General features: G+C 41.0%; 2 protein-coding genes across 3 annotated transcripts; one reads left to right on the top strand and one right to left on the bottom strand.

The window, feature by feature from the left end:
• Window positions 1-69,418: 69,418 nt before the first annotated feature.
• Window positions 69,419-110,249, top strand: SLC7A10 (solute carrier family 7 member 10). The gene is made up of 11 exons (XM_062007866.1): window positions 69,419-69,515; window positions 93,017-93,221; window positions 99,825-99,976; window positions 100,717-100,842; window positions 101,793-101,946; window positions 103,598-103,721; window positions 103,817-103,920; window positions 105,054-105,150; window positions 108,553-108,702; window positions 109,041-109,218; window positions 110,122-110,249. The coding sequence occupies exons 1-11, from the start codon at window positions 69,419-69,421 to the stop codon at window positions 110,247-110,249; spliced, it is 1,515 nt and encodes a 504-aa protein (XP_061863850.1).
• A 5,229-nt stretch (window positions 110,250-115,478) lies between these two features.
• Window positions 115,479-143,773, bottom strand: LRP3 (LDL receptor related protein 3). Of its 2 annotated transcripts, XM_062007591.1 has the most exons (8): window positions 143,598-143,773; window positions 138,316-138,363; window positions 132,538-132,676; window positions 123,854-124,062; window positions 122,795-123,170; window positions 122,084-122,653; window positions 120,787-120,919; window positions 115,479-119,869 (listed from the first exon to the last, which is right to left on the bottom strand). In XM_062007591.1, the coding sequence occupies exons 1-8, from the start codon at window positions 143,662-143,664 to the stop codon at window positions 119,060-119,062; spliced, it is 2,352 nt and encodes a 783-aa protein (XP_061863575.1). In that variant the 5' UTR covers window positions 143,665-143,773; the 3' UTR covers window positions 115,479-119,059. The 2 variants fall into 2 exon arrangements, with proteins under 2 accessions (XP_061863575.1, XP_061863574.1); XM_062007590.1 differs by having other exon boundaries at window positions 122,084-123,170.
• Between the last annotated feature and the right edge of the window lie 406 nt (window positions 143,774-144,179).

Here is a 144,179-nt window from a genome sequence, read left to right as displayed (position 1 = left end):
GGAGAAAACAATTTTGAGAAATACATTGTAAATGGCAAAGAACTAAATATTTACTATAATGAAAGCAAATGGATTTTAAATAACCCAGCTAAATTGTTTATGCATTTTTAAAATAAAAATAATTAACCATTTTACAAAAACAAAACCTTCTTAAACACAATGTACTTACAGAGGCTCTTGAGTTGAAAAGCTTTCTACTGCTCTGGCTTATAGAAGCAGCACACACAAAAGAAATTCTTCCCTCTGAAACCACATACTAACAAATGTTGTGTTTTGTTCTCACATTGCTCTGTAAAAATTGCTAGCTAGTAGCTTGCTTAGATACAAATAACTAATTATTATCTGTCTTAAATAGAGAAGGAAAAAAAGAAGAAACCCAAGAATATAGCTGTCATTCACCTGCCATCGTCACAGGCAGTATTTTCAAAGGATTATCAGATGAGCTGGCCTTACTGAAAGGAAAAGAATGGATTCTTCCACAGATACTCTTAACAGAAAAGGTAATAACTAATTCTCAGGAAAGGTTTGTTGTTTTTTTTTTTTCTCTGAAAGGGTAAAGTATGATCTCTCTACTAGGTCTTTCCATAGAAAGGTACAGTAACTGAGATAAAAAGAAGAAAGGTTGAAAAGCAAGATATGTTCAACTGAAAATGAAAAACTTGATCCAGAAAGTAAACAACACACGTCTCAAATGTAGGCAAATGTCCCGGACAGTCTATGTCTCCTATCATGTCTCCTATCTCTGTCTGGCCATTTGGTCTGCTGGCCATTTGAGGTGAAGCCTCATGCTCACCATCAGTCTTTCTTCTTTATTAGCTTCTTAGCATATTATCAGACACATCCACTCATAGCCACCCTGCTACCGATGAAGAGGGTGAAAAGCCACAGATTTGCTCAGAGACCTCATGATCATATGTTGCTAATGAGATGGTTCAGAACTAATCTGGGAGGTGCCTCTCACCAGAGACTCCTTTGGTTAGTTGCTACTGACAAATGTCTGTCTCTCCTTGTCTTTCCTCAAGGCTATTTGCTTGAGCCATCACTATCCAGTCCGACACATGTTCTGCCACAAACTTTTTGCTTAATTTCTGCCCAGCTCCCAGCACAGTGGGGTTTCAGGTGCTGCTTCCAATAGTGCAAATGATAAATGGATTCTGGCACAAGGAGGAACTCAGCTTCAGCTGCACAAAAACAAAATGGTATGGGCAGAAGTGGCTAGTTATTAAAATTTGCTCTAATTTCAATATGTCATTCATAAAATAACTATGGTGTGCACAATAAAAAAATAGGGGGAAAAAGAAACAAATCAAAGGGTTAGAAATACAACATTATAATGGACAAGATATTTATGTTGCTTGCTTGGGTTTTTTGTCTTCATGATTCTGTCAAAACCAACCTATAACCACAGCATTCAATTTTTCAAGTGTTATTTGCCCAAGGCAAGGCAAATTTTTGCACCTACACACGTGGGTTTTTTCCAGGCATGTATGTGGCTGTTGTGAGTGCTATTATCCTTCATTAAAAGTGATAGATCTTCAAGATAAATAGACATGGATTACCATTCCCCAGCTGAGTCTGGATCTATTACGTAAGTAGTTGCTCAGTTTCTCTAGTTCAGCTTTATAAACATAAAGTTATATGTGCTTTCTCAATGTCTCTCATCACATTATAATTTCTTTTCTCTTCACCTGGCATCTCTTACAATTTTTCAGAAACAAAAACAGTTTCTCTTACTAAATAATAACCAAGCACTGAAAATACATACATTAAACTGTGAAGTGTTAGCTTAGCAAAATCAAATCTAGTTCCAAATCATAAAGTTTTTCCTTAGAAAATACTCCATATGTAATTACAGGCTCATGCAAGTTTGTTTTTTTCAGTAAAGATAATGTAGAATTTCTCTCCATTGTGCAAAAAATCAGAAGTCACATATTGCGAAAGTTTTTCTGAAGTGATGACAGATTGTCTAGATATAACAAAATGCCTGGATACACTAGGATTAAACAGTTGGTTAGGTTCTTTTTAGAATGAACTACATTGTTGGACATTCAATAAACTTACTCAAAGATCACATTTTCACATGGTAGTATTTCTATTTGGCCAACAAGCTTGCTTTTAGCTTCCATACACAGCTAACCTCTTAACCAGGTCCTTAACATCATTTGTTGGCTAGCCTGAAAGCTTCAAACAAAGCTACTTAAATGGCCATTTAAGTATGCTTGTGTCTCAGAGCACTCCAGGTATTCCATCTCTATGAATGAAATCAATGCAGAGAAAGAGGACAGGAAGAAAGGAATAAGGAATATTATCTTATTTGCAGTGTAGAAAAAGTGCTCTAGTTCTATTTATCCACACACTAAATGCTCTGGGGGCTACTGCTCCATAAATGTTTGGCGTTTGGTTGGAACGATGTCCATGTGCAGTAAGCAAGTGGCTGACTGCTTTTGCTTGTACACTCATCCACACCTTCCAAAGTACATAATTCTCATGTACAATGGCCCCATCTGCCTTCAAGATATTCACTTCCAAAGCCACGGCAAAAGTCTGCATCTCAGCCCACTGGAGAAGTTTGCCATGTAGGGAATTAGGGCTGTCTGGAAAAATGTTATATCATTTCATGCAAAATAACTTCACTGTTTCAAATTTGGCCTCAGCATAATACAAAATAAAATCAACCCCCCTTAAATATCCTATGAGACCAAGTCAATAGTCAGCTGCAAGAGCATTCATTGATCTGTGGCAGATTCGGGTTCAAGTACCCACTCTGAACCAGGAAAACATTGACTTGAATCTGGATCTCCCACATTTCAGATGAGTGTCCTAACCACTAAGCTTGGGTGGAGCTCTTCCTCTTGCTTTACCCCACCCTGGAGCTGATGACATTTTTACTGGAACGGATATATTTGTGAATAAAAAAAATAGTGGGGGGGAGGGAACCTCAAAACTCAGGAATAACTCTGATAAGAAAAATCACTTCTGGAAATTTAGAACCTGCCAGAATCTAGATTTATTCATCCATTTTGAAAATGGCTAAAAACATTATGCTTACCCTTTCTGAAAGACTCCATTAGCAAATACAAGACAGGCCTGTTCTGCAGTAGGGCAACTGGATCTGTCAAGTGAAACAGGGGAAAATACACCCATTGCTCATTCCAGAGTGCTCTGCAGGATTTACCGAGCAGCAGTCAGAGCAGGAGGACAAAGGAAGAGATGGTGCCAAAGGTTTCAACAGAATATAGACTGTCCCAACACTCTTCCATTCACAGAAAAGAGATTGTAGGAGCAAGGAGAGTATGTATGGAGGTTCCCTTGAGCATCCCTGAAGCATGAAGAGCAGGGTAAAGGGTACATTGCATCTCCTCCCTTTTCTGCCAGTTCCTTGAAGAGCAGTACCAACTGAGCACAGTAAGGTAGGTTGGGGGCTTTTCAGATAAGGATGCCAAGCACTTTCACTGATGAATTAACCCAGATTACTCGTACCCAGACATTATTATTTTCAGAGCAGACCTTGAGCCTGCTGAGTATGGTCCCACTCTTGTTTTTGTACCACAAAAACTCCCTGAGAAAGCTGCTGGGAAAACCAGCACCAATTCCAACAAAGCTGTCTGCTTTTCTGTTCAGCAAGTGTGAAACATAACTGAGTTATACCAGTTTTGTGGGGGAAGGAATTACAAAACTGCCTGACAAATTGCCATGGATTTCACTAGGGGCCAGTCCAGCCTTCCCTTGGTGAAGTCCTCTTTGAACTGCCTTGCTTAGGGCTCAGCCACACAGCATACTCTATTGCATTATTCTGTCCATTATTTCCTTTTCCTGATGGGTCTCCTAAGTCTTTCATAGATTTTACACATACGGTATTAAAAGCTCATTGGTTTATGTGCTCACAGGTCAAAGAAAAAGATGCACTAATTTTCCCAGAAGTTATCTCTACTTTTTCATTTGTTTCATTTTGGTTTTGTAATATAAAAGCCTTTTGCTATGAAATATGGGATTCTCTTCAATTATTAACTGTTATCTGGTAACTTATTATACAAGATAAAATTAAATGACTGTTTAACCTTGGGCCATACAGCAGCAGTAGTCATGTTGTGTGACACTGTTTCAAACTGAACACCCTTGTACCTTGGGAAATCTTTGGGGGTTTAATTTTTTATAATTATATTGTATTTATGTTTAGGAAAAAGACAGCTAAACGCAAAATATATTTCTCTGGCTCTACCAATGCTTGAATTTGATCCTAATAGTGCTGAAGTTCTCAAGTGCTTTACCAGTTCTCTGAATGTCAAGAAAGACAGCAGTTGTGCATTAATATTTGTTTAGGTGGAAACAGTTTTTATCCACTCAAAGCAACAGATGCAATGAGAGACAGAAGAATCAAGATCTCCATCTTTCCAGACACTCAATTTCTTTTAACTTCATGGAAATTAACAGTCTCAACGGGGAAGGCAAACAACATAGACAAAGTTATATGGAAAGAAAAAAGTTATCTTCTAACACAAAATTCATACAACTGATTATCTCACAAATACTGAAGAACACAGACAAACCTACCAGTCAGGGCTCCCAGGCAGCACATCAGCTTATGCTGACCAAGTCACTTTCCTATTTGGCTGCAACCTTTTGGTTTTTTTCCTCTTTTCTATTGATACAGCCCCCTCAGCGCTCCTGTTTGTACAGTATCATTGCTGGTTCAGGATCAACAAATTACAGGCAGATCTGTAACTGGTCATTTCATTAGAGACCTATGAAAAACATTACTGGATCAAACCAGGGTCTTGTACCTGGCTTCAGCAGTGCTGAGTTACACACAGTGTTATTTACCCAGTACAGCTTCTCAGCCTACAGTAACTACTCCAGTTTCCTAACCATAAGCAGTGTCCTACCCTTCTGCTTAAAAGCCTTTGACGGATTTTCCCTCCATAAATATCTCTCATCTTTTTTTTAAACCTGTCAGCTTTTAGTAATCCACCACAATTCATATAAATGGGTTTCATACTGTACAAACCTCTCTGTGTTTACTTTGATTGTCCCTCCTCATAATTACTTCAATGTCACATTCTGCAACACTGAGCAGTGTACCCTAATCACCTCCACAGGCCACTCAGGACCTCGATTGCCTCTTACTCAACCAGGCTGCCAATTCCTAGTCACTTTGGTTCTCCTGTGCATAGAAACCATTCTCTGCTTTCATTCGCCTGCAGCTGTTCTGTCCTTCCTGACATGAAACACTGCACAGTGTTCAAAATATGGATGTACCAAGGATTTACTCAGTGACACAGTAGTATATTCTGAGATATACACATATTCCTCTCCCCTAAATCTGAATACTTCACTTACTTTAGCTGCTCCTAGAGCCAGCATTGTTACAGAAATATTTAGTAAAACCTCCAAATCCCTATCCGAGTGCTAGTTACTAGTTCAGAACCAATGAAGTTGATGTGTTTTTCCTATGCATTGCTACACACTGAGGTCAAAAAGGCTCTGCTAGTATACTGTAGCACAGTATGCATCACATGAAGATCTGGCATCAGATATCGTAACTATTTCAAAGTCTCTGTGTGATCCAGTTTGGTTTGTTAATCTGAAATGTCAATTCAAGTCTTCTCTCAGCTTCTAAGGTTCCTCCCAGAGGGCTGTTCAAGCCTTACACTACATTGTCCTCTGTACTTCATAAAAGGCTGGGGAATCTAGATTAATATTCAAGCTGTTGGAACAGGCAAGAGGTCTTTTCTTAGCTCTTTAAGTGAAGCATCCATCCATGTCCCAAAAGATGTTTAACTGCTAACACATCTGCGTTTCACAGTGGTCTTGAGAGAACCCACCAGATAACAAACGCTATACTAGTTTGTATATCTAATATTGAGGTAAGATCATTTCCAAATAGCTGATTTTCTTACTGTAATACTAACCCTTCTCCATACTTTCCCACTCAGTCACTTCCCAGATTATAGGTATGCTTCATTTTTCAAAATTTCTTGCAGATGATAACACTAGAAAAAAAATACTTAACTGCAACAAACATGACAGAGATCCTATTGTGTTTAACCCTTACTTTTATCTACCTCTGACCAAAACACTTCATTGTAAGGGTATCATTAGATTCACCGTGTCAAAACTTTCTGTCTTGGCTATATTCCCAATACAGAGCATTGTCCTTTACCCTACATTTAACACAGGTGATGGAAAAGGATTCAAGTCAGTTCTATTTCCTAAACCACAGAAGCTGTCCTTCCACAATAATCTCTTTATCAAAGCACCAGATTGGTTTCTTGCTTAATATGACAGTCATAATAAAACACTAGGGGCTTTGAGTTTCTTTCCAAAGTTCACAAGGTATGTTGGCTTGTATATACATGCCTTAATGACAAGAGCTAAAACACACCAAGAAAATATGCAGCAGCATTGAAAGTGATCCAGGATGAGCAATATGATATTCAGCTTTACTAATTAGTGTAGAACATAGTTACTAAATTACCAATATCATTAACACACTGCAGGCAACTTTGCATAATAGACTGTAAACTAACCACATTGTAATGCCTGAGAACAGATAAGGACATTTCGTAGATGAGGCTCCTGAAGAAAATTTCCTTAGTCATAACAGGATCCAACTCTTCTGTTTTCCCTCCCCTATCATATAATTTTTTTAAGCAGATGAACTATTGGACATGGCTCTTTAATGGCTTTTTTTTCCCAAACAATTAGAGAATCTGATATGAATCTGTGCAAAGCTGAGTGTATTTTCTGGATAAAGCATTAAAATCTAGGTCACACTCAGTCACTAATCATCTTTGTATATGCAAAACTCCACATCACATAGATAAGTGAAGATAAAAGCCTGACAGACTCCTAGTCACTTACCTTTTGTATCACTACTTATTTCAACCAAATTTGAAAAGAAAGAGTATATAACCAAAAGAAAGAGAATGCTGTTAAATTCAGGAATATCAAGAGTTCTCTGGCTGACAGCAAAACAAAGGCTCTGCCTGCTGCAGTCTCGGCTCTGGTGCCTGCACCATCAAAGTTGTCCCAGTAACATTCAACTTGTAAGCGGACAAAAATCATTGCAGGACTAACAGCCCTTGAATGATTTAGTCTCACTAGAGCGTGCCCAAGTTCCAGTCGACATACAAGCAAATCTAGGCTAAGACAAGTACACACTTCAGCAAGATTTCTACTTTAACCACCTTGATAGTTAAATCAAGCAACTCTTATAGGGATACCAAAGGGACCAAGCCACAAATCCAGCTAAGATCAGGGTTGGCAATGCAGTATTAATGTACTCTGACTAAAACACACCTTGTGGAAAGTGTCCCCTCCTCCTGGAGTTTGGCAAACATGGTGCATCTAGAACACCTTTCACATCAGCATATACAACCTGAGGCAAAAACTGGGAGTCACCCACTTTGTCAGTTCTAATCAGATGCCAGAAAGCATTGGCTGAAAGCATTTTTTGTCTCTTCCTACCTCCTTCATTTCTCTCTCTGTCCCACACACTTTGCTTAGGATGGTACTTTGTGATTTGCCTGCAGCAAGACCTATTCCTGACCAGTCTAAGACATAGAGTCTTTTTAGTGTGGTGCCCTTTTCCAAATCCTCTTGCACATAATTAGTTGATATTTAAATACAGTCAGTTGGAGTTGAGTATGTTGTCTGTAAACAATGTGAAGGGAGTGAGAGACAGTCAAGCCAAACAACTTGACATGCTGCCAGCCCAGCAGGCATCTGAAAGGAGTTTTCAATTTCACATCAACATTTTTGTTCCAAGAAAAAAAGAGAACTTGCACTCTATTTAAAAGCTGTTACATTTCTATACATTGCCTGAAAAGGAGCATACTTCTCCTAAATTCCTCACATTTAACAAAAGAGGCAATCTATGGACAAAAATTAGGAGCTAGGATGCTCTTACATCTCTATTCATCAACTATGTCAAAAGGCTTTATATATTTAAGCACACTGGAAGATATTCAAACCCACCCTTTAACCTGGTGTAAAATACACTGCTAAGTTACTGTATAAGTTTCAGCATTTAATATCATGTCACTCTTCCCACTTTTTATGCTGGATCTCTCATCCCTGTAAATGATAGTTGTAAAAAATAGATTTGTTTACCAAATTTAAAAACTCTCCAAGGGTGATTTATGCCTACACTAATAAACTGAAAACATACATGTTGCTAAAATGTAATACTAACTCCATTTCATTTCTCCCACTGAAAGTTTTCAAGTCTGTGTCAAGCTAGGTAAAACTACTGGGTTCCTAGTGATATTTATGCAAGACAATTATACAGATCTTTTCAAAATTGAGAAATTCACAAACATCTGGAGAATCCCTTGGTTCTATGTCTTCCCCCTCTGCACGTTTTCCCTTTTCATCAGTTCTTGGAGTTGATCAAATATCCTAAAATATATTCTCAAGTTTTAGACAAAATAATTAGAGTTTAAACAAAAAAAAAAAGCCTTCTAAATATTGTCTCAATAACACTATTCCAGTTTCTTAATGTGTTTTGTCATCAGGAGATGTCTTCATAGATTAACAGCCATAAGAATTTTGTGCTGGTTCTCCTTGCTGGCCAGACATTATCTGAACATTCAAAGCTACATAGTCTTCAGCACAATCTTGAACCTGAGTTGATAAGCCTAAGGTATATTAGTCTGGGCTTATTGCTGTGCTAATGTGTTTGTACTCACATCAAGTCAGCTCAGAGTAAAAGCAGAAGATCGTGTGAGCCTTTCTTTGTTAGATATATCCATTGCATTCTACAAACAGTACCTGTAACCTGCAGGCAACTGTGCAATGAGATAGATGCAATACCTGTCAAAACACAGACTGAACATTCAGCATCCACAAATACTCCTACTGAAATAAAAAGAGCTATGAGCATGTAAGATTGGTGCATCTTCAAGGGTACAGTTAATCCAGGTACATACATCATGTGCAACACTGTTCCACAGTCCCTATAGTGCTCACTTAAAAAATATACTTAGATGGCTTTTGCAGAGTTTGAAAGTGCTCCAGGTACTCCACTTAGCAGCTTAGAAGTGTTATCATCTCAGTGTGGCATATACTATATAGAAAGCAGCTGGGTTTTGAAAGAGATTCTCCTAATCTTTCGCACTCTCCCTTTCCAATCCATCTTTCCCGGGAACTCACAAATATTTCTTCACAACTGAGTCTCCTCCATCTGAGGCAGCCACATCTCCCACCTTTAAAAGAAATACACTTCTACATGTTCTATAGATTACAGTCCTTGCATAGTCTGTCCCAAGTTGTCTTCTAAATTGAAAATGCATTTTCTCAGGAGCCATTAAGTACGATAAATTGCTTGGTGTTCATATGTGTATCATGCTCAGTTAAGATGCCAGAGAATCTACAACCTGTGTGCTTAATCCTGTAAGGTTTTGGCTACAGTGTAAGTCACCTACAGCAGGCCTACAGTAACACAGAGATGATCTACAAGTATTTGATGAGCTCAAGAAAAAGTCTACAAATGCCATCCTAACATAGGTCAGACATTTTCCTTAAAATAACTGTTCATACGAGGAAAGCTGAGCTTCAGCATTGTAATGCTGCCATTGGTGACATGAACATTGCTGATATGAAGCCCGCCATCCTTCTAGACACCAGGTACAGCAAGTAGGTGAAATCTGGCTGCTGGTTTGAGCATTACTGAGTATGGTATTGAGCATTAGCTCTCATCAGAGGATGAGGTATGCTTGAATGTTTTTCATAAAAGGTAACAGGTTGCCCAAAGAGGTGGCGGAATCTCTGTCCTCGGAGATATTAAAAATACATCTGGGAAACCAACTCTAGGTCATCCTGTTTGAGCTGAGTGTTTGTATAAGGTGACTTCCACAGATCATTTCCTACTGCAACCATTCTGTGATTCTGGAATGACATGGCTCCTTTCCAGAGATATGAAGATAATAGACCCTGCTCCACGCTGACACTACTTCAGAGCATAAAGTGACAAATAACACACAGTGCAGATTTTGCCACACTTGAGAAGTGGCACTTAAGAAATCAACATGCTACTCCCTCATCAGTTCCCCTTAGCCATCAGTCAGTGTTGATCCTTGATGACTCAAGTTGCCTATCTGGCACTTTCCCATGGTGCCATTAACATAGGTGACCCTCTGCCAAAAATGGCTCAGTGCAGCACAAAGTCCCTTACAGCACACCAGCTCATCTTCCTCCTCCCCTGGCAGGATAGCAGAAGGAGCAAACAGATGCATAGGTTGATCTGTCCAATTAAAGATCTACCTTGCACCAAGGGACTCTAGGCTGGTAGCTCCAGGTTAATCTAAACTGCAATATTTGAATCTCACAAGGGAACCATAGCCAAACTAAGACTCTAATCTCTCATTTTTGGGGAAGTTTTAAAAATTGGTTTTAAAATACAGGCAAAATTGACAGGTGTGAGGAAAGGATTTGGGCAGAAACAGAATGGAGCCAGATCTTCCTAGATGTACAAACAAGGCGCAACCAAAACTCACTTCCACTCTGATGTTCTGTTTGCCAAAGAGCTAAAGGCCTGAAGAACATCCTCTGCATCATTCCCCAAATCATGGGCTACAACAGCATCAGTGCATCCTCAGCCCTGGTTTATCCACCTCATTTTACAGGATGAAGGCCTTTCCTTTTATTGGCTGCATTTATTTACTAAACAGAAGGAATCATTAGTCTGAGATTACAGAGAGTTCTTTCTATCGATATATTCTACAGCATTTGCTGTCTCTCTGACTAAGGCCCTTTCCCTGTTACATGATACAATTACATTGTTGTAGTTAAACCTCTGTAGTTACATTAGAAGTACTTCTTCCTCCCTGTGGTCACCTTTATTCCAGAATAAGGTTTTATGTTTCAACTACTTCCAACTACTACATGGGATAAATAAACAAACAAAGAAAAAAACATTCTTGTATCAGAGTAACAGTGCCCAGAAACAAGGCAAGTTCCACATCACTCCCTTAGTTTCTTTGCACACTACATTTCACCTGAACATGGTTCCCTTGAAGATGAGCCCCTTGCTGCTGTTGCATCACACTGTTTTCCCCAGCTGCTGAAGAAAAATCCCCACAGGAATTATGGCCATCCTGTGCACACTCAGTGGGGCCCTGTGCTTACTTTGGAGGGAATTTTTATCCCCTCAGCAACCCTCCTCATATCACAAAATGTCTTTCTTCAGAACCTGCCCTGTCTTAGTTACAGTAAAGAGCAAATACAAGTCAGTTCTCAAGATGGAGCCACTGTGGAATGGTTGAAGCTGATCTGCATCTGCCAAAGCTACTGAGATTTCAGTATGCCCTAAAGAAAGACACTCCAAGCAGCCTGCTCACTGTCTGCAGACAGGGAGCTAATGAGAAGCTCTGTCTGGACTGAAGTGACAGCAGCAGCAATGTACAACCCTTCAGAGGTGTTCATCTTGAGGACATTGAGTTAGGGTTCCTTGTTCTTTTATGGTAACAGGACAGCAATATAGAGCCAATTACATGGATACAACAGCTTACGGACCAAATCAACTGTATTTCCACACCATTGTGACTGTTCACACGAAGGAAGGATGTAGATGACTATCGGTGACATGCTACATGGACAGCTGAGAGTCAGCTTCGTCCAGCTGACTCCTAACTCATTTTATAAATTGCTTTCCAAAGGCACTGTCATCCTCCTCCTGCCACCACCACAGAAAGCACTGGGGTCACAGTCATTATAGGAAAGCAGAGGCAGCTGCAACCAAACCTGAGCTGAAATGATTGAGCCACAGCTTCCCCTCATAGTACCATGGGGAAGATGAAGGTCCAAAAGGTAGCTCAGATGCCTTGCCATAACCTGGGAGGGGCTGGGATAGTTGCAGAGGTGATGCGCTCAGCTCCCTGGAGGGAAGGTGTGCCTGGAATCACTCATCAAGAAGTTCCAAACCAATTAAGAAGAGACGCTCACAGGCTACGTGGTACTTTCCTTTTTTTTTTCCTCTCCTCAGAGGAAATTGCTGGGCCTTGGTATCAATGAACTCACAGCTCTTTTCCAGAATCACATGCAGGAGTTGATATTGGGAAAAAATACCCCCCCAGATTTCCCCTTAACCTTTATCACTGGTAAAAGCCCATCCCACAGTACTTGTCCACAGATGACTCCAAAATTATCTGATCTGAGTAAAACTTCTCAAGCAAAACTATTTTCCCAGTACAAAACATCCTTTCACTGAAAACAATCCTTTTCTCTAGCGTCATATTGTATTTGTTAACATTTAGCAAAGGGAACTCTCAAAGCAATTTTTTTCTGCAGGAATTTTTAAATTTCATTCCAAACAAAATTTCTTGTACAGCAGATGCCCTGCTTTTTCTTTTTCTTTTTTTTAGACAGGAAAGACATCCAAAAATCTCAACTTTCTAATAGTTATCAAAAGTATCAGTTACTAGTTTGAGCTTGTTATAGGAAAAACACAACACTGTGACTATGTTTGGTTTATGTTACAAGTTAATATGCTATTAAAATGTTTAGGTCTTATTATGCACTTTAAAAATGTTAGTGCTTAATGTGCTCTGATGAGGGCTTAACAAGCCCTTTAAAAAGTTACAATGTTAAACCACCAAATCATATTGTCTCTAAAGAATAAGAGGCTTAAAAAAATCTTCTGTTCTTCACAACCTAACCCTTACATTAATAAAAACAAAATCCAGTCATAATGAGTTTATATCATATATCAGAATGTTTTGACATCCTTAATGACTGGGAGTTAAAAAGTTGGCTTAACTCTGTGTGCTAGTGTGTGCTTGTTTGAGTGTAGGAGTTAAGGTTAGTGGTTTTCTGAAAGCCTTAAATAACAGAGATAATGGAGATGAACATTGTGCGTTTTTGCCATAACTGGTGTCTGGAATCCTATTGCCTAATTTAAAGGGCCAGTTATGTGACTGTGAATAATTGAGAAAATATCCATTTAGCCTCATAGCTGTTATGCAGTGGGCAGAACACTGAGGTAGTGACACTGCCAGTGAAATCTGATAAATTCTGGTCAGTACCTGCTGTCAAGCACTAAGGTGCAGATTTTCAAAACAGGTAGGAAAGCGTATCCACAATGTCATGTGGGGAATGACAGCACAGAGTAATGAACCTCAGCCAGACTCTGCTACCTCACTCAAACCAAGGAGTATTACATGCCAGTGGCAGTCTTGCAATGGCACTAGTGTCCATGAATTTCCAGTATTAAATCTCTTAGAGTCACACTCTTGTAATAATTGGGTTTTGTTACTATTCCTCACTTGGAAAAAAGCTCCACTGCAAAGACATCTATCACAAACTCCAACATAACATGACAAACAGTTAACAGAGTAACAATGTTGGCTTCATGAAACAGATGCACGGGATAAAGTAATTACAAAGAACATTCTAATTGGGGGAGGAATTGTTCTGATTGGTACAACAGAGGCTACCTGCTATAGGGGTCAGTGTATGTCCCCTATCCACAGCTCTGCACAAAACTTCATGATAGTAAACACAATAGGTTTGTTTCTTTGTTCTGCTCTTCTAATTTAGATGTTTGTTACTCTCTGGAATTTAAATGATGACTCAGGAAAAATGTATTTACTTCAATTTATGTCTGTCGTTCTTGAAAACTAGAAATTTGGGAGACATTTAGTCGCAGCAAAACAAAGCTACATGATTTATCAAACTAAATGCAGAGTGTGAACAGGGAATTCTAAAGTAATAGTCATGGAAAGTAGTTCTCAAAGTTGAGATACACTTGCACAACCTATTCATAAATAATTCCAAATAAATAATTGAGAAAAATGCTCAATCTTCGTGGATAATTAACAGGAAAAGTGGCCTCATTAGCTCATTAAACTTCTTGCTGCAATTAATGCCACTAAGTTTTAAAGGGATATTTTTCACTGATACATTTTTCAAGAAGACTATTAAAGTATTACTATTTTCCAGTGACATGGGAAGCATTTTTGAGCAGACTAATGTCATAGCTCAGACCATTTCAAGATGTCAAGAGCACTGATGGCTCCCCATATCATTTTCCTGCCACAGATAGCTTAAGGTTATGTTAGCAACTTAACTTACACACACTTCAGTGTTAATATACCACCCCGCTATATTCAAACCCACAGTGTTTACTTAATCTTCATGAAACTGGATCAAAATTTCTTGCTGGATAATATGACATGGAGTATTTCTCTTGTCTTTGGTTTTACTTGTTTACTAACATTAGTCTATTGTGAAACAAATGTGAAAAATGTTCAAAGGCTCAAAAAGTTCTTTTTCTCTTGAACTTTCATGTTCTGTTCATTTTAAGTACATAGTAAATTGATTTTTTTTATTTCTCATATTAATTTTCTCATTTTTCTTTGTATTAAAGTAACTAACACAGAAAAATGATTCCATCTGTTCTGCACTCAGTTGTTCATGCCTTCAGAGATGCTGGACTCTTTGCAGAGAGCAAACAGTGCTTCAGATCTACTCTTCCCAGTCCAAATTTTCTCCAATCTCAAGCATCCGAAATTACAAGGTTAGATTAAAACTAATTATTATTAATCAAATTCCTCAAGTAAACCAGACACAAAAAAGCCCAGTGCTTTAACTTTCTTTCAATTTTATTTCTAGGGTCTAAACTTTTCTATTATACACATGGCAGGTTTTCAAAGTCTTCTGTTTAACAATAAGAGCTTAAAACTTTTGTGTGTGAGAGAGAAGACACAGAGAGGGGAAAAAAAGAGGGAGAGACCAATAGGGGAAAGAGAGAGAGGAAGAGTTTCCAACAGCCAGTTATGGGTTGCTGACTCAGCAGGTATTCCTTGCCTGGGTGGGGACTGGGGTACCAAGATCAGAGATGGGTGCCTGGGCCAGCACCTGGCAGAGTGTCCCAACATACGCAGGCAGCATAGTCTGCCTCATGCTTTCCCACTTTTGGGGGACATGTGGCTGTGGGATGCCTGGAAAAAACAACTCCCCAGGGCAGCCCCTAGGCAGATGTTCTGCACAACTGCCTGCACATTTTCCTTCTATGGGCCCATAAAACACGCCAGCCCATCCATCTCTCTTCTTTCTTTTGTGCTCCTCTGTAACTCATTTCAACAAATAGGAATTTGCTTTGTCCGGTGTCAGCCCAGAATGGGTGCTGCAGTGACAGCTGAGCAAGGCAGCAGCTTTACAGGAAGGACTTTGTGAAGGGTAGGACTGTTTTAGAGGGACTCTGCAAGCTGCTTTCCCATTTCTTTCACTTGAAGTGGGCTAGTGTAAGCAAAATGTTTCATGCATATTTCACCGTGTTCCTGGGACAGTAACCAAGGCTGGCAGCAAGCAACAAGCACTGGAGCTTGCAAACACAGGCATTGCCATGCTGCAGAGCGTTACTGCCATGCATTCCCGCACTACAACAGGGAGCAGCATTTACTACAATGAAGAAACTATCAAATTCAGATCCTGTTAATATTCCTTAATAGGCGAAAGGCAGAAGAATGGGGAAAGAGAGCAAACAATACGCAACAGAGTTTAAATTATAGTAAAGTACATTAACAATAAATACTCCCCTGTCAAAAATATGTCATGTAATTATATTTACTGCACTGAACAGAGGTAACCAATGTTTTGAGAGGGTGGTTTTGCACTCCCAAGACGATTCTCCTTCGGGGATAGCATATGTGAATAATCAGGCAGACACGGGATATCAGCTGTGAAAAAAACCTCCTCCAGCACAATTGTGATGGCTAGAAAGTTAGCTCCCTCTCCTGGATTACACCAGCAAGTTAATGTACATTGCACTGATCTAAACCAGGGCTCGCACATTCTTCAGCGTTTTTCTTCTTTTTCTCCATAGTCCTAGAACCCCAATCAAGGGAAATCTATGGTTCCTGAAGAACTAGGGTGTGAAGAGATACAGCATATCACCTAAGCAATGACAACAATCTCACTGACAAATTTACCACAACTGTTAAATTGCCATACAACCACAGGATGCAGAATACATATTTGCAGAGCTCAAGCAGTGTGACCTGCTGTCACAAAGTGTCAGGATCTATAAAAATGTCATTGCAAACCAGACTTCTCTCATGGCTTTGACACTGTCCCTCAGCCTTTCTGCAAGCAAAAGGACCATTGCTGTGAGTAGTAATTTAGCCTGGACAGAGTGCATATAAGGACAGCAGGAATTACAGAATTTGAGAACTAAGGCTAAAATGGACAGAAAGAAGAGATCATAGGAAGAAATTTTACTAGGGTTTCAAGTGTTTTTACTAAGTTGAAAAATTGCACAGTTGTCACAGTTTCCAGATCACATGGGAACACAAAGCACTTCTATTTAGAGAATTCGAGCTTTAGTTTGCAGACCACAGAAGCTCAAAAAGCTGAGATGCAGCTAGGAAAATAATGAAAATGTAGATGTTCATAGCTCACCATTTGGGATTTGACAAAAATCAATGGCAACGTACCTAAGAAGTTCCCTTTGCTTTAAATGTAGGGATTACAGTAGCTACATGAAATGGCATATATGAAAGTTTAAAGTTGTTTTCTTGTCTAACTGTAGACTTTATTAATCTCTAAACGCAGTCCTTTAAGATTATATAGGATCTTTCATCTGAGAAACTGAAATTTCTTCACACTTTGAACAGCACCCTTCAGAGATAAACAAGCACTCCTTATAAATGAGAGAATAAGGCAAAAACAAAAAGCAAAATGAAATGCACAAAGGACAAGTGATTTGTACAAACAGGAAACCATTAGGATTAAAGCCCAGACTTTTCAACTCCTGTATCTCTGCTTTCACTACAAATGAGAGCCATTCTACAATAGAGACATTTTTAAAAAAATTAAAAACAGTGACAAGAAAGAGATGTATTTATGGACAATTCAACCTCTAAGTTGCAATCACCTCCGCAAGAAATTCACTCATTCCACTGAGAACTCAAGTGCCTTCCAGCTCAGACACTCCAATTAGGTAGTAAGAGCTTTCTAAGAGCAGTATTGCCAAAGACTTTTAGAGCAAGCACGGGAATCCATGCCATAATAGGAGAGATTATCCACTACTGTATCTCACTAGCTGTGTAAGAAAAACAATCTCGTTATCCAAATTCAAAAGCTTTGGACTTTAAATTACTATTATAAGTAGATATTCATAGATACACACAGAGTTGTCTCCAGGGGTGTTGGTGCTGTATAAACGTTGAGCGAGCTAAGGTTACTCTAGTTCAATTGCTCAGGTCCTTAAAAAATTGTGAACATCTCTGCTGAGCTTGGATACTCCCAATCATCTCTCTCAGAAAGCCACTATTCAGTCACAGACTTTGGGGTCAGTTTGAATGAATTCCATTCTAAATGGGTATGAGAGTCCCTCATTGACAGGTAGCCTTTCACAACATGGGTGAGGTGCAAAGAGAATGAGTACTGTCATGGACGATGTCTGCATTGCTCTGCTCTCTAGATCTATCAGTCTGCAAGACCTTCATATGAGTCAAGACATATCCAAACAGTTTTAATAAAAGGAAATTAAAATCCTATTGTAAACTGGAGTATCTGCCCATAGACTTACACTGACAAAATTGTTTCCCCCTATCTAGCTGTAAAAAATCCAAAGACAAACTGACAAAACTTTTTCTATAATAAGCACACAACATAGCATTCCACTGACTATAAAATAAATGACATATTTCAGATACTATTTTCATGATAATGTGTTGAAAGACTCTCATAAAACAAAATATTCTACCATAATGCTACACAAATTAGTACTTAGATTAGGGCTCTTTGGCTAACACTAGCATTAGATGAAACAGATTATACAAATATACTCTTTTTAAAATAGCAAAACATCACACATAGAACAATCATCTCACCCAGGAAAAAATGCAGATTTTTCTACCTCCTGAGAAGATCAACAACTGTTGACTTTTCACTCCTGGATTCTGGATGAAGCTTGGCTGCAGTGAGAGACGAACTGAGTCACTAAAACACTTCCCACCTTTCAACTCAAATTGCACAGGACTTATTAGCTTTGATAAACACTGGAGAGGAAAAGGGACAGTAAGGGCTAGCAGCAGCCCTCACCATTGTGTAGGAATTCAGTTAAGGAAGAATAATGCCTGGATAATGAAGCAACAGATGCAGAAAAGACATACATATACTGGAAACCTTCAAAGGGTCCTGCAAATAGCCTTTTGCATTAAAAAATATTATCATCAGTGACATGTATCTATAGCCCCAGAGAGACACATATTTTGAGGCAAAAAGGAGGACTTTCCTCCTTTTAGGAGGAAGAAGAGGTTTTTCTAAGCTGTGTTTTTCTGGCTTTCTGCACAAGCAGTATCTGTAAAGGAATCTCAGGAATAGTAGGGCATGGAGCACAGAACCTCCCCCAGGACTCAAGCTAATGACATCATTTCTATGTCAGGATGAATCCAAGTTGCCAGAAATTATATTGGCTCCATCAACTTCTACAGAACTCCCGGAGAATTACATATTCCCAAATCTTCATCTTGTGACAGCTGTACCTTAAATTAGGCCCTTTTTACATCACAATACTGTAGAATCTGGCATCATTTAAACATAGATAGTTTGTTCTGAGCATACAGTAGTAACTAATAATACAATTAGCCTTTTATTTTGAGTATTGGGTATAAGTATTTACTAGCCTGTATAGTGTTCCAGGGTTGTAACATTACACATCTTGGAGATTTACTGTAATTCCTATTGATACAATAAAAAAAAAAAATCTGAATGAAATGCTGCAAGTTAGTGAAGACTTGTATTCTCTACTGCATCATCTGATTCATGTTTATCCTCAACATTAATATTAGCTGTGACAGCTATATTAAGAAAAGCCTACAGAAAGTAGCAGCCTTACAAACTTTCAAGTTCCTGCAGTGTCTGTTGAACTCTTTTTAGTCAAAGTGTAACTTAAAATAAATGCAAGCTGTTTATTTTCTTTTTCACTCATGAAATGTGTATTTTTATGCTTGGATTTTGCAATTATTTGGAAAAAAAAAAAAAAGGAAAGGAAGTCATGTCCATTATATCAAGTGTTTCTCATAAACTCCCCCGATAGGTTTGTTGCCAATATTTTTGTTGCTAGTCCCCATGGAAACCAATACAATGGCTTTCAAAAGTCTTTCTTAGAAAGGACTATTCCAGTCCCATCTTTCAGTCTCTGTAGATTTTTCAGTAATTCTTGAGATGTTCTGGTGTTCAATTATGCTATCCAAAAAGGTGGCAAAGTTGATAACAGTGCTATGTTAAAATAATTCTTTTAAAATACAATATGCACACTAGAAAGGACTTCTCCAAAAATGACCAAAAATTATTAGTTAATTTAAATAACTTAAATAGAATATTTTACTTAGAGTAACAATAAAATTACTTACAATTTAAATATTTAAAACCAATCAATCACTTTGGTATTCTTAACTTTTCTGTTGTTTAATATCTGAGCCCTCCTACTCCCTTTTTATTCTACATCTCTGCAGTCATGGTATAATGGTAAAAGAAAACAGAAAGGAAGAGATGAAAAAGTTCGTGTTTTAAAAGTGATTTTCACATGAAGAAGTATTAATTTTTAATCCTTTCCAACTAATTCACAACTATCTTGTTTTAAAAAACAGCAGAGACATACATATGCAAAAAAAGATCTTAATGGATAGGTCACTATTTCTTCTAATTAACATCCATGCAGATAACTAGCACATGCATGTGGAGCTATCTAAAAGCTAACAGCTACAGAAACAGAGTAGTAAGGTATAAAACCTGATTTTTTCAGAATAATGAGAAGCAGATGAACAAATGCTTAAGACCTTTTTCTAATTTACTTGATAACTTGAATACACACAGAAAAACTCTCAAAAATTATGTCTTTTAAGAACTTTCGTTTCTAGCAAGAATTTAAAAGTTGAAGTAACTGTTTTTTAACAAATTACTACTGCCATGATCCATTTGTGAAAACAGTGAATCATTCAATGAATAATGAATCACTTTTTAGTGAAAAATGGTGAATCATTAAGCTAAAGCTAGAATATTAGTGACAGCCAGTAATCACTTTGAAGCTTTATGCATTTGGTTTGTTTGGATGGAAGCCTGGTTCTTAGGTTCCACTAATGTTGCCCTGAGCACTGTGGTGGGAGCCCATCCTGCTACTTTTCCCATGTTCTCACTGTGCTGAGAGAAAGTTACATACAGCTCTCCTAATGCAAAAGCAGATAAGAGACAAAAAGGACTCATCTAGAGACAGTATCAAGGTCTGTAGCCATTCTCACATCACAAAATGGTTATGGAAAAGTCAAAAAACTACCCAGTAAATCAGGTAACTGAACTCTGCCATCAGTCCTAGACTCTGATTAGGAGACCCATGCAAAATAGGCATTATTATGAGGTTATGTTCTGTCAACTATTGAAAAGTGGTTTAACTCCTACTTAAATGAGTGTGCAAAACGTGGGACATGATCAAGAGAGTGTCTATATGAGAAGAGAGTCTCTTAATTGGAAGAAATCCAAGAGGTACTTTGTCCTCCTTGGAGACAAACACTATTGCTGAAGTAACTCAGTTGCTCCTCAGGACTACATGTCAGACTTTTGCCATTCCTGCTAAACAGGATATACAGTATGTGTTTCTGTTGTGTTGTTTCTCAGTACCGCACCAGCTGTAACAGGAGCTGAGCAAGAGCTTCATTCAAACTAAGAGCCCTGTACAATGAACAGGATTTTTACTGTAGATTGCAATGAAGGCAAATCACAATGTATGTGATTGTGTTTCCTTCCAAGCCATATATATTTCATCTTAAGTGGTCAATTAATGTCACTGAAAAGCTTATGTATCATCTTGGTTCCTTTATATGGGTCAGATGTATTTGAAATTTTTTTCTCATTTTTTTCAGTATTATGAAACCGGACAGCGAAAATGTCTGAAGTTCCTCCTTTATGGAGCGTGTATCAGAAAGTGCCGCTTTCGTTACATCTTGAACTTTCTTTTTGTGACTTGTCTCCTCAGGTTAAAAGGGCAATGGTTGGCCGGGATTTGCTTTTATGAAGGACTCAAGAGCTAACTTTTAAAGGCCACAACATCCCTCTGTTTGTTCACAGTGGCAGTGTTCAGTTTACCTAGCTAATAGGTTATTTCAGTTAAACATTCACATCCTTCACAGGGTGAATTTCTCAACTATGAATGGTATCCTTGCTATTGTTGATACACCCTTTCAGAATCTGTGGTGCATCAGTAAATGTGGTTTTTCTGCCCAAGCATCCTTGAATAACACCAGGGTATTTGTGTAAAGAATATGGCAGGAAGGGAAGCTAAAAACTGAAACCTAAGATGAAATTTGAAGAGATAATTATAGTTAAAGAATTTTTGTTTGATTACTGGGCTTTACATCTGGGAGTGTCCTATTGCACTCTCATATTAATATAATCTTGGCAATCTGAGAACGACTGGGCAAAAGAAAAAACCCTATCATTCTGCACAGATGTGAATCAGCAGAATTGTGTTTTCTCAACTGGGAAGTGGTTTAAACTTCCTCTTTCATCTTCTATTGTTTTTAGAAAATTGTCTTGTGATTGTTCTTCAGCTACACAAACTAAGCCACTCCCTGGATAGGCCTGCAATATGCTTTGCTTTCATTAACAATTTGAAACACAAACCAAGGGACCTAGCAGTAGGATTAGATATGTACCAGGAGATATGACACCATCTCCCTGGCACAAAGAGGGGTTTTCCATTTCAAGCAATGCTGAACTTTGATTAAACACAGATAGCCAGGACATAATCTCTTGGCTTAAAAAGAGAGACGCTTGTCCTCCATTCTTTCCTTGGCAGCACATACTCAGTACAAGATGGGACCAAGACATCCTCTGCTTCTTCCCTTGCAAATCCCATGACAGTGAACAGATCATATCTGCAAGTTAGAAGTCTCTATACAGATTCGGGGCCTCAGTGTGCCTCATAGCTGCAGGACTTCAAAATCTGGGTGTAACAAAGACAGTCTTACAAAGAGCTCCCCTTACCATGACGCATCTTTTGTTTGATTGCAACTCCTGCTCTGAAATATTACACACATCAGTTGACTGTCTTCCTATTGTAGCAAGGCCTACAATGTATCTATCAAAAAGCCCACCACCCCCACCTTCTTTCACTGACAAGCAGAACTAACATAGAGAAGGGAGAAAAAAAAAGATAGAGGATGATGACTCTTCTATGGTCCGTGGTGAGCGCTGGCTTACAGAAACACTCTGTCTGAAATCTATTTGCCTTCAGCACAATCAAATACATTCACTTTCACTTGCCTGTAATCAATTCCTCCATTTTCACTTTCCTTCAGCAGCAGAATTAAAATGGTGAAAAAAAAAAAATCAAATAAGAGAGAGATGAGCATCTAGCTAGGATCTTTCATACAAGGAAAGGCTGCGGGAACTGGGGCTGTTTACTCTAGAGAAGAAGAGATTGAGGGATGATCTTATTAACATTTACAAATATCTAAAGGGTGGGTGTCAGGAAGTTGGGAACATCCGTTTTTTCTGTTGTAGCTAGCAACAGGACAAGGGGTAATGGGATGAAGCTGGAACACAAAAAGTTCCACTTAAATATAAGAAAAAAATGTTTCACTGTGAGGTGAGGGAGCCCTGGCACAGGCTGCACAGAGGGGTTGTGGAGGCTCCTTCCTTGGAGGTCTTCAAGACCCACCTGGACATGTTCCTGTGAGACCTGATCTAGGTGAACCTGCTTCTGCAGGGGGGTTGGACTAGATGATCTCTAAAGGTCCCTTCCAACACCTACCATTCTATGATACTATGATTCTATCTGTATCTTCATATGCTTTGTTAAGTCTGTCCATGCAGCAAACTCTTAACGGCCATCAGATTGTATCAGGATACCAGAAACATCCCAGGAGTAATTCCATGAGTGCTAACCAGAATAAGCTCATTAACGCTACACTTGTTTCATTTGGGGTCACTAATTTGTGAAAAAGAACCTGTGTTTGCCTGCATTCTCTCTTTTCTCAGCATCTGCTTCTGGCCATTGACAGAGGCAGGGCACAGGGATGAGAGAGAGAGCTTAAAGGATAGCAGCAGCCACTAAAAATCACACAAGTTATTACTGTGGTTGTTGTTCCTGTTGAATTAAAAAATATTAACATAATAAATTTGATCAGAGATATTTGTGATTTTAAGCAAGAAAAGAAGCTGAAATTTTAAACAAGAATAGGTTCCCTTAGTAAATTACCAACTAAAAGTGATTTCAAGGCTATTAACAGAGTAGCCAGCTGCATAGCATTCACATTTCATTGTAGAAACAAGTAGATAAACAATCTCCTTCCCTTGTTTGTAGTAATCATAGACTGATAGATAATTTCATGTCATTATTTTAGTTGTGCAAAACTAAAACTAGCTCATTCTGTGTGTTCTGTTCTTGTATTTACAATCTGTCCTGGTTTTTACCTGTTTAAGACACATCTATGATTTACGCATGGTGTATGTGAAAAGAGAACACACTTATTTTTGCCAGAACAAAAGTGCATCCCAAATCTGCTTCCCCAAAAACTGTGCTCATTTATATATGTTTTAAGATTCCAGTCCACTCAATGCCATATAGAAGTGAAGCTGTGTAAAATGTTTTAAATCTAATAGTATTCTGCTAGACAATAAAACTTAAGCTTTCAGATCTCTAAGACTCAGAAAGCCTAGATGCAATGTCAAGGGAATAAAAAGAAATCTGTTATTCAGTAAAATTCTCGCCTCGAGTTCATTATCTCCTTCAAAATGAATTGGTGGTTAGGGTACCTAGAAAGCTAAAAAAGTCAAATTCCTAATGCTATTAATTCATGTTCGTATTCTGATAGCACTTACTATGAAACTCTATCGATTTGGGCTCTGTTCAAATACAAAAGAAAAAACAATCCTAGCCTCCAGGAGTTAATGAAATGGATAAAATAACTGTAGCAGATCTGAGCTCTGCTTGTTCACCTTTAACTAGATGTTAAAGGTGCTTTAGATAGGAAGGTATCACTGCAAGATCAGCTTATACATCAATAGCAAGATATTTATTCTTTTTCCTTGGTACAGCTTGGTATTGATCCCTTACTGCTGGCACAGATTAAAGAACATTTTCAAAAAGATCATTTACTTTTTTTTTCCAAAATCACATAGTAACTGTAAGCTTAAAATAGATATGTTTTACTCTTGATCTCCAAAGCCCAAATCTAGAACTGATTGTAAAACAACATTTTAAAGATAATTCAGAAAATAATTGGAAAGCCTCAGTCTTTGCATTGCCATCTGGTGCTATCTCATTGCTCATGACTGCAGCACCTGAACACACTGCAGAGCTGCATGTTCCTCAATGTGTGTAGGGAATGAACAGAGAGAAAACATATTTTTTTAATGTATCTTTTAAGTCTACTTTATATGCATCCTTCATTCACTGTGCTGTCACAAGATGTTCTGCATACACCAGCATGACCTTAGATGACCCAGAGGCTGCAACAGCTCAGCACCAGAGCAAGCTCAGACTACACTGTTAGCCGTTTCCTTGCTGAAGTGAACCTAAGAATTAGTTACGTCGGGGGATTGCACTAATATTTGTTACTTTGCCAGCTTGAGGATAACTTTTCACCATAAAACACCTGAAGCAGAGATAGGTCTGGGCAACCTGAACACCCAGTGTTGAAAGGGAAGGTGATCTTATGGTACCATTGTTTGTTCTTATTAATATACTGAAATTGTTTTGAGAGTATTGCCCTTAACTACTCTGGAGAAGACAATGGAAGGAATTAAATGTTAAGCTGCATCTTCCCTGCACAATCAATGTCTAAGTTCAACACCACAGATCCACTGTGGATGCTAGTATTACACTGTCATCACAGAGCCAGGCAGATATCATGTCAGCTAAATGCGAAACAGTGCCATCATGAAAGAAAATGTTCTTCCCAGGTGAATTTAACTGCTATGTAGATGCCACAGAAGGTTTCATGTCACTAAAGGCATTCATTCAGAGATATCTCAGGTATTAGGGCTCAACCCTGAAGAGCTGTGTGTCCTAGTTGAAATCAGAAAAGATCAGTCACACTGGAAAGGAGTAGACCAGGCAAGTCAATAGAGCACACAAGTGGGGAAGAAAGTAGCCAGGAAAAGGGATTATAAAGAGGAAGAAGAAAAAACGGAGAGATTTGCTAAAGAAACAAGAATGCCACAAAGGAGCAAGGTCAGCAGCAGAGTGGAGGAAGGTGAATTTACTGGGAAATGCTGCTTTAGTCATCCCGAAACTGTTAAGTTGTTAACTGGTTTCATCTGGAGAGAATTAGCAGGGGGAGAGGGGTAGCAGATTCACAAAAGTGACTGAGGAAGTGGTAGTGTCAACCCCCTATCAACAAAAGCTTGGCTGTCAGCACACTTATGCTGTGTGGGATCAGTTGCATTTTCTGGCTGAACCAACATTTCTGGAAGTGCCTTGCCCTAGGGCATCCAGAGGTGCGTACAGAGCAAGGAGGGAGGAAGGGAGCAGTCTCTCATATGTTAATGCTATCTCACTCTGTATGAAATACTTTTATTCAGCATGTGTGAAGGATGAGGGAGCAAGGACAAAATTACTCCATTATCTGGTTGTTGATAAGATGGATGAAAAGGTTGAAGTTGCCATGGAGTGAGTATTTAAGAACTTCTGCAGAGTGGAACAGCAATCAAAGGACAGACTGAGAACAATCAAGAAATCCCATACTACATCCCACCATGGGCAGCTGCATGCTCTCTTAGAAGATATTGCTTCCAATAATCTCAGGCAGAATGCAAATGAAACATCTGCAATTCAGAGCAACTTCTTTAAATGCTGGGCAATTGCATAAAAAATGCTTACAAATAAACTCTTTTTTTAAATGTTTGAAACAAAAGGAGAATCGCACCTGACAAATTGCATCAATTCATGTGGCTTTTGATTTGATAAAGAAAATATGTGATTTAAAGGTTTGCAGATTATTTTTTTTTAAATATTATTATTGTTGTTGTTTAGCCTGGTGACCAAGCCAAAACTATATTTCTTGCACAGATCCAAAAAGTAGATAACAGAAACAGTGGTCTTTTGGCTCTGAGACACTGAAAGTTTCAGGAGAATTTGGGCATCAGCAGGGAGGAAGCTGCAAAGAGCAGTCAAAATCAAAGACAAGAAAGCTGAAAAAGGAAAAATAAAATATAAAGAGGAAGAGCTAACCCCACCTTATTCTTTCTGGCACACAAACCTCCAGAGTACATGACACATGATTTCATCCAATGTCTTACAGGAGTAGGAGGACTTCAACTGATTTCTACCACACCTTCTTATCTACCATCTTCCACCTACGTTTAAGTTTCAGAATTGCCAGAATTTTCTCTCTTGGCAACATTCTCTTGTCCTCCCTCATTTCACTTTGTATGTTCTGGGTTTACCAGAGTTTGCTTTGATCCTGAACCAGATCTGAACGTATCTGCATAAGCCCTGTTCAAGTTGTGAGCACACCCTTCAGTTAAGCAGGTTCTTCAGCACCACTCAGTTATTCCCTCACAACTGTGTATTTAAAATATGCAGTTCTCTTTTACAAAATAAGCCAAAACTAGCTACACAGATACAAGCATGATTTCATTTACTCATCTCATTCCTCACCCGTATGTAAGTTCAAACTCATCCAGTCTAAGTAATTGTAATAGTAGAACTATTCAGAGACTCGACAGTGAAATATCACTTGGAAAACACTTTAGTTGGTTAATTTCAGAATCTTCTTTACATTTTTCAGCCCACTTTTTGAGTTCCTAAGGATGATAAGAGCAGCACACCTAATATGTCTAACACTTCAACCCTGAGACACACTGACTTACAGGAGTTCTTTTGATTTTTTTTTTTTTAATATATGTTAGTTTCCCTACAAAGTACACAAAGGTTACATTGAGTGACTCGTGACCCTCAGTAGGAAATTACAGTTCTCTATCTAATATTCAAGAACACTTCAATTAAGGGACAGAGGAACATGTGAGGACACAACCCTGTTCAGTCTTATTCACATGAGCAGCCTGGGTAGATCAAGATTGGCTGCATGAGAGTGTGGGGTTTTAAGTCTTTAACACAAAAGAGCTTTTTTGTGCAAAATAAACTTTATAATGCCTTCAGGATTTCAAGTCATTTGTGTTACAGAATACAGCAAATACAAAGTCTATATCTCATGCATTGCATCAAACCATCTCTTCCTGCTTTACACCACCAGTAGAAAATTGGGATTTTTCTACTTATTTATCCTAAATATGTTTTAATGTCCCACCTTGAAATATATCACAGAGTTGTCTAACAGCACATTATTAGCAGGATAATACAACCACATAGCTGAGGAATGGTTTGAGTCCTTTGGAATATATTATATTCATGTTACTTCTGTGGTGACTCACGGGAAGTACAAACTTATTAAACACCAGATTTGCATTGAGTCTTCATAGTAGCTTAAATAAGTTAAAAGTCATTGTGATTCATTAAATCATTTTTAATGCATGTCAATAGGATTGCCTATCCTGTGATAACTGCAGTTATGGTTATGCATCTCATAATTAACCCATATCTTTAAAGAAAGATAGACCTGTCAGACATCCCATAAGAGGGATTCCTGTGGTACACAGCATTATGCACAATTACTACACATTAACACAATCTTAATTATTAATCTTTTGTATTTGCATAATACTTTTCATCCAGAGCAGTTTGAAAGCTTTATACAAAGAATACTAAAGAAATCCTGAAAACTCTAGAGTCCTGGGTCAAGAACTCACTTTCCCAGGAGTCAGTAGGTGGGGACAAAAGCTCTTGGCCGTTTGCAGCAAGGCAAACCTGCCATTCAGGGAAAGTACAACAGGACTTTTGATATTCCCAGAAACCAGAGAGGACCTCTACTTTAACATTGAGCTAGCTGAAACTTTTGCATTTGTCTCACTTGGAAGAATGTGATCTTGAGATATCTTACAAGTACTTTAACACAGAATGCCAGACTTCTCATTTCATGCTTCACTTCTGTTTAAGAACACAAACTTCTGAATCAACTAAATGAGTTGTACAACTTTTGTAGTCTTTGCCTTGTCACTTCCATCTTCTGCCATGTTCTGCCATATTCTGCTCATTCAAATCCTTCCTCACAAAGACTTTAGCAACGCAAGTCAAATAGGAAGATAATTTTTAAAACAATAGCTGAAATACATATGGCTCATTATCTAAGTGCACTGTTATGGGCCAAGTAGTGTGTCATCTTCTAATATATGTATTGTTAGGCTTACACCACAGATAAAATAGATTTATCTTTTGGAATTCTGAAAACACCAGTCATTACTCAATTGAATCAAAGTAAACTTAAAGTGTTCAACTTAATAGGAACTCTCCCAGTCACTTACAAAACTCAGCGTTCAGCCTCTCCATTGTCATAACTTCTTCAAAATACCACAGTAAGTACCACAAGAATAGAACAGTCTATTTTTAACATAGATATGTATCGTAATCAGAAGACAGGTCCTGCTGAAGGAGATGCTGCGGTGTGTTACATCGTATCTGTACACCGATGTACCACTGATTCAGAGATGTTACACACTGATGACACTCACCTCCTTTCAACAGAAATGCTCCTGCCCAGAACAACTCCCACTTTCACACCATAGCCATGACATTATTGTATAACCAGACAATAGCATAAATAAATAAATATTGCCAGTGCTGTCTCCTTGCTCCTGTTTACATTTTAATGAACTCTTCTAGCAATAACTTCCAGTTTCCTCCATTTCCAGAAAGCCAGCACTCCATAAATATCGAGTTGTACTATTATCTGCTGATGTACCAGTTTTCTATAAACAGAGAAAATCCAAACTTATCACTGGGCCTAGCTGTTGAAAAAGGTTAGTATAACCAAATAACAAAACAGGAATGTTGTTTACTTGTTAATGTTCTACTAATGAGAAAAAGCTGTTACAGCTTTGATTAATCTAGACCATACTGGACAATTCTGGCATAACTTTCCTTGAAGAGTGACTATTGATTTCCTTTTCATTCTACACTTTGATACAACATATCTGGAACCTAGCCCAGATTTCATAACTGCTACTATCTCCACATTAACAGTCTGTGCAAGATTAGAAATAGCTTTTGAAGATATATGCAAGGGTGAGGCAATCCAAGAATTTTCTCTATTTCCACAGGTTGAGCTTTTACATCTGTCTGTGTAACAGCTTTTAAGGAATTAAAGGTGTTTGTAGGCATGATCAAATTCATCAGTTGCAACTAATTAATAATGCCATTGTTTAATCTTTAGTACCGCATTGTTTTTTCTCTTCTCTGTCTGTATTTATAACACCTGGTGTAGACACAGTAATTACCAGATACTATGGGATAGTGACTGCTTTATCAGCATTAGCTTGGGAGAGCCACACAGTCTTATAAATGGTGAAGAGTGAGTAATATCAATGGTCTCAAGCAGATGCCAGTAAAAATCTTTGTACTACTTCCCTCCATCTTTACCTGTAAAGAAAATATTTTAAAACATTCAGTAGAGTTTACTGTATTAATTGCCTGGCACACATGAGACAACATCGTTATAATGTATTCTGGTCATTTCTAGGAACATGAAGCATAGTAAATGACAGAGTACTCATGCCTCAGATATGTCTTCTTTGAGACTTGGTATATTCTATTTTTTACTTCCTCAAGTCACAAAATAGCTACTCCAAAAACCTTGTGTCTGGAAATCATAAAAGGCCCAGACACACTGCACTAGGTCAATAAAGAAAGAACTGCAATCAGGTAGGAGTTTGCCATTTTGCAGCAGAATAGAACCCAGCCCAGGGAATGACTATGATGAAATGACACAATGCCAAAATTAAAACTGTACTTCCAGAATTGATCAGAAAAGGTCCTTCCAGCTCTTAGGAAAACATCAGTGCCGTGTAAAAAAGTCAGTGCCCCTCTTGTTCAATAGGTCATTTGAAACTGGGATATGTGCGTAGAGGTCACATGGATGAAAAAGGCAAAGAGAAAGCCTCATAGAAAGGAAATCAAAATAGCTGACTTAGTTGGCTTAGCAATCAAGCTTGAAAGATAGAAACAAGTTTTTGTGACAGTGCTATAAAAGTCTTTACCAAAAGATAAGATTGTTTAATACTACTGGCACTAATAGATTTTTGCTTTTGTTATGTTTTCATTTTGATTTCTTTAAAATAAGTGTATTTCAAATAATACAAATTAATAATACTTCATTAAGCTTTCCTCTTTTCAGCTATAACTACACTAGTTTGTATTACAGTTATTTAGCACAAATTCTTTTCAAGGTAAATTCATAATGTAACTTCAAAATGCAACCCATACTGAATATATAATTTAACCACTATTAATTTTATTGTATATCTATAATGGAATATGTTTGGAATTCAGGGACAATCATCTGTTTCCTGGAGACATATATTTACTAGAAACTCCCAAGGAAACTGGTAATACTAATTTATTAATGGAAGAAAAATAAAACCACATCTTTTCTGTTAATTGTCAGCAACTGACATAGTCAAAGGCAATGAGATGGCCATTCTTTCAGAAAATCTAGTTTATTGACCCCCTTTTTATAAAAATATCACTGTTAAAATTGTTCTTTTTAATTTTGAATAAATCTAGATGTCAAATGATCCAACACAACAACAATAAAATGCTTAAGTCAAAAAGATGTGTAAATTGAAGCCACGTATTTGCTGACACAGTCTGCCAAGTACTCACTACCACAAGAAATTTTTTTTCTATCTAGGTTTGTGTTTCATTAGCAAATGAAACTATTATTCAACAGAGAGCTTTATTGTTACATAGCACCTTCAATTAATATTTTGCAACTATCATGAACTCCAGAAGATCGAGACAGGTGACACGTGACAATGACCGTTGGACATAGATGAGAAAGCTTGGTGAATAGTAGGCTGAAGAGGAGCCTGACCAGTTCTCTGCTGTTGCAAAAGACAGCAATCATCAGGCTGCAAAGTGAGAAGGAGCATTATGTGTAAAAGAAAGAGTTACCATTTACAGAAGTCTCTGTCTGAAAGTTGTAAGCAGATCTGATTTTATCTTGAAGAAAGAACAGCAGCGAAAAACTCTTTCCAGTCCCTTTTTTATTTATTAATGATCTTTGACAGTGAGTAGAGCTTTTCTATTTTTGTTGTCCAAATCACAGAAACAAGTAAGGGAGAAAAGGAAGCATGGGCCCACTATCAGCTTCCAGTGACCCAGGACAAAACAAGTAGCAATATTTGCTTCATAGCCCTGAAAACACCAAGCCACGCTCTGGACTTGGTTTCTGCCCAAGCTTATTTCAGACAAGCTACTGGCCTAATGGGAGCATAGACTGGGCTCTCCTACCCATAATGTAGTTTCTTGAAAAGCAAAAAAAAAAAAAAAAAGTGCTGAACTGAGCTATTGAGAAGTTTTCCAGTGTGGAGATCAAGGGTCACGGGAATAGGCCATATTTCAATGGATACGCTCCCTGTTCTTAGCGATGAGATCCTATCTCATATGAACAAAGTAGATTATTACCTCCTTGGTGACCAGTTGCATTCACATGGGGACCCACTTGAAAAATTGGAAAATTTGCTTTTGTCTTTTAACTGGATATTACAATAGAACTACAAAGGTATAACAGCATATAGAAGAAGCAGAAGTTTTAGACAGACAAAATATATGAATGCATTTTTAATAGGGCTGGTGATTAACTAAGCTTTTAGGGAACTGGTACTGAAGTCTTTACATCAAGGTCAGATGTCTTGGTACCTACCATGAAGATACTGGTTTCCTGCAGGTATTGCGTGATGAAAGTCTATGGCCTTTCCCACACAGGTCAAAGCAGTCCCTCCCAGACCAAAGATAGTGATTAATAAGGGCAGTAACACAGTAGGTAAAGTATAGAACAAAGAAGGCTACAGGCAAAAGCAACAATTAATAAATAATAGTCTACAGAACTCTAATATAGCACTTCACATGTCCAATGTGATAACTAATTAATCATAGCAACAACTTTGTACTCTATGCTGCCTTTCATCCAGCACCTCAAAGCACTTTACAAATGTTAATTAATATGTAGGCTGTACTTTGAGGAAAGATATTATGGCATTGGCCTCAGTCAACGTTAATTTGTTCTTCAACAGCATGGCTTGTGAAATCTGGTCGACTTTCCCAATGAAACGTAAAATGTGCAAATCTTCCTGGCAACAAATCTGAAAATGTGTTTCTCCATTCAAATATAAGCTATTCCGTTGTATTACTGACAATATGGCACGTTCCATCCCTTCACATTGTACACCAGTATAACCTCACATAACACAGCATGGTTTAAATGTAAGAGGAGATTAACTTTTCACAAGAAAATTGGATAACTGGTATTTTAGGTTGAACATCTGGCACATTTTTAGCTAAACTGTTTATTTAAAAAGCTAATTTTTTTGTTGTGCATTCACATGCTACAAGTGTTTCACTAACTTGAGCTCAACAGACGAGATAGAAAGTTAATTTCTTTGCTGCAATGAGCAGACTGGAGCTACTGCAATGACCAGACTGGAGCTACCCAACATGGATGGATGTCTGCATATTTTACAATTATTAAAATTCCTCTATTTAGCACTGTAAATTTACATGACATTTTGTATACATTCAACCAATTTCTGCTCATACAATCAATCTCCTGGCTTCAAAGGAGTGTGTGCATGAATAAGACACCTTGGATTTATCCAACATTAAAAAAATCATAATAAATTGCTCTTTAAATTCTTTGAATGTGCTCACATTGTGCACACATTCCCCACTACAGAGTTGCTGAACCAAAACTTTTGGGGCCCCGTGATCAGAGCTTGAAAGTCAGCTAGTTCCCCTCTGTTACACAGGTTAAGTAGAAAATGGTTAATAGTTGGAAAGCTATTACCAACTGTCACAACTTCTCTTTTCATATCTTCTTAAAAATGTCATAACAACACATCCAGACAACCTTAAACTTACACTATTGGAAAGCTCCATTTATCCTTCAGAATAACAAGCTAAGGGTATCTTCTTATTCAGTTTTTATATCAAAAACATTTTTGCAAACAAATATTTTAAATATATATGCACATACACACATTCACTTTGTTGTAATGAAATGCTAAGGATTCCCAGACTACTCTAGTCACTAGTGCTTTAGCATCATAGAGAGGGCTGCTTAATACTCTGCAATAAACATTTACCATTTCTTTTGGGAACCACTTCCCATCTTCATGCCCTAGAAAAATATCAACAGTGCAGGATGAAAACAGAACTAGCAATTCCTAACCTTTGGAATTAAGAGTTCACAGCAAAGCCAAGTTTCACCTTAAGGGCTGGAGAAGAAAGGAAAGGAAGTAAGGAAAAAAAAGAAAGAAAAAAAAAAAGAGGAGAAAGACCAGTACAAGAACTATCACTGAACAGGTGTCTGCATAATAACAACATGAGTAGAACTAATAAGCTTAATTTCAGCGAGCTTTGAAGTCAGGTGCAGACTATTAAGAGTAACAGTGGGTTGGCATTCCTGGGAGCAGGTTTACTAATAGTATTACACAAATAAGTAATTTCTTTATGACTTGAATGGTCATAACTAGCTAGGGTTTACAGCTTTCTTTTATCAATACAGTGATTAAGACAACTCAAATCACACTGTTAACTGACACTGTAGCTTTTTGTATGTGTGTTTACATGTGTAGCAATTGCTTGTAAGCTATGCAAAGCATGTACCAGTGCTACATTTACCTTAATTGGTTTAGAACTTAAAAATGCAGATGATGTAAACTGTGAAAAGATTAAAAACCTCTGCATAGTGACCGGTATCATGTGTCAATAAATCCAAAGTATTCAAAAGGTACACTTAGTAGGAAGGAACGAGAAAGAATTGAAGAGACAAACTGCCGCTTGGATTTTGAAGGAAACAGCCTTCTGCTGCTTTTTAATCAAGATATAGTTCAACTTCTCATCGTTTCTTTCATCTAAGGACCTGACAGGCAACTCCCCAGCTACCACTTGTCTTAAAAGAGAAAGACAGCACATCTCAGTGGTGCAGAGAACCTTTTGATGCTATTCTCTTTGGGGGATTTATGTGTGCTTTTTAATGAAATGAAGAACAATCCTTTTCTCTTTGAGATAAGGAACTTAAGAATGAATGCAGCTTCCATTTAAACACAGTTTAAGTCTGTTGAGAAAATATTTCTTTGAATTCTTAGGGATACACAAACAGCAGCCTTCTGACTTCAGCAAAATGCTACCTTCACTTAACTGAATCCAGTATCTTCTTCATGATTATGTAATTTAAATCCTTTTAGACTAAACATAAAAGACTGTACTCTCCAAAACTTAGCATATATGGCATAGCTGGAGATAGTAGATGTCTCTACTAAAACAACCTATTCTTCCACATATATTTTATTTCACTGGAAATGCTGAAACTTGAAGAAGAACCTAGGTGCATCAATTTGTGACCCACTATTTCTGATTAGAGTTTGTTCTTTTAAGCCCTTGCTAGATACCCATTGTCAAGGTCAGGGATATTAAAAGTGATTTGTTAGATGTAAAATACTGTTTATTACAGTCTAAAGAGCAAGCCAGCTTGAAATAATAAATTAGTGCCAGAAGAAAACCTGCCAGAATTCTCTATTATACATGACTTTCCCTGGAAAGCATCCCAGATTTTTTTTCTTGATACACTCTTTTACTAAAGACTCCCTGACTTATGGAGTGTGAGCAAAAGTTATAGCTTATAAAAGGGTCAGTGAGGAGCATTAAGGGGCTCCGAAAACAACAACAACAAACAAAACTCACATACAAACTGAGATGTGGCCACAGTCTAAATGTCACAAACTGATGAACTGCAACAAATACTAAGAAAAACTTATGGAGTTCACTCACATAATTGCACTGGGTCAGATACTTGTAGCATCATCAGAAATCTAAAAACTGCATGAAGGAAGAAACCTGAATTATCCTCTTTCCACTGCTCTGCATTTTGTATGGACAACATGCATCTGAAAGAAAAGAGCAACTTGTCTAAATTATGCATTTCATTCTCAACATGAACTTAAGTAATTCGGGGAAAATATATCTTGATACCACGAAAGAGCACTACTGCTACTGATAGCAGCAGGAAGGCTGGACTGCAATGAAAAACCCTTGTCCCAAGATCACCGGTGCTCAAGATACTGCAAAATGTTATCTGATGCTATTCTTCAATGGAAAGTAACATATTTAGAATTTATATCCTTTTCTTGCAACTGTGAGACTAGGCAGAAATTGAAAAGTCAGCCTCTTTCTCTCTCTCTCATGCATGATTATTGATTTCACCACTATATGCTGAGAAAGCAGGGTGGGACCATTGGTCACTGCAAGTCAGCGTTAACAGCAGGGGCATAAGGAAGTGCTTAAACCCAAGCAGCTGGCTGTGGCTGGGAACCTGGAGAGAGAAAAGGATGACTAGAAGTTTGCACTGTACATGTTGCAAATATTGTATAGTTCCAGGTCTATTGGCTCACTACAACCTCTCAAATAAGCCAAAAAGTGCCATCAAAAGCAGTCTGCCAACAATAAAGCAACAAAGAGGCCCCCAACAGAATGGTCAATGCTGAAAATAAAAGTCATGTTATAAATGTTTACATGATGTAAGTTTGGAGTGTAGAGTCCAATAATTCTCACTGGCTCTTCTCTCTCACTTCCGTTCTTGGCAGCTAGATAACAAGTTCAGCCAAGCAACTTACTTAAAATGTACTGACATGAATCCCCATAGTGTAAATAACATATCTTACCTATGAAGGGTGATTATGTTCCCTTTATTCTCAAAAATAACATCTTCCTAGCCTTTTCATGAAAATCAACTGTTTGCATTCTTTGTATAGTTTATACTATACTCTCTAAACACAACACTGTGTATTGTTGTTAATAACTAAAAGTTTGACATAGGCCCAAATCATGGAGCTGACACCCCAGAGCACAGAGGAAGTTTGAATCTGAACATTGCATCTCTCGTCTGTCTCTGCGGGAAATGAATTCACAAAGCAATAATAATATCATAAACAGCATTTAACATGTTAGGGCTGATCCTGCCAACCCGTACTCCTCCAGCACAAAAACTTTTGGCAGGTCTTATGCACTGCTGAAGTCTCACTGAAACGTTCTAAATGGACCTTATGTGGGATTTAAGAACCATACTGTTGCCAAAGAGTGACATTAACCCTTCCTGCCTGTACCACTGAAATCAGTCATCATGCTGGCGTAAGCAATACATGATACATACAAATAAATCAGGCTTTACCTCACCCATGGAAGAACACCAGTCATCTGATTTTTGTCATCCTCCCTTTTGGGATTTTATTAGTAGTGATTTTTAAATGGGGGAGATAAATCTCATGAGCACAGAATTCACAAAACACATTGGGGTCACCTTCTGCAACATCACAACTGCTGTTGTTTGCTCTGCAGAATCAGATCCTTTCATTGACACACTCTGCAGCTGACAGTCCAGTTCAGTCTGGCTGTACATCTGTCAGAGACTGGCCTGGAGGGTATCATACAAACTGAGAAGGAAGCCAGCAAAGGCAAGTGCTGTGTTACTGGAGGAGGTGCAGACACGCTGAACGTGTTGGAACAGTGCAGCTCTGCTAGCTGAGATCTGTCCCCTGTCCTCACGCTACTGGCACTGGCTGCAGCTTCATTCTCCAACTGGCTAAATGTGGATCTTCCAGAGCAGACCAGCACTATCCTCCTTAATACACAAGATTCTTGCCTTTAGACTTTTACAGTTGAGATCTTATTTTCTTCTAACACATTCACAAAAATTCAAGTTTTGTCTGTATCTTAATGCATTATCTGAATAGAAATTCCTGGAGCTATTCTTTACCTTTCAACTCTTCTACAATCTTCAATAAAGCACTAAACGTGAGGGTATAATTTGGGCAAAATTTCCAGACAGTGAAGAATGCTTTCTGTTCAAAGAACGAATTGGCATATGCATTTGGATAAGATTACTTGCAGGGACAGGTACCGTAAACATACTTGCATAGACAGGTACACAAAGATATATACAGTACCCAATTCATACACTGTCACACAATGTTTACATAAGAAATTCAGAGGTATATCTGCTTTAATTAATTTATTGCACATACCATTAAACTACTGAATTTTTAATGTATTTCTTCACTCCAACATCAAACTGAACTTTGAGGCATTTACTGTGAAAGAGAAAAATGAGTTTTTTAAAACAATGGAATTTGCCTTAGCAACACTTAGTTACTATCACCTTTCAATCTAGGCAAGTCTTAAAAGCTTTAAAAAAAATAAAATCTAAACACTGAGACATACTTTTTTCAAGTTCAAGGTGAAGGATGCCAAGCAGCTGCCCTAGGAAACATAGTTCAACACAAACCAAACTGACTTGAAGTGGATTCTTTAACTGAGGCAAAGGAAAATAAGCAGTACAGGTTGAGATCAATGGGGATCTAGTAGCATGTTTCTCAGAGATGTCTCATATTGGCCCCTAACTGGAACTTAAACAGGTGCATGTCCTGTCAGAAGTGATGAAAAAACTTCACAGAGAGGGAAAAATAAAGCAATACTCAGTATAGGAAACAGTAGCACCAGAGCTCAAGAACCCCCTCCCTGACACCAGCAATCACAGGACTGATGTGACACAGCAGTTCCAAGCTGCTGAGAAGGAATTGCCTACTCCTCTTGTCATACTTATCCCTTTATCTGCTCCAGGATACCAACCAGAAAATCTTTAGCTGGAACACAACAAAGTTGACAAGAAAGAGACATGACTTTATATGTTTGAATGCCCACATACAAATGCTCATGGCTGATCTCTTTCCTCTCAACACATTCCCATCTGGGATTTGCAGAACGCATCGCAGAATTCATAGCCTTTGGGATCTATTCACTTGCTGTCTTAAGGCTTTCCTTAAGGAAACTTGAGCATAAAAGATTTAAAGCTAAACAAACTAAACAATGAAAAAACCCAAACATCTCAAATTGGATAACCTATGTCAACAAAGACAGATGACAGTGGACTGTCAAGCAAAGTAATCCTTATCTTTGTGGTTAAATAAACAGAAGATGAGCTTACTAAAGTATATCTTTATGCTCTCTATAAATATAATTTGGGCAGAGTTGGAATCCTTTCCTAGCAAAACTACAACAGATATCAATTAAAACTGCTGCTGGAACATAGCAATACAGCAGGTCAGCTTGGAACTCATCCTCTTGCAATTTGGGTGTTACACGTGGCTGTTGCTTCCACTATCAGACAAAGCTCTCAGAAAAGCACCTCATGAGTTGCTGAGCCATTACACCTTCCCTTACCACCTCTCAGCAAAAAAAAAAAAAAAAGACACAACCTGGGATAAATACATAAGTAGTAGTTGTACAATCATATTGCCCATTACTTTTAATAATATTACCTCCATTAATTGTAATAATGTTTTCATTTGTTTCTGCTGTCTGGCAACCCCTGGCAATTTTCAAAATTAAGTCCTCGTTTCATACAGTAGTTTAGGAACTGAAACACTACAGCACTGTAATATTCTTCTAGCTTCGCTGCATCTGAAATCTTGCTACTTGTTCCCAAATAATTTACCTGAACAGTGGAGATATTTTTTTTTAATGGACTTTCAGAGCTTGTATCTGAAGTGAGGTGGTCCCATGACCAGTAATTTTTTTAGGAGTTTCGTAGATCTTTTTATCCATGAATGTCAAATACCCCAAAGCTAAAATGCTTTTAGCTTTATTTCATGGACAAGCAAAAAAACCAGGCAGCAAACAGATACCAACTCTGCAAAAGAACTGGTACTGGAACCCAGGTCTTCTCACATTTCCTGTTCCATGACTTATTCACCGGGACCACATTCCTTCCATTCTCTGGGCATCTTTCCACCTTTTAATTAACCTTCAGTAGCAACCATTAACTTGCCTGGAATTACTAAAGAAAGGGGAACTGAAGGTCATCTGTGTTTTGGAGGAGATGGGATAGAAGCCCACCAGCAATCTAAAATCAAGCTCACTCCTGGCAGGGAGCATTGCCACATGGTTCTTTCAAACCTTCTCTGGCAGAAGAAAGATACTGCAATGTAAAATACAGCCAGGAGTCATGAAGTCTAATGAAGAGTCAGAATGAATTCCTAGACTTTTTCCACCTCAGTTCCACTGATACAATGAAGTGATTCCCAACAAACAGCACAATCGCTCTGAGTGCCAGAGCATGAATCAGCACATTGGTCCTCTTCGACCAAGGATTCTACAGCGGTTATCACACTATTCTGTAAGGCCTTTGCTCTGCTCTGATCTCCCCTTGCCAGCAAAATGAAACCTTTCGTGGTTTATTTGTAGGATTTGTCATAGCACCTCATTCAGGGTAAAGAAGTCTCATACTAACTTATTCTGCATATTTCAGTTCTGTGGAGTCTCAAATCAGTTCAGACACTACGAGAAATTATATAAAATTTATCCTTAAGCACCAGCAGAACAATGTTAACATGCTGTCACGTACAGTAATTGAACATATGCTTCTCTCAGGGTTCTGACAGCCAGTATTCAGTGACTGCACTTTCATCATATATTTTTTCACACTTCCTTTTTAACATGGGACAACTCTACCAATAGCCTGTCACTCAAGGCTTTGCAATAACTAAGTTGAAAGTGTAAGATATTTTATGTCATGTGCATATTCTAATGCAATTGTAGTAAATCAAAGCTGTAAATACAAGCATTCTGAAAAACAGGCTACTTGAATTTTCAAAAATGTGTGGGGATCCAGGGATTCACTCTCGTGAAAGGTGCAGACATTTTACAGTACTGTTTAGGAGGAAGGTAGGTACCTTAGTACAAAACTGTGATACAAAAAGCTGGTACATCATCTGGCTATGTCCTAATTTCAAAGGTATTCTTAATTTTTATCATATCATCTTGTTCCCTGAGTCCTGCTCAGCACCTGTACAACTGTTAACGTGGATCAGGACGCAACAATTCTGTGCCCGCCCATCAAAGCCTCTTGACTTGCCAGATGGCCTCAGCCATGCCTGACAGCAATCAGAAGACCCCACTCTTTCAAACTACAGTCAGAGAGCAATGCACACTCTGTTGAAGTGCTTATATGTAGAAAGAAACTCAGAATTCACCGGAGCAGAAAGGAAAGAGAGAGAAGTCAACATGAACTTGCTTCCCCAGCCAGGTCCTCAGAGAGGTCATCTGGGAAATGTTTGGGATTGGGACTGGGCCCTGATTTCTGATGAATTCTTTAGTCACTAATGGACAGATTCATTCCCTCCCTTGCACTCAGTCTCTTCGCATACACTCTTGTATTCCTTCTCATAGACACCTGACACAACTCTCCTAAAAGAAGGAAGATGGAGGCTGGAGACTCTCCTACCTGAGGAGGCTCTGAACTTTGGCTTCCTCTGCTGGATTATTATATACAAGAGGGTAAAAGCATCTTTTAAAACAAATTATTTGCACTTAATTCTTTGAAAAAATGGGAGACAGCACCTATCCTCAGGAAAGTGCTTTGAGCTGTGAATCCTCAGCTCCTGCTCTATATGGGCCCACTGAACCACCTGCCTACATATCCCTGCTAGAGATCCAGCATCCTCCACATGGAGATGATGTATGGCTCTGCTCTGTCTATGGGCCACATATTGGAGGACTGCACTCCAGGACACAAACAAGCTCTCAGTGATTAAGTATCAGACATGTTACAAATGTGTTAACTTCATGCTCTGTCTAGGCTGATTTATCTTCTTCAGAAGAATGTCAGGCTGCCTCACAATGCACTAACATAATTATATTGTTTCCTAAATCCAAGCTAGTTAGTTCAGCAGCTGCCTTGGTACCACTGCACAACCCTGAACTGCTCCACACAGGGCATTAACTCATCACTGCCCTAAGAACTATATTCCCACCCGAATACTCTCCAAATCTGAAAGCTCTTATCAAAGGACTCAAATCAATAGTTTCCTCCACCTCATTAAGTACCCACGTGGACACTAAGTCTTGCATTTCCCTCACAAATGAATCCAGCTATGATTCCTTGCAAATTGATCAATTCCTTTATCCCGTCTGCTGTACTGAAAAGCTGTCACAGCAGAAGTTCAGTCAAAGGATGAGAAAACTGAAAGGGCAAGGAGGCACCCGAAGCATAGAACATAAAAGTGTCTACCTGAACAATATCTAGAATTGCAGTGCAGTATCTTGTAGAAGTAAACTGAGCCTTTCAGGGATGCAACATCAACTGGGCTAAACCAAAAAGCGAGAACAACTTTCTCTGTGTATGAAGTGTAGTAGTCAGTGCCAAACATTAGGAAACTAGTATACTTTTACAATCACAAATGTCTCAAGTCCGTACAAAACTTAGAGTAAAGCTGAGTCCAACTGTGACTTACTAATATGAAAATCCTGAAAATACCAGTCTTCCATTTTTCACACTTTGTGCTTCTGTAATGAAAAGATTAAGTGTATCTCTTCAAATAAGTATAAAAATTACACTAATATTTTGTGAATAGGGAGAATAAACTTTGACAGACAAAACTAGGATTCGGCATGAATATCTGACAAACATTTTACTGCTTTACAGTGGTTATAGCCAGAACTTGCAACAAAGGGGAGTTTCAATTACTCTAGGGCACCAGGCACAGATTGAAACTCGTATTTCCTTATCTATTTAAAGTTGCTCAAATAAGCATATAGTGGTGTAATCAGAGAAGCTATTTCCATTAATCTTTATTTGGATTTTTTTTTTAATCAGGCCATAAAGATAGTTTATAGGGATGATCTTCCTTTGCATGCAATCTCACAATACACACAATACCTGTGGGTTTACCCAGGCAGAATTCCCACTGAATCTATGGGGATTTTTTTTCCTGATTATAAAGCACAGAATCATTTCCAGTATTTTACATTAATTATCTCTGAGATGAGTATTGCCAGTACTGGAGCAACTTTAAACAGAGAAGCAGGACTAACTCCATAGTAGCTTTTGCCTGAATTCTGCTAGCTATCACATTTTCTAAGTCCAGGACCAGCTGTTACTAAGGTCTTTGGGTGTATGCTAGGGCAGCCCAACATGTGACATTTTGCATTTAATTAGAACTTTTACTGAAATATATTGAGACAAAAGACAGTATAAAAAGGTGCTCCATCCCTTCATTCAAAAGAAATTATATCCTAATATAAAAGTGAGAAAATCATAGTGTTCCAAACTTTAATTATGGGAAAAAATATAAAAACATTGAATTACCTCACATGTATTCCTGTAAAATATTCACATAGAGTATAGGAATGCCTTATCTTCATTACAAATAATACAGACATACATTTATACCTAATATGTTAGCAATTGCAGTAGATGATGTAACATATATAAAGCAGAATGCTGAATAGGACAGACTCATTTAGTAGATTTACCTGGAAACAGGGAAAAATGCACAAACATGAGATACTCTTATTAACTTCAGCAGGCTTTGGATCAGGCTCTACTTGCCTGCCTAATTAGGGCTCTTCTGCCTTCCTGGCAATGAATTTCCAAAAGACCAACCTGCCAAGACCTCTCCTACTTGCTGCTGACTCTACTACTCCCCTTCCCCAAGGAGATGGGGGTTCTACAACACAGAAACCAAATACATCCTTTCCAAAACTGCCAAGACATGTATGAATCCAAATGTGCAATCCAAAATTTGGTTCAGCTTTAACAATATTTCCTTTGTCATATGGAAATTATTGCATGCTCTGCTCCAAGGAAAATACAGATATCCCAAAGTCATACTCAAAAACCCAACTTTTAACACTTTGAAGTTACAAGAGTTGAAGGCTTTGGTGAGCTTTACCAGCCGGATTTATCTGATGTGTTTTAATTGCCACCTAGCGGAAATAACGTGCAACTCGATGCAAACCGTCTCTCGATGTTTCTCACAGCCCTTCTTCATAAGGGAGATCTCCTCTGTATTGCAGGCAAACTTGCAAATTTGCAGGATATAACTGCCCAGAAGGTGTTTGGTCTGGCTCGACTCAGCTGGACATGGTGACCTATTTTGACTGGACCAATGGATGTCTATCAAAACCATATGGTGGTGGTATCTTTTCGTCCTCAAAACAAAGCGATACCTAATCAGAATAAGCTTTGCACTTGTGAGAAACAAATTATTTCTGTATGTTGTTCCCTATGTGAGGTTTTCAATACTCAGGAAAGACTAAAATGCCAACAGCCTAGACTACATTTACAGCAACTCTTAGACATTGGTAATAAGATATTGCAATGTTTAGGAATCATCATCCAAATCCCAAATATCTGTATGGAAAGAAAGAAACCCTAATTCTTCACTTACAGGTTATTAAATCTTTATGGCTAACACAACAAGTAACTCTAATTTCCAAACGTATAATCAAAAACCTTTTCTTATTTTAAAGTGTAAAGCACTGAGCCTACCAGCAAACTCATTAAGCAAAAGCAATTTTCATTTATAAGAGCTTAGATTCAGCTTTCCAAATACCTCGTTTCTATCCCTCCAATTAGCACGCCACATATGGAAGATATTATACCAGATGCCCTTCACCTTTTGTCCTCAAAGCTATGAGAGAGACCAAGTGTTCCTTATTTCCTGATGAATCCTTAATTACCTGCAATGTGACATATTCCTCCTTCTTTCTTTTTGATCCTAAAATCTAAAAGGGAAAGCAGCAAGGCACACTGTCTTTCTCTGACCCTTTCATTCTATATATTTCCCACTCACAGACGTTAAATAATAAACACTTAGAAATGTGTAGTACCCATCCACACTCCCTTTCAGCCAGACCTGGTAGTCTCTTTGTTACTGGCTCAGCTGGATTCATATCCATTATCAGTTATTTCTCAAAGGGCTATAGAGATGTGCCGGGCAGTAAACTGCTGTCTGCCCAGTGTGGTGCCAGAACCATCTGACCCCAGGCACTGGAACGGTCATCACCCATTACTGCACAATCAAGATTTAGCTTGCAACATGACTTCAGATCTCAAATCCTGTCTGTTAGCATTGCCATCACAGACTGACACAAATAGGAAGGGAGAAACAAGGAACTGCTGGGATCATCAAATGTGCCTATTCCCTGCTCTGAGTACATTCTAATACCATACTGCTCCTTCTGACAATAGCAAAGCACATCAAAGAGCATTTTTTTAGCTAATGAGCCTTACAAAATGTGTGCACCCTTCTATTTGGCATCCTGTTCTACAAATACACAAGTTGTCAGGTGAGCCAAAGACAAGATGCCTACTTGCAAAAGAACAGCCAACTAGCACATGGCACTTCGCTATCAGCCTGGAGTTCCATTAACAGACCTTAATCAGAGCTGTATTAGAGTTTAAGACACACTTTTCATGTGAGTTTGGAATCTGGAAGTTAATATCTGGTTCATGCTAGCAAAGAAGTCAATTGCATAAAGTCGACAAAGATCACATTGGCCAACCCTATCCTACAGCTGTCAGGATTGTCAAATTGTAATTGGGACAGAGACAGCAGAGACAACTATACCAGTAAGGCTACCACTCTGCAGGACTTTCCTAAAGAGATGTTTTACTAGAGCAGGACAGAAACACAGCTTTGATGGAGGAGCTGGGTCTGTGTTTTGCTTGGGTAGTGTTGCGGTACACCTACCATCATGTGCATGCATAAAGTGTAAGAATAGCATAAACCCATTCATTTTCTCTTTTTATTTTTTACTCTAAGCTACTTTAGGATAGAGGGACACTAAGACAGCACAAGCAGTTTTCCAGACAGTATGTCTAACAGCAAAGTAAGTCGGCCTCCTTACATCTGTGAGATTGAGTGGAGGAGACTGTCTCCGGCCACATTTATCTCATTGCAATATGTGCCAGAGTCCTGTGTGCTACAGTAACTGTATGGTCACACTTTTTAGTACATGGCAAGTGAGGACACAAGAGTGTGACCTACCTATAAAACAATAACCTTATTGAAAGAAGTTCATTATCCCAAAGTGATCTGGTCTTATTTGTTAATACTGCCTTTCTATTTAAGGCTCCTGAACACTCAGCTGCAAGAAAAGCCCAATCACATGCTCAAATCCACGTTAAAGTACAAGCACAGTTTATAACTCAACACATTCTGAATTATTATGTCCTTGGGACACAGAGTTTCTGCTACAATCAGTCATTTTTATTTCTCGTGGAGCAGTGATTCCATCTGGAAACAACACAATTATCTCCTATCCAACAAGACAGCGTGTTTCCATGTGCTACGTGTCATCCCCTGGTATCTCATCTTGCCCTGGACTTCAGCAGTTCGGTTAAAAAAAAAAAAGGAGAAACAGGCAGTGGCCTGTTGCACAAGGTATGCTCATCTCCTGACAAGACTGGCAAACAGTTAAGGAGGCACCAGACACCAATTGCTAATGACAATTTTCTAAATGATTGCTCCATAACACTGTCTGGGTCAAGCCTGACCGACTACAAGGAAGCTATCAACAGGGACTTTGCAGGCTGCTGTTGCTTGGCTACTTCACTACACTTAAAAGCAATATGACCCATCCTTACACTTAAGAGCTTGGTTCAAGGTGCTCAAAGTATCAAAACAGCCAGACATTTTGTGACAATCTACTAATAACCATTAACATTCTCAAATGAAAAAACCCACATCTCAATGCCAATATTAGTTTAATTACTTACTGCGCTCATAGGGACTAACTTTAAACCATACAAACAAAACTGAAAACCAGTAAGTACCGTGGGGTTTTTTTCAAAACATGGTTAATAAAAGAATAGTAATAATGTATCAGAAAAACACAGACGCAACATAATAATTATCCTTCACACTTGCACAGCACGTTTCATCTGAGAAACACAAAGTACTTGAAAGACTAAAATTAATTCTAATTAAACCTCTCAGCATCCTATGTAGTTATATGACACTTACAGAGTGGTAAGCGAGACTGGGAGGTTTGGTAAGCTGCACAGGATGATGTAGCTTGTCATTGGTGGAGTTAAAAAAAAAAACCCTCTGATCCTGGTTTCTAGTTCTGTTTCAACTGCTAGGCTACCTTGTGTATTTTGTTCAGCACCAGGTTTTCTGCTATAATAAAACGACAGATGAGGCAAAGGGAAGAGCAACTTATTTATATTCAAAAATTGTGAGATTTAATGGCAAGCTAAATTGTTTTAATAACTGACTATTTTCTCCAGGCTCTACATATGCTTTTCCATTCTCCAGTTTTACGTCTCATAGGTAGTCTAAGCATGTTACATCAAGCACTGTCAGGACAGAAATTACCTCTGGAAGGGAATGGTTTTGTCTGTCCATACAAGATGGATTTTCAAATCTAGGATTTCAAACTACATTTAATAGCAGTGGCCATCACGAGTAGAGTTTTCCATTAGAAATAATTGTTAAAACATACATATTTAACTAACTGCATTTTAATGAGACTTTTTCTTTTTAATTATTATTCAGTTCTCAAGAAAGGAGGAAAATTGAAGAAGCCAGACAGAAGAAAAGATAGTGGGGGATGAAAAAGGAAGAAGGTGCCAATCAGATAATTGCTTAGACCAAAGATAAACACTTCCTAAAGCATTAGAATAACATTTCACATTACAAGAGACATAACATCTGCAAAAGAGCAGATTTCTTTCCAGTCTTTTTTCTTAGTTTTCAAAATAATTGTGATCTAGGAAAGAGCCTTTTTTAACTAGTGAAACTTGTTAAATATGCCTCAGATTGATGATTTGAAAATTACCAGGAAACATCATAATCACACCAATTATTTGCAAGTCATTAAGAAAAAGACATCATCTACAAGAATCAACCATTCTGAATGCAAATACCTCGGTTTCAACAACAGTATTCCAAATATAACTGATTTTCATTAAAAAACAGCTATATGGATGTGGACCAACTACACGTAAGGGAAGTAGGAGAGAAAATGGAGAGGAAATAGTGAGAAAACTATTCCTAAATCACAAAGAAAATTCAAACTTCATAGCCCTACATCATATATAATTCCCATTGGCCAAATGACTGAAAGTGACAGTGATTAAATACAGTTTAACACTGTTGGTCCTTCGAATGAAAGCAGGACTGAAAATTATAAATCTGATTGCAACCATCCATAAAAGAATAAGATCAAGGGAATGACCATAGATAGGACAAATCATTACACTTAAAATTATTGAAATACATAACATATACACGGTTGAGTCTATTGAAAGTACACATGCTGAATTAATCCGTTTTTTCATAGAGAAACTACTCATCCTAGTGACACAAGTCCTAGTTTTGTGCCACAGTATGGAAAAATCTGGCCTATAGGGATTTATGGAATTCAGATATACAGAATTACACAGGGACCCTTGGAAACCCCTAGTCCAACTCCTACGTTCAGCATAGGGCCAACTACAGCAGGTTAGTGAAGATTCAGGTCTTGATCATCCCCAGGAGCAGAGACTCAACAATCTGTTTGGGAAACTTGGTCCAGCATTGGACCACTCTCCTAGTGAAAAAAAAATTCTTATATTTAGTTGAAATATCTCTTTTTACAATGTGTGACCATTGACCTTGTCCTTTTGTTGCATGTCTCTGAGAAGAAAGAATAGAAAAGTATTAAATAATTCCTTGCTGAGCCTCCTTTTCCACAAATAAATGTCTTTTAGCATTTTCTATCTGAACTCCTGGATCTTGCCCATAAAACCCACAAGCACTGGGATGTTTGGTTTTTGCTTTCTTTCTAAGTTTTTTGGGGTTGGAGACCAGCTATTTCATGTGGCTTTTGAGCAAACTGCAATTAATTAAAGCGAGTAGTTGCAATCACCAACAGAAAAACCTTAGCGTGTATTCTGGAATGAACATGTAAACTAAGGTACAAAAAAAATAGATGACAAACTACTGTAACAATAAGCTGTTAAGTATTATGATAAACATATAAGTCTTGATTTGGGGAAACATGCTTTAATAACTCTAAGTCACATCATGAAATGAAGAAGCAGCACAATGGGAAATTACATTATTTTATGATTGCTGTTTACCTCAAAAATGTTCCAGAAAAACTTTTTGAATTAACATTGAAATATTCACAATGAATTATCTGCACAGAACACATCTTGATTGAAAAATGTGATACAGTTTCCTGTAGATTGTTCCCTGAAATGGGAAAGAGGGGACCAAAAGAAATAGATTGCTGAAAAAAAGCTGATAATCCTTAGCTGTTATTAATGCCAAATACATTGCTGCTGCAGAATACTCACTTACTACCCAGACCATCATGTAAAACCTCATTCTTTGCCATTACTGTTTGGGTATCAGATATGTGATGTACACAGATAAAACATGATACTGGAAGAACTGTGTGTTAGAGAGACAGCACACCAAGAGCTGCTATATTGCAATAGCAAGATCACCTTGCCTCACATTTACCAATCTTTTCCTGAGGAAAACGTCTTTCATATGAACTTCCACTTCCTAATTTAGCAATAAAACCTTCCCCTTTTTTTACTCTAGCAGCAGCTTTTCCTGTTTAAAATGTTTTGCAATTTTGTTCGGTCTCTACATGAAGGACAGGGGTATGGGCGTGGTGGCAGAGGGTAAGTGGTTTTTTTTTTCCTTTTAAGTGTAGGGCTTTTAACTAAAAATACTAATGTTATGCTGGTACAGGACATCATAAAGAATAGGACAAGATACCATTCTCTAAATGTGAGAAAATTGCTTGTTTTCTGCTTCTGCTTGCTACACCAGAACACTTGCATGACAGAACTAATCCTGTTTAATAAGCAGACAGTCATTTTATGAGAGTCCTGCTTTTACAATCCTGGTTTTCTCAGAGTCTGTAATCCAATTTTTATTCATTTCCATTTACAAAATAATTCAAACACAATCACACACTGATTTTTTTGGTGTTGTTAAATGAAGAGACAAGGAAACAAAAAGAACCAAGGAAAAACAGATTCACTTCACTGGCAAAATCATCAGTTCACTGACCAATGTCACAGAGAAATCAAGATACAAAAATCTTTGTTTTTCCTCTTTTCCACAACAGTTGTCAAAACAGACGGGCTCAGAAAAGAAATAGTGTGATAGGTTTTCTACTTTGCCACAAGGGCCTGCTATATTACTTTCCATGTAGCCATTAACCTCTAAAGTAATGGATTGACATGTCAACCATTTCATTAGAGCGACAGAAAAAGAAGAATGACTTTGTAGTTAACATAGAACACTGAAAAGCAACAAGAAAAGGTCCTGTTTCTGCCTGATACATCAACAGTCTGTAAGAATCAGGACTAAATTTGATCAATGTGAGACTAAAAATCACAGAACTGTTAGTTCACAGTATCCTGCCTCTCACTCTTTCAAAGATGATGAGCACCAATAGTTCCTACGAAGAACAACTGCATTTGTGATTGTCCACCATGAGCATCAGCATCCAAAGCTTCAGATTTTGAAGATTTACTTTACAAATGTAAAGGCCTCCATCTCTAGGACTCAAAAAGTTGTGTTTGAACTGTTTATGTGCCTCTTTAAATGATTTTGTCTTTCTGTGATGGTAGAATGAGAAATTTGTGATGGGACCAGAGGTCATTGGCTAAGTAATCCACTAATACAGGTAAACATGCTTCCTTAAAGAGCTGCTCAGCTCTCAGAGGAATACTACTGAAAAAAAACCCAAACATGTTAGGGTTATGAAATAAAAATAACCAAAGGCTCAATACAATAGGCACTTACAGTTTCTATTTATGAAATATTACAGTGTGAGGTCCAAGAAATGCATGTTAGAGAGCCAGGTGTATATTTTTTTTAATATATACATATATCTCACACACGCATGCAGCCTACAGCATTGTGCAATAAAAAGGTGTATGTGTTTTTGACCTTCTATTTTTCCTCATAGCATTTTGTGTCCAGCTTAGCTACTATATTTGGTCTCATGCAAACAACTATACTACCACAGATTATCTGTTACTATTTACTTCTGTACCAGTTTTCATTTTTCTATTGGGTAAAGCACCAATTATTTAATGTATTTTTTAGAGACTCCAATCTTATTTCAATAAGATCTCAAATACTCTTGTAATATCAAGCACTGAGTTGTTGCCCATCCCTCCACACAGCTACGCATCACGCTGCATGGTCCAGCCTGCTCCATTTCTGCTGGAGGGCACAGTGGAGAAGGTGAGCAGAGTGGGATAGTTTACTGCAAGAGCCCAATAAGACTTTTTTCCAAGTTGACAAGGTGTTTAAAAATAACAGTCCTCCTTTGAGAACGAAGAGCCTGGGGAGATACAGAAGCAGGCAAAGGTAACAAAATACTCAGGATTTTTAAAGATATTCACCCTGTACAGGCTGCTTGGATAGGAGCTCTCCCTCTCCTTATAGGCCTAGACTCTTATGCTTTAATTCAGTGACAATACAAAGGGACGTTTTGTTAGGGTTTGACTTGAGGTGGTGGTGATGGATTTATCTGGGATACCATATGTGGCTCATAATGATATATAACAGCGGACAAATCACTCTCTTTTTTAGGGTTTTGTCCTCAAAATCAGATTTTACAACATAATAGGATATCTCAGAATAATAAAAGAAGCCCTTAGTGCTAGGCTAGAGCACCCCGAGACTACAGTAACAAATCAGCTTGCTGTTGAAAAGCCTCCACTAGACTCCGAGAATTGGCCCTCTAATAATCATTTTATTTCAAAACAGTTGATCTCTCAGATCTGCACTCCACGCTTTCCGAGATAGCAACAGGGTTTTTTTGTTTTTTGCTGAAAATGAAAGTTTCTGACAATTTATTTCTTCTTTTACCATAAGTTTATCCATTTCTCCAATCTCTTCAGAATTTCAGCTGCTATGGAAACTGCCCCAGCCTGTTACCATACTAGAACTCTTTCAGCTCTCAAGTTCAGAACACACAAGATTCATGGTCCACATAGGACTTTGTTCACATCCTCTCCACTACAACTGAAAAATGTGATAGGTCATTTCCATACAAGATCTTAGGTGTTTGCCTAACATATTAGGTGACTGGCCCAACATTTATTAGCACTTACTTTGTTCCTCACCACTGCTACCAAGTTGTGAATATTATCAGGTGGTGAAAAAAATCTCATTTACAAGAGCACTAAGCATTAGGCTTAGTCTCATATCCAAGATACACTGGCATCACAAAAGCAGCATCCTCTTGTTGATCTCATTCAGAAAGCTCACTCTCACACCCTATAGCACACTTACCAGATTGGACCTTGATGAAGGCACATCTGAAGACACACAAGTATGGTACTGTTGGTAACCTTTCTATCCCAACAGTCCAGTGTGCTGAGAATTTATCTGCAGTGTAAGACATCTTTCATGTATCTCATACACTGTGTGAGGGCCTGAACTATGCCTGCCTTTCTAGGCATAAGCTCCACTATGTTCCACTGGGCATTCACAATATGATGCTCATAGTGCACAGAATGAACCCTTAGCCACTAGGGCAACCTGTCCTTGACAGGCGAGCTGGGGAAGCACTGCTGAGCATATTGCCCTCGCCTAGTCATCCACCCTGTTCACTAGGTGAAGGCCCTGGTGTCCTATGCAGGGTTATGGGATTTGCAGTACAGAAGTGTAGAATGAAGCTGCATTAGTCTGTGCTTATGCCCTTTATGGACCTTTCACCCTCTGTGTGTACAGGTTGCACTGCTACACAACACATGCTGCATGCTGGGCTTCCTGCAGCAAGCATTATAGCAGCCCTTCACAAAGACAGTGAACCAGAACTGCCATGCAGAACATGTGGAGAATAAACATAGTGTATTATGTGCAATAGTCCCAAATTACAGGTAAAAGGACAGTAATTTTTTGTTGACTTCATTCTGAAATTCTGAATATAGTTAATTAGGTTCAATCCAAATGGGAAACTGATTCCTGGATCTGAACTTCTATCCAGAAGGACTCAAACTCTGCCTAGGTAACACAATTCACTGGTCATTCCATGCCACTCAAAAACACCTGGTGGATAAATATCTAGGATATAAATCACCAGACTAGGCCCTGTCCTCCTCAAAATATTGCCATTTGTCCTCTTTGTCTCCCTTCTGCTAGCTGCTCTTTGCCTGAGAATAGAAGTGAAAAGGAATTGAAAAAACAAACAAACCAAGAATTTTCAAGGAGAAACCTGTCCTCTGTGCAGTATACATGTGTTTATGTGTGACCTTCATTATCCTTGGAGGCACAGGAGAAACTAAGTCCTTATTCTCTTCAAGTGCCTGCCTCCCTGATTCACGTTACCTTTTCACCCCAGTTCACATTCTTGCAAGGAGCATGCAAAAAGCAAGGAAAACTGTGTTCGACTAGGGGCAGTGCCTTGTTTTACAACACAAAGCAGAGGGCTGTAGGCATTCTTCAGAAATTGAAAAGCTAGCAAAAAAAGGGTGTGTTGGGGTATATGAATTTTACCTTCATAATTACCCTGTTATTTAAAGCTAATGAATAATTACTACAGCAACTTTGCTGTCATACAATATACACCTACTCATCCACAGCTCAAGACGAAACCAGAGAATCACATTTGGGACTCAGTCCTTCAAATACATCTTACTGAGTTTGATGCATAGTTTGCCAGCATCACATGGCATTAAGCACCACTTACTGAATCAGATCCTTCACTGGCATTCATTGGTCTCAAAACAGTCAAGTTAATCGTACCTAGGGCTTTTTTATACTTCAAAAATCTTGGCAATAGCTCTTCTATTCATGTTTACATTCACCTACCAATTCTTTATTGGAATTTCTTTTAGCATTTAAAACTTTTCACATGCTGAACTTTCCTTCAGAGATGCTGTTGACCAGGTGAAAACAAAACCCTAATAGAAAGCTGCTAGACTTTACTCAGCTGCATTATCAGCAATGGAAACATTGTTTCATACATTTCTTAAAAACCTAAAAAACCAAATCAATAGAAATAAGTCTGCTTTAGGCAAATGTGGGGTTTTTTGGGGGTGGCTTTAGGTTTTTGTTTGAGGGGTTTCTTTTGTTTTAAAGACATCTTTGAAAGAGTCCAAGGAAAAAAAGGCAAGCTGTCTCACAGAGCAAAGCATTGGCCTTAGCTCACTACTGACGAGAAGGAAAAGAATGTGTAGAATGTCTTTTACCTCTCCTACTAATTTTCTACCCAGCCTGTGGTACAGGCAGCCAGAAGAGAGAAACAGGACAGCCCTTCTTTCACCATCTGAGGAGGAGATGCACAAAAACATCGTGAGGACATAGACTCAAATTCACTCCATCTACAAAGAGACTTTTATGGCTCCTGTCATGACAGTTCCAGAGTTCTGGAAAAATATGCCTAGTTCTGGAAAAATATGCCTATTTGTGCATTGTCACTCCAGATAATCAGGGGGATCTATTTGCTATTATCAGTAAAACTGACACATAGCTACTAATTAGAACTACCTATACTGTAAAAGAATTTAAGACTAATTTCTAATGCCCATATTTTAAAACCTCTGTTCAGAACATATCTCTCTTCTCCATATAACACTGTTTTGACAACACTTCTCAGCCACAGTTGCAGTCTACTGGTACTGTGTAAAAGCAAAATTACCAGCTATATATATATATATATATATCTATATACATACATACACACTGTACTAATATCAAGCAGGCATTGCTAAAAGGTATGAGATTATATAGTCTTCTATGTCAATATCAGAAGTATTTTGTTTGATATTTTCTACTGTAACAAGCTCTTATAGTGAAGATGCACGAACAGTCACTACTGACATCACATCTGGAAACTTTCTTTATAGTTGTCCTTCCTGGACTTACATTCCTTTATAAAGAGCATGAGCTCTATCTAGTCATCAGTTCTCAGTTATACAGACTAAAATGAACCAAATCCCTTTTATGCACTGATGTGAATCAAACAACTGAAAATTCAGGGAAGGACTGAGGTCCCACCCTGGAAATCCTTCTGCTTCAAGTGACATCATTCATGATATGCTGAGGATGGCAGATAGGCAAGAATTCAGCCTAAGCTCAGTTACTTCACGTGAAATTAGCACAAACCAAAGGCAGCTGCCAGGTGGTTACTGGACACTGGTCTAGTTAGGCTTTCAGGGTCACAGAACAGAACTTTATTCTCCTAACCAGAGTAAAACACACACATCACCAAATAAAACCACAGAGGCAGAAGTCAAGATGCTTTCTCAGGAGAACATTATGAGGCAAGTCTATCACTCAAAGCTATTCCATCCGCCAGACAACAAACACAATAGAAAAGTCATTATTAGGGTGCATGCTGCTCTGCTCTTAGGCTTGTTGGGCTGCTTTCCTCTCTAGTCTAGGCATCTAGCAGATGGGCAACAGGTCAAAGGAAAAGCCTGTCACACCAGGCCTCTCTGCTGGGTTCTGAGCTACCTCTTAGCTGTGAATTGTTGGAGAAAAAAAAAAAAAGCTTGTTGCCACACAAGAGTATAATGGAGTACATATATATCTTGTATATATATATACATACACAAGAAAGGCCCTGACAGTAGTCTTACTGGGGCCATTAGAAAATGGAGGAAAAGCTGTGCATCTCTTCATGCTGAACCTGAGCTTATCATGGTTTCAGTCCCCTTGGAGTTTTTCCACCTACTCCTTCTCTCCTCATCAGGAAGAAGATGGAAAGCATGAATAATGAATGTTTATCACAAAGTCTACAAGAGAGTCCCTCCCATTGAAAGGGATGAAAGAGGAGGAAGGAAAAGACAAGCTGGGAATGGAAGGAGTAGTCCAAGTGCTTATTTGCAGGGGAACAAAAGTGAACTGAATGAGAATAGTCAGAGCACGGACATCACTGACCATCAAATGGTCCTGGGGTGTATGTCTCCTTACAACACACACCTGGCCTCCTTGCTAGTATTTGCTTTGGAGATTGTCACACTTTTGCATGTGTGCTTCTCAGCATTAGTTGACTTTTACTAGCTCTCCTGAGAGACCCTGTGGAGACATAGGGAAAGAGAGGCAAAGAAAGGCCAGGCAACTGAGGCTAGTGATTGTGTATCTCAAGCTCTAGTTTTCAATTCACTCACAAGAAAGAAAATGGGGGAAAAAAAAAACCAGTTGGATAAGACAAACATTGCCAAATCTTTGCTATTAAGTGAAACCGACTCCCATTATTTCTGCACTTGCCTTGTAATTGTGACAAGCAGGGTAAATGCAAATGCATGCTAGTTAATGTTAGTTTTCTGAAACCACATAAAAATGAAGCAAAATTTGGATTTGGAATATTATCCGTGTTGAAACAGAGCTTTGTAGCACCTTCCGAGACAGCCGTAAAACTGTTGCAGCATATTTAAACAATGCAAAGACAGCCCACTGCATGTTAGTGTGGCAGTACCTGACACCTCTTAGCTATTTTTATAGATTTATAAGAATTGAATTTCCCAGTTGTTCTACCTACCCACAGGCATCACTGCCATGGATATAAGTCATTCACCCACTCACTGTATGCAAAATGTTAGACAGCAAGTACCCAGGCCCTGACCGATTACTCATAAAACCAAAGGGACTATGAACAGCTATCCTGTGGGGAAACACCCAGGTTCAAAGCTATCATTTTCTTCCCTTAAAAATGCACTTTTCAGAAATGCAGAAGCTCTGACAAACCAGAGAAATAGAAAGTGTGAAGCAGCCAGTATTTCAGTTTGATAATATATCCTGGTACAATAGCTCAACACCAAAAAGGGCAGACATTAGAGCTTGGATGAAGAGTTTCAGAATGCCACAGTTAGTGAAAGGTGCCTGTAATGAACTTTGTATTTGTACAGTGAGCAAATCCATTATTCAATATCCTCAATAGTATATTCTAGATTTCATGGATTAGGAGCTTTTGTGAAGCCTTTGTAACATGCTTCTCCCCAGCTTTATTTCTACTTGTCATTAGTTCTCGTTTCCATGGGAGCTCTCCAGGCATTAGCCTTACAAGAGTCACCTGAATTATTGGGGAACAGGGAATAAAATACCTGCAGGGATTTCACAGTTGTGCACAGAGGTTTCAACTATTGTACACATTATTTTTAGGCAATGCCCAATTTCCAGGAATTTGGTCCACATAGGGACCTGTTGATCTACTGTAATCTTTCAAGAGCTAGTTTCTTGGTCTGATGGGTTTTTGATTACCTGACAGGAACTTCTCTTTATTTCCTAGCAGTGAAGCAGAAAATGTCTCATGATTTAATGAGGCTACAGGTAAAAATAATTTTAAAATATATTATATCCTCAGAGATCAAGCAGACTTGCCAAAATTTTGGATCCTGTACGGTTTGTTAAGCAGAGAATAATACCTGTCACAAAAGACATTAAATAAACCAGAAGAATGCTATTTAAATGATTTGTGTATGGTCAGTCAAGGAACATTTAACACACTTCTGATGATGGATAAGTATTTAATACATGTCCAGAAACAGGCAGAAGAGCATATATAAGAAGACTACTAGGAAGACATTCATCACCACAAGTCCTCAAAGTCTGTTATCAGGTGCCCTATGAACTATAACTTTGGTAGCAGCAGAATTTTAGGTGGTCAGAAGCCCACATCATCTTTTTTGAGTAGCACCTCTGTGAGGAGCTTCATTAAAAAGCTACAGCAATTCTGTAATGAAGACTTTAGCATCTTCTCCCCAAATAGTAACTAGGAAGCCAATTTCTGACTCACCTGCTCCATCAGAGCTTCAGGCTGCAGTCTCAGAAGCACCCGCTCTTCTAAAAGCCCAAAGAAATTCAGATGACCTAGATAAGTGTGACAGGGATGGCAGAAAGTAGCATCCTCTGCAACAGAGGAAGATCTTGAATATCAGACTACTCCTAGAGCACAGGCTAAGGCTTGTGTTACTATCCAAGAAAGCAGAAACACATAAAAAGAAAAAAAAAAGGCGGGTTGAAACTGTAGCTAGAGATGCACAGAGGAACTATTTTATTTTGGTGTGGTGCCAAGCTCCAGTGGAGCATTGGTCCAGGACTCAGTTTCTGTATGTTCAGCTACTTTTTAGGGTGAGAGAAAATGGTGGGGATGATGTGTAGATTTTGAGCAAGGAATCCTGGTTCTGGTGTGGTCAACAAGTATCATCTAAAACTGAAGATGAAAAGGAATTTTCCAAGCTTCAGTCAAGATACAAACACTTTAATTTTCAAAGCTCTAGACAGAAAAGGGCTCCACCTGCTCCCCAATCTACAGAGCTCAAATACTTAACAAAAGCGTGGTCTTGCAGAGTATTCCTATTTAAACAGGAGCAGTCTACTTTTCTAATTAGCATATATAAATAAGCCTTCTGCCAGTGACTTTCTCTCCCTCTTCTCCCCACCCTCAATCCCATTCAATCTCATCTTCTGCCTTTTCAGACTGAGAAGGACTTCTTACTCTGCTGAGGATAAAGCAGACATGACATTGGCAAAGCTGAAACTATTTCACATTTTCTTGACAAATGGTAGGAGCTCATATCAAGGGTACCTAGAAAAATACAGGCCATAAACTAGAGTGCTAGGTATGAGACTTCAGCAAAACTCAATCTGATGGCCTCTTCTGCCTTCTGCAAACTTGCCCGGTCAACCTCCCCTGTAACACCACCTGCCCCAGAGGGCTCTTGTAGAACAACTGTGGTAAAGACTGTGAGGCATGCTGAGGACAAGGGAATAGATGCCAGCAAGGAACTTCTCTTCTCCCTGTACACTGTGTTTCTTTCCCTTCAAGTTAACTGGGATTAGAGCAAAGCCTTTTGTAATGAACATAACAAAAGATGATGAGTTGGCCTCAAAGCAGTAATAAAAAAAAATTTAAGAACTCTTATAATAAAAAACACATTCATATAACTGGGTTTTATTATTTCCCACAGTTTTATTTTAATATATGACTCAGGGTGTGGAGACGAAGGTGTGATTCAGAGCAATAATAGGACTTTAAAAGCTTGTGCCACGGGGGTGGGCTAGGCTCTCTGGTTGCCTTGTGCCATGGGGGTGGGCTAGGCCCTCTGGTTGCCATTTTCAGGAAGCACCTAGTCAAACAAAACTACCACCCAGGTTCACGTATGCTTTGTCCACATAAGGTAAAATGTGTGTGAGGCATGGTGGGTACACTGGGAGGAAGAGACAGCAGATCATACAGATGAGCAGAACTGAAAGCACTAGCCTTTAGATGCTGTTAAGTAAGGTATCAGAACACCTACATACATGTTGATTCTTAGTCCTTGCAGAGTATTTAACCATGCCCTGCAGACTTTAGGATGAGGACCCTGAAATCCATGCATAACATAGTGCCACCAGCAATCACCACAGAGTAAGCAAAGAGAAATAGGTAAAGGAGATGTATTCAGCCATAGCAGCATGTTGGATGGCAGCATGCAGGTGTTCATCCAGCACGTTTGGCTTTGGCCTTTTGCACACACCTGCAATTGCTTCAGTGAGAATCATCAGCATTTCAGAAAATTATGGTTGCTCCATTTCCTTCAAGAAGTCATCTTAGCAATTGCTAGTTGCTCCCTTTCCTTCAAGAAATCATCTTAGGAATTGCTAGTGAGGAGAAGCAGATGTTGTTTATGACGAAGTAGTACACCAAGCCTCACAAGGAAGTGCAGCATTTGGCCATAGTTAAGTTAAACAAGATTCTTTGATTGGTCACTGGCTTCCCCAAAAGCCCCAAAGATCTGCTTTGAGCTCAGCCTGAATAGCCAACAACTCAGGTAGAAAAACACCAATTTGTCTGAGCTGTCAGCAGCTCCCTGAGCTGTTCCTGAAACACTACACAACTTGACTCAACAATTTGAGACTATCCAGATGAAAATATTCCATGTGCCACAGGCTGACTGTGGTTCCAGTTCAACAAAACACTTAAGCACGATTCATTTAAGAGCATTTGCCAAATAGTCTGCTGTCTATAGTTCCACAGGTGATACAACACCCAGATTAGCCCTGTTTTCAATACTACAGGCCATGCAGTGCTCGGCTTCTGCACCTTTAGAATTGTCTGAAGTTGGACTCCATTCTTTTGAAGAAGATTTCCCAAGACAATGACAGTTTGCAGTCATGCTATAGGTATGTCTGTCTGTCTGTTCACATCTTCCAAGTTTGAAAGGAGGATAAAGATGGTCAGGAGGCATGTAAGCATATTTGCAGTAAATCAAGAAAGGACACTGGGCCGAGTACTGAGGGAGGCAGAAAGAAGCCACTGAATCTCAAGTGAGCTGTGGGACATGAAGTCATCCCTAAGTAACATTTAGTTTGTGATCATACAGAACACCACTGGAAAAGAGAGAGACCAGCAAAAAAATGAGCTCTAGATTCTGGTCCCCTGTTAACAGACACAGCCTTTCACTAGCTTATGAATTCCCCTTGCATTTCCTTATTGTGATGTGCAGAGAGCAAGTGAATACCAACACCTGGCTTAAACTGCATCTTTCCAAGAGGTTGACGTGCTCACATGAAGGATTATTGGCCAAATGAACACACACAGAGAACAGCCCAGCTGCTTTCCAACATTATCTCCTTCTCTATTGGCAAGTTGGTCTAGAAAGAAGAAAACTGCTGCCTTGGAGAATCTTCTGCTTGCCTTTGTGCAGGCTGCTCCCTGTCTGGATTGAGAGTCCTCTGCACTCTTGGTAACCCTACAGAATGGTGCAGCCAAAAAATCTCACCACATCCACTCACCTCCTGAATTTTGTCAGGCAACACCCAAAGAGCCTAATCCCTTTCTAGGGAAAAGGGCAAGTAGGAGAACAATTTGATGCTATCATCAAAAATACTTGGGATGGTGTACTGTTCAGCAAATCCCCTATCCATGTGATGATACAGGCAAAGCCTAACACAAAGAAAAGGTATCCTGTCCCTCCTCCTTGAAAAAGACCAGTGATAATACCAAAGGATAAAGAACATAATGAGCCATAATACTCAAGTTTCCAGGCAGATTGCAATGGGAAGGAAACGTCTGGTTTAGATATAGGCAGCTAAGTCCAGAGAGGTAGCAAGTTTGTCCAAGGTCACATGAAGCACCAGTGTCTGAGCATCATTCACTGTTTCCTGGGTGGGGCACACAGCAGATGATGGTGAATGGGCTCACTGACAATCCTACCTACCCATAGCATCCCTGCTCCCATAGAGCACAAATTGTTTTGACTGGGAACCATCAAAGGCTGGCAGATTGTAAACGGTCACTCACTACTGAGAAAAACCCAGATAGCACTGCAGTATGCCCACAGCCTACACTCACCAAGCAATGTGAGGAAAGAAAGGTTTAGTGATGCTGGTCCACTGCATTTGAGTGGGATAAGTGTATAGCATCATCCACATCTTCCCCTTGCTTTGCCTTCTGTATGAGCAAAGCTGAAAAGCAACCCAGTCCTTTCTGTCTGAGTGCACCTGTACCCTGCAGCAACCAGAAAGGACAGGTGGGTGGATGACCTGATGTACTTGCGAGAGCCTGTCATCACTGTCTCAGCAAATTTTGGGGCCTGAGTTTGTCATTAGTGGAGAAGCCAAGCCCAGATTTTAACCTCCTTGCAGCTCTGTTTTCCCTGTTTACCAGAGAACATTATTTAATAAAAATTATTCCAGCGGGTTTACGGTGTAGTTTCTGTGAACTCTTTTAATAGGTAAGTACTGGAGGGGATGTGTATGAACTCTAAGCACAATACACTTACATTTCTGTCTGTAAGACACATCTTCATCTTGCGTATGGATGAGCTCCTGTGTATCAGAATAATCTATTTTATTTGTGATTCTCTGTGCAAAATATTCACTAATACATTAAGTGAAGAGTATGATGCATGTTCCAACTTTGTTACCCTTCTCAAAAATGATAACAGTGTATGGGTAAGAAGTGTTACCATTTCCTTACTATTCCCTGATACAACAGATATGCCAGCTTACTAACAGAAAAAGGAAAAAAAGTTACTTTGTATTTCAAAGACTGATAGACAACCTGGTGTGCCAAGCTGGCTTCTCCATTCTCTGAAGCAATAAAGTTCTATGACAAAATAAGGTTCTACAACAGAGCCTCCACTCTGAGCTATTCACAGCACCCCTGCAAAGCAAATTGTGTGGCTCCATTGGACACCTTGAGGCACAGCAACCCCATCTGTGCTGCACAGGCAGGGAACTCACTTTTGCTGGAAAATACAATAGCTAACAGCTGAGACATGACAGCCTCTTATAGCACCTCTCTACTAGAACAGGCCATAGGAGCACACCTGGTCTCTCCCAGGGAAAGCAAGCAGGCTAATGTAGAGCCTCTCACCCAGGGCATACAGTTCACAGACCATTTAGAAAGTTGTTCTTTTCTATTTCTCATCTGTTAGTTAACACCTTCCAGTAACTGGCTGTGTAAGCATTTCTAGTCAGTTCTAGGGCAAAGTCAAACAAGTCAGTTCAAACCACTGCCAGGTGGCTCAGCTAACTTGTTTTATGTTGGCCTGGAAGACTCAGGAGTGCTCACAGGTCAGGAAGAGTTGAGAGGGAGCTCCAAAATCCTGGATGAATGGAGCTAACTGGCATCCTAATCATTAGTCCCTTTGAAGGCAAAGCCAAGACTGGTTAGGTTAAACACCACTGACTTTGCCTAGACACAATCAATTATCAGGAATATATTATTCAAAAAGCCAGGAGGCAGTAGTCTATTATATCTCAGTAGTAAATCTTTGGACTAGCAGTGTGGAGATTTCCTCTGGTAGCTGACTTACCCCCTACAAGCAGAGAGATGCTCTGCCCTAGCATCTTAAGTGCAGGCCCCCAGCACACTGACACAGTCACACAGCCATGCCTTGGGCCCTCAGAGAAAGCAGGGTCCAGACTCCATTCCTCAAACTATTGCAGGAGCCAGAGCATTCAGCAAGAGCACGGCCAGTAGATTCCAACTGTGGCCACCTGATGGTATGGTTTCATGCAACTTAAAGACAATCAGAAACAGAATTCCAGAGCTAATGCCATCAGCAGAACTAATGTTATTTGAAGTCTTTAGACCAGACTATAGGTTTTCTGTGACTTTGGAATCATAGTGATAATGGTTAGCCTGATCCAAGAACAACCATCCCTTCACCTAAATTACAATTGTGCCATAAATCCCAAGTCTCGGTTCTTCCTATTCTGCTTCTTCCTGCATCAGGCACAGACACACAAGTGTATGGCACAGCCAAGGCTGAAACGTGCTCCAGCTGCCCTCACAGAGACAGCTCACTCCCTCCATGGCACACCATAGAAAACTGTGCTTTGCAAACTTATACTGAATAAGTACTAGATTCTTCTTTTTTATGAAAACTTGAACCTAAACCCACTTCAACAAGACTTTTACTACTACGGTCATTTTCGTCTTAAGCTTAGATGCCAAACTTTGAGAAACAAGTACTTAAAAGAATCAGCGCAGGAGGCAATTGTGATCACGTCTACTTTGAAACACTGGGTTACAGATCCAGAGTGCCATCTACTGGGCTTCGCGGAGGATGACAAGAGTTCACGGGAGAGATGACTGGAGTCGCGGTTTTCGTGTCTCCCAGGGAACTTGTCCCAGTAGATAAAGAGGAAGTGGCAGATATGAACTAATTTCCTTTGAACTTGAGCTTTTAACTGCTCAAGGAATTCAAGGAATCAAAATTCAGGATAATTTCAGCTGATTGGTGAAACAGTGTAAAGTCAGGACACTGACATTCAGCTGAACAAATGGTGTAAGAAAGAAGGAATTTAGCACACAGACACAGAATGGGGAAGGATAGGGCAGGAAATAATGCAGGGGGAGGTAGATCTGATGATACTTTTCCTTATGAAAAGGACGTAAAACAAGTCATGGTCAACCTTAAGCTAAAAGCCTAAGTCAATGGCACAACAGTGTCATACACACATACCCCCTTAAAAAAAGTCATGTAACTTGTAAGAAATGTCACTTGTAAAAAATGGATGTGACTATTCCAACACAGTTAGCAGTTGTGATACATTAGCTTCAATACTATGTCCAATTCAAGACATTATCTTCAGAAACTGAAGCCAGTCTTGATGACAGCAATAAGAACAGGGTTTAGAAAGCATCAGTCATTCTTAACTACCAGGCTCTTCCAATGCAATACATTACAGAATCCAGAGGATACACTTAATTGTCAGAAATAACTCAGATTAGAGAGCTTCACAGAAGGCTTGATTCTCAGCCTGCTTTTCCAATTATCCCATCCAGGTTGCCATTCAGCAAGCCTGGAACATACAAAGATCAGTCCACTCAGAAGCCACTGTTGTAAGCCTGAAGATCGCATATTCGCTAATGATGGCTCGTGGTTACATTTCTACTCCTTACTGACATGAAAGGGAGTCTTCCCAAAAACTTGACACAAGGGGAAGAGACAGTAAGATGTTTTATTATAAACATTTCCCTTAATTATAAGGACTTTCCACTGCCTTATTGGATGCCACAGGACATTTTTGGTTAAAAGTGGTTGCCCTGTGTTCCCAGAATCCACACTAACCCTTATGGATCAATGAAGGAGATCTCCACTTACCCCTTGGCACACCATGTCACTGCTTCTGGAGAGCTGTGCTTTACTAGGGCAAGGCAGTGGAGGGCATAAAGGATCTTCATACCTGTTGCTAGATTCTGGTTCTCAGCTCTCATGTTATCATTTGGCAAGGTACAAACATAAAGTGACATTGCTTATAAATAGTATTTGTTGTGAACAAAATTTGCAATAATCAAGTAGGATTATAGAAACATAAGCAACAATTTATTAGGATTATATTTCATCAAAGACATTACTTTTACCAAATTTAGATGCTTAGCTAGTTTGTGTGAGCTAATTAGCTTTTTTTACCTATTCCAGAACTGTTCCACCCTTGGAAGAACCTCTTTTCTGTTATCATTATTGCAGAGAAGAGTAGCTACCTCAAATAAAGCTACTCTGGACAATTTCCTCCTTTGTTGGACTAGAGGAGAAAATTCTGCTTTCCCTTTTCAAATGTATATCCTCCTATTTCTTGTTTGAAATGACTGGGGAGTCATACAGGAGCTAAATATTAATGTGGCTTCTTCTGCTACAGCTTTCTTAAAACACAGAGGTGTGATACCATGTTTCTACAAATACAAATAACACCATTTTTTCTACCTTTACCATACAGAAACTGAACAAGATTAGAGCAAGGTGATGGAGAAGGAGATGCTTTCAATAACTAACTGATTCACCTGCCCCTGGCTACATTTAGGGTTGCCTGTTGGAATTCATTCACACTAAAGCAGAAAGGCTTCACGTGGTTCCCCCACCCTGCTGTCACCTCCCAGTAAGTGATCCTTCTTCCTGCTTGTATTCTTGCTCTTAATCCTAATGTCTTACAAGTTTCTGACCTACTACAAGAAGGTGACGTAGCATAGAATAATAGCAATCCTATTACAGGGGGACCCCTCAGTTCTAAGTTATAGAATCATGGAATAATTTCAGCTGAAAGAGATCTTTAAGATCATTGAGTCCAGCCTTTGTCCCAGCCCTATCAACCACTAGACCATTTCCCTAAGTGCAACATCCAACCATCTCTTAAATACCTCCAGGGATGGGGTCTCCACTACCTCCCTGGGCAGCCCATTCCAATGCCTGACAACCCTTTCAGTAAAGAAATTCCTCTTCATATCCAGCCTGAAAGTCAGTGGAGCTGGTCAAATTCCTCGAATACAGACTTGGCACAAGGCACATCCATAAGGACAGTCCAGACCAGAGCTTGACAGGCTTTCGACAGACACTCTTCAACATGACAAACCATACTCTCAAGTTTATTAGCAGTTGAGAACCACTTTACAATCCCATTACTCCCCAAATTTCTTTTTGCTAAACCAGTCAGCTCACTGCTTTATTTAAAGATACACCATAAGACAGTTTATCCTTCCAAGTGGCTATTTCCTCACTGTTGTTTATAGCGACCCCATTAAAACTCAAAGTTTAATTTTGTTTTAACAACCAGTATGTTCCAGTTTTGTCACGTTGGTTATCTTTTAAGACAACAGAAATTTGCTTAGATGGATACAAAAATGGAGTGAGACTGGAAAGAATATCTTGATAGTAGATGGATAGTCTTTCCATTTCTTTAACTTTGCTCTCTTCTAATACACTTCATATATATTAAAGACCATATTCATTTTAAAATCCAGTCACAACATCCTTTTGTAAATGGCATATTAAATTCCCTTTATTATTTCTTTCAAAAAAAAACCCCAAAATATAGTCTGCATTGTTTGCTTCTCTTCTTTTTAGAGCATAAGAAGCAATGAATGAAACTGGTTCCAACAACTGTAACAATTTCTGTACATTTCAGAACATGGAGAAAATGAGGACAAAAATAGCAACAAAAGAGAATACACACAAGCTTCATTGCATCCTCTCTGTGCAGTTGCTATGCAGCAATTGCCTTCCTACAAAGAACTTTGGCTTTTTTGCTTACTAACATTTCGTCATTCAAGAAGATACAGTATGTTCAGATCCAAAGCAATTTAAAAGAAGTCTTTTCTCCAAGAGCTGTCTCAGATAACTACTAATTAGAATGTACATGCCCTCTGATTTGCTCATTTTGGAACTATATTAACACCACAACAGAATATACAACCTAAAAAAGCAGCCAATGCTACCACAAAGAGAGGAAAGTCCTCTCTTCACCCTCATGCAAAATAACACATTGAAGCAGGCAGGCTCACAAAAAACAAAAAGAAAGAGCATTTTTTTTTGGCAGTTAATGTGGGCAACCTTTGTCACTGCTGTGTTTTCCAACAGGTTTCTGGCCCTCTGCTGTTTTACGCTCCTGTGTTTTGCTATGGATGTGGGCATATCGAAAGCTCATGTTGTAAATAGCCACCTGCTTACTCTTTCAGTCACAGCAAAACACTTAAAACTTTGAGAAGGGAAGTCCTTTATTATGCACACACTGGGAAGAGAATCAGTAAATCAATGTTCTTTATATGGATTTAGGCAAAGAATTTACCCTCTTTGCAGGGACAAATGAGAAAAATTAAGTACTCTACAGGGATCTGGGACTACAATCCTAAATTAAGTTGTGAGCACAGCTTTCCTGGCTGTATCCCCTCATCCACAACCATTACACCATACATCATGTACTCAGTCCCATGTGGCAGGGAGAGACTTCATTGCTGCTGCTGCACTGCCAGCACCCTCCTCCATCAGCGGCACAGCTGCATCCAAGCCTATCTGCCCACCCTGTTCACTACCCACTGGTAGTTACTGGTAACTAAGCTAAACTGCTTGTGAGCTTATTGCCTGCACTAGGAAGTACGTTCTGACACACCACAACTAAGCACCTGCCCAACTAATGCTACACATCTTGAGAAAAAAGGTGATTGTATACCTTTATCTTCATTTCCCAGGTCAAGGTTAAACGGACATTTGTAAAACCCCTACTTGGGTGGGCAGCCACAGGGTTGGGTCTCCCCTGCTAGAGGCCTCTACCATGGCCACAAAGGCTGCCCAGCCACAAAGGCTGCCTACTCCTTCTGCGAACAGCCCCACACAACGGCAAGTGCATAGAGATGCTTCCCTCAAGGATGAAACTCCCAAAATGGAATCTGGTGCTGAAACCATAAAGTGTAATAGACAATATCCCAGGGTTACTGAGCCACAATCAGATATGGCAGTTCGCTATTGTTTCTGCTGCAAAAGTTTTCTGGGGATGAAGCTGAGATTTCACTGCATGGCTCTTCTGTGCCAGCTCTATTCACTTAGCCTTGTTTAAAATGCACCTGATGTGAAACTGGATAGGAAGTCAGAATGCTCCTAGGGTTCATCTACTTTTCTCAGTTTTGAGAGAGTTTTGGCTACCTCTGTCATATACCTAACAGGAGTTTCCTGGTGCTATTCTGTAAGGTTTTTTTCCTTTCCCATTACCAGTAAAAACTTACTTTAAAATATATCAGTAGAGTCACTCAGTTATGCCTCATGGCTTTCAACAAGGAGGAACAATTATAGAACAATGCATTTCTATAGCAGGCAGAGTACATACATGTATAAATACTTTCCATTCTCCCTGGCAAAACCCTCTAAACTGGACAGAATGTTTAGTAAAAAACAAACCATAAAACTTGTGCACCTGCTGCACCATTGACTTGAAAAACGTTATTAAAGTTGATGCAATTCTAGTATTCACTTTCATCAACCCACAGCCAGCATGCACTGTACCTTGCTGGAATTTTTCTTCCACACAATACTACTAAGATTATACACATATTTCAGAGCAAACCAACATTTCTATCACAGCAAAAGAAAGCAAGTACAGTGTTATCCTTCTCAGTGGTCATTCATTTAACAGATCCTGTGATTGTTCTGTAAAGGGTAATAGATCTAAACTTCATCAGGCTCTTAGAACTCAGCAATACATTTAGTAAGAGCAACACTATTCGTCCCATATTTCTTGATATTTGTACTTTTTTGATGAAGTTCAATCTCTTTTTTTAGCTTTTACAAAAGAAATAAACTACTGTCATGGCTTTGCCCAGCCAGCAATGAAGCACCATGACAGTCTCTTGCTCAACAACTTTCGCAAAGCAAATCATTATGACCATGAGACTAGCACATAGAGACTTTCAGAGGTACTAGAAATAACTTGAGTTGCCACCAGTGGAAAAAACCAGCACTGAAGCAATCATTTAAACCATCTAGAAGAAAATACCTAAAACATCAGGTTACTTTTGATTACCTGAAACTTCTAGTCTTCACATTTCCCTGTCTTTAAGAGAACCATAGTACTGTTTACACAGTTCAAAAAGTACATCTTCTTGTAAAATCCTTCCTTATAAAAAGAACATAGTAATTCAATAAAAGGACATTTTGAAGGAGCTAGTGAGGCAGTTCGTTTAGAAACAACAATTCCACAGAGCGATAGATCAATTTAGGAAACAAGTCTCAGCCTCTGAAAATCAATAATGCTTTCTATAACAGCAACAGTATAAAGCAGCTTTATAAAGTAAAATCACTTACGATTATTAGCTTCTTAAGAAGAATCCACTGATTTCCTCAAAGATCTCACCAGTTTTTGGGTCATACTTTTCATTCTAAAATCAAACAAAATCAGCCTGATGTCACAACAGAAGCTTCCCACCTTCCTTCACTGAGGTGAAGAACCAGAAGTTCCTTCTTGTATTGATATCACCCCACCACGTCCAATTTCCAATAGAGTATTGGCTGCCTCACTGACTCACACCCTTTCCCATACCTCCCAGATACCACATAATCTTCTCATGAAAAGATTTCTAACCTATGCACCTTTAGAATCGGTCACCCATGTGGGGATCCTCTCTGAATGCAGAGCTGCTCTTGGGAAGGTGTTCATCTTGACTTACAAACAAGGAATGAACCACGGATTTCCATCAATAAACCCTTAGCTGTTACAGCTTGAGGGAAGAGCTCACATTTCCAAACTATAATTTAACTTTCTAATTCCATCTGAGAGCAGAGGGGACATCATCCACAGACACCCTAATAAAAGCAGCTTCTTCACAGAGTAAAATATTTGTGAATTACTATATGTCATTATTTCTTTATCTTTGCTTTGATATTCCTACATTCTTGCTGCAATGAAGTATCCCAACATTTATGCTCTATCCGCTGTGTGAGGAAAGGAAGTATTCTTCCCTTAAGCTTGCCAAGAGATGCCTCCAGCTGCAGCTTGTGGACAGCCTACTGCCTGCCCAGCCAGGCACCTGGGGCAGCTGAGGGGACTAGCAGAGCCATGCCCTCAGCAGCAGGCACAAAAGGAGCTGAGGCAGCTTAACGCCCTTCAGAGAGGTTTGAAACAAAGTGGGAGGGAAGTGAAATTAACAAGAAAAGTAAAGGCGAGAACCGGGCACTCAGCACTGGAGCGTGTCCTTGTTGAATTCAACAACGTGTGCTTGGCCACACCGCCAGTACTGATTCCACACAATAGTGTGCTTTTTTGGCTTTAAGTTATTGCGTTACTACACCTAATAAAGCACGACAGTCGGTGAGCCACCACAGAGGCGATTCATGTGGAGGCAGCAGCGTGAAACTGAGCGGAGTTGGCCATAAAAGTCATCCACGGTAAGCAGGCTGCTTGGTCCTTGGCACTGACCCTGCTGCCTGACAAACCAGACCACGGAACGAGTAATTTGACGCTCGGCGCTTACCAAACCGTGACAACTTTGGCGTTACTGCCGTCGTTTCCCCCCGTTCTTCCAGAGACACGTTTGCAGGTGTCTCAGACGCGGCCGCCGCGCCCGGCACACGCACCTCGTCCCGAGCGCTGTCACCCTGCCAGGGACCGTGAGAGGGGCCAGGGGGCCCGCAGGTGCCTCACCTCAGGGAGGTGGCATCAGCCGTCAGCGCCTTTCTGCCTCACGCCCCCGCCGGACACCCCCTCCCACACACGCGCCCGCGCGCCCCCACCCCGGGCCGGGGGCGGCGCATGCGCGCGGCGGCAGCGTCGGGGCAGAGCGGCGCGGGCAGCGATGGCCGGCGGCGAGCAGCGCGGCGCGCCCGGCGGCCCCGAGCGGGTGGCGCTGAAGAAGGAGATCGGGCTGGTCAGCGCTTGTGCCATCATCATCGGTAAGGCCCCCGCGGGGCAGCGCGTCCCGCCGCCGAGCGCCCGCGGGCAGCCCGTCGCGCTCGGCTGAGCCCCGCGACGGCACGGGGGCTTGGAGCCGGCGCGCTACCTGCGGGCAGGTGCACCGGGGGCGCCGGCCCCCTGCCCGTCACCGGGCGAGATTGCCCGGGACAGTGAGCTCCGGCCAGCGCTCGGCTGGGTGGAGGGAGAGGGCGGCAGCCGGGACGGCACTTCGTTATCTCCGATAATGTACGGTCCTTCGTCAGGTAGCGGCAAAATAGGAGTGAAAACTCTCTCCATCCCAGTCCTTCAGCTGACAAGATCCTCGGGTTTTCTGAAGTATTTTCCCAATGGCATTTTGCACCCTTACGGCATGTGCGACTCTTACTTCTTAAAGCTAAACCAAAAATTGCTTATTTTATTTGAGATTGGAGTTCCTCGGAAATGAAGGTGACAGCTCCAACTTTCAGAAAGCCACCAAATATCCCGGGACCCACGATAGCTAAGTGGGAGCTGGCAGCACAGCCAGCGGTAGTGATGCCCTGTCACATTTCCCACACCAGCTGGTCGCTGGCAAAGCCGCTGCCCGTCGATGCCTTTTCCGACAAACCTTCTGGTTTGAGTTTCAGAGCTGCCAGGCAGCAGAGTTGATCCTACTTCTCCCATAGTGGTGTCAAAATTGAGAAACCAGGGCAGGCTTTGCTCAGCACTGTCCCTCACCATGTTCTATCACTGTGGTGTTTGGGCTAGAGTAGCGAGGGCAAGCCTAGGGACGGGAGCAGTTTCGCAGTCACATAAAAGCAGCCCATACAGACCCAATGAGCTTCAAAACCCCATGGGAAAACCCAGCCATTACCTTCTTCATGTTGAAAAGAGTCACAATGACAGCTGGGGCAAAGTCCATGGCAGCACGGGGAGATGGCAGTGGACACAACAGGAGCTGCTTCATCCACGGGAATATGCTGTGCAGTAGCAGAACTGACTGGGACACCCATCGTGTCTGCATGCATGATATCCCCAAGCTTGGAGGACAGCATATTTCCCACAGGTTATCATACTACCCTACTGCAATTTTATGCTGTTAGCCTTGTATCCCCTTATGGCCCGTTTAGATGGATAGAGTCTTGCAAAAAAAGGAGAGAGAAATTTTAATGCCATTGAACAGGATCTCTTGCACCATGAGTGAGCCTGTTATATGAAAGGAAAGTTTTTCATCTGTTCCCACAGTGAAATAATAAAATCTAATGGGCAGCTATAATTGCAGTTTGTGTGAAGAGGTATTCTTGGTATGCAGATATACCTTTACAATTCATCCTCTGGCATACTTAAGGGGGAAAATCCGGTTTTGAGATCTTGGTGGAGCACAGATGACCTTGTGTAAGAGTAATGCACATGTGGGTATTCAACAAGGCACAGTGCTGTAAATAAGGCACTATCAGGGTTAGATATCACCTGGATTGCTGCTGGTCAAAGGGAAAATTTATGGCATCTATGTCATTTCTTAGTCCTGGCATTGGATAATTGTACCTCAAGACTGCTACCCTGCTCTGTCACATCTCTTCCCAGACAGCTTTTCATCAGCCTGAGTCATTTGGAACATGTTGCAAGCAGAATACATCTATATAACTCTTGTACAAAATAAATCTTGTGAAACAGCCTCTCATCTAATCAAGACATTTAAGTGGCGAAAAATATTGACATTCATGATAAAGTATAGTACTGTCAAGCAGTTTAAGTATTAGAGAAGGTTATCTGCATTGTCAAATAAAGCATAACATTTCTGCTGCAACTTTCCCCACATTTTGATAAAAGAAGTTTGAAAAACAGCTCTAGGATCCCTTTTTTGGATTTGATTTGTTTGTGTGCAGAGGTGTAAAATTACATCATGTATCACAAAGTCTTCAGTAACAAAGGGATATATATGTTGGACTAGATGATCTTTTGAGGTCCCTTCCAACCCTTAAGATTCTGTGTAGTGTCACCAAAGAAAACATGACAGCTTATAATCAGAGGACACTGTAAAAAGTACACGCCATTACTGGAGTTAAATAAGAGACATCTTATTTAAAGCTCTTAGCAAAAAACTACTTGATCCAAATTGGTATTAGGCAACCAATTAGCTCACAAATTTTCTGTATGATAAAATTTAGCATAGGGGAAAGACTTCTTTCCAAATGATTGAATATGGGGAAAAAATGGGTGTGGTTGGTGTCATGGCCAACTGATGACAGACCAGGATGCTTATGTTGGCCAGCAAAATGGATTTCCTGTTTCCAAGTAGGTGAGGCAAATCCTTTTCTCTTCAAGGGTTTAGACATGAAACTCTAATGTGTCTCAGGGCAAACTCAAATTGCTTGAGAACACCAAGGAAAAAAAAGGAATCACCTTTGAAAAAAACTCATCTTGCTCTGCATAGAGCTAAAAGAAGGTTATACTCTCTGTTTTTCTTGAATTGTCTTGTAGGATATCTTTACTGAAATAGCATACAAAAGTACTGCAGATAGAGAAAATGGAAAAGGATATTTTTGCATTATCAAGTAGAAGTTCAATGCTGTGACTTGCCAGCATTACACCAAATGTTCTGTTTTAGCTGACTGCTGTACAATTCTAATCAGCTGCAGGATGTATGTAAAGAATTGTAATATTCTAGTAATTAGTAATTGGAAGAGGAAATATGACAGAGTATTTGGAAAATACTGTAAATATGAGCATATAAATATGTGATGAATACACTCGTGGATGCCTTCTAGATATTCATTCTGCTTGTTGAAAGTAAAGTATTGTGTGATTTTCAATTGGAGAGGGAGAAAAAAATTAGATTGTTTTCTGAGTACTCCCTAGCACAATGAAATAAAGTAAAAGAGAAGGCTTGGAGGTGGGAGAACAATTACATAGATTTGAGAGTATTCCAATAATATCAGGGTCTTTAAATATTTTGTAGTCCATTAGGACCCCATGAAATGTCACAATTGCATCTGAGGCAATCAAAGCTACCTCTAGATGCAGGTACATCACTTCATCCAGCTTAAACATTATTGGCTTCTAGCTGTTGAGGAGGTGCTCAGTCCCTGGGAGCAGGGACCCTTGTTATGGGAGGGCAGAGGCAGCCTTCATCCTGCCATGCTGCCAGCTGCTCTGCAGCTCCCATAGTCTGTGCTAATTCCCTACAAAACAGGTGTTCTTTTCAAATATTTTTTCAGTGTTTTGAATTACAGGACAATTTTTTTACTACTTTTATAACTGAGATGTTTGTCAGCAAAATAAGTTGCTACACCATCTTAATACATTCACAAAACTTATCCTTTAAAACTTTTATCCTGCCTTTATAGAGGTTTAAAAGGCTTTGCCATAAGAAATACCAGTTAATCTAACAGAAAATATTGAGAAAAAGATAGCAGAATGAAGTACATCAAATTAGGGATATAATATGCCTGTTCTATATCCACCCCATAGCATGCTCTCATCATTTCTCCAAGCCTAGTTTCCTCACAACACAAAAGACTATTCTTGATTGCTTCATTATTTATACTTTTTTAAAAAATTTACATACAATCAAGCCTAATTAGAGAAGAAAGCTGTTTCTGAAAGTTGTTTCATGTTGAGACAGAAGACACTTCTTTGAAGTATCCTCATGTAAATGCAGTTACTAGGTACAAAAACTTTCTGGTTTAGTGCTAAAGAGAGACTGATACTTAATGACTGTGAAACTGAACACAGTGTTTAGTAGTAGTAACAGATCTTTCTGGCAATTCATCACTGCCACAGAATTTTGGAAAGTGCCTGAGAATTGCTGTGGGAGCACCTAAACCACTCTGTCTCAAACGTGGTTACATACAGTGAAAGCAAATCCCTTATGGTCTCCAGCTATTAATAATCATCTAATGTACACAATTACACTGCATATTAAGCTTGCCAATACTCAGATGAAGTGATACAGCTTAAAAAGTAGTAACATATGTGCTATATGATGTTAGATAATAACTTACAGATACTATATAATTGCTTGAAACTCAAATTAGCATGTCTTTAGCAATCACAGAAATCTATGCCATATTTAATTCAACTTTTATCCACTTTCTACATAGCTGGCTTTGTATCTCATTTGTAGAGCTATATGTGTAATTAAGATTATTGTACATGTATCTTTTCTGTGAGCACAGGCATATGAACTGTACAGTGAAACTCTTATTCAGTGCCTTTGTAGATGAAAAGCTAAGTAAGAAGCTCCATGACTTGGCTCTGTGTAGTTTCTACCACATTCCACTGTTCTTTAGAAAAGCAGAAGAATTAGAAACAGCAGCCTGATTAACGTCTGATACCAGCCTGGTTCTTTTGGTCTGAATAACAAAATTCACCGTTCTTACATTAGAAATATATGTTTAACTGTATGCACAAATTGCATGTGTAAAACATTTAACAAGAGATGGTTAACTGTTTAATACAGATCAAGTTGCTTTATTGAAAATAAACAGCTAAACATCTCTTTAAATGTTTGTGTGGCTTGTAAAACCACATGAAAGTAACTATAGGGTCATATTCACGTTATGGTGAAGTCTGTTGTATACATGTGAATGATTTTATGTCAGGCTATATAAGATCCGTTAGAAGACCTACAAATTGATCCACAATAAAATATATCAGCTAAAACTAAATACATCTCTTTCTCTTGCTGAGCACAGACAGACAAGTTATCTGCATCAGCTGACTTGGCATTGCTTAAAAAAACACGCTCAGTGTTTTTTCTATTCATGCACAAGCTTAGTATATAAGATCTCATATAAACTGGTTCCTAATTCAAGTCCAATGATAATATCAAAACTGTTGGGCAGTGATAAATATGTTCAGTCTTGCTACTTCTGGAAGTAGCTTTCTGGAATGTAGATGTCTACATCACCCAGAAAACTGCACACACTCGCTTTCTTCCATAGCTGATGACAGTCAGACACCTTATAGATGGTCTCAGCAGAATGCATACAAGCAAAAAAGTTCCCTTACATAAGAGATGTTTCCTTGTGTCCTAGTACATTGTGCATATTACTGTCCACATTGTGATACTCCATCAAGGGAATGACCTTGTTTCCTTGGTTATCATTGTATCTGTCTGGCATTGCACTTATTTACTAATAATTGCATATGCATCTACAGGGAAATTTTCAATTGCATAAATATCACTTCCAAGGGAAGCACTTTGAGATAACACCAAATTCAAAGGTATAATTGCACTGGATGTGATTTTTCCTTCTTCCCATTAGCAGAAAACTATTTACCAGACTTCCTGCATGTCATTTTCTTTTTGCCTCTATGACTCTTGCCATTCTAACATGCCCTAAATCCCACAGACAGTCTTTATAGACAGAAACCTAGTACAGCAAGCTGCTGGGGAAGGAGAACACATGGTAATGTGAATAGCCTTCATACTCATCTTTTTCGTAACATACAAGAACTTAAATGGAAATTGATAGGTATTAACACCAGCTGCTTGATGAATCCTCTCCAATCATGTTTCCTATGCCACTGTTACTTAAGGAGACTGGTTATTGGTCAACTGGCACCCATCAGATTCATCTCTTTATCAAATCACTAGGAGATCATTCCTAGTCAGGTCCAATGGACTTCACTGGAGTAGTACCCAAGTTACAGGACTGCAGCAGAAAGAAAGACGTATGAGAAAGACAGAAAAACACCCACATGTCTAGGTGACTTCTTCCAATTTCTGGGATCCTACCCTGGGCCACTGAAAACAGTGGTGATGTAGCATGAATCTTCTCCCTCTGGATCTGGGTGAGAGCATTTCATTTTTATAGACAGATAGCTGAAATTTCAGGATGCAGTTTTGTTTGCTTACTGGTGAGAGTAATATAGGTTACTTCAGTGGTTCTCTCAAAAAAAAGTTTCAAAAAAGAGTCTTCCTTATCTCTGTTACACACCTTGCTAACTAATATTTTGAGCATTCAGTTCGACCTGGCACTTGCTGACATAGCACACAAAGTATTTAGACGTAAATGACTGATTTTTTTCTCAGGGCAACAGTTCAGGATCTAGCTCTGGACTGTAGAGAAGTTTTATTCAACATCGTGTCCTCTTATAAATAGAAGTTATGATTAAATAAAGGCAGCAGTCAATTTTTGTTCAAGATAAATGGTACATCTTCTTTACTGATGAGAAGCCACAGACACATTTTTTAGGCACTTGTGAAGACTTTTTTTCCTGTACAGCCGAAAGGCTTAGACTCAGTACTAAAAACTACATGTCCAGGTTTCATTTGTACTATAAAGCTGATAGATGTCTGTAATTCAGTATGATACTCAGCATGAAAAAGCAGCACATACTACTGAGAAAGATTAGACCTTACTTTTTTAAAGAAATAAACCTGGGGATGTCCATCTAAAATTGTGTGATACATTTTAGGGGTGATACTGTGTTCTTCGAGGCTGTTCCAGGATTCGGCTATCCATCAGAATTGTTTGCGGTAGCCTTTCACCTGAGTTTAGGGAGCTGAAAACAAGCTGCAGTTTCACTTGCAAGTAAAAAACATGGCAAAGTTCAAATTAAGCTTGGTAAAAATCCAGGGAGATCCTGCAGCGTCTCTGGGCCAGCAGCTTACCTCTGAGACAGAATTTACAGAGGGAGGCAAAAGGGAGCTCTAATTAGAAATGCCTGGCAGAAAAAAAAAGAAAAGAAAAAAAAAGGAGAGAGAAAAAGAAGAAATAAAAGAAAAAGGCTTTGCTTTATATTTTTCTTAATTGAGTCTTTCTGGATGTAGAAAATGGTTTTGTTTATCCACAGATGTGCCTTTTTGCTGCAGTGTGTATCAGGGAGAATTCAGTGTGTGAAGTCCCTCATGTACAGTGCGAGGAGCAAGAGCAAAAACAGCAGCAAAAAAACAAAGTTAAAAATACTAATGTGAACAAATCCTTCCCATATGATCTTCAGGAACAGCAGTAGGGCATAAAAAAAGATCTTTTGGGGAAAAAAAACCCAAAAAGACCTCAATTCATAAAGTCACTGAAACTTGAGCAAACATTTGTAACAGTTCTGTTTCGAGGTTATTAACTGTCCCATATTCATTGACTGGAGGGTTTTTATTTAGGTGATTTTAGATTGGGTGGCTTTTGATAGTTTTGGGGTTATTTTTCCCTTCTTATTTTCTGAAAGAGTATAAAATGCTGATTGGAACACAATGACTCAGAAGACTGAAGCAATGGGCTTTCTGCAATGGCTGTCAGTAGTTTAGATACCCCACATCAAAAACTCTCCTTCCTTGATGGGTGAAAAAACAAAGGTAGCATCCTTTGGTAGTGTCTTACTCCTGATCTGGAAGTACAGTGCCTGCTTTCAGCAGTGCCATAAATCTCCACTCGTGTTCCCTTTTCCTGTGCCTTGCAGCTCATTTCCTTGCAGCATAATGTAGCCTTTTCTGTTGAGAAAGTCTGTTCTGCTTTGGCAGGCTCACAACAAGGAGAAATGGTTTGGTAGAGGTTTAGCTTTTTTGTGTTTGGAGCTTTTTGTGTGCCAAACTTTTCCTTTCAAGACCCCGTTTTCTGTTGGGCTGCTGTGGGGGGAGTTTCTACTAGCTGCCACACTTTTTTGTCATCTTGATTGCAGCATGATAAAATAAGAAGGCATTTGTCAGTACCAAAGTGCCCCAAATATAAAACATTCTAACAGTGTTGTTTTTTTCTGTTGGTCCTGAAAAACCCAGAAGTCTCCCAAAGAGTTCTTTAGCAGATGTTCCACAGCAAAGAGCAGGGAGCCAACAATCCAGCATGAACTGAGCATCTCTGCATCCTAATTCCTTTTTCAATGCCTGTATCCCTGTCTGTATAGCAAGAAAGCATAAACAATATGCAAGCCCTGTTCCCCTAGAGAGGGAAGCCATATATAATGGTAAATGCATTTCTTCACATCAGCCTCCATGAAATCTCCTTATGCAGTACTAGTTTATTCTCCTGATTTGATCTTCTGGCACTGACCTCTGCAAGTCAGGACTGAAAAGCAAGATTAGAGGAGTGGTTGCCTACAAACTGTTACCATCTTCAGGAACTTGTAGATTTTGTTTTTCTGATTTCAGGGTAAAGAATGGCCCAATCTAGTGTTTGGATGAGCCAATCAAATTCTTTCTGGACGTGGTTCATCATCTCTTTCAGACAACAGAGACCAATTCTACTGGATTTCTGAAAAAGAAAGGTGGAGAGGAATATACTGGTGATATAAAAGCCTGAGGAATTTCTTTATCATTGAGCAATGGAATAACCCTCATGGCTGAATTGCTCAGATTCATTTAATACTTTCTTTAGAAGAGTAAAAAAACTTAAAGATAATCTTTCTGAAAATTAAGTTGAATTTTTTTATCTAATCCTTAAATACTGTTGTAATCCCACTTCATACATGGTGCTTCAAGATAATAGTGTAAAATATAGCATTAAAAATCAGTAAGACTTCAGAAAGGTTACTTCTGACTCCAAGAAATAGGTCAGTGATCTGGATGAGTGGCAGTTTTTCTGCTGTGAAAAACAATAGCTCTTTCATCAGTTACATGAAGCTGCATAATCTAGATCAGGCCAAACATCTTAGTATAATATACCACAAAAAATATGTTTGAACGGTATAAGGACTCATTTAGAATCACAAAAGCCAAGAAAAAAATCAAAGTAAGGATCTTATTCTATTGAATATACTAAAATCCACAATATTATATGATCTATGACAATGAATGTCACAAGGCTGCCCATCACAAAACCTCTAGTTCACCTGTGTCACTGGACAACTCACTGATGTGTTAATTATGCTACATTAACTCTGAGTCAGATAATCACACAGGTATAAGCAGTCAGGCTGGAAAAGGGTTTTGTCTTTAAGTACAGAGATGCATTCAGACAGTGGAGGACAGAAGAACTCTGAATACAGAAAGACCTTCTCTATCACTTAAGCAGTTTTGCAAAAAAAAGTCATTGCACTTGAATACATGGGCATAATGTGGTAAGCTACAGGTCTGACATGAAAAAGTGTCATTACTTGGCTAGTCTTTTGTAGTTCCTAAGTGTCTTCCAGCTTTTTGCTCTTACATTGCACAACCACCATGAGACAAGGAGAAAAAGCTATTAGCATGTGTCATATACAATGGGGTTTTAATAGTCCCATATTGTGCTGTGAGATCACTCCTGCTTGGGCCCCGTGAGGAAGGGTGATCAATCCAGAAAAGTGTTCCTTGCCTCAGAAAGGATCAATATATGCTTCTCCATAAGCCTGAAGCTAATGACTGCCAAAGAATATGAGGACTTACAGCTTGAAGCTGTCTGCTTTTATGTCATAAAAATTCATCCTTTTGTACAAAACACCCAAGGGATCAGTTTTTCTTAGGGAGTTGCAAGGAATGGGACCAAGAAGAATAAAAATGAGGGGTTCAGTTCCTCCTCTTGATTATTTCAAAATTCTTTAACAGCTCTCCTGAGAGCTTAAGAGAACAGGATTTGCTTGCTTGTTTTTCAGGAGGTCATCTCAAACTATATTTCATTTCCACTTCCTCATGACTTTGTTTTTTTGTCTGTGCCCAGATTTTGTCCTGTTTTGATAGCAGACACTTCTTTGGTAGTTGGTATTTCAAGCCTTGTTTTATCACTGATTTAAAACAATTCAGACAATTCTGATGTCCATGAAAGGGAGATGAAACCATTTCAGAAATGGCATTCAAGGGCTCTATCAACACAAAAGTTTCATCATTTCTGATACTCTCAGGTGCAGCCTGAAAACTAGAAAAGCCATATCCTTTGGAAACTTAAATAATAAGCCTTTTTTATAAGTGTCTTGAAAATAGTAATAGCATTAGTTAGTACAAGAGAGCAGAAAGTATCCAAGCTTGTTAAGCTTCCAAACATTGTACTTAGACTCAAGTAAATTAAAAAATAGCTGAATCAATGTTTTAAAGAATAAGAAACACAAGTATTTGATTCTGGGTGGTGTCCTCACATGCCTAGCCTTCAGCTTGGAAAGGACTTTTATTTGTATGATAGAATTAAAGTATTTGTAATTAAAAAAAAAAAGCTGACAAACTACTTTTTGGTACTTTGCTAGTAGATCTTGTTGCAATAAAGCCTTACAGTAAACTCTGCCAGAGACCAGTAGATCACAATGTTGACATGTTGGTTGGTTGTGGACATGGCCAGTTCCCTAGCAACGCATTAACATTTAAGCAGACTGTTACAAAAGGTACCCAAATCCTGTACATTATACACATATGGAGTGCATACAGAAATAATAGCTCCCCTTTGCATCCTTGGGCTTCTGAGAGAAGATTAAAGGCCCTTTACTCAACAGGTCAATAGTCCCTCGAGTCCTACTTAAGTCAACAAGAGCAGAGGACTTCACTGCCTCCTGGGAACAGGCCTTACATTAAAGCAGCTAGGTACAAAGCACATTAGTCCATTATTACCTACACAACAGAGTGAGGTTCGCATCCATACTGCAGGAAACTTGGGTGTGAATGAACCATACCGTGTTCACGCTGCACAGCACAGCAGAGAGTGATGGGGACAAGTGTAATCTGTTCTCATTAATTAAAGTTATAGGGGGCCAGTCTTATATGCTCCTTTTGGCACAAATCTAATAATGAACACATTTGTCATTGACCAAACACAGTCAAGGCACACAAGTTTCTCAGGCAGGCTGGCTGCCCTTGCCTATCTGAGGTTTCAGACAGAGGTAAAGCAGCATGCAAAGGCCAAGAGGAGCAAATTCACTTCCAGCCACCGACTTGCAGGACCTCCCTGAAGACAAGTCTCTGAAACCACCTATTGAAATCCCTATATTTTCCTTTGTGGCCTTCTAAGGGGCACAAAAACACCAGAACTGGAAAAAAAACCCAAACCAGTGACAAAAACTCTGTAAACTGACATTTATAAAGAGCCTACCTCAAGCAGAAGTCTATTGTTTTAGGTAACTGAGAAAGAAGAAAAAACAAGACAAATCAAACATCTCCACTCTGTGGCAGAAGTGGATTAGAAAGCATATCATAACTAAGTCTCTATACATTGCAATGGTAGGGATGCTCAGGTCCTTGTTAATCTGTGTTTTACAGGACTAGCTAGTTTAACTCCACATTTCTGTGTACTCAAGACATTCTCTAAACAAGTTTTTCCATCCTGGGGGAAGCAGTGACATTTTTTGGATGGTCAATTGCTTAGACAAATAGACATCAATGAGTAATACGAAGTCTACTAATTCTGCAGATGCTTAATTCAAGAGATAGTTGTGATATTTGCTAACATGGCATTGATGAGTGCAAAAGAAAATAATATAATAATACTGCTACCTCTTGAGATCATATTATAGCAGGTCTGGTATTTTCCATGAATTCCCAGATCATAGGTGTTTAAGAGTTTCAAGGAGAGCTGATATTTCTTTTGGAAATTAAAAAGTTTCTAGGTTTCATTACATTACATTATCTAAATGTATTCTTTAAAAATAAAGGCTTTACAATAAATATGTCAAGATATCAGTCAGCACTGATTTCTAAATCCATGAGGACAGCAACACAACATTATAAGTGATGCCCACAGAAGTGTATACAAAGCTGGTAAGAATTGGTAACTCTCATTTAAACTCAGATTGAGATAGCTATGAAAGTGCACTTAAAATTAGGTGCGAGTTTTAAGTCAAATATCATTGTGCAGTTGTTGTGCACACTTCAGGAAGGATAAACAACCTTTTTTTTACTTTTAAATTCTGCCTCAGTTTTTTGACCATACCAAAGCATAAGGATATCTTTGTATTCTTTTTGCTGGAACAGAGAGCGAGCCATGTAGAGATGTAATGATACCATGCTGAGAGGTAAAACTACCTACACCAGAATTTGCTAACACAGATTTACATCCAGAAGAATGCAAACTTGAGAGCCTGAATGATTTCTGATCAAGGGGCTGTGAAACCTGCAAGAGCAACAAACTTTACTCGAGAGCTCCTCTTGTTTGCATCTGCATCCAAAATAAGGTTTGTGTAAGGTTCCAGGCAGTGGCAGTCAAGCTTATAGGAGATTCTCAATCTTTCTTCCTACTAATGTAACCTGAGCTATAGCACAACAGTTAATGGATTTGGATGGCTTGTTACTGCTGTTTTCATACTGTTTTGTTTAAAATGTGTTTTGCCTGGAATTTCAGTTCAGGAAGGTGCTGTCAGCATACTGTTCAGGACAATATTGAAGACTAAACTTTACCTTCAAGTTTAACATGCTTCAATTTCCATGATATCCCTTCAGAGATTAAGGATGAAATGATGTCTAGTTTAGAGATGCTCTTCTTAATTGATTCCAGGTTACAACATCAACAGAGGTTCGCAGAAGCTGCAGAAGGAATTGGTCAAAAAACTGATCAATTGGCCTGAGTTTGAGCACACTTTTGAAGGGCTGATCTTTGTTGCATCAGAGCAGGGAGACATAAAACCCAATATTCAAGAGAAAACTAGGGGTAAGAGGAGGAATTCAGTTTTGCCTTGTTTACAGTTAAGCAAATCAATTCAAGTTATGTCTTTTCTCCAGACCTGCTCATCCCTGTAACGGTGCCCTGTGAGTCCTCTTGTGTCCCTTTGGTGCTATGAAGCCCTAGGGCAAACATGGTTCATGTGTGGGTTGTGGTAGCCACAGCTGAGAGTGAAAGGTCCTCAATGCATGCGAGCCAAGATTTTAATTCTCAAGGAGGAAGGGGTTTTTTTCCAGCAAAAAGCTGCAGAGTGATGCTGTATGAGGTAAGCAAGGAAGTACTGCAAAGACTGGGGAGCAGGTTGGGCATCAGGGAAATGGTACCAGGTTTCAAGCTGGTTTCTTCTGATAGAGCCTAGAGTCATCTAACCAAAAGGTCCTTCTCTGCACTTCTGTGAGTTTTGAAATACATGCTGCCATTTGATTACATCTTTCTAATGAGGCAAGTTATGATACTTCCATGAGGACTGACAACTTTTAGGAAGGGAAAGGAAGAGGCTCTCCCACTGACCTGTGGTTGCTGATAAATTTTCCAGACCATTTGAGTCATCTCTTTAGCATGCTCAGTCATAATGAGCAAGAAGAATAGAGCTAGGGGAGAAAAAACAAACAAACCCCCAAAGAAGAACACCATTTTCTGTGAAACAAATTGTGCTTCAAAGATGGTATGAGGATCCTTGCCATTAGAACGAAGAGGGCTGGAGAGTCTGGGCAAAAAAGCTGCATATGTCTCCCTGTCTTTGTCTGGCCCACAGGATTCCCTGACACAGTTGAACTCTTTGGCTCTTATTAAAGCTAGATTGGGAAGCTTTAGAGCAACCTTTTGTAATTGCTTTTCTCCTTGATAAATACTGAAAATGATTGCAGGTGCAAAGGGCACTGTGAGCAGTCCCAGAGGAGCAGCTATTACTTGCAGGATTTCTTAGCCAAGGGACAACCATTTAATCAGCTGCATGGGCTGGCATCTACTTCTTAAGCTGCTGTGGAAAGGACCTTGCTCCACTCTCAGTTGCTTCCCCTAAAATCAGGATTTATCTGGTAGTAAAAAGTCACATAATGTCCTAGAGAAGATCCCCAGCTGCCCTCATGTGCATGAAGGGCATTAGGAACTGTTCATTTCTACATTGGTGCTAATAGTAATCCCCCCCAGACACAGAGCCTTACACTACATACGCTGTTTTCAGTGTGGCAGCATGCTGGAGCTCTCTCAGTGTTACTCCTTTGAGAAAATCCCAAGGAAGATGCCTCTTGGTCCCTAGGAGAAGGGTATTTCTGCCTTATCTGTGGTATTCATTGCAGCATATAGAGAAGGACACGGGAGGCTGAGGTTTGCTCTCCGTGGTAATGAAATGCAGCCCACATAGCCCAACACTGGCAAGAGAAGAGGAGAACAAGTCAGAAGTTAAGGAAGTAGAGAAATCAGACCAAGTACAAGAGTCAGAACAGAGGAGCAGGAAATAAAGCAGTGGACTGTGTGCCTGAAAAGAGCAGACAGAGCCTGCAGCCGGTGAAAGGATTAGCAGAATAAAAGGAGTTTTCAAGTTACAGCAACAACAAAAATGGTATCATACAGTCTTTAACTTTGCCTTTGATATAAACACATTGCGGCAGTGTTACCCAAATAAAACCATGCACTAGCAGACTTCTTTATTATTTCACATGCTCTAAAGAGCCCTGATCTCCTCATCTCTTCACTATTTATCTATGTTAGTGCATGTCTGTTCTCTCCCTATATCATCTGAATGTTTGGTCTCCAACACAGGGAGATGTTACACAAGTGGGGAATAGTACTGACTGTTGGGGACCACCGTGCTTCCTTCCAGGTGCTCAACTAGACCCTGCCATTTTGAACATACAGATTTATAAATGGATGTATTTATGTGTATACACATGAGTGCTCAGGAGAGCTCTGGAATGATGCCTGCAAGCCAGAGAACTGGATCCAAGTCTTCAAAGTTGTCTTTGGCTAAGAGAGCATTTGCATTTTACTCTTAAGTACTGTATTGGTAATATCCCGTATCATATCTTTTGCATATCTAATTGATCCAGCAGCGGGGATGCGGCGGGGCCATGCCTGTGCCAGGAGAGGGACTGCCTGCCCCCCGCACCATCACACTGGCTTCTGGAGAAGAGGGAAGGGGTGGAGAAAGAGACCATCTCTCTTTGGGGTTTTACATTCATGAAAGGATTTTTGTTGGGGTTTTTTTGTGGAACAGTTTTATGGGAAACTGAGCCTGGCTCATTATGTATTCTAGTAGGCAACATGATAAATTGCAAGCATCCTTTTGAAGATGTTTTGGCTCATTTAACTTTTAATATATATTAACCTTTAAAATATAAATATTAAATGATTGACAAATCTCCATAGTACCTTATATAATAGCAAAATCTAACACCTTACTATTAAAACAGAACATTGCACTCTCTGTAAGGCCTCATCAGTTATTATTAGAGAAATTAGGTCTGAAATATTTACTTTGCATTACTCAGTTTTCTGTTCTACCAATGCCTTCATCGTTAGAAAAACTTGGTTCTTGAAGTCCTCATGGACTACACCTGTATTTTAGAGCTCAAAAGGCAAATACCTTCTTTATAAATCTATAACAAGTTAAAGAACACAGTTTTTGTCAGTATTTTAAGTAGACTCATTTTTAAAATCTTTAAAGGTGGCTGTAGCATAATCAGATTATGAATTCTTAACCCAGTAAAATCCACTTGGAATGCTGGAATTGCAGTTTATAATGATTGGTCATGTTCTTACTTGCTAGGAATTTTAACATAAATATTTGAACTCGAGTCAGATTTTAAGATAATTTCATTTTGTTAAATACCAATCCCTGTAGACATTAAATTATCGCTGCTGTTATTTTTATAGCCATTTTGCAGTTTTTCTTTTGCAAGTGTATTAGCAGAGGAACCATAATTCATTTTCCACTGGTACAGTAGTTACATTTTTTTCTTGCATATGAAGTTAAATGCCTGTTATTGTAAAGCCAAGGTCTATAGATTCTTTTATTCTTCATTAAGAGTTTTCTGAGTGCCACGTAAAAGCAAAGAAATTCAAAGCCATTACATGAACTATCTGAAACGGTACCATATAGCCTGAATTAGTGCTTGACTAGAGGTTAAGAAAACACATTTGGGGTGTTTGCTGGTTTTAATTCAGCAGTCCCTATAGCCTAGTAATTATTTAGGCCTGGCTGTTTTGTTGATTCAGAACTTCATTTACCCTTTGTATTTTAATTGGGAGGGAGGCACTTATAATCCCTTGTATTAAATGCTACGCTTCTGTTAATAGGCTGGAAAGGAGAGGGGCAAAGGTTAGGCAGCCCATTGTGCCTGTCCATCTTGTGAAGTGCCAGAGCATGGCCATCACGCTCCTGACACTGTTGGCACATGGATCAGAGCAGAGCTCGAGGTCAGCCAGGGCAGAGTGTGGCAAGTTTATTTACTGTAAGTAAATAGAGTCATTGGGACTGCTTCTGCTGCCACATGTTTCCTGGTTAGCACCGAAATTATGAGCTATGCATGTTACTTCTTGGCTGGTTTTGTAGGTGTGTCATGCCCTGAGTTCACAAACAGACAGTGAAAATCAAAACTGGTCACTAATGGCCTCAATTAGGAGTGCTTAGCTCCTGAAAGCCAATTAATAACTAACAATTAGATGGGCTGGAGGCTGCTTAGTTTAGCAATTTTCTGCTAAATAAATACATAAATGTCCATGATGAGTTACGTCATTGCCATCATTGACGTAATCCACCTCATGTTTCATTTGGATTTAAACAATTTGTAAAGCACAGTTCCTTTTGAGTAAGTTTTTGTTGTTGTTAAACAGTAATCTCAAATCCTTACAATATTTCATACTTAAAATTATGTATTAACTCCTAGGCAGGATGCAAAGCTTCAGCACTTGTTTGTAAGAGAACTATTTTAAGCAATCACACAAGGCTGCCATCCTGTTGACCTGAACAATGTCCCTTTGGATGTGGGAGTCCTGAGGGGATGGGTAGACTTTTGATTATTCTTCTATTTACAGCTATCAGTGAAAACTTTATCTACTGTTGAGGATATGATAAACCAATATATCAAGATGTAGCTATAACTGAAACCAAGTTGGTTTCAAACATTTCATTAAAAAAAAAATCTTGTTTTCTATCACTTCATAAAAAAATGACAAGTAACATTCTTCACATTGGCACCAAGAAAGGACACTGGGCTTGCCCTTCACAGCTGAGATAGACAAACACATACTCAAACCATCTGTAGCAATGAAACACACAATGTACAGTTGGGGATATAGTTCTTGATGATGCTGACTACAGTGTTTGACTGCTGCCTTGCTAATTCCTACTCTGATTCAGTAAACACAGGATGGACCTCTGCAGTGCTGCTTAAGGAGGCAGGACACACAGGTAGTGGTGGCTTTCCCTCTACCAGAGGCTACCTTTGAACATCACATCTCCCCACATCACTATCTGCAACGTGCTACCAAGTGCCGTGTGACCTGCTTTGATCTTTGGAGTACAGTCTCCTGAGGACAAGAAACAGCACTCAATGGAAACAGGAGTCTGTCAGGATTTGTGCTTGTGAACCATACACAGGTTTTTCAGGAATGTTGCCTGCTGTATTCTTTCACTGAACAACTAGTCACAAAGTGACTAGTCACAAAGTGACTAGTGACCTGATCACAGTCACAAAGTGACTAGTGACCTGATCACAGCCATAAAAAAGGTGCAGAATTTCTTTGTTGTTAGTATTTCACTTTGTAGAGGAAAATGCTGCTTAGACAAATATCTAATCCATTATACAAACTCATTCAGAATTTCAGATGTACAATAGACCTTTATAGAAATGCACTAGCAGCAAAAAGGCATGAGTAATATTTTTCTTTACTAACCACACAGGAAATTGCTTAGTTTTATCAGAAATATGGTCTCTAAATACAACCAGTAAGGCCATTCCTAAAGAAATGCTAAACACTTCCAGCAGGCTGCAAGATCCATTATTTTTATAGTCTGTGTGGATTGTGCTGCAGATAAATAAAAGATGCCCTAAGCACTTTGCATGCTAAGTGAATATGCAAAGTATTAGCAGCTCCCTTTATTTTCTCACAAGCACAGTGATATTTAGGGTTTTCTTTCAAAATACAGTTCTTGAAATGTTTTAATGAGAACTCATCTTTTGTTTAAAAGATGAATTTCAGCTCCCACAGCTACATTGAAAGACCTAATGCCAAAGGCACTCTTCTAGTCCTAAATCCAGGGGCAAAGAAGCCCTCTGGATTTTTTTAGTAAAGCCCCATGCCCTGATTTTCAAGTTAGTGCTATGGTTCCCAAATGGTTTAACTGTACACAAGGCTCAGCCGTACAAGCAAAACCACATGCCATGTGTGAGCAACTGGTCTGGGAAACCCATCCCAGCACCAGTCTGTCTTCATGTCAGAATTGCAAACACAAAAGATTCCAAACATAATTTGATGAAGGACTGGAAAATTGAAAGGATGGGGTTTTTGCATTCTGTTCAGGAAAAACCTGCTGTGGGACCCACTTCCACCAAGCCAGTGGAGATGGAGTATGGCTGATAGGAGAACTTGAACTCACGTCACACCCAGGTGTGAAGACAAACTCAAGCTCATCATCCCAGTCTCCTCTCCTTAATACATTTTACCTGCCCAATTTGACATGGCTCTGTTTCTCTCCATCCTCTGCTTCTGTTGCTGGTGTAACGCACTGAGCATCTGCAGTGAGCTTGGGGTCCACAGCACCACAACATGAAGACACATGTACCTCAGCCAAGCAATTGTGTTGTGTGAATGCATCAGTACCTCCTTAGGCTTTATCTGGAGCTGGTGAGAACATTGGCCACGTTGGAAGCTTGTAACAGCATTTTTAGATGAGGAGCTCTTTGCTGTGGTTACTCAGTACCGATTTGTTTGGATCGATCACACAACTTTCAGTAACTAGCTCATATGTCCCAGACAGATTTAAGGCTGTATTAGATATAGAATAGAGAAAATGCGTAATAGACATATAGTTCTAGACAGCCTATTCTGTATTATAGTTTTAAGATATAATGGCATGAAAATACTAAATTTAAGCATTAATTTCCTTTTGGCTCAAAGAGGTGGTTTTATAGCAAGATACTCTAGAAGAGGCCATGAAGGAGAGAAAGTGGCTGTTTTACAAGAAGCAAAATGTTTTTTCCATCTCTTCATATCTTAGAATAAAAAAAAAAAATCAACCTTTTTTTTTATGTGTATAAAAATACTGTGAGTATCAGGAGTACCAGCACTAGTAAAGGTGAGACAAATTATTCCCAACATGGTGAGCACAGTAGTGACAGTCTCCATGAACTGCACAGCCAATTTCTGTCTTGCCCCAGAGTTGCTCACCAAATTCCCTCCAGTTCCTACTGACAGAGGCTTGCTTTGAAATACCTATTTGTAGGTAATGCATCTGCCTTACTGCTAAGTCTTCTGGCCTAAGAACTTTTGCTAAGAAATACGAGACCTCCTGAAAACTCTGCTTCTCATCAGGCAGCTTCTGACATCTCATTTTCCTGGAGCATTTCAGCATGTCCATATCTATTTTTAAACGTATTCTGTGCTGAGTGAAGCAAAGGTACTTCCCAGGCACATTTAGCACATTCATGGCAGGTTTGCATAGCACATTTTGTTGTCACAAGGGGTGTAGCACTTCCATCCCTGCTGATATGGCTCTTGCACATGTTGCAAGCACGAAATAGGAAATCCATAATGAGTTTGGAAGAGAATTTTGCCTTATCATATAGTCATTCATGAAGGACAATATTTTTTCAAAAAATCTAATAACAATTTAACAACAAAAAAAATCCTGTGACTGTTGATGTGAAGGGGCCATGCAGAAGGCTGCCTGTTCCCTCATGTCCTGCTCCTGCGGGGAGCTGCACGCACAGAGCGCTACCCTTAAACAAAAAGAAGTGCTGACTATTTCTGCCTCGGCACAGACTTGCACACGAGGACTGCTGTGGCAGTCTTGCCACAACAGAAGGGTGTCAGTCTTAGCTACGCTGTGCCGCAGACAGCTCCTCCCTGCAGCAATTTGGGTTTAAGTAACAGCCTGGCTGACAATGCCCCTCTCTGTCAATCACCTGGGCTGCCAGGGATGAGCATTGCCTTTTCCTAGAGGCAGAAGCCTGAAGCACAGAGAGATTCAGGGCTTTGACAGTGCCAAGTGCAAGCAGTTAAGAAACACACTGTAGTCTGTCTATGCATTTAGACTGTGCTTTATGTTTAGCTATGCCAGACAACTGCTGCCACCTTATCTCTGCACTTACAACTCACCGGGACCCGTCTCCCTGTTCTGCAGGTGCATCCCAGCATGGCCTGACCACAGTGCTTCCCACAGCACTGCAGTCCCTTAGCTCCCCATTTCCCTACCCTTCCCAGCCTGTGGCAGGTCTGCCAGGAGCAGCTGAGCAGGTCCCCAAGGCCAGGCAGGCAGTCAGCTCTCATGCCCCTCACCAGCATGAAAGCCACCAGAGCACCCAAGGGTCAGCCCAGCACATTGCAGGTCTGCAACATTGCACAGCAGCTTGCGAGAGTTTCTGGTTTCTCATCCATTATCAGTTTGAGGGGTGCCATGCTGTGCCTGAATTTTATCCTTTCTGCCCATATTGGCACAACAAAAAGGTGACAAAGCGTGGGAGTGGGAGCTCTTGCAGAGAGCTTGCTAAAGGATGGGTATTTGCATCTGCTGTTTGCTGCCAAAAATAGCAGCAAACCTGAGCTAAGGTGAAAGCACTGAGCAGGAGGAGATAACATGAGAGGAGCCAGGGGACTCATTTATGGATTATTCTGTCTTTGAGCAATTCCTGTTTGTTAGCACTGGACATTGCCAGAAAGATGTGTTGTCCCACCCCAAAGAGGCAATTAAAACCTATACATCTATTGTGTTGAAAAGCAGTACATTTGAAGTTTAGCACACTCCCCAAAGCACTACCTCCCCCTCAAGAAATTACAGTATTTTCAGGTACACTGAGCTTTAAAAAATAGACACACTCAGGTGTCTATGCTGGCAGGTAGAGGCTCATTTTTAAGAGTCTGTTACAACTTGAGGCTTTCCTCCTTATACGTAACTTTTACAGCCACAGCACACAGCAGTGCCAAAGATTTTGTCAAGACAGTTTTTGAACTCCTAAGGCAGGTATTTCTTTTTCAGCTTAAATTCAAGATTTGTTACAGTTCTTGAACAGGGCACAAGCAGTCTTCCAGAAAAGCTTGTTTGTTTTAAATATGTTGCAACACTTCAGCCAGCAGGAGAAAAATATGACCAAGAAGACTCATAAATGTTATCAAGTATTATATATGCTTTAGCAATACATTAACTCCTCATCTATCTTCTTGAAAGATTTCACTACTCCAGCCATGAGCCTCCCAGTAGGGAAGACCCAGAACAAATCTATTAGGGCTATGAATAATATTGTGCAACTTACCCGCATCAAAACCCATGCCTTCAGCACAAGTGCAGTGATTAATGCTGTACAGTGCTTCAGGCTCCCTCTGCTAGTTCAGCTAAGGGATAGCTATATTTAATTGTACTGTTATTCTAGTATGATCTAGTTTTGATAACATCTATATCCTTCATCTGATTTGGGGGGGTTTTTTGAGTTCTTCTGGTCCTGGTGGCTGCCCATCTCAGCTGCACCAGGAGACTGGAGGTGAGAGATGCCTCAGTCTCTCCTGGGAACTCCCTCCAAGGGTAAAGATGCCAACACTGCCAAAATTTTCCTAGGCTCTATCCTTTATCTCCTCCATCACCATTTAAGCCAGTTATTTCTGGCTTAACCTTATCTGTGCATCATGGACATTTAAAATGCAGCCCACACACACAAAAAATGGATTCTTTGCAAATAGTGTCTGTATATTTGCAGACCTATTTTCCCTCATTCAGCTCCTTTCCAGAGTAAACCCTTACCCCTCACATTGTATTTTATAGCCTTTGGACTGGCAGCTACTGAGCCCTACCTGGCCATCAGCTCTGGAGGGAACAGAGGGAAGAGGGCATGTCTGGATGCTCCCTTTCCTTTGCAAATCTCCCTGCTCCCATCTTACAGTCTGCCCATGCTGGTGGAAGGACCCTTACACAGGGAAATGTGCCCATCACAAAGCTTATCAATTTAAATTAAACATTGAAAGAAAGATTTTGTTTCAATGTCATGCCTTTTAAAACTGATTTTGCAACTTCTGGAGTGTCTGCATCTGTTTCTTTAATCTCTACTTACTGCTGTACCTGGATAACCCTTACTTAAAGCCACTGCAGCATAGATTGAGGTGCCTGGGGACACTCGGTCATTTGGTTCAGTCATACTGTTGGCAGATTTTCCACCTGACAGCCCCTGTTTGCAGCAGTGCCCTTTCACAAGTTGTCATGTCATCAAATAGGAAAGGCACTGCACATGTCCCACCACCCCTTGTGAGAACGTATCTTTACTGCATTATGCATTGTATTTAGTCAGATTCTCTGCCATTGCAGTGCTACACTAACACTTTAATACTCGGGAAATGGCTTCACTTGTGGCAAGACCCTCATGCCACAGGCAGCCCATTGCTTCAAGAAGCCTGAAACCACCTGGACCCTCCTAGTCTTACTGGGAAGCATCCACCTGCTTATCAGTTGCCAGAGTTGTCTAGTTTCTAGCTTAATTTCACTTCAAGCCACAGATTATCTGTTTGAACACATGTGCTGCAAACAGCTAACTACATAAGAGCACAATGACAGGCTGGCTGGATGAGCCACAATTACAGAAGCAGCTTTAAGAAACACAAGGACAGAATTGAAGCTAAACGTGGCAAAAGTTGGCATAACTGGGAGTGTTTAGGGAGCTTGCTATATACTGTGAGCTGAAAAGCATCTGTAAAGCAGAGGGGAGGAAGAAAGCTTAGATTTGATGGCACGTAGGTTCAGGGGCTGCAGGGAGGCTGGTTTAGATGACAATACCTCATTAACAGCCACTATCCAATATTTTATTTTCATGTCTACCCTGGTAAGAAATGCCATTCAACAGCACAGGCTGAAACTCAGCTCTGCCAGTGGGGATTTTAATACTAATTTATAAAAGAAGAAAGCCCTCAGTGGAGCCCTACAACAACAGGGTCCTCATCTCCTTTTGAGAAGAGAGTGCTATTTAGGTATTGCTCAAAAAGTCCCAAGCCTGACAAAACCTTCTCCTTCCAGATCCTGAGTAGCTACAAGGCACCTCTTGCAGAGCCTGGCCTGGGAGAACAACCATGCCCTGACCCCATGCAAACAAAGAGCATCTGTGGTATCCAATACTCCCTTTCTACACCCAGCTCGGCTCACACACTAACCAAATAAAAGTAGTAGGGCAAAGTCCACATTGTCTGGTATTTCAATCACCCCACAATATCCCTTTAAAAATCTATAGGTGATGACTAAGCAGCACAGGTGTTACAAATATAAAACATTAACTAATTTCTCATATTTGAGACTTTAAGATGACTTTTCAGGCACAGTCTTAAACCTGCCCTAGTGGCAAGAGCACCCCTTGCCCTTACATTGTAGGTAATGCTACAGGCTGGTTTTGTTTGCCCTCCCACCTCCCCTGAAGATGGGCCTTATCTTGTTTGGATGTCTCTCGTGAGGAGACAAAAATCTGAATTCTGAAGATGCTTCCAACTCCTTTCCATAAAATACTTGGGCATGGCAGCTGACAGCAGACAGTTGTGCAAGCTGAGGTCATGCCCTGAAACCACCAGTTGCAAACGTAGGTGCTCACCTGAGTCCTACCAGGCTTCAGCAGAGCTGAGCACACACTTACTGCCCTTGATTTCTGATAAACAGCAACATTTTCACCAGGACATCATGAGATAAAATACAATTGTGTAAAATCTGGAAGACAGGGTTTGGTGGGGGGTGCTTGTTAGGTTGGATGAGGGTTATGGCTTTATTTGACTTCTTTTTTTAGTTTAAAAAGAAAACAAAAGGTTATTTCTTGCCTTCCTTTACCTCACTGCAAATTTTTTTTCCTTTCCAGGTAATATCATTGGTTCTGGGATCTTTATTTCACCAAAAGGAGTTTTGGAGCACTCTGGCTCAGTGGGACTTGCTCTCATTATTTGGGTGCTTGGCGGCGGGGTGGCTGCCCTCGGCTCGCTGTGTTACGCTGAACTGGGCGTCACGATCCCCAAATCAGGAGGAGACTATTCCTATGTCACAGAGATTTTTGGTGGGTTAGCTGGGTAAGTACCCTATCTTTATAAAGGAATTTATACTAATTATTTTGTGTGGCAAAGACATCTGACTTGGAAGAGATGGGCAACATTTGTCAATAAAACGCTTTTGCAAAATCATTCTTTCTGTTCTCGTCAGAAATACCAAATAGCCCCTACACAGAGCTCCTGGTGCTGCCTTCCAAGGAAAGGTGACAGATGCTTTCACTTCCCTCTCTGACTCAATACAGTCTGTGACAGGAAACAACAATGCTGTAAACAAAGCTCTATCCAAGGGACATTCCAGTGTGCCAGCCATGAATGATCGGTACCACGTATTGAGGAGCTTCACACATCAGGGAAATCAGGCTGGAGCTGCTTACCACAAACCAAAGCTGCACGCAGCACTGCTTCACTTACTGCAAGTGTATCAAGTAATGAGTGGTGTAAACACAAAGAGAGGGGAAATGCTAACTCAGGGAATGATTTCCCTTTGAAAATACAACTAATGGAGTAGTGAGGCAAAAGGACAAGAGAGAAGAGGTCATCAGCTGTGTTTAACTGTGTATTCAGTGTATCCAACAAGAAAAATTGAACCATCATCCAGTACTCACAGCTCACTAGAGAAGCAGCAAAACTTTCTGGCCAGCTTGCTCATTTGCAAGTAAAGAGGCCATGCCACATGTTGGTGTTTTATTTGCAAAAAATAAGCACCATAACTGCCAACTACATAAACAAACGGGGAAAAAAAATAAAAGAAAGGAATATGCATTCTAATTTGAGATGGAAAACAAGCCTGTAAGCCAGTTGAGCTGGCTACTGAGCTACAGTCAACCAGCACAGGCATATCATGAACAGGCTGCCACCTCCTCCCATGGTCTGTCCCATTGATCAGTGCCGTGAGACACTGGGCACAGACAGCATCTGAAAAGATGCAAGGGGACAAGGTAGTTTTCTGAGGCTTGTCATTCAAGCCATTGCCTTCTACTAGTTCTCATGAAAGTCCCTGTTTCTTCAATTGGAAGGATCACTCCTCTGAACACTATCACTCCTTGCAGAGAAAATTATCCTGGTGTCACTGCACAGGTTGAGGCAACAACAACATTGGCGTGGGTAGCCAGAATCTCAGCTTGCTTTCACTGAGGTTTGTTCTGTCACAACAGGCAGGAGCTGCATGCAAAGCCCTCACTGTCAGGCAGCCAGCAGCTTCCTCTATTGCCTGCTCCCAGGAGAGGGGTCTGGGAGCAAGGACCATCAAAAGGAAAGAGCAGAAAACTTCACAAGCAGTCACAAGTGCTCTCCTGGGAATATCGCTGTGAGGGAGGCAGAAACCAGCAGTTCCACAAACCCAGAAGAATTATGCTTTCTAGGGGGAAAAAAGAAAGTCATTATAAATCAGATATGCCTAAACTTGGCTTTAGTTGTTCCTTATCTCAATCTCTGCATGTTCAGAGAATTTGCATGGTTCCAGAAAGCACCAGCTATTCCAGGCTGTGCAATCTCTCTAAATAACTGCTGGCTGGTCACTGCCCAGCATTTCTCTGGGGTCCCAGCAAGGCTCCCACCACCCAGGACGGGGCAGGGAGCTCTGCTGTGACAACAGCTCACTCAGTATCCTGGCTTGCAGTGCACAAGCAAAATCAAAAAAGTACAACCTTGTCACCCAAAGGGAGGCATTGCTCCCACTCTTGCTTTGCAGAGACACTTTACCTTTTCTCCCAAGAAAATAAACTATGTTGCAAGAATGACAAAGGGTTGTCATAGGCAAAAAGCCTCCAGGTAGGTTCTGGTTCAAAAATGGGGTGTCAGTCATATTTTGCAGAAAAGCCAAGCTGGGATTGTGCCCTGCTGCACTTTCCTGAGCCACAACCTAAAGCCTGCAGTTTTGGGGAACTCTTAGAAGCACCTTCAGTGCTTCATTCCCCTGCTGGCATTCAGACATGGGGCTGTAAGCTGAAAGGGCTCCCTGGGGATGCTGCACAGTGCCTCCCCCCAGGGAGGAGAACACTGCTTCTCCAAGAGTTCAATTTTCTCTTCTGATTTAATCCTTTTACAACAAAGAACATCAAATTCAACACACAAAGCTTCAGTGCCTCTGCCAAATGATTTTCCCAATGGTAAATCTGGATGGTTAGCTCTATTCACACAAAGGTATATATTATAGGAACATGTGCTGTACCCACCCACAATGATATTCCCTCTTCACTTCTGTCATCTTGTTCCTGCCCCCACAATTCCTCCTCATTTATCATGTTTTCCCATATAGGTATAAGGAACAAGTAGTACTATTTATTGTCACAGCCATTGAAGTACTACATGCCCCTGCTTCTGTGCCTGGCAGTCTTTCATAGTTGGTTGCATAAACTCAAAAGAAAAAAAGCCCTGTTACACTGCTATATGTGATGTAAGAAGGTGAATGGAATAAAAGAGAGAGGCAGCACAGGGGCATCCCCTGAACCGGCAGAAGCTCTGGCTGCAGAGCAGCAGCGCTGCTCTGGGTCCCAGCCCAGCTAAAGCAGACGGTGTGAGATGCTGCTGAAAGCAGAGGTGCTGACACAGCTCAGTGGGAGGCTCCTCTGCCCAGGGGGCGAGGGAGAGCTCCTGTTGCACTAGGCTCTATTGTAGTACGAGAGAGCAGACTTCCCATTTCCATCTTCATTTAGAAATCATCTTGGGTGTCAATCACGTATGTGTGTGAGCACACTGACTGCAGGGAACGTGCCACATCCCAGGCTGCTGAGCCGTCTGAGCACAGCTCATCCAACATGCATACAGGCTTGCCTGTCTGTACAGGCCATTAAAAGAACATTACCCAAACTAATAAATAATAGGCTTAATATCTATTCTTGCAGAAGGCAATGTATAAATTCATCTTCATGAAAATCCCAGTAGAGCATTTCTCAAGTACAACTTCTTCTAAATGCTCAGCAGTAATGTTGCAACCAACGTAGCTGCTTCACCAGCAGTGACTGATGACTGGACACACATCCTTAGTAAAAATCAATAGTATTGGAATCAGCAGAGAGCTCTAAGCAAAAGCTTTGATAAGTCTCACTCCAAACTGTAAATAAAATATGCTTCAATTATATTTGTATGTTTCCTTTTTGTTGTTGTTGCAAAAATCTAAAGTTTCCAAAGGCAAGAATTCTTTCAGCAATATAGGGTGATATTAATAATATTCAAATTAACTCCATTTTTTTAAACCAGTTCATCTTTTCCTGTGATAAGGTGATCTGTACTACAGCATCTATTTCAAACTATTTTCTTTTGTTAATGATGCACAAGGAGGGTACCCTCTAATTTTCTGTTTTCACAGGTTGCTTTGACTCCATAATATTTCATGTCTAATGTGAGAACCTCTTGGGAGTACAGGCACATCCCAAATACATGTTTGAGAACCAATTTCACCACGTCCACTAGGCTATTAGAGACCCAGATCAAACCATGCTGTTTATTTCTTTCCACAGATGAGGAAATTTAGTATGAAGATAAATCTGCAAAAAATCCTGGTTTGGTCCAAGGGTGACTGGCATTTCCACATGGATGCTACACCTTCCCAAAACCAGCATGTCCCATCACAGATTGTCACTTATTCCAGAATGTTTCTAAAATGAAGGAGAATCAAATTAGAGACATTATCTAACACACATGCATGTTGGTGGGAGGGTGGACATTGACTTCAATGGACTTTGGATCAGACTCAACAAAAAACACAGCAGAGGCCATCCAGCTAGCAGCTATGGACACTCATGAGGCACAAATGTGCTTTTCTCAGAACATAGGCAAGGAGGTTATTTTACCAGCCCTTTTGCCGTCAGCACACGCAGGAGATCAGATTTCTCACATAAACTTTGATGCTCAGGGGGATAAAAAGAAAAAGGGGGGGAGTGAGATCTCAAGAGTAGCTACATCTTCCTTTTTCTTTACAGTCAGCTGCCTTGAGCCTGTTTCTAAAGGTCTGATCACTTCTTAGTCAGCAAGGAGAGAAGATTTAACTTCTCAGGTTCTTCTTGTAGTGCTGTAAGTTACTGAGCAACAGTGAAAGCCAATGGTTAGGGTTCAGCTCCTGACGTCCCCAGCCTCCGGGGCAGTAATTCCCCTAGTTGCCATTTGAAGAGTTGGCACAGTACCTCCAGGTACACCTCCCTGCTCCAAGCAGGATTTTGGGCTTCCAGTGCTGGAAATCCCTCTGCATTACCGCCCTGGGCAGAGAGTACACCTCCAGCCCTTCAGCTTGCACTTTCACTGGGCAAATTGTGTGCACCATGACAGCAAGGACATAGAAATTCGGTTATATCTGCAGGAAATTTCACCCCTCAGTCACTTAAATTAATTACAGCCGATCTGGAACAGATTCTTTGCTAAGGAAGTTGTACTCTTACCTCTTCCTTCACAACAGATGATAAAAGGTGGTGCTTTAAAAGCAAACACTTCCTAGAAGACTCTGAGTGTTGGGTAATCATAATAGGATTAATTCCTGCCTGCCAGCCACAGCAATCACTACCTCCCCACAACTTAATTCAAGAAGAGTCATCCCCAGCTGTTCAGGCCACTGGTTCCCAGCCCTGCCCCTGGCAGTTGTGAGAGCAAGGTGAGTGGCTCAGCAGAGCAGCCCCAGCCCCACAGCAGAACCTTCAGTGACGTGAATGTCAGCCCAACATGGATATCTTATTCTCACAATCAGGCTATGGTTAAAACTTACCTGAAAAAAAAACTAAGATAAAAGTGAGCTTACATCTTAGGCAAGCTTCCTTCTTATTTTAATACCATCTCTCATTTGAGTTTCCTATTTGATAGTGCAACTTTGCCACCCTCTGCTAAAATTGTGCATTAGCTTTCATTGGTGTTATCAGTCCTGCACGTATTTCAATTCAGCATGAAACAAATTGACTGCCAGAACTCTACTGAATTACTCCCGTTCCCATCAAGCCATACTCTGCCCAAAACCAGCTGTAACACTCTCCATATTACAACACAGAAACAAGGGACAATTTTTGCCTAAAATACTGTTTTCAGAAACATTCTTCTCACCAAATATTTTTAGCTGAACACAATTCTTGCTCTACATAAATTATATGGGCTCAGTGTGGCAGGGAAGAGGTAGTGGCCCCTGCCCACCAAACCCCATGGCCCCACAGATGGGGACCTTCCCACCCACTGCCAGCAGCACCACCAGACACACACACACAGCTGAGGCTCCTGCACGGGCCACAGGGGCTCAGTTTGGACTCACTCAACACCAGCAGCATCCTAACCCTATCACCAAATTGCTGTTGCAGACTTTAAGTCACATTTAGTCTTTAGTGGGGAGCAGCTGGGTTCACTCACCCAGAAAGCAGGGTCTGCAGAGCTACACCAAACTGAGTATGCCACCCACAGCACTCAATAGCACAAAGCAGTTACTGGGGGAAACTGGTCTGAACCATGATGAAAAACATTAGAAATCAGAAAAAAATAAATAATCATACAACAAAATTAAGAGAAAGGAAAAAAAACCCCAAGTTTTAAAAACAGTAGTGCCATTTGAGAAGATAACCAGCTCTTGCATCATGCCACTTTACCAACTTAACTCTCTGGTAGTTAATAAGAAAGAGGAAGCACCAGGTTGCACCACATTTCTCAGAAACAATAAGACAACATAAAGGATGGGGATGAGCCACTCACCAGCTTGGCCCAAGAAGCACCCAGCAAACAGCACTCCCTCCCTCCTTCTAACTTAACCAAGCTGTGCCTGATTTAAAGGGCTTGCAGCAAGCAGCATGCTGGGAAGGAGCAGCCTTTAAAAGAGCAACCCATGTAATCTAGAAATGATAGTGTCTTATTTGGAAATACCATTTACAATCCTCATTTCTGCTGGGCATCTCTGCATATTACATTTGTGCATGTCCATGAATGAATTGAAGTGTATGGATCTCTGTGTATGTGTACAGGAAAGATTTTACTTTCTTGCAGTGATCACTTCTCACTACAGAAATAATACTTCAAATATTTTAAAACATTCACTAGATCCACTGCTGGTTTTATAGGATTAGGAGGTTTTCTCCTTTTCCCAGAGCGTGAAACCAAAATTTTACACACTTTGCAAGGATACCTCAATTGGTGCAATCACCTTCAGCCAGTGCTGGAGGCAGACACCCAGCCCAGCTGGACCCCAACTGAGCCATCACAGAATACAACAGCACTGAGCTGCGCCGGCCCAAGGCTGCAGAGCTGTGACAGGAAACCCTGCGGTGATCAGTGGGGAGCTGGTAGCAGCCCCATGAGTGCAGCTCTTTCAGCCCTGCTGAAACCCCTCAGAGGTGCTTGCAGGGTAGGGATGGCTGTCTGCTGCAGTAACACATCAGCCCAGGAGCAGGAGAGATGCTTTCACTTGGACATAGAGCGAAATCAAAGCGTGCCCACTGGGCATAATCCTCACTCATCCATACGTCCCTAAATTGTGCCTTGCTTAAAGGTGTTTTGTTTAAAATCCAGCTCTGCTGGCAACCTGGGCAGAGGCACAAGTAGCTGACTGTTAGGTGAGACCAGGATGAAAGTGCTCAGTCCTGATGCCTCCAGAGCCATCGATCACACGTGCACGATCTCCAGCACATCCCCAGCACTGCTTTCTTGTGCTTTTTCTCGTCTTTTCAGGTTCCTGCTGCTGTGGAGTGCAGTGCTTATCATGTATCCCACCAGTCTGGCTGTCATTGCATTGACCTTCTCAAACTATGTCCTGCAGCCTGTCTTCCCTAACTGTATCCCCCCCTATAATGCCTCCAGGATCCTCTCCATGGTGTGTTTACGTGAGTATTTGCTTCTGGCACACACACAAAGCTTGCCTCAGTGTTTTCCTGGGACTGCTCAAGGGGCTGCTCCAGTCAGGCTGGGGTCCTGGCCACCACCCAAAGGCAAGCAGACTGGTCCCGGACAGGCATCATGACCAGTGCAGGATATTCCATCCCTTCCCACTTGCCTGTAGCAAGCACAGTGAGCTGGAGCAGGGCACAACAGTGCCCGAATCCCTGTGGATCCTGGGGAAGGTGGAGGCAGGTGAGCTTATGGGATGGGGCAGTGCTGTGCTCCCTGCAGAGCCATGGGTACCCACCACAGGTGACCCACCGGCACGGATGAGCCACTGACACCACTTGAGCCCTCCCTGGTGTTCCTTCATATTCACAAACACAAGTGTGTAGGAAGCACAAAGCACCACTGGCTCTGCATTAACTACTTACAGCAATGGCAAAAGCTGAGCTGAGGGGGCTGAAGACGTTCACCATTCCCATGAGGAGGTGGTGATCCCTGCACTGCTCAGGCATGAGCACTAGAGCTGGGGCCAGCCCCGACCAAGGCTGCTGCTGCCAGAGGTGCCACACAACTGAGAGTCTCCCAGGGAAAGGCTACACTCCTCCTCCCTCCTTACTCCTGGCCACCCTAGAGCTCCCTGCAGGAACATGTGCATCAGGCTGTGTTTTTCAATGCTTTGACTGTGTGTTCTTCAATAAGCATAATTTCATTTCACTGAATTCAGTCTTTTGCTCTCCAGTCCTCCTGACCTGGGTGAACAGCTCCAGTGTTCGATGGGCAACGCGCATTCAGGATATATTTACAGCAGGAAAACTCTTAGCCCTGGCCCTTATCATTATTGTGGGCTTCATACAGATCTTTAAAGGTACTCTGTGATACAGCTCTAATACGGGTATGGTACTGTTGATAGACTAGATTTTTCTCGCTTACTGCACTATTTTTTCCTCACAAACCAAGCTGAAGGAGCAGTGGCTTTAGCTGAGTTGCAGGGCTGTATTCTCACATAGCTGTGGAAAGGATGGCACAACTGAGAAATCAGCTGTATCCCCTTAAACAAATCCCATTCCGCCCCACTTTGTCAGTTTTTACAGAATAAAGTAGGCAGCAGAGGATGTTTTGGAACAGTTACTGGTTTTTTTTTGTACCTGTTGTGTGTCCCTTAATTTTTAAGTGCTCTGGGTGTAAAATGTATATGCGATGCCTTGCCCAGGGCAGGAAGACACCTGCTTCATTTGGGGCACTAGTGCAATTTCCCACAACAAGTCACTTCCAAGATTAAAAAGATGCAAAAAAAAAAAATAAAAAGTCTCACTTGTTCACCAACACAATGGAAAGCAGAAAACACAAAAAGCTCCCAATGTTTTTATGGTGGATATGATGAGCTATATAAAGGAAGACAAAATATGATATTTACAGAGAGCAGAAAACTTGTTTTCTCAGTGGTAATAGTGCCACAATCTTGACAAAACTTCCAGCCACATAGACATTTTGGTTTTCATTATTTCTACTTGTAAAAGAAAACCACATTAAGAACAGGTAGGAATTTACCCCACCAAGGAGCCATTCTCAGTGTGGGTTGGCAGAGGGTCCCCAGGTGCAGCAGCACGGACGGCAGTGGGGGATGCCCGTGCCTGCAGGACGCCATCCCACAGAAAGCACTGTGAGGACAGTGCCAGATGTGGTGACACGAAGAGTGTGAAGTCCCAAATCCAATAAGGAATAAAGAACAAAAACAACAAATAAAAAGTTCAGCTGTTTTCTGGAGTCTCTGGTAGGTAGGGGTGGCTTAACCTTTTGCTTGCGCTCTCTGTGCAGGAAACTATGAAGAGCTGACACCAAGCAACGCATTCAATTTTTGGATGACTCCATCTGTGGGGCATTTAGCATTAGCTTTTCTTCAAGGGTCATTTGCTTTCAGTGGCTGGAACTTCTTGAACTATGTAACAGAAGAACTGGTTGATCCCCGCAGGCAAGTATCCATTTCCATACCATCCCCATTACCTTGAAGTGCTGAGACATTGGAGTCATCTGGTAATATTATTCATTTAATAAGCTGCAGTGATGCCCTTCTATATCTGTGGGACCTGTCTTTCTAAAGGAGAGGGAGGGGTTTTTTGTTGTTTAGAACAGATAGCGTGCAAGTTAAAGAAGCTCTGAAGTGAAAAACATATTGCAGGAGGCATTAATGAATCAAGCCGGCCAAGAGACAAAGCAGTGCCCTTACGGCACTGTGCAATCATACGGTGGAAATTGACCACGGATAAGATGCCACACAAGTATCTGCAGGGAGAATCACTTCTACTGAAAATGTTGAATTATGCTGGAAGTTGCCTTGCTTTATTACCCAGAGGGGATCTTCCAGAAACACCCGAAAGAGAAGATTAGAAAGTGTGGAGTGAAGGCAGCGGCCCCTGCCCCAGCACAGCTGCAGGCAGCCTCTCACCACAGCAACAACGTTGGGTGGCTGCTGGTCTTGGCTATGGGAAAGGGCTGGGAAATGATTTATCATGAGCAGGCTGGGAAAGCTGGAGGGAAAGTGAATTTTACTTTAGTAAAGCAAAGCTCAAATGTTTCAACATATCTGAGCTGATGAAGTGGAATGACAAATGCCAAGAGCAGCTCTCGGAGCATTAGTTATTTCTGGGCATCCAATGCACACAGCAATTAAATGAGGAGACATTTAAGCTATTACACAGCCTGGATGGGAATGTATTAAAACTGCAGCCCTACAAGTGTATCCGCACACATCTTCACACCAGAGAGTGGCAAAAGGCACGTCCCGAGATCTTGGCAGGAATAAAGAAAGTGTGGTAATGTGTTCCCTCAAGAAAACACCAACATTTTAATGCACTGACACAATTTCAAAGCTGAATCATGAAAATTTTTGTCTTAAGGCAAATAATGGCCTTGGTTGAGCAATAACAAGATAAAGGTGTGAATGGCCTTTTTTAAAACTATTTTTGCAGCCTCTGAAAGGAAACTGAAATATTTTTCAATTGGATAACCATAAACTCTTTGCATTTTTACTAAATCTATTCCAAATGATGCTGGTTAAGCAGATTTCTAAAAAACTTTTTTTCCAAATCTGACATACTGGGAAAAATGCATTATTGCATTAGATGCTCAACAGTTCAGGTGGCCACCTCCAAGGAAGTCTCTGGATCAGAGGTCTATACATCTATGCTATTCTAAGTTGCCACGGTGTTATATGACTAGACCTGATTTACAGCATGGGACGGGCCAAGGCAGCCACCTGAACAGGGTCATGTTCCTTTTCAAAGCAGGTGAAGGTAATATAAAACAAGATATTTGGTTCCACACCAGTGCCTGTACATAGGGCTTTTGAGAAATAGACATTTCGTTTTTTAACAACACGCTGCCTGGGTCCCAATCAACAGCCCAAAGGGAGCTTGTGGTATTTTTGTCCTGGGGAGCTTCCCTGCAGAGACTTTCTGCCTGCTCTGCCCTGCAGTGGATCAAAGAGCTGATGGAAACACTGCTCTGCACTCGGGAAAGAGCCGGTGAACCCACCCAGCTGGGTGACTTCTCCCAGGCTGTACAGGTTGTTGTGGTCTTGCTGTACATTAATTTCTTATCTACCCTCCTAATTCTTTTATTAGGAACCTACCTCGTGCCATATTCATATCCATCCCATTGGTGACATTTGTGTATACGTTCACCAACATTGCATATTTCACTGCCATGTCACCCCAAGAGCTCTTGTCCTCCAACGCTGTGGCGGTAGTAAGTAAACCATTCCCTGGATGTCTAAAATACACTTTGATTTCAGTTCTGTGCTTTGCAGTGTATTTCAGTTTCTCTGCCTTCTGTTGCTTTAGACATTTGGTGAAAAGTTACTGGGCTATTTTTCCTGGGTTATGCCAGTCTCAGTGGCCCTATCTACATTTGGAGGAATAAATGGATACCTTTTTACCTCATCAAGGTTAGATGGAGTACAATTTTATGACCGTTATCTGATTTGGGGAGGGGCTGTTTTAATTTCATTTGCTAAAGAAATGCTAGCTAGACTTTTGGGACGTTGTAGAGCATGAGGTCATTGTTGGGTGTGTTGGATACATTGTTATGAATCGCCCTGTTTTAAATCAGCAAACCTATCATTGAATGGCAGAATCTCTTGCAATATAATCTCAAGAACCACTGAAAGTGTCTGCAGATGTGGAATAACCCACAGTAAGAGCCAAACACAGCTTTAGCATGGAACCAAAGCCATATTACATCAATAAAGTTCCAGTAGCTGCAAGCTAATCTGCACTTTGCTCAAAGAGGAGTTTAAGGGCCTGATGCTGTTCCCAATTACAGACATTTTCATTCCTGTGCTGGAAAAATCCCTTCCAGGCAAGATGCTTTGCATGCACACTGCTGATAACGGGGCCAGAATCTGTGAAGTCTGTTATATGGTAACTCTATAAAGTTGTATTAATTGACCTCTCTGAACTTAATTTAAAATGTTATAAAAAAAAAATGCAGAAACAACCTCAAGTCTTAAAGTACCTTGGGGAAGTTATTTATCTCAGCACTGTCATATAATATATTGGTGTAATGAGATGCAAAAATCTGAGTGCATATGTAACAGGTTATGTACTTGAAAGTGAGATCTTAAGGCATCTTAAACCTTATCCAAAGCCCTTTTGGCACTGGAAATATTATCTATGAGGAGTTTTATGCCTTGGCTATGTACAGCTGATTACTCCTCAACCTTCACAGTATTCATCCGACCCTGGGTAAGGAGTGTCTGCAACACCAGCCAGCAGATAGGGACTGGGCAGATTTGGTCCTGCCCCTCAGATGTAATTGGGCATCTCAGAGCAGATCATTTCACAGATAACATTAGCCATTAAAAGCCTCACATCTTGAAGGGTGTCACGTAAATAACTTACCCCAGGTTACACAGGCAGTCTGTAGTTGGCTCCCCAGTCACAGCCCAGCATCACAGGCCGCAGCTCCCTCCCAAGGCAGGACTGATGTGAGCAGTTGAGATTAGAGGTGTTATATGGAGAGATACTGAAGAGGCTGTTGTACACCCAAAGGATTCAGCATTACTGTTCTTATTTCCAGGCTATGTTTCTCTGGTGCCCGAGAAGGCCATTTGCCAAGTTTGCTTGCCATGATCCACGTCAAGCACTGCACACCCATCCCTGCTCTGCTCGTCTGCGTAAGTTTTACCATCCCTTCTCTGTCACCCTGTCACCCACTCTTAGAAAAATTGAGTCATGGAGAGGAGAACTGGAAAAACCCTTGAGAAGCTATTTTACCGCAGAGGAGAAGTGAATTAGCTTAGAGTGCTGCTGGTTGGTGTTGGCTGGGCAACTCTGCCAGCCGCAGAGAGGAGCAGCCTTCAGCCTCAGAAACAATCCCTCCTACCCCAACCACTCAGCACACCTGGAGAGTTTTCCTCATACCTATCTCGAGCTGCAATTTAAGACCATAACCACTTGTTCTCCCCAAAAGTGAGACAGAGTCTTTTGAAACAGAGATACTTCATTAAGAGCTCTTTTGACCAGCTTTGACTGCTTTCTACAAATGTTTGGAAATTCCCATGGTCACTGCTAATCCTACTCAGGCAGATCTGGCTTAGATTCCACCACCAAGGCCAGAGACACGAGAGAGGACAAAGTGCTCCAGAAGTTACTCTCAGTGAGCAAAACATCTTGTGAGAGATGATCTGGCAATGCTCTGAAGAACAGCGATATTTATCTATGGGCCAAAATATTAAGTAGGGACAATGATTAGAGCAGCCCTGGATAATGCATCTGCTGGGTGGCACATCAGGCAGACGAGAGGTCACCTGCAAAGATCAAAAGCCAACAGGCCAAGTATTGGGCTGGTCAGGTTGCTCGTGTTCTCCCATGGGAGAAAGATTTCTCTCTTTTTATTACAGCATAAATTTCCACAATACTAATGACCTACAGAAGTTACTCTTTGAAACAAAGAGCTTCATACACTTTTACAAATAGTGAAGCTGCAATACGTGATGAGTTTTACTGTAGCACAAAAGACATTAAAGAGAAAAATGACTCCCAGTGCTGCCATTCCTGGCTGCGTGGCCCGAGCAAGGGATGTCCCAAAGAGCATTTTCTTGAAATCTTGGCTGCATCAACTGCTGCCAACTGCAGATTTGCCACTGATATCAAAACAGTGAGGGTTTGACCCCAAATGCACTAGGAAGGTACACATTTATGTGCTTCCTGGCTCTAACAGCAGTTCTAAAGCAATACAACCAGACCAAATTTCACCAAATGAGCCTCTCGCACATTCTGCCTGTATGACAAAATGCACATCTAACTGAGGCTTTACAGCATTCTCAGGGCCCCATCACAAACATCTTGAGTGTTGCCTATGCAGGATTAGGGGGTAAACTGCCCACAGCCTGCTCTGCCCCAAGGCAGCCAGAAATCACTGGTGACACCACAGGCTCCTGCCAGGCAAGCAGAACTCCTTTAAAAGTACACAGGCTGAAATAACACACTGAGTTCCAGAGGCCATTTTGCTGTGAACAGCCCAGAGAGGAGTGGGCTGCCTGAGCCCAGCTGGCTGAGCCGCCAGGCGTACACTGGCCCCGTGTGCTGCCCAAACCGTTCCCCATGAACTACAGTGCAAACCACTGGAGGTGTTTTAATGCAGTTCAGGGTATATCAAATGCTGCTAGGAAATGGTAATTCCTCAGCAAATAGGAATATAAAAATAATACAGTGTAGGCAGCCAACTGGGTCAGACTTTAGGCAAATCTAATTAATATATCAGGTTCCTTTTTCTCTTCCAATGAATCACACCTAGCTCTTTGCATGAAGAAAGGTTTCTTTGTATCTGGAGAAAGGCTTTTTTAACATTACCAGTGAGACCTGTATTTTCACTAATCCTTAAATGAAGGGGCCAAGCTAAATGTACAATAAACAGAGTGGCAGTTTCTGGAAGGCCATGGGGAGCAGCCACCTGCCATGGCCAGGCAATAGGAGGGAGCAGCATGCCCTTATGCAGCCTGGTACCACGTGGGGATCAGCAGATCCGACACATCACTCTCATCTACACACCAAATCTCACCTGCCCTGAGCAGCATCACTGCAGAGTCTGTCAGTGGCAGGAGAGGGTTGTGTGTGTGTGTGTGTACAACACCTTGTTCCCGTCAGAGGAAAGCAGGGAATGTGTTATATGACACCAATATAAAACACTGTCCTGTTTTAAATCCACTTTGTGGTGAGACTGCTCAAGGTGTTGAAATCCCCCTGCCAAGCCTGTGAGGCTTTCAACAGGGAAACAGAGGCACCAAAGGGTCAATTCATTGCGGCGGTGCTTAATTCCTGGTGCCGGTGGTGCAGAAGCCCTCCCTTCCCGAGAGGGCTGTGCTATTGAACAGCTAATTAAGAAAAAGAGACATAAGCAAAAAGGAGAGCCTGAAGTAACACAGACCAAAATCCTGACTTGGATATTTAGTTCCTTTGGGCTCTGGCCACCAGCAGACAATAGTACAGGATCAGTGCTCAGCACAGGCAGAGGCTCAGCTCCTGGAGTACTGGCAGACAGTGGTGTAAGACCCAAGGAGCAATCCCCCTGGCCCTTGAGACAGCTCTCCTGGCTTTACAAATATGGTACAAACAAGCAAGCATAGGCTTAGAAATTTCCACTGTCCACCTGCCAGTTTCCAAACACGAGTAATGCTCAAAAGATTAATGACGCCAGTCATCTGCAGTGTGAGCTGTGGGCTGGTGCAGGGAAAGGGTAAAGCTGTTACTCTTTATAATATACAGGGCACCTGCAACAACACAGTGCACTGACCACAAAGTGTAAATCTGCCAGAAATCCTTCTTTCATCAGAAATCCACAGGGTTCAATAGATCTTAAAGCACAAAAATGGAGTGGGGTGATGGTGAGATCTACCAGTCCTCCCAGCCCTGACCAGAGTCACAGTCACAGAATGGTCGGGATTGGAAGGGACTTCTAGAGATTATCCAAGACCAACCCCCTGCTAAAGCAGGTTCCCCTCCATTAGGCGGCACAGAAACGTGTTCAGGAAAGTTTGGAAACCTTCTGAGGAGGAGACTCCACAACCTCCCTGAGCAGCCTGTGCCACGGCTCCCTCACCCTCATAGCAAAGAAGTTTCTCCTCACTTCAAGGAGAATTTCCTGTGTTCCAGCTTGTGCCTGTTACTCCTTGTCCTGTCACTAGGAACCACAGAAAAAAGACTGGCCCCATCCTCTTGACACTCACCCATTAGGTATTTGTAAGCATTGATAAGGTCCCTCCTCATCTCCTGGAGATACCTTCTCCACGCTAAACAGCTACAGGTCTCACAGCCTTTCCTCATCAGAGAGATGTTCCAGTCTCCTGATCATCTTGGTAGCCCTCCACTGGACTCTCTCCAGCAGTTCCCTGTCTTGAACTTGAGAGCCCAGAACTGGACACAGCACTCCAGATGTGGCATTTCTTAGGCCAAAGTAAAGCGAGAGGACAACGCCCTCTAATGGGGTTTTTTGTAATGTGGTTTTTGCTTGTTATTTCTGGTTTTGAGCTACCTTTGCTAGTAATGAATGAAGCAAGGCTATGTCTGTTTCTTTGCAGTGTTTGGCCACTCTTGTCATCATGCTTGTTGGAGACACATACACACTAATCAACTATGTGTCATTTATTAACTACCTCTGCTACGGAGTGACAATTATAGGACTGATTGTGTTACGCTGGAAGAAACCCAAAATCTTCAGACCTATCAAGGTGACAATGTTTAAGCTTAATCTCTTGGTTGTGACAGTGATGCAAAGGGTGGGACTGGCACACTGATCCTCCATCCTCCCATTTTGAACTGTGTATTTTTTTACTTAGTGGTAATATTTTAAGGTTCTGAAGAGTAAAAACAGGATACCCAGGCAGCAGAGCCCTTTGTGAATTTGCTGGGATGGGCAGAGAGGACAGCAGTGAGGGAGGGAATGGGGGCAGGAACCTTGGAGGGTCCTGAAGCTGCAGGGCTACCTACAGCCCCCCACAACCCCTGCCACCCACCAGCCACTGCCGTTGCCTGCACAGTCATGCTCCGCTCTGCTCTCTCCTGGTAGGTGAATCTCCTTATCCCCATCACTTACCTGGCATTTTGGGCATTTCTGCTGATCTTCAGCTTATACTCAGAGCCAGTCGTCTGTGGAGTTGGACTCATAATCATTTTAACTGGAGTGCCAGTGTTTTTCCTCGGAGTCTACTGGAGAAACAAACCAAAGTGTGTAAATAGGCTAATAGGTAAGGCTGGGCTGCAGCACCACCTGTGCTTGGGCGTGTGGGGATCTGCTTCACCCCCGGCACATCGGCACTGACCCAGTGCAGGGGCCACCCGCAGGAGCCCGACCGCTGCTCCGGCTCACAGGCAGCCGGGCAGAGCTTGACAGGGGGCAGCTGCTTTGCTTGCTCCTGGGCACGTTTGCTTCCTTTTATGCTCCCATGACCCATCCAATTCGTTTTCTCAAAGCAGCGTTACACTGCAGATAAGCAGCAGTGTAACTTTAAGCAGATAGCAGCTACATGAGCTGTGACAAAAGGACTAACAAATGGCCTTGCCCTGCTTCCATCCTGCTGTGCCACCAGCACATCCTGCTGCACGAGCCCTGCACTGATAAGTTATTTCATACTCAAAAGATAAGAAAGCTTTATGTTACTACTTACCTAAAATCAAAACTGCACATAAGCCTTCTATGTTTTTGGCTGTGTTTGGTTTTTCATTGTTTTTCTCTGAAGTGAGGACTCCCAAACAAGCACCCTGCAGCCCTTTGCTCTGACCAGAGGGTTGCTCTGCTGCTGGCAAGTCCCTGAGAGCAGAAGCCCCCACAGCTGCCACAGGGCTGATGTGGCACCAGGAAGGCTGGCAGCCATCCCATCCCATCCCATCCCATCCCATCCCATCCCATCCCATCCGCTCTGGAATTGCAGCCCTGAAGCTGCCTCATCCTAACTTGCTCCAGCTTCCCAAACACTGCTCAGGGAGCTGGAGGTGAAAAGGGCTGGCAGGGGTGGCTGCTGTGCAGGAAGGCCAAGCAGCCTGGCCGGGAAGATGCACATCTGTTCACACAGCACATCACCCTGGCACCACGCTTTGGGTTCCAAGAGCTCGAGTATCCCCGTTAACCACCTGTACGTTTCTCTTTGCAGAGTCCATGACCTGCTGGGGACAGAAGCTGTGTTTTGTGGTCTACCCTCAGGGGGGAGTTGCCGAAGAGGAGGAGGCTCTCTCAGCCCGTTGTGGGCAGCCTGCAAGCGAGGCAGCCGGGAAGAAATAGCGACCCGGGCTCTGAGGCTGAAGTGGCTTCTTGTTTACATGCTGATTTGTGCAAAAAGTTTTTCTGGAAAAAAAAAAAGGTTTTTAGAGCTCCAATAGCGAAGGCCATGAAATGAGCTGCACCCTTATGGCATCTGTAGCTTTTAGGTTTTCCCAAAAAAAAAAAAAAAACCAAGAAAAAAGAGAGAAAAAAAAAGAAAATAAATAAAATATAAAATAAGGCACTGGTTGTTTTTTTCTGGCAGCATACTGGCTCTGTAGGGGAAAGCAGCACAGACACAGCTCCGGAATACTGATTTTAGCAGCCATGAGGGTCCATCAGAGACATACAAATTTAGACGTTTCAGAAGTAGAGCAGCTCCCCATGCAAAATCAAAGTGGAGAAAGCGAGAGACAGTAAGGAGACCTCGGGACACTCATGCCAGCAGGAAAATTCCTGTGGCTGTGCCTGAGTGGTGTGAATCCCCATGTAACACAGAGGGTGTCAAAGGTACAGTCCAAAGGATCATCCCTCCATGTACCTGCACGAGCACAGCGCGTCTGTGGAGTGGCCGGTCCCAGAAGGACCAGGGGCATTGTGCAGAACACTAACCAGCCCGACAGACCTTACAGCAAAGGGCACAAACTCGGCATTCTGCAGGGCTGCTCTGACATCATTTGGATAAACAAATACACAGAAATACTGATAAAAACCTGAAGTATGTCCATTTGGAAGCATTTTTGCCATAGCAGAGGTAGGTTCCTGCATCCTGAATGGGGCCAGAGCTTGTTTCTTCACCTGGGAACTGCTGGTGAAGTTCAGCACAGTTTGGGTGCTGATGGGAGGGTGGGGATGTGGAGGGGTTTGCAGTGGGCTCAGCAGGGAGAACTCAAGAGAAACACAGGAACGAAGCCCCATCTTTTACCTTCTTACCATTGCTTCAGACACAGATTCCCCATTTCAACTACACTCAGCCAAGTAACAAGCCTAAATCATTCTCACATCAGATGCTCTTTAGAAGGTGTTTTGCATATTTTATTTGTGGCAAACACTAGGGGAAAAAAATCTAGTTCATGTATTTAATGAGTATAGAGAGGTTTGCTGCTGTAGCAATATGGCCACTTTCACACCAAAGGGGCTTTTGAACATGCAAAATCCAAGAACCGCTCAGAGTGATATTTGGAATCACTACTATTCTTTTGCAACTTTTGAAAACAAACCTGTCACATGCAGTAGCCTTGGCAACCGCCATATGAATTTCATTTTTCAAGTATCTTTCTACGTGTTACTGGCATAAAAATTAAAGATTCATTATCTCTTAGTGTGTCAAGTAGCACATGCTCTACAAAGATTTAAGAATAGACTCAAGGAGCGAGCTCAAGGAACATCTTTCCAACAGAAACATTCTTATCTTTAAATATCTGTCCACCTCTCTCATCTTCAGATGGCAGACACGTAACTTACACTATTCTCTTTTTATAAAGGTGTCAATCCTAAATGATTAAAACATATACTTAGCTACAGAAAATGATGTGGGTTTGTGTGTACATATGCATACATGTAAATAACATCTTCAATAATGTTATTAATATATAAAGTTTGTTAATGAAAATCATGTATACTCAGCTTGGTTGAGGTTTTTTTTCATTATCATTAATTCACAGCACACTTTTCTAGTAACACTAGCTGAGCAGCACCCAAACACTTAACCTATATCCCAGGCTCTTGTGGCTGAGTCTTGTTTTCCATAGTTCAAAATCCATTTTCTGTGTTATAATTTCCAACAGATTAATTTTTTCAATAACTTTATTATCCAGTGGGCAAATTAAATACATTATAGCACCAGCAATAATGATGGCTTTCAGAACTTCACTGTGGTTGGTTTAAATAATTAAGGTATGGAAAACAGCCAGCACAGAAACTTCGCAGCTCTTGAGAAAACTAGTCTGTATGGTCATGAGAAAGGTAGTAGTAGCAATAACAATAGTAATAGTAGTAGTAATAATAATAATAATAATAATGCTGTAACTGCTACCAAGGCTCTCCTTAGCTATTGTTTAAGGAAATCAAGAGCAAAACTAAAAGACCAATTGCCTCAGAGTTGTTAAGTGGGTTTGGCTCAAGTTTTCCCTAATTATACTGCTATACTTTAAACCAATCAACCCTTTGGCCTTAAATCAGAAGGCTGAATTTAGAACAGGATGGTATAGTAAAGCTCATCCTCAAATTACATACTAACCCCCAGGAGGTGTTTAACGATGTCTTATTTCATGTTTAGGAATAACTTCATCTCCTCTCAACATCACATATATTATTTCTAAAAGGCTTTGCAAAAGTTATATTCTAACATGGACAATTTCTACCCAAAGAAATCAATGCACAGAGCTAGAAAGACAAATTCACATGCTAAATGAAATTTAGCAGCATGCTCAATCCCGTCTAAGCATGATTCTTCCAAAAGATGAAGCACCAGGCCCAAAGGAGACATAATCACTACTGTTTTAAAAGAACAAAAAGCAAAAGACAATCCCCAAGAGAGTTGACACTACAAGCATGTCAAGAATATTGTGATACTTGATATGGAAAAGCAAGTTGTTTCCAAAAGAAAGAAGTTTAAGCAAAGCTTTAAAAGCAATGCTACAAAAGACTATATATCATATGCTATTATATTTATGTAGCATAAAATATCAGAGGCTGTAATGCAGAAAAATACTCTGCTGTTTATTCCTTTAGCACTGGCAATAAAGCATTCAGAGAATTTTAGAGGGAAAATGAGATAATGTAAGTATTAACAAGAATATCACCTGTAAGATAGCTTCACGGCCAATAAAAAGTGTATTGGGTTGTTCTTATCTGCATTATCACAGTATTTAGAAAGGCAGCAACAGATCATGATGTCATTGTGCAAAAGGCAGAGAGAGAAGAGAGTCCTTCCCCCAGGGAAGACAACATTCAGTAGGAAACGGGAGCTAGTGAGTACAGAAGAGAAGCAAAGAGAAGATTAGGCAGAGTTGTCAGCCAGCCTCAAGCATTTTCATCAACTTGATAAAGGAATTGTCTGTTTTCAGTTCACGATAAGCCAGGAGAGTGTGATGTCAGCAGGGCCAGGGCAAGAGACTTGTATCAGGTCAGAGCTTTCACCCAGCTCAGGAAGGACTGACAAATCACTGTGTATTTAATATTGCATTCGAGCTGGAAGAATCTTTACCAAAAAAAGGTAACTAAAAATATGCATACAGACTATGTTCAATCACTCTCAAAGTACAACCCTAACTCAACCTTTGACCATGAGGCTAGAGCTGGTGGCTCCAGAAGCCCTCCCTCCAGGGCCTGGAGAGCAGCTGCAGTGGGTGGGTAGGGCCAGGACAAAGCCCACTGCCTTTGCTGTCTGTGAACAGGCTAATGCTCTGAAAACAAAGTGCCTCTCCATGACAAAGAGCTGGAGCTAAATAAAATTACTCCTCTTTGAGGGGAAAACAGACAATTTTTTTAAAAAAAACAACCCCAGTAAATATGCTGTGCCATGCTTAATTTTCAGAGGCTCTTGTCAAGGGAATTCTCAGTTTTCACTCTTGTATACTCTTGAAACCTCAAAAACAAACCCTGTTTGCTTTCCAGCCCCTTCACACCAAGTGCCAAATGACAGGAAGTCAGCAATTACTCAGTTGCTGGGGAGTTTTAAGAGACAGGGAAGTATATGTCACATGAAAATGTAAAAAACAAAAATCAAGGTTAAATCTTGATGGAATTTGTCATTTTCTAGAGCTTTACAGTTGAGAAGGGTCTGCTGTGTCTCAGGAGGCTGCACCCACCTGGGTCATCACCTCTGTCCCCAGTTGTGAATACAAACCTTTTTCAAACATCTTCTCCTTGCTCTAATTTCAGCAAAGAACTTCTGCACTTCTACACAGAAAAGGAAAATCCAAGGACAATGAATAGAAAGTGGCTAAGAGATGCAGAGAAGTCAAAAATAAATTTGTCTTAAAGTCCTAAGGTGAGAGATAGAAGGCTTAGATGGCATCATAAGGCAAGAAACATAAAGAAGGAAGAGGAATAAAATGTAAACCCCTACTACTCACATCAGCCTTGGTCACCATTTAATCCCTATAGCCAAGAACACAAGAGCTGGAACCTACAAAGGGGAGGATGGTTTAGTGAAGGGAGTGTGCTGGAACAGACTGACCAGAGCCAGGAGGTAAGGTTTGTCTCACATGAGTTCAGGTCACAGGCAGAAAGCCATTTGTACTGGATTTTAAATCCTAACACCTGCCTGGGAGATTAAAACTCAGTTTACTGCAAAGACCAAAAATCCTAAATAGCTAAAAGCAGTTCTCTCAGAGAAAAGACTGACTAAAAAAAGTAGTAATTCCCTCAAGGCTCTTCAAGTTGGTTTGTCATAAGACACAGTATTTATTGCACTGGAGAGGCTACCTACAAACTCAACTGCAAGTGCAGAGTTATCATTTATTACTCTATCTCCATTTTATGGGTTATTTTCATTTCAGCCTCACATCAGGATAGTTTGTAGTACTGCTGCTTGTGCCACTACCACTGCAGCTGAATCGGCACTTCATGAGGAGCAAAGCAAACACTCTACTAGGTTAGGAGGCATTATCCCTCTGCATCAAGCTGTGTCCTCCCATCCTTCATGGCTGTGGATAAATCTAGATGACCATAAAGTCTGTCCAATTCTCTTCAATACAGATAAAGATTTCTGAGTCTGTAGAGTAAATGTCTGTCAACACAAAATCACTCAGCCTCCTCTTTATTGAAAACAGCAGGCTGGAGCCAGCAGTGCCCTCCAAAGCACAGAAAGGGGAGGGGAAGCATGAGCAAGTCAAGCATTGCCCTCAGCCATGGGAATGAGAGGCTGGGCTTCAGAAATTATTACATTTTTCCTAACCACCTAAAGAGCCACACACTTGAGGTTTCTTTTCGTCATTTGAGGTATATCCATGCATGTATTCTAAAGGCAGCTGTATACAACAGTGACTTGTTAGTGGCAAGATTTTACATGTACTACCTAAAGTCACGTACTCCCACAGCTGCCTCTCCCAGAAAGCAGGTTAAAAAAAACCCCAAAAGCACTCAAACAAAAAAAATCAACCCAGTCCCTTTGTTCATATTCGTGTCAACACACTGAGCCATAGGTTGGCATATGCAGAGTCAGAGCCAAACAAAGGCTGTGGGAGTTCCATTTGGGCACCCTGGATCTTGGAGTGACAGTCAGAAACCCACAGTCTCTGGGCACATGAAATTTTATTAAAAATTCAGAGGTCCAAAGCAAGAGCAAAGTACAATGATGCCCAGCATCTTACCTGCTTAATATCATTGTCCAGGAACCAGCAGACACTGGCAACCATGATGCCATACCTGAACCATATACCTGAACACTTGTTATGGTAAAATGTTAGCTCCAAATGAATATACACATGTAAATTAAAAAAATCAATCCAAGGCAAGAGCAGAAAAAGAAAACAAGTACATTTAAGGGATGTTGCAGAGTCATACACAAATGGGAAGGTGACAGAATTTCAAACAGAAACATTACCCATGCTTCAATAAGAGAAAAAAATACTGGGGCCCAGCTTCTCACTTAATCCAGCCTATGAGCTTCCATTTTTCTTATGCCAGTGTAGGTGTTCTCTACTCAAGAGAAATTTCTTTTAGGGAGGGTTCTGTTGGCTGCTTCCACAGGGAAGTTTTGTGTCTTAAATAAATCAAAACATCAAAAAGCAGCTATCTTACTTTGTTCCCTGTCTACAAAAACTTTTGAAGAGTTCATAAAAGTGTTGTTAAAATGGTAACAAAATTAACAAGCTTATTAGCTGACTAACTTGTGTAGGCATTGAAGTGTGATATTTTCCACTGAGCAAAGAAATGGAACAATGAGATCTTCCTGTTCACGCGTCTGGCACAGCAGCAGGGTTTTACCTTTTTTGTTGTTGTTTTTCATTTTCAGAAGTTCTGCATAAAAGGAGGCAGCTCACACGAAGCAGAAGAGTGTCTTTGGGGGCGGCTGATTCACTGCTTACCGCTGACAAGAGCTGGAGGAAGGGCAAACACGCACCAAGGCAGACTGTGTGGTTTCTTCAGGCATTGACATTCCAAGACACTGCAACGCACTTGTTTGTGCTGACAGCACAGACAGAGATTTCTTCTGCAAAATTAACAGCAAATTTGTCGCTCTTTCCCACAAGGAATGAGCTATGGGAGCTATGAGAATACTGCCTTGCAGAATACAAGTCAGGTGCTTACAAAGAGTACCAGGTTTGGGGGTCTCATTGATGCAAGGCTAGAAATTCCAGTAGTGAGGGCTGTGAACATGCCTGGACAATTCAAGCATCACATTTTCATTAACCTGGATTTTAAGTTTGTAAAAATAAAATCTTCTCAATGAAATTCCCCGAGTTACCCAGTACAAAAAATATGTGTATGTAAGAAATGATGTGGCATTACATGACAATACACAGGGTTAGCTGTTCAGGGTTGTTCCCAAATATTGCAATATTCTGAAGCGCAGATTTCAACTGGAAGAGCCTTACAGTGGTGATAGCTTAAGGCATAGTATGGTCAACATTATTTTATTATAGAAATACATTTAATGTACACTTATTTCTAAGGTCCTGCATAGCTGCATAATATGAACCTTGAAATACAATCTTCCTCCCAATTGTAATTAACTACTTTACATACAAGTGTATGTATTTTAAATTACCTTTAGACAAAAAAACCCAAAACATCCAAAAAACAACAACCAAAAAAAGACACTAAAACTTGTATCCTTAGATGCAAACAGCCCTGGCAGTGTAATGACTACAGTACATGGCTTTGCAAAGATGGAATGTACTTAAAATGTTTGCAAGTGCTTTGAAAGCAAAATCTCTTTCAAAATTACCTTTCCCTTGATGAAAGGAGTTCTGATCACACAAGCACTTGGAAAAACTGAGTGAGCAGTATTTATTTTATGTAACTGACTCTTACTTGTTCTGCATTTTGCCACAAGCCCTTTCTGCTATTAATGCCCTTAAGGAATTTGAATCCTCAGCCTCCGGAATGCACAGTATGAAACCAACTTGCAACCGAAGAGGAAAAAAACAACTTTGATTTAATTTTTCCATGTTACATTTTGGTAAAGTCAAAGCCTTGTTCTTTTTAAGGCACTCCCAAAGGGAGTCCTGGTAAAAGACACAGGGCAAAATGTAGCCCATTTAAAGGAAAAACATCTTTGACCCTTTGATGTGAACTTTACTGTTCAATGGGAAAGCCTGTTATAGCCTTTACAGGCAGAAGGGTCCTGTGACAGCAGAGGTCAGGTCCACAGACACCGAAGTCCACCTCAATTTTACAAGTTCAGCTAATATTCAGTTAACAACTTGGGGCAACTTGAATTCCTATGAGCAATAAACAGGCTTCAGAGAACTCAAGTATTTGAAGAGCAGCAGCATCAACTTCCTTGTTAATTCCTACATAAAGTGGTTTGGTTTGTCACGTTGTTGGGGGGATTCTTGAAGCAGAGCTCTTGTAGGACACAGGGGAGCCCCAATAATGCCCCAATCACCACAACAGGGCCAAGCTTTCACACAGTAACATTCTGTCATCCTGCACCAAGTCACTCCTGGTTAAGCAATATCACCCTTCTTCCAGGTAAGTAACTTGCTTGCTTTTACTTACACTCTAAAAACCAAAAAGGCACCAGTTTACATTTAAGTGTTATACAATCCACATCACGACAGCTTTAAAAATGGCACCAATCTCTTTCAGTTCATGGAAGACAAAAAGCAAACAAAATAGCATCCTCTAACAGTAGAAATTAAAAAGACCTGATTTATGCATCTGCACCTAGGCAGTAGATTTACAAGCAAATTTATGAGGCAGATTTTATTTCAAAATAAAATAAAATCCTGACAGTTCCCAAGCGCTTCCTACTGCAGCCAATGGTAGTTGTGAAGCCTCAGTATCCTTCAGGGCACACTCAAAGTGGTATAATCACAAAAGTCCCTGAAAACAGAAGGGAAGAGGGCAAAAAGAGGGCAGGGAGAAAGCAAAGAATTCTTCAACCTTCACAACATCACTGTGAAGAGAATGTAACATATGGCAACACAAAAAAAGAAATATTGCTGCAACTAGAGTTCAATGCACTCTGCTTCCAGGGAGTGCTGCCAACCTCTTCTCACAAAGCTGAGGCAGGCAAGACACCTGGTGTCATTCTGCGTATCCATACAGAAACTTTGGTTTGAGTGAAGGCTTCAAGGGACGTACGGCCATCAAAACACTTCAGAAGTCACCAAAGGAAGTGAACAATTTCTATAAACAGGAAGCTACAGAGGATTTTATGTGCTTCTAAGTATTTGTAATTAAAATTACGACATTCTATTTAAATTATGTCTAAAAAGACAACAATGCTATTTCTAGCTTAGTACTCCAAGTTACAATGACTGGCGCCTGCCCCAGGTTCCAACAGAGTTCTCTCCAGTTTCAGTAAGACCACTTGAAAAGCAAAGAAACACTAATTCCCTGAATGCAGAGTGAGCAAATGCACAGAAGAAATACCAGAGGATGGAGATGCCTCCAAACTGCAGTGGCACATTCTTGCACTCCTAGCCCCTGATATCACATACTGGCCTACTTCTGCCCCACTGGAGTTCCAGGAATAGCAACCAAGACAAAAACTTGTCCTATTTAGTCTTGTACTGTATTCCCTGGGGGATTAAAGCACACTGGTTTTAAGAGACAAAGTTGAGAGCACTGACATACCACCTATCATCAAAGTGCACTGTCATATAAACAATGAAGTAACAAAATTTACAGGGCCAAATCAAAAGTTTTTATTAGCAAACAAGTAAAGATTCGTCATCACTGGTATTGATTTCAGAGAGCGGAGTAGAGGACTCTAACATTGGCACTTCCACGGGATGGCAACAGGCCGCAGGGATGCCCAGAGGCTCCTGCCCGTAGGAGCTGTGGCGGCAGCTGTGTCCGGCCGCCTGGCCGGGGCCCCGCGCAGGCCCGTCTGCGTAAGCACACTCCCACTTCTTCAGGGGTAACCGACACGGCTCTTCACTCAGAGGGTGACTTCGACTCAAACCACTGTCCTCTGGGACAGTCCTCCTGGACGCTGACCCTCCGTGGATCGCTTCTGTAACGCTTTCAGATAAAGGATCTCTGAAAGCCTTTCCTGAATCCACTTTACTGACCTGCTTAAGATCACTGCCAGAGGTCTCAGCACTGAGAGGTTTAGCAGCATGTCCAGCCTCAGGCTCTGCGTGTGCTGCTGTGCAAGTATTCGGTAAGACATTCGAAGGTGATGGCTCTGTGACCTCAGTCTCTGGCTGCAAGCTGCTGCATCCAGCTTCTTGCAGGCACCTGCCTTGGCCACGGGCAGCTACCTCTGAACTAGGTCCTTCGGGGGAAGGTGGAGGACTCCCAACAGTCCCAACACCACGGTTGATGATTCCATCACCCAGCGTAGTCTGTGAAGTGCGGGCCGGGGTCAGGAGTGGGATCTGCCCTCTCACCCGAGGCCTGTGGAAGAGTCTGTTCCAGAGCCGGCCCAGGCGCCGCCGAGACGAGCTGCGTCGCGACGAGTGTCGTCTCATCTGCCTCCTCATGGCTGTTCGAATGTTCTGCAGCACAGAAGCCTGTAACACAGACAGAACAGACCAGGATTTCACACACAAGACTTCTCCCAAACCCTGTTCTTTCCATTACTATCTCCACTTTACCAGAATTATCACACTTGATCCCTACACTTCCTTGTTAAATCCATATTTTCTAATGAACTGTTTAAGAAAAGTCATCTCTGCCTGAACCAAAAGGCTCTCCCTTAGAGTGTTTCCTTTGTGAGTTTCGGCTCTGCTTGTCTGCCCAGGAAGATGCTCCACTCACACCATCACACCACCCCTAAAGAACCAGGCTACTGACCACTGAGCACTCCCTCTATCATGAGCCATAGCAGAAGATCCTCACAAGCTGATGACAACAGCAGAGAAAAAGAGCCACGGCAAATTCCTCCTCTACTCAACTAACAAACTACAAGTGCTTTATCACACTAAGAACTGTATCACAGTCAGATACTTTCAACAAGACACAGGAGATTTCTGGGGACTCGGCAATGAAACAGAAGAATGATTTAATTGCTTCCTGGTGTAATGTATTTGTAAATGGAAAATAATCCCAGAATTACAAAAAAATACTGCTAGAGACCTCACTTTCTTATTGCCTCAGGTACATTTACACTTTCGGTCTGAAAAGTCTTTTTTCTCTTTATTTTCTGACCTTTCTCTCTGTCTCTGGTTCATTCTATCTTGATGTACAGCAACACTGCATGTGCTTATCTCACTGCTGTTTCCTAGCAAACACAGTTAATGTGTTCAAAACTGCCCACAGGGCCAAGATGCGTTACTGTGGTTCTTCAGCTCCATTTAAAACAGAAACATTCTTATAGGACTTCCACACAATTAGCACAGCTACTGAAAGAATACAGTCCCAAATTGATTCTGCCTAATTTATAGTGGTCTGGCTGCCGATAGGTTTACTGGCACTCATGTCTCCATACTTGTGATGCGTTGTACACGGGGAAGTCTTCAACTGGGGGGATAAGTCCTTGTGCAATCAGCTGCCCGTAGGAAGGTGGAGCTTCCCGCCGCACAAACTCTGCCTCCAGCCGCGTCATCTGGGTCTCAAATGCTCTAGAAACAGAACCAGAGGGAAAATATGGCAGAGAAGTAGCAGTCAGGTTTGTCCTGCCTCCCTCATGCTATGTCCAAAAGCGCTGCAGAGGGTTTCACACTACCGTCCAAAACACCAACCTTCAGCTAGGCCCAGGGTGTTAAAATAAAGGAATAAGAGTGAATCAAACCAGCAAACTCTTCAGTGCAGCCTCAGATTGGATGCTGTGGCAACTGAAGTTTTTCAGGAGGCCAGCTTATGTCAGTAACAGTGGTGACTTGTTCAGCAAGAGCCCAAAGGTTATTTTCAGAAAATACAACATTAAAACTGGAAACAATCACACAATAGGGTCAGCTTGCAGCTGCAGAAAGCTTTGGCTGTCCTGCCAGGATCGAGGCACCGAGGTTCCCAACATAGCAAAGCAGACAGTTTCCAGCTCCTTAATCATGCAGATTTGATTAGGAGAGAATGTAAAGCACACTGTGCTGAAAACAGGAACAGCGTCAGCTGCACAGCACAGAGCTGGTGCATGTGACAAGAGGTGGGCTTCGTAAGTCTTTTATGACTCCCTCCCAAAGGGCAGACCCACACTTGCACAAACACAGACATGGAAACACACACGCACTATCCAGAGATCAAGGCATACATGGTGGGTAAAGGGGCAGAGCTCACACCCATGGGAGACTGGAGGTAAAAACCTCCTGCTCAGAACAGGCCCCACCACTGCAGGACATGGCTTTTAGTAGAACTAAGAACTACAGTATTTGAGGAGGAGAGTTACTCAGTTCAGATTCAGCAAAGACTTCACTGGAACAGTTCAGCATTCAGCTTTTGGCAGTGCAAGGGATTTCTCACAGGAGGAGGAGGTGGGAGACGAAACTGCTCAAAACAGTTTTGAGTTAAGTCAGATACAGGTTCTGTCAGGCTGCACAAGAAATGTGTATTTCTCATAGATCACAGAAGAGATGACATTCCCCTCACTACTTCTGAAAATATTCAATACTCTTATTTAAGCCTAATGCAGTGACTGCTATTTAATTGTCATCAATCCCTTGGATTGGTTTCACAGTATTCTGCAAATTCTCTGGTGAACAATTGACTTTTTTCCCCCCTTAAACAAAAAGCGTAAAACTCCCCAACCAAACAGCACAACTATTAAAGTATCATAAAAGCAAGATGCTTACCTGTATTCCCTGGTCCTCAGAGAGTACAATTTAAATGCACAGCCCAGTGCTATCACCAGCAGCAGGCCACAGACAAGACTGCCGATCAGAGCAGCTGTGATGACCTTCCTGGGAACGATCACCAGGCAGTTATGTTCATCACTCCCATCCTGGCAGTCTTCTTGGCCGTCGCAGCGCCAAGTCTCAAAGATGCACAGATTTGTACCACAATGGAAGTTCCCTGGCTGGCAAGTAAAGCAGTTTTTTTCATCCGAGCCATCTGGGCAGTTCTTTTGGTTATTGCAGCGGTCAAGTATGGAGTAACAAAGCCCACTGTTTCCCTCACAGGGGTATTCATTCTTCTGGCAAGCGGGACAGTTCTCCTCGTCCTTACCATTAGGGCAGTGCCACCAGCCATCACAGTGCTGCTTATCTGTGAAACACTCCTCGTCGCTCCCACAAGGATGTTCCCAAGGGAGGCAATAGCCTTTCACCTGATAGGTTGCATTGAACCCGTGGCCAGTGCTCTTGGAGCGGGCATGGTAGGAGACAGTGAGCTGGCCCTTTGACGACTCCACACTCACCGAATGCCTGTTGTTGTGGTACGAAAAGGTTTGCATTAGTTTATCCCCCCTCTCTCCAATGCCATCGTACACCTTTACATAGTCATTGTAGCCCAGCTGCAGATCCAGCTGCAACAGAACATGGCGGTTATCTTGTGTGTCCACGTACCAGGTGCAGCGGAGGTCTGACCTGCTGTGATCAGCACGGAATAAGTCTGGGGAAGCAAAAGATCCATAAAAATTACCCAGCCTTTTGCCACAGGAAAGATCGGGACAATTCTCTTCATCCGAACCATCACTGCATTCCTTAACTGAATTACATCTCAGCTCATTCATCAAGCACTTGGTGGAGTGGGCTGCACTGCACTGGAACATTCCTGAAGGACAGATACTGGACGGAGGCTCTGTTGGAGGCACAGTGCAGTTTCTCTCATCCGAGTTATCACCACACTCATCCATGGAATTACATTTCCAAGTACTGGGAATACACTTTCCATTTGCACAACGGAATTCATCTGACTGGCATTCAGCCTGACCTATCTTCCCTGTGAAACATGGCAAGGAGAAAAAAAGTCAGCATCTAAAATTTTGGAACCATCTGATGTCAGTTTTTAATGTCTACTACCCTGTATGTCAGAAGTCAACCAGTCAGGCCAACATATGTCAGGAATACTGTTAAAAAGCCAAGTGGAAACAGTATTGGCGTTACTAAGCTAACACCTTACAGTCACCATGAACTGCCCAAGACTCTGGTCAACACTAAAAAAAACAACATAGAATCGTAGAATGGTTTAGGCTGGAAAAGACCTTGGAGATCATAAAGTCCAACTGTTAACCCAGCACTGACACCTCCACTACTAAACCATGGCCCTGAGCACCACATCAACACAGCTTTTAAATACCTCCAGGTGATTCCATCACCTCCCTGGGTAGCCTGTTCCAACATTTCACAACCCTTTTGGTGAAGAGGTTTTTCCCAATCTCCAGTCTAAGCCTCCCCTGGTGCAACCTGAGGCCATTTCCTCTTGTCCTATCACTTGTTAATTGGGAGGAGAGACCAACTCCCACCTCACTACAACCTCCCTTCAGGCAGAGAGCGATTCCATCTCCTTTCAGCCTCTTTTTCTCCAGGCTAAACAACTCCAGTTCCCTCAGCTGCTCTATAATATCGTCTTCAAGTTTTGCCAGGGAGAGTATAAGTGAAACCAACAAAACTGTAAGGTTTTACCTCTAATATAAGAAAGGCGAAATCCCTGAGCCTGTCCTGAGCTTGATGCATCTGAGTGAAAAAATATCCAAACGTGATCCCTTGCAGAGATGAAAGATGGAGGTATGGAAGATCCACACACTTTGTACTCCTCCCTTTTGGAAGAGGGGCCAATCATCAACCAGTCTACTGCACACTTGTGAGAGTCTTCCAAATCAAAGTTCTTGAAGCTGTTAGTAACAAAAGAAAACACAAGTTACAAAGAGGACATATATCTGGAACAAAGCCAAACAGTGAGAAGAGGCTGTAACAGTTGACATTCTGCACCATGCAGTGCTGACATAAAGAGATCACATTCAAAGATAATGAAACACCTACAGTATGTTGAGTACGTATAAACAGAGCACTCAAATTGCCCCAGTTCAGAAAAGCACCCATCTCACAGGCACAAACATCACGCCAAGTAGCTACAAAAGCTGCAAGGATGATTCCTCTTTTCAGTCAGAGCCCTTAAAAAAAAAACTCCTTCCTCAAACTTACAGATATGAGTAAAAGCAAGATCCAGAATAGATTATACAGAAGGTAGATTAACTTCAGTAGTCTGTTCCAATCTTAGGAGCTATGAAACTATGAGATTAGAGGGGGAAACACTGTCTTGGGAAAAGAGGAAAAAGGTGCACTAAAAAGAATCCTAAAAGGAGAAATACAAGACAAAAATCAGCTCTTCAAGGTATGGACAGGCAAGGAGAGGGCAAGAAGAGGATGCAAGGGCTGGAAACAGAACCTAAAATCTAACGCTATTATTTTTTAATTTGAAGACTAAAATAGTCGTTTTCTGAGAATGCAAACACAGAGCAAACAAGCCTGTAACCTTTCACAGTCAAACTGCCAAACTGTGCTGACCCAAGCCCAGTGATTATTCAATAGTAGCTTACCTAGTGCAAAGAGGTGCCCCAAATGTTTGCAGAACACTGAAACACAACCAGATAATTCTCCCCAACCTGTAGCTCGGGTACCATACAGAATATTTGTTCAGTCTGATGAAACAGATTACATTTGCATTCAGTAATCTGCAATGACAATAGCACTGCACAGAGCTGTACACTCATTAGGAAAAGGTACATTGATCGGGACACTTAGAAATGAATTTTGTCCTTCCTTCATATAACTCAGCTACACAAAATTAACTTGGTAGAAGTTTGTCCATGCAAATACTTGGACAGAAGTCTCATAAAGGCTGAAAATCTGCTATGAAATACAGACCTCTTTCCATAAATGACTTTTGACAAACATAAAAGACAAATCATTTGATAAGTTAAATGGAAAGATTAGATATCACTGTGTATTTACAAAAGGCTGTCAATGCCTGCCACACCTTGTTGTTTGAAAGAGCAGCAACAACAGGAACTAGCCAATTCATTTAAGCAGGAGACCCATCCCACACACACCTGTAGGTTCTGACAAATGTATCAGCTTCATAACTCTCCCGAAAAAAATTACCAGCAGGAGAATGAGCAGAGAGCACTGAAAGTGTTAAGTTAAAAATGAAATTAAGAGATGTCCAGCAGCATATGTCCTTATGCAGGCAAGGACAATCCACCTAGAAATATGTCCTTCTTCTTTTCTAACTCTTCCTCCCACTATGTTTCTTCCCAGTGAGAAGAAACATTGCCACAGCACCAAACGGCTTCCCAAACGTGATCTTGTCAAGCCTCTGAAACTAGCATACTTTGCAAGAAAGTTTTTAGACGATTGTACAGCCACAACAAAAAGATTCAAGTATTCATATTCAGTCATCTCTCTCCCAGGTGTTCTGCAAAAAACTTTTTAATGACAGGCATAGCATGAAAAGGAACTATACAAAACGTCAGTGAAACTATGGGCACCCACATCAAGCAAGAGACATGAGACCACATTATGGAACTACCACATTGATTTTGCTCTCTGTAACTCATTTTGGCACCAGCTATCAACAAGGGTTTCTACAATCTACTTGGAGGATTGTATGTAAGATTTTCATGTCATCAAGATTTTTTGGATATTAGAAATATCCTCTGTCTAACAACCAAAATTTTTAAGCAAAGCTGTCACTGAATCAAGGAATGAGAGCTCAGAACTGGGAAGGAGAATGACTTCAAAAACTTCTGCCTATGCAAGACAAACAAGATAATTTAGAAAACCTTTTTATCTCTTAATTCTATAGTTATTTTAGATGTATCAAGACCAACTTCAGAGCTAAACAATTTGTTCTCCTATCCTACCCAGTTCTCAGCACTCCAGCCAAGTCTCAAAGCTGCTCATTTTCCTCGCTGCTGAAAGTGAGCTACTTTTGTCTACTAGGTAAATAACTCACTCACCAGTGTCATTATGCAACACAGACTGCATGCAAACAAAGAGGGAATTTGCCTATATAATAAGCTGTCTGCATCTTACATTAAAATGCATTTCTTTTGGGGGGAGGGGGAAGGTAAATTATATTTCACACCTTTAAGATTGCCACAAGAGAAGAGCACAGAAAGGGCAGCTACACGCACACGCCTTGTGTACAGCTCCTCTGCTGATGACAGCGATACCTCTGGAGGGCCTGCATTAGCTTATAATTAATGCCATCTTCTACTTGCACCTTGAGAATACAGTATTGTACACTGCTAATAAAAGGGGGTTGAGGGAGTCATTATAAAGGGTGTGGAAGAGGAAGAAACTGTAGTGCCACCTTCCAAAGCGGAAGCACAGGCATCTAGAGGATCACCTGTTTTCCTGTGTGCCAGTTGTGGACCTAAAACAGATTCAGAGCAGAATCCCACACTTCTCTGGTAAGAAATCCAAGTTTTAGCCACAAAATAAATGGAGTACAGGGGAGATGGGGCAGAACAGACTGGTGAGGCAGTATCTCATCTTTAACAGCCTTCCTGAAAGCACGGTGTCCCTCAGGGATGCACAAGCTTCTCACACAAATGCCTTGGCTTTCAAAAGAGGGCAATTCAGAATATCCGTATGAATGAACGCTTTTTCAAAAACAACAGCATCTATCACAGGTGCCTAGCAGTTTCAAGCACCACTGACTAAACACCGTTTCTCTGAAATACAAATGTTCTAGTTCTAATGTAAAGTTTTATATATAATACATACCACAGCAGTTACAAAATTTCTTCTTCTATAAGCAAAGTCAAAGCAATTATGTTCTATGTTATGCAAACTAACCAGCAGACATATTTTGAACAACTTTTGCTTGGGTTAAGGCATTGTCACTCCACTCCAGCATCCTTTTAAGTTATATTGTCTTCAATGGAAGCAAATTTTGCCCCATTTAACTTGATGGTTACTCTTACTCATGACCAAAAGCACAATATATTTTAATGAGCCATCAACCAACCTCACCACAAAAAACACTCCTTTGTAAAGAAATACAAAACAATATGCACACATACACATGCCCATGGAAATACATAAAACTGAGTTTCATTTTATAATGCATTTAGAACAACAAGGTTTTGTGTAAGAAGTTTCTGCCAGCCTAATCTGACATTAAATAGCTCACTGATTTATTTTCCATGAGAGTCCTGAATAGTGCGTTCAACCTCTGCTACTTCGCTTCTTTCATCATTTGTAATTAGATCTAGCACTGCTGTTGTTACAGTCTTCTGAAGAATAATTTAATCCTGCTATCCACAAAATGGAGCATGGGGACATTTACTTGTTTCATTCAACGTTTTGAAACTGGAATGCAAATTTTTTCTGTCAAAAGGACTAGCCCAATGGCTGAGTGATTGAGGGTATATAGTGGAAATAAGGGACAACATCTTGTGCTCCTATTGCTTGTATGACTGTACAAACATCTTACAGGCTTTGCAGAAATACTGAGTGAAGCCTGTAGTTACAGTTCCTGAGGGAGGTCTCAGGTTCTTTGTACCCAAAGACCATGTCACTTTCTGTGATTCAAAGAAGAAACAGAATCAAGTCATACTGAAGCAGAGAGCACGTATCTCACACAGCACCAGTCAGTGGTATTTTTACTGCGGTATTTTTAAATATCTTGGGCAAGGAGGCACAGGGTTTGTGAGGAAACGCAACAGAAAGGTCAGTTCAGTCACTAAACTCCTACAGCAAAGCAGGTATCTGAAGGAGTGGGATATGCATCCCGAGGTCCATCCCACCATGCAAACTGCAGTGCACAGTGGTACAAAGTCCAGCCCTCGTACCCCTCAATCTCAGCCTTCCCCGCCACACTAAAGATGCTCTTTGGGATGCAAACATCCCCCTTTACCCAAAAGCCTCACATAAAAGCAACACCCATCTGCTCTGGTAGCTCAGCCCTCAATAATAAAGGGAAAAAGAACCCAGCTTTCCTCCAGGCTTTTTCTCCTCTCCAAGACAAGAGAACACAGCCCTAGTTCAGAGGGCAGGGAGAGGAGCACTCAGGCACAGTACTGCAAGAGTCAAACATTGGTATTTTGAGCACTTAGAACTGCAATACTAACAAAGTACAGAACCCGTCACTACATCAGACAGAACATCCTTTAAAATGCTCTATCCCTTAGGCAGTCTCACTGTTACCTGTGATCTCCACCACAACACAGGAATAGAGAAGGAGATCAAAAAAAGATCAAAATTATTGGAACAAATTTTGCAAGTTTTGTCTCTTCTGAAAGATGCTGTTCAACAGCACTGACTCCAGTTACCTTGCTTTTGGAATGCCTCTTCTTCAGTTAATTCCTTTTCAAATCCCCTCATTTCATATAAAAGTACAAGAACAGTCTACTGAACACTGTAATCATTCAAACTCTGATGATCAGAACAACTCAATTTGAACTGCCAAATGCATCACCATATCTGTTTTTGCAAGATTCTGCAGAATTAGGCAAAATCATCTCATTTTGCTTTCAGTGGTTATGATACTGAAACACGGGAACCAGCAACACTGAGCAGGACTCCAGTAGCTTACAGGAAATCACAGGATTGGCCAGATATCACATCTTGCCTGTAAAATTATTCAAGTGAAGCAACAGTAGCCTACAATGATATCTTCCTGTTAACTGACAAGTATTTTTATGTTGCTGGAAAGAACTTCATTAAACCAGTGTTATCATAAATACTCATTTACACTGTGAAAATACGAAAAAAAAAAAAGTGCTACCTGCAAAACCAATGTTTAGCAGAGTTAAGATTTGGCTGTCTGCACTGGAAGAAGCAGAAGCAGCTAGGAACAAAAAAAAAAAAGTACTTCTATAAATAATGTAGGGGATTCCCTACAACCCGCTCAGTAATTTAACCACAAGCGACTGCAGATTAAAGCAAAAGAAAAAAAAAAGGCACTCTTAATAGCTGAAAAGGAATAGCTGAAAAGGATGATCAGGAAAAGGAACAAAAAAAAGGTAACTGCTGGAGGCCCAGCAGATGTAAAATCTGAATTGAAGTAATTAGTAAATAAATAAATAAATAGATGTCCAATTTGGCCTTTGAGACTCATTAAAAAATTGCAGAATAAATATTATGGGTAGATCAGGAGAGCACAGTCCCAAATAAGACAGACCAGCCAATTAAGCAAGAAAAGTTACTTCTATTTGCCAACCTCTCACAGCAAGTACAGACTGTGAACAACTGATGACTTAATTGGCTCATTAAAAACTTCTGCTTAACCACTGAAGCACAAGGACCTGGAAGTCAGGAAAGCTCTATTCTGCTCCCAGCTCCCAAGGATCAGCTGTGTAACCTTAGGCAAGAGACACGGGGGCAGCGTTTTTAAAAGCTGAGCACATGCAACTGAATGAAATAAATGGCTATTATGAGCTCTTTGCAATTAATGTCAAGTTCTGAAACACCGAGAGTTTGGTACACAGACTGTGAAGCAGGCCCCTTGATTTTTCACACAATTACAGACCGGTAAGCCTTTACATGAGCAGGACTCGGCTTTGCTCAGAAACTGAAACTCAGATGGTATCTGAAAACGTCCTTTTCCAAAGCCAACCATGTGAATCACTGAAGTGAAAGCCAATGAAGGGGATCCCTTGGCCCTGTTAATAAGAGGGGGTTTGAATGGATCCCTAAGTAGATCACTTCTCAATACTCTTATCTTGAATTCTGAACACAAAGAACATTTTACTTTCACTCTCATTAATTGCTATAATTTCTCCTCATTTACACGCTGCCCACATCAGGTTTATTACAAGCATCAGGTAACAGCAACTGCTAAACAAAAGCGATTTTGATTTTTTTCTCAGATATGAGGAAACATGTAAAGCCTGTAAAGGACAGTACAAAGGCAGTTAATGCATATGACATCTTTATCTGATCTTACAGGATTTTTATGTAGTCTGCTTTGAAAACAGGCATAAAAACACAGAAAATGGGAGGAAAAATTAAGCAACTTGCAAAACAGTAACTATCAGACTGATTAGTTGAATCCAAAGTGACATAATATGATCTTGGAAAGCAGTAACTACACCCTTGTTCCCAGATCTCAAAGCACCACTCCATCAGACACAAACTTGGAAGAAAGTATCAAAACATGCATAATCAACACAGAGGTACAAGCACAAGGAACATCTATTTCCCATTCTTGTGAAGTGTCCTCCAAGGATTTCTAAAAAGAAAGCTATAAAGCAAAACAATAAGCCTGGTAATGTGAGGATACAAAGAAAATACACACACAAAAGGCAGGTATTAACACAGAGTTTCTAAAGGACATGCTCACAGAAGCCACCATCACACATGGATCTGGGCACTGTTCTACTGAAAGCTGCTGAATAACAGGTTTATAAAAAATGACCACCAACTGCAATTGTTTTAGAAATCAAAACTACTCCCAACTGCAATTTCATCCCTTAATGACTCCTGCTGCACCTCAAATATGGCATTTATATAACATTGCTGTCTTACTGTCAATGGGAACTCAAGATCAAAGGAAATACTTTCAGTGTAACGTAGCACATAGGAGGTGGGGGAAGCTTTAAACCTTTCAAAATCCAGATGTTATCACAAGAACTGTGTTTGATTTTCCTAGGAAAATTTAAAAAGGTACTCCTTTATGCCCTTATCTGCACACTGTTAGAAAAGAAACGTACCCAATCGTTAAGGGGGAAAAAAATGTTTGTATCTGAAGCCTCTTTCTCCACTTGCCTCTATCATGCCAGCCTAGAAAAGTCAGCTACTGCTTTTACGTCCTTGGCATTATGAGGGCTACAACCTCCTGAAGAACTCCTCCGATGCTGTAACATTTTGCATTTCATACACTGCAGTGAGTCATTCCAAGTACATTTATAGTCAGAAATGTAGCACCACAATACTAGTACCTAGGATGTAAACACATAGCTCCCACTGTTTGCATCTGCATAGGAAGGCAAGATACGGCACCAACAGAACACAAACCCATTGAGAAGAAATCTTTCAAATCATATTGCTATGCACACATCTAAACTGTACACATGCATTATCACCAGTTTCCACATCTTACTTTATTTCTTTAGCCTCTGCCACGCTCATACTTGCAGAAGAGAATCCTAATTCTAACTGGGAGCTCTGAGACGCTTTCATGGCACAAATTGCAGTACTATTCTCCAGAGCCACGTCCCGTGTCTCATTTGTATGCTTCCTCAGAGTTTACAACAATCTCTGCTTTGAAACAAATTCCCCAAGTCCAATACAATTTAATGGGGTTTAAAAGCATGTTTCTATTTATGGATCTCAAATGCTGGCAGGTATCTACTTCCTTACTTTTGATGAGTAGTTCCTATTTTGAACTATGGATGGTGAAGCCTTCCTATTATTCCATCTGTGGCAGATTTGTTTTTAATTGCTGAGCATCTGCAGTTGAAGAGGTTTGCAGTCCTTTTAAGCAGCTGAGCAAAGAATGAGCAGATGGTGTCGAATACAACAGTACTAAAAACCAAACAAAATCCCCTTTCCTGGGTTTGCTTTTTTTCTCTTTTTCTTTTTAAATAAATCCTTGGTTTGAGAAGGATACTACAATTATCCCAGAAAAATGAGGCACGTTCACAGTATACTGGTATTACAGCCTAAACATTCTCAACAAACCACCCTCTAGTCTTTTCTGAATAAAATTTTTAGAGAATGATCAGAAATTGTGAACTGCTTGTTCAAACATTGTTCAAATTGTTCACTATTGTAAATATGAATTATCATTTAACTCTGTTGGAGATAAATATAAGCAGAAAAGCATGTGTCTTTTGGTTAGCAAGTAACAACAAGCAATGATTATTTTCAACTCTCAATTAAACATAGCACCATTTCAAGATATTACAGAAAGAGCCATTTTTGCTTTAAGAATTTTACGTATCCCACTGAGGCTGTTTCAGGTTTTATAGCCTTCACCTGTTCCTGTTTATTAGCAATGAAGAGAAGGGGGACTATTTAATGTGGGCAAATATGTCACTGTTTCCCAGCTCCTCATCTCTCAGGGGTAGGTGAAACCTCACACCAGGTATTGTGAAGACAAATACATTAAAAGATTACAAGTGACTTGCATATATAATAATGGATGTCAGAAGGAGCCCACAGATACAAGACACAGGGGAACATTTCTAAAATGAGAGAGGTGACAAATCTGCAATCACGCTCGAGTGTCATCAACTGCAGCTTCCTCCAGTAGCTCTAACAAACAGCCTCATACTGGTGTATCAGGCAAGAACTCACATTTTGTTTCACTTCAGTAAGGCGATACTTGATCTATACAGAATATCAAACCATACCTAATGGTTATCATGTCTCCACGGTCTCCTTGAATGTACCAGCTGCAGTTTACAGCTGGAGGATAGTTCAGTGGCCAAGAAGGACTATAGATGACTCCACGTCTCTCTGTGTGCTGTTCCAGTTCTCCACTGCAAGGAGCTGTTAATAAGGGGGAAGAAAACCCAATATTATTATTAGTGTTTTGTCTAATCAACAATTCACATTAACTACAAAAGCTTGTTTGGTTTCTGGGAATTGCAGACAAATGAGAGTCAACTGTTTTACCCTCTTACTGCTTTCTTCCCTGCCTCAGTTTTTAATTAAGACACTTGCTCTAAGTGTAGGTAAGCGTAACCTGCATTTCAATGCAGGATCAATCAATAACCTTGTATGAATCTACCAAAGGCTGCAATCAATATTACTGCATGGATCTGCCAAGAGGAAGCAATACACAAGCCCCTCTAACCAGTTTCTCAAAGCCTGGGCATGTCACCCAGTGACTGAAGATCTACATTCAGTGTAAAGAATCTAGAAGCACCTTTTGTTGTAATGTGTTCCTTGACATCTTGTTTACTCTCCCACCCATACCACAGACTTGAAGAGTTTGTAACGGTTAAAAATATCCCAAACAAAAACATAAAAATTAAACTGGACTCCAACATTAGATGTTTTCATTGAATGTGATTGAGTACTCTAAATTCCTCTGAACTCCCACAGATAAAAGAAATTTTCCAGACAGGGAAAGGAGCAAACAGGACTAAATAAAGCCCAATATTTTCAAAGCATTTTCAAATCTTCCTATGGAAAACAGTAGGCCAATTAAGGCTACATCAAATACTCATAATTTGTAATTAAGCAATTCAAAAATGAAAGTGAAATGTTCCAAGGACAAGTGGGAAAGCTGTTCTGATGGGAAAATGTACTCTCAGCAGACTACAGGAGGAGAAATTCTGCGTAATGCAATAGCTATTCTGAACATTCTCCAAAAATATGTTTAAAACTATTTTTAAAACAAATGACTATCTAGAGCATGACTTGTGGATTGCAGCTGAATATTATTCCAGAATATTAACAGAAGCTTACTTCCTCATAGCTTAAAAAGGTGGCAAGGAAAAGAAAGAGTTCCCTGTACTTCAAGTTTCCCCATAGGCACACACATCCAAATGCACTGCGTTCCAAACCACGGCTTCACAGCATTGCTTGAGCCTCAGCCACACAAACACATCATTTTCCACTCGCAGTCGGGATCAGATTCAGCTGCACTGGAGGGATGGGGTGCAGAAGTGCAGGCAGACCTGCCTGGCTGCAATCAAGTCAGGTGGCAGGGCTGCCTGCAGAGCTCCTGACTGGGGCCAGGCTGCAGCATCCCCCCACCAGTAAATCTCTGCCTGGCACTATTCATTTGTTCACAGTAAGCACTTCTGAAGAGAGAGCCACAGGAATATAAAAAGCACAAGGTGAGTAACTTACCTGAGGCAAAACATTATAAAAAGCCATTATTTTTAGTCTCCAAGCAAGGCACTCCACTGAAACATATGCATATAATTCCTACTAGTTTCAAAGGCCACAAAAGCACACAGAATACGTAAATACACAAAAATATCTATTTTCCAAACAAATATTTTGCAGTAAAGCAGCTACCAGAACCAAGAACATTTTTGTTATCACACTTCTAAAACCAGAAAGGTTCCACATTATATGCTGGCAAAATACTGAGATGCAGATGCAGTTTCAGAATTACAAAAGCAAATTTAAGAGCCACAGGATTTTCATTTCTAGTTCTCAGTTTGCTTAGGTACTGCTCCACACACTTATCACTGCAACAACTGCAACAATAGCCTAAGAGGACCTAGAGCCAGCAACCACATAAAAGGAGCTGGAGAGACTGCATTTCCTAACTGCCAGATTACTAAAACTTCTCAATGGGAAAGAAACAATGCACAAAGCAGAAAGTGTAAATACACTAGACAGCACTATCCAGAGGCTTTCAGTAACACCTCTGCAAATATTTCTCTTCCCTTTGTCCCAAATTGTTTTGGATTAATATCCCTTGTTCATAGTACACACATTAGAACAGAGAATGGAATCACAGTAACACAAAGCTTATTTTAGTTTCCATTCTGAAGAAGTCCCATTGACACGGTGGTGACTTCACATGAGCATTTCTACTTGTGCAATTCATCAGTGCTGTTAAGCAGAGCTTTTTTATTCTCCCAAATACTTGTTTCTCAATTTTAGGAAGTATTTACAAACAAACAACAGTTATTTAAACTGTGCCAGCTAGCTTTTTTTTTTTGCAATAACGTATGGTTTCCTAATTTATAAACAGTGATGTCACATGACAGTTCAGGTAGCGAGAAATGCCTTTTCTTATTAATGCTGGACATCTGCCACAAACGAGGGACATGGAAAGAATAACAGATAAAAGAAAAAGATTTTCCATTTGAACAGAAGAATTGAAGCTGTGAAAACCTAAGGACAAGAGGAAGGGAAGGGCTACACTAATACTGTATGCCAGTTTTGGTAGTTCATCTGGCAATGGTCGTTGCTCGGTCCTTTCCCATGGCTTTACCTCTCTGACACACAACAAGCATTTCAGATTCACCCTTCTCAAATTCAAAAGGACAACTGCTTTGCTCCTACAAAGGCTCTTGACTTGAATGGACCACTACTCTGAATTCATATTGCTAAAACATAATTACACTATTTTAAGGATACATCCATGGTCCCCTAAATCTATTAGAGCAACAAACCCATCCACTTCCCAAAACCACTATCATGTTTACCCCCAGCTTCACTTAACTGCCTTATGATTCTGATGCCTTTCAGCTCCTATCAATGCTCACTGCTGTGGTATTTGCAATGTATTAATAGACCTCCTTAATCAGTCGCCTGCCTTGACTCCTTCCATGCTGACTACTGAGTGACAGACAAGGTGAAGTACCCAAGCTCCGCTTTCAGCAGCTGTTCTTTCACCTGCATAAATCCTGACAGAAAAATCTGTACGCAACAAAGCCTTTTGTGCTGGCAACAAAACAGAAAAGCCACACACGGGCACAATTCCATAGTGTTGGGGTTTCAGTGTCAATAAAGGGGCCCCACTTCCCTCCACAGCTCCTGGCCATGAAGTTCACAGGCTCACACACATGCATAAGGATTATGTAATTAAGTTGGGCTTTGTCATGACAGTGTGATTCCTTAAGGGAAATAAACAAAAGCCTTTTCAAATTGCCAAAACAGCTAAAGGAAAGGGAAGTCTCTAAATAGAAAGGTACAGCCCTGGATTCTAAAGGCATTATCATCAGCAACAACACGAGAAGAACAGTGATAACATTTTTTAAACAACTGTTCTGTAACTTGCTTTCTGCAGCCTTTCTGAACAGCTTACATTCTCCACATTTCAGATCACTGAAGAAACATAAGAGAATACCTATATCTGGACTGGCAAACCAACCCACCAAAAACCTTACTGAGATGGTACTAGTAACAAAATATATTTCTTCTGAAGACAGATAATAATCAATCTTTCCTAGATTAAAAAGAGTTTAAACAAATGCCAGAAGAGATTTGAGTTCAGTTTCTGTCAAGCAGACATAAATCTTAATGAGGTTCTTTTTGTAATAATCAAATTGATTTCTTCTACTGTAAATAGCAGTAGATTCCCTCTGCCAATTAAATACATCACAAATACTTTCAAGAAAGTTTCCAAAACCTTGCATGAATAATGTTACTCCAATTTTTGCAAAAGCGATGATAACAGAACAGACAGGGCGTGTCAGAGGATGGCACCCAGGGCATTAAGCTGCGCAGGAATAAATTTTCAGACTATCCCAGAAGCAAATACATCCTGCAGTTTCACACTCTACTGTGATACCCCAGGGTCTGCCCCAGTCCCAAGGAACATATCCCAACCATCTGCTCCGGGATAAAGGATGGTTTGCACCCACCACAAGGAACCTTCTCCCAAAACTGAATGCTTTGCAGTACACGCTTCCTCAGGAGTGATCTCAAGGTCAGCTAGAAACTCTCTCCAAGTTCCCCAAATACTTCCTCAAGGAAGGCTTGCACACATTGGTTTATGCAGATGCCTTATGCCTGTGAGAAGGACTTAAGGCTCCCCTTCACTGCATCCATTCTCCAGCAGGCTGCTTTTGCTCCCACCATCAGAACCAGCAAAAGCAAAGCCCGAGGGTTCAATTTTCTGATCTGACAAAATCCAAGGTCATGCTAGTTGGATCAACAGGCTGAACAGGCTCCATACGAGTTGAAGGAAAGGGGGCTCGGGGGAAGACCATTCCCTGTCAGCAGGAGAAACAGCTTTTCTGGCTTAAAGTCATCATACAAACATAGTCGAGAGAGTTGCTCACCTTGCATTCTCCAGAAGTCATTACTTCCGCTATCACTAGTTTTCTGAAAAGAAACCACACTGTACCTTATCACAGAGATCAACACTGTAATAAGATGCTTTGTCAGGAGAAGTCTGGCACAGTAAGCACCCCTTCCAACTTTTATAAAGGCTCCTAAGGAACATCTCCTGTGAGAGAATTCCTGGACAGATCATCAGCCTTAACAACTGCACCATCCTAACCTGTCATCTCCCAACCCACAGGCAAGACAAGCTGCACGTGGATCACAATATTTCAACAACCTTTTATGATCATTTTTCTCCCTTGGTTTACTGTCAGGAGACAAAGTCACTCAAACTATATCAAGACAGGAAAACATGAAAGCTACAGTACTCTGAGGTTTTCGGCATACTTGAAAAAATAAAAGTCAAACGTTACAACTCTCTCTTTTTGTTTCTAGCAAAAGAACAGCACTAGAAAGCAGCAGAGTCAACTGAATAAAGCATTATATATTTCAGGCAAAGGCAGTATCACCGGTCTTGGCCAGTCACTGTATAATTACTCAACTTACACTTACGCTTTGTAATCTCATATACCATACAGAAAACTCCATCAAAAGCCAAAGAACCACACAGGCAGAACAGGCTAGGAGATAAATGACATTCTGGATTTTTTGCCAAGGAAAGAATGGAAGTACCATGTTGCAAATAACACATCCTATACGGTTCATCCACACATCCCCTAAGCTACACTTAAGGAAGTTACCTAATCATAACATTACTATCCTTTCCTGATTTAAACCTTCTCTCAAACCCCCACTTGAACACTCAAGTTTTCAAACTGATAAATCAGCCTTAGAACTAATCTTGTGCTTTCCCTGTTTCTCTTATTCTTGTTTCCCTTATTCGTCTTTTCTGGTTTAATTTAAGCTGCAACCTCTTTAGGCATCAAGTATGCCTACCAATGCAATTGTGGATTGATAGGCACAAGAGGGCCCTTATCACTAAAAGGACACCAACTGCAATGTTCCCATAATGTCAGTAAGTCATAGTACTGCTACAGAGAAGGAAATTGCAATAAGCACTGAGATTGTGGTTGAATTTCCACTTTGACATTCATGAGGCGTTTTTAACATTCTTGTTTTAGCTCCTCCGGGAATTGGGCCGATGTCCCTGGCTTGATATTCCCAGGCACATTTCCTAAACATACAGTTTTCCTCTGAACATATCGGCACGTACTATGACCTTAGCCTCAAGCTTAGGCTTTTTCCCTAGCACAGTGACACTGCTGGAATCTATAACCCCAGGAAGACTTCCTAAATTTCCAAAAACATTATGGTTATTCTGTCTCAAACAAAGGTCATACTCTGTTATTAAAAGACCTCTTTGCATGAGGAAGAAACAATAACAACTCAAAAGAACAGCAAATACAAATAAGAAAAGCACATCTTACCTAATGAGGTAACAGCACTTTCTATTTTCCCAGTCAGGAAGAGATTCACTGTGTAAAGATAGAAAAAAAACATGTTGATACTGGTTCCAGTGGAATAGGGTGGCCCTCAGTAGCTAACCATTTCTAGCTTTTTGCTGGAGTGTTAATATAAATACATTACAGTCTTCCAACAAGAACTCTGTTTATCTACGCAGGCAAGCCATGTAATCAACTATTATTTTTCATTGTAGCTATAAAAAAAGTCAACACACAGTGTTAGTATAGCATCTGTCAAATATGCTACCAAGAGAAACAACTGCCAATCTATTCTAAGTTGACTTCTGCAGGAATATTCTTTATCTGGAGAAGACAGAAGAACAAGCACACTGAAACATTCATCATCACAGCTAGTCACTTTACCTGCTTAAATGCTGGAAAATAACTAATGAGATTATTATCTTTAAATATGTCTCCTCTGAATAAAGCAAAGTTTGTTCCTCTCGGGTAAACATCACCTTGAAAATAAACTGCTAACACTAATGTGATTATCTTGACTAATCAAAGGTAATGAAATGTTCAAAAAGGTCCACTGATAAAATCAAAACAGGGTTAGGTGGTGCTCATAATACACATCTGATTCACAAATTAGTCTCCAAATACTCTTCACATTCTCAGAAGCTTCCTCTCACAGTATATACCAATAGAGTCATCTGGTAAGAGTAGTTATTGCCAAAAAAACCCTTTTCCTGTGTCACTATTGCTCCAGAGGTCAGCAGTAACATGTAGCTCCACATTAGTTTCCTCATACATTCTTAAAGGCACTTATCTAACAATTAGAGTTAACTTCACTACGTGTTCTCATTTTAGCAGTATTCTATAACCGCCAAAACTGGCCTATTAATAAAATGACAAATGATTAAAAGAATTAGAAAGGTTTAAAAGGTTACCAAAACTTGATTTACAACATCCCAGCCCAAGCACTCACTTTAGCTTAATTTTCCATGTGTTGAGTCCCTTTTTTTTTTTATAGTCGATCTGTTGGCAAGCATTTAGTAGAAAATATCATTAAAAAATGAACAATAGGCTATGAGAGGAAGAGAAGCTGTCCCTGTTCCCAACAGTCATTTGGGAAGCTGCTGACAAGTAACACTATTTATGTCTCAGAGTAGCATGTACGGGCTCAGGCACCCATTGTCTTCGACACTGTCCAAACACATCACAAAGCAATGACCCTTGCCCTGACCACCTCCTGGTACAGCTTAAACCAGCACAAGAGGAAAAGAGTACCTTGCACTAAAGGGGAAAAAGCTGAAAAAGATCCCTCAGCTTGCCAGTTTGAGCTCAGTTCATTTTCAGTCAGTAGCGGATCTGAACCATCACTGAATTGCAGCAGCGCCGGTGCCTACAGCAGTCCTTCCCTGACTTGTGTCTGGATATGCACAACTTGGCTTTTCTCCTTCCTGAAGCCAGAGCTGCAAGAGCTAAATGCAGGCTCCTAAACACTTCGGGCTGAGGCCAGGCCCTGCAAACCAAAGAGAACGACTGCTCCTGGAGTCACTCACTTCAGAGACTTCGGGATACTACGAACAAGGACAAGGGCAGCAACTTCAAGCTCCCTCTAAGTGGTTACAGAATTGAGGTTTTAGTAACACACAAGGGAAGGAGGGCAACTGAATGGCAGCCACGGCTTGAGAAGAAACAGGCCTGAGCTGCAGATTTGTGTTAATAAGCATTAACACAATATTCGAAGGACCTTAACAGCATTGATTTTATCACGTAATTAATTTACAGTAACATTTGCTACATGATAATAACAACATGCTGCATAATTATTTCCTTTGTTTGAGGGTGGGAGCTTGGTCCCATAGGTCAGTAAGAGCACCTCAGAGCACCACCACCACCCTGGACTAGGAAACAGCTCAGCTCTGGTAACTCCTGCTCTGTGACAGAGCAGCGCATCCATTTGTGACAAACCCGGACCACAGCAATAACGGCGACACAACATTCTCTCACACAGTATGAAGGCATCACTATGCCTGTAACCATAGTAATACAGTCATAAAGACTGAGAAGAAATTAAACAGTGATTAAGTCACAAATGTAATTTCATTAAAATTAACATGTTTTGTTTTGCTCCAAAAGAAAGCACACAAATATACTCTGCATAACTTATTATCACCACAACTGAAAGGAGCATTTGAAGATGCGGTGTATGGAAATGTCCTGGTCTGTACTAACATTGTACAATCTTTCATCACATTTCCTTACTCCAATCTTCCCAATGGCCGTAACAGAAGAGAGGCTCCCAAGCAGAGGTTCCTACGCACGGCTGATCAGGGGCCCTATGCTGGATGTGAGTAGTCTGAACACAAGGGGTGAGTTAGAGTGGAATTAGCCAACTCAGAGACATGTCACTTTCTTCTGAGGGCTGTTAAGCAGACAGCCCTAGTTTGCTACCAGAGGGACAGTTATAGGCAGCTTTGCACACCAGACCTGGCAAATACCAAAGACAGACAACCCCCAAATGCACTCTTTACCTCTGCAAATGCGACAATACCCATTTGCTGCTGTTGCAAGCTCTTTGCTTGCAGTTTCACACTCTTTCACACTATGAAGTCAGCAGTCGGGAACAGCTCTTTAAAGTTTAAGTTTCACATCGGGTACTTTCCCCAGTGACTGAACAAGCTTACAGTTTCCAGTAGCTGTTTTTCCTCACTCTCAGTCTCACACAAGACCATCAAAACCACAAGAGTGCTGTAAAACTGCCTTTTCTGAAGCACATAGCTCTCAAAAGTGTCAGAGGCCCAAAAGAAAAAACAGCCATCCCTTGCTAGTTTTCTTGTCTCTTATCAGAACAAAATCTTGTCAAAACAAACACAGGTGAGAGACTACAGGTCTATTAGAAAGTTTTCTAGATGCTCTTTTTCTTCACTGTTGGACAGAGTTGCAAGAAAGCCAGAAAGAAAAAAAGAATCACAGAATGGTTAGAAGAAGAAGTTAGAAGGGACCTTTAGATATCATCTAGTCCAGCCCCCCTGCAGAAGCAGGTCCACCAAGTGGCTCAATTGGCTTGAACTCCGTGGAGGAAACTTACTGCATTGTTCATTCGCATTACTAAATAATTCTCAGGGTGAGCTTTTAATCTGGGAAAGCAGTTATTTGGATCAAAATGGAAATTTACATCTTGGCACATTCAAACCAAATCACAGCTACCAGGTTTTTCCCATAGCCAGAAGGACAGACATCAGCTTCGCTGTTTTGGTCACTTGCTATTTGATAACTTGCTCTGTCCACCAGAATTTCTCCAGAATGAGAAGCAAAATGGCCTCATGAATGAATGAACAGTTTCAACAAACCCAGTTCCAGTCTTTGGAGTAGGAGTTTACAGATGATGTCACCTACAGCGATGGTCAGTGGCAATGCATTGATACAGACACCAAACACAGCCTACAGGAAAACAAAAAATAGTAAAAGAAAAGAATGGCAAGAAGCAAAAACTAAAAATAAGGACCAAAGGACAGACAAGCAGGAAGTAAAACACAAAAACAGTTAAAAGCAGCAGCATTATATCCTGATGAAGCAGAATGCCTTACAAGCTTCCCACCTCTCGCGCTCCTCAACTTCCACTACTGTCACTTGTGCAAGGAACAGGAATAATATATTCCAGATGAAAAGAAGAGCCAGACGGTGAAATTCTGTAAGTCACAGAAAGCAGAAATCTACTAAACTTTAACCTGACTTCACCCACAGCTAAATACAAGAAATGTTCTCACTTGAACTGTAGAATTTACATAATCTTTTATTAGTCATTTAAATAACAATTGTGCTATTTCTGTTAAATAACAGAAGCTTTAACAAAGGTCTGACCAGGCCACCGAAACACCAAAAAGCAATCAAGAAATTCAGAGATATGGTGGAAAGCTGTATCTTTCTCTAACTTTAAGCAAACAACCAGCAGACGTTATCATGCTGTGCACATCTCTGACATCCCTTTAAGTCTCTGTAAAAAAAAAGTTGTACTAGCTAGAGCGGATGTTCAAACTGTTTTGTAGTTCAGATAGCTTTCTACATTCGGCTTCCGCTAATTAAAATAGATACATCTGAAGTAACCAGAGCAGCTTTTAAACTTCCAACTTCCTACATTTTTCTAGGCAAGAACTGATGTTTAAAAAAAAAAGATACTTTTATGGAAACAGAAGGAGCAGTCTGGCCACAGATACCCGCTCCTGATCGTTTATGAAACGAATAGTAACTGTCATTTGGGATTATTAAAAATGAACTCTGACCCACTTTATCAGCACACAGCTGTGGGGTCTGCACACGCTAGTTTGAGGAGCTGTTAACAGCTTACCAAATAAGCGTCAGGAGAGTTCAGAGTAGCTCCAGCAGCACGGAGCTGCACGCAGTGCTTCTGACAACACTGCTCCAGCAGACTGCTCTGGCAGCACGCAGGAAGGGAGCAGTCAGCTTTAATAACTCCCAATTTCTACGTGCCCCTGTTAAATACGCGGGGCCTTTTGCTCGCTCATTCTAGTCACAGGCGTCAACGCTTCTGTCTAACAAAAAACATCTTCCCTGACAGAAAGGGCTGACAGACTGGGAAGCAGCAATACGCTTCATCACGTTGCCATAACTTCACACCTGCTGCGAAGCAGAGCGGAGAGCAATTGCTTCAAGCAGAAGGATGGGAGGAGAGCTGGATATGGCAGAGAAACAGAGAAGGGGGGAGAAAAAAAACGTTTTCTACGCTGCCACTGAGAGGTGACAGGCAGGCGAGAAACGCGCCCTGGGCCGGGCAGGCGCGGCGGCACCGTGGGCAGTTTCGTAACCGCCCGGGAGCCGCTGCCCGCATCGCGCCTCCCAAGAGTTAAAACTCTGGAGAAGGCACTGATGATGTCTATAAAACTTTTTTTTTTTTCCGCCTCCCCCCGGGCGCTATGCGGGGTGACTGTAGCGGTTTTCAAAGCCAAGGGCAAAACAGCGGTTTCTGCAGGGACTGGGCAGAACTCCGCTCGGCCTCCCCGCGCCGGGGAGCGGCCAGGCAGGGCCGGGCCGGGCCGGGGACCCGGGTGGGAGCCCGGAGGGAGCCGCGGCCGCGCCGCCCCCCGCCCTGTCAGAGCACGGGGGAACCCGCCGAGCCGGCCCGTTGTACCGCCGTCCCGTCTCGCTTCCCCACACTCCCCTGCCCGGTAACTTCCCGCGGCAGAGACGGGGGCCCGGCAGCCCCGCCGCAGGTGCCTGCGCCCCGCACGCCGTGCCCGGAGCTGCCCCGCCGCCCCGCGAGCAGCCGCGCCGGCACTCACCCAGGCAGATGGCGGTGAGCGGCGCCAGCGCGCCCTGCCGGAGCTCCGCGGCCGCTGTCTTCTCCATGGCGGGTCGCCGCCGCCTGCCCTTCAGCGCGGGGGGAACCGCGGCAGCTCCGCGCCCGCCTCGCCTCTACGCTGAGCCGCGGCAGCCGGCGGCGCGGCCGGCCCGCGCTGCCCCCGCAGGCCGGGGCGCCGGGAGTGGCGCGGGCGCCTGCTGCCGCCGCAGCCCCATTGCCGGCCCGCGCTCCCCGCCCCGGGGCAGGTGGAGGAGGACGGACCGCAGCGCCGCCGCTCCGCCGCCCCACGTGACAGCCCGCCGTGCAGCCGCGGCCGCCGGGCCGGAGGGCGCCGGGAGCGCCGCCCCGCTCCGCTCCGCGCGCACCTGGGGGGCCGTCGAGAGCCGGCGGGCGGAGCGCGGCGCGGGGCGGAAGGCAGAGGAACAGAAGGGAAGGGAAGGCGAGGGCCGCGCCCGCCCCCGCCGGGCCGGGCCGAGGGGCTTCCTGTCGGGCGGCGGGCCCCCGGCTCCCCGCCCGGCCCCCTCCGCCATGGCGCGCCCCGGGGCCCGCGCTACGCAGGGGG

Source organism: Colius striatus, chromosome 14, assembly GCF_028858725.1.
Source record: "Colius striatus isolate bColStr4 chromosome 14, bColStr4.1.hap1, whole genome shotgun sequence".
In the NCBI taxonomy this organism is placed as follows: Eukaryota; Metazoa; Chordata; class Aves; order Coliiformes; family Coliidae; genus Colius; species Colius striatus.
The sequence above is the reverse complement of the archived record's forward strand: the minus strand, read 5'-3'. Positions and strand labels throughout refer to the sequence as shown.

Coding starts and splice junctions, on each gene's coding strand:
- LRP3 (XM_062007590.1), bottom strand. CDS start 143,664: ATGGAGAAGACAGCGGCCGCGGAGCTCCGGCAGGGCGCGCTGGCGCCG. Junction 120,920..122,083: donor CTGAGGACCAGGGAATACAG/GTAAGCATCTTG, acceptor TTCTGTTTCTAG/AGCATTTGAGACCCAGATGA. Junction 119,870..120,786: donor CCGTGTACAACGCATCACAA/GTATGGAGACAT, acceptor TCTGTGTTACAG/GCTTCTGTGCTGCAGAACAT.
- SLC7A10 (XM_062007866.1), top strand. CDS start 69,419: ATGGCCGGCGGCGAGCAGCGCGGCGCGCCCGGCGGCCCCGAGCGGGTG. Junction 93,222..99,824: donor ATTTTTGGTGGGTTAGCTGG/GTAAGTACCCTA, acceptor TCGTCTTTTCAG/GTTCCTGCTGCTGTGGAGTG. Junction 101,947..103,597: donor GAACTGGTTGATCCCCGCAG/GCAAGTATCCAT, acceptor TTCTTTTATTAG/GAACCTACCTCGTGCCATAT.